This window comes from Impatiens glandulifera, chromosome 6, assembly GCF_907164915.1.
Source record: "Impatiens glandulifera chromosome 6, dImpGla2.1, whole genome shotgun sequence".
NCBI lineage: Eukaryota > Viridiplantae > Streptophyta > Magnoliopsida > Ericales > Balsaminaceae > Impatiens > Impatiens glandulifera.
In genome coordinates, this window is record NC_061867.1 from 25,725,608 (window position 1) to 25,869,786 (window position 144,179).

General features: G+C 34.1%; 5 protein-coding genes and 1 pseudogene across 7 annotated transcripts; 5 read left to right on the plus strand and 1 right to left on the minus strand.

The window, feature by feature from the left end:
* The first annotated feature begins 3,901 nt into the window (after nt 1-3,901).
* Nucleotides 3,902-9,642, plus strand: LOC124943413 (annotated as a pseudogene).
* On the plus strand, nt 9,282-12,716 carry LOC124942221. Of its 3 annotated transcripts, none has more exons than XM_047482680.1 (10): nt 9,282-9,399; nt 9,529-9,572; nt 9,690-9,939; nt 10,103-10,211; nt 10,329-10,388; nt 10,442-10,666; nt 11,196-11,309; nt 11,571-11,715; nt 11,861-12,076; nt 12,423-12,716. In XM_047482680.1, exons 3-9 carry the CDS (start codon nt 9,718-9,720, stop codon nt 11,874-11,876), a joined length of 891 nt encoding a protein of 296 aa, XP_047338636.1. In that variant the 5' UTR covers nt 9,282-9,399; nt 9,529-9,572; nt 9,690-9,717; the 3' UTR covers nt 11,877-12,076; nt 12,423-12,716. The 3 variants fall into 3 exon arrangements, with proteins under 3 accessions (XP_047338636.1, XP_047338637.1, XP_047338638.1); XM_047482681.1 differs by having other exon boundaries at nt 9,283-9,399; nt 10,463-10,666; nt 12,423-12,714; XM_047482682.1 differs by having other exon boundaries at nt 9,286-9,399; nt 11,607-11,715; nt 12,423-12,707.
* Nucleotides 12,717-14,204: 1,488 nt separating this feature from the next.
* On the plus strand, nt 14,205-16,550 carry LOC124941798 (scarecrow-like protein 11). The gene has a single exon (XM_047482150.1). It carries the CDS (start codon nt 14,437-14,439, stop codon nt 16,324-16,326), a length of 1,890 nt encoding a protein of 629 aa, XP_047338106.1. The 5' UTR covers nt 14,205-14,436; the 3' UTR covers nt 16,327-16,550.
* A 41,467-nt stretch (nt 16,551-58,017) lies between these two features.
* LOC124941296 (telomere repeat-binding protein 2-like) lies at nt 58,018-62,531 on the plus strand. Its single transcript, XM_047481596.1, has 8 exons — nt 58,018-58,479; nt 59,265-59,445; nt 59,521-60,457; nt 60,535-60,594; nt 60,676-60,755; nt 60,946-61,523; nt 61,632-61,695; nt 61,995-62,531. Exons 2-8 carry the CDS (start codon nt 59,362-59,364, stop codon nt 62,178-62,180), a joined length of 1,989 nt encoding a protein of 662 aa, XP_047337552.1. The 5' UTR covers nt 58,018-58,479; nt 59,265-59,361; the 3' UTR covers nt 62,181-62,531.
* Nucleotides 62,532-79,592: 17,061 nt separating this feature from the next.
* On the plus strand, nt 79,593-82,857 carry LOC124941684 (PGR5-like protein 1B, chloroplastic). Its single transcript, XM_047482031.1, has 7 exons — nt 79,593-79,896; nt 80,002-80,064; nt 80,164-80,250; nt 80,749-80,986; nt 81,844-81,917; nt 81,995-82,093; nt 82,263-82,857. Exons 1-7 carry the CDS (start codon nt 79,630-79,632, stop codon nt 82,347-82,349), a joined length of 915 nt encoding a protein of 304 aa, XP_047337987.1. The 5' UTR covers nt 79,593-79,629; the 3' UTR covers nt 82,350-82,857.
* A 10,749-nt stretch (nt 82,858-93,606) lies between these two features.
* LOC124943414 (probable xyloglucan galactosyltransferase GT11) lies at nt 93,607-96,333 on the minus strand. Its single transcript, XM_047483920.1, has 2 exons — nt 95,569-96,333; nt 93,607-94,587 (listed from the first exon to the last, which is right to left on the minus strand). The coding sequence occupies exons 1-2, from the start codon at nt 96,331-96,333 to the stop codon at nt 93,658-93,660; spliced, it is 1,695 nt and encodes a 564-aa protein (XP_047339876.1). The 3' UTR covers nt 93,607-93,657.
* Nucleotides 96,334-144,179: the final 47,846 nt, after the last annotated feature.

Genomic DNA, 144,179 nt, shown 5'->3' on the forward strand with positions numbered 1-144,179 from the left:
CCTATAATATAGGAATATTAGTTATATATTTAATTAAAAAAATATATAATTTAAATAAATTAATATATTTTTGCTAATGTTTTTAATATTATAATATATTTTTAATTATAAACATATTTTAAATTTTATTATTTAAAAAAATGTAGTTTTATAATAATTTAAAAAATGTAATTTTATAATACTTAAAATAGTATAAATAAAAATAACATTTTAATTATTCAGATAAAAGGGCGAAAACATTGCAGTGATTTGCCCAAATACAACATGTGCCCACTTTCAGCTGAGGTGGAAGAATGATTTGACAAAATAAATGGGTAGAGGTCTTGTGCATGGGCTGCACATGCTCTTACGACCACTTTATAAAGATGAAATATGTCAAGCCTACATGGAAGGACAACTTTTATGCTCATAAAAAAATCTAAAAAAATCTCCATAGCCCGCTCTCTTTCCATCGACGACCCGCCCCTTGTTTGTTTTGACCACTTACATTCTCTCTATGTTTCCTTTAGATTTTAGTTTAGGATCTAATATTATTTCCATTTGCACAATTTAGGTTGCAAAATACAAGTCCTAAAGGATAATTTTTGCAAAATGGTAGTCCCAAAGGATAATTTTTGTAAAATGAAATCGATTTGATGAGAGGGGATGGTTCAAGGCCAGAGATAAACACACAAAAAAAACGTGAGAAAATATAGAGTAAAACTGGGAAAATTTGGACCCTTTTTGTATATGAATGTGAAAATGATTGCAAAATAATTTATGATCATGTCAAACTTTATAAGGTATTTAATTTTATGCATGAATACTTTATTTAGATAAGTATTTTTTTGTTTGGGTTATTTATGCATGTTTTATTCATTTTTACTTCTCTAACATAAAAAAGTCTCATATTTGCTTAGGACTTTCTTCACAATCTTATGAATTATTTTTCCATTCAGGTGCTATAGAGTAAGAGAAATCAAAGATTTTCAAACAGGCAAGATTTTAACTATGCTTTGCACTTTGTTATGTTATGTGTAAAATTATAACTCTAATATTCATCCTTAAAGCTTTATAATAATTTAACAAGTTATTTTGTTTGATGCATGAATATTTTTTTTCAAATAATTGTATTTTTTGTTTGGGTTCTTTTTGCATGTTTTTATTCATATTTGTTTTCCTAACAAAAAAAAAGTACAATATTTGCTTGAACATTCTTTACATTCTTATAAATTAATTTTCCACTTAGGTGTTGGAGAGTCCAAAAATTAACGATTTTCAAATAGACAAGAATTTAACTATGCATGCTTTGCACTTTGTTTTATGTGTAAAATTATAACTTTATTACTCATTCTTAAGCTTTATGATTGAAGATCGGACTTTTGTTTCAAACTAGCAAATTTTAGCTTTGATGATGCAGAGCTAAAGAGCTATATACCTGTTATGCATGCCAATGTGTATCAAGCATACAAATGAATAAGATTTCTCTAGGCCTTTTTGTACCTTTTAAGTTCAATTTGTTCTATAACAACTATTAAATTCTATATTCATCTTCTCTATGACAAATATTGTGAGATGAATCCAAAGAACTATCTCAAAATGGAAACTATTATTCAAAATATGTTCTTTCGACTCAGAATAAAGTTGATCCTTAAGTTTGTCATGTATTTACATTCTTCCCAATGAATTATAAATGCGAATTAAAAATTATATTTTTTTGACAGAAACATGGAAATAAACTATATGATATTTGTAGTAAGTTAAATTATTCAAGATTAACAAAAAAATAAAAATAAAAAATTTGTAGAGAAAATACAAACTTGTGAGAAGATATTATAATTCAGGCAGCTTTAGTTGACTTCTTCTTGCTACATTAGATCTTGTCTTGTTTCTGTATTCCATGTATTCAAATTGTTGATCAACTAAAACTTGGTACCCAACATAACTGTAAAGAAATTGTTGATCAGCTTTAGGAAGATAAAGTGCATCAAGGAATTTGAGGTAGAAGTTATATCGAACCTCTCGAACTTGAGTTTGAATAAACAAACTTATTTTTGAAAACGTGAGTTCAAGTTTGACAAATCGACACTATATTTTCTCTATCCAATTTATAGTTTTGTTATGAGGGTGATAGAACGATAGAATCTGGAAGTAGTAGATGTTGATATTTCCTTCGTGTTGTTGGGTGTAACATTTGTCAAAGTCTTCCAAGCACTTATCCCGGGTTATCAATTCTCTATGTTTTGGTGATTATTTTAACAAAATATTATTTTCTTATTTGGGATTGTTTGACCTTGTTTTGTTTATGGATCTTAACAAAAATATATGTATAAGTCAAAATTATTGTTATTCAGTTAAATATTTTTGTAGAAGTATCGCTAGATAGTTTTTGGTTGGATGATCATATGCAAATGGTTGTAATGAATGTCAATAGACATAATATAATGTATAAATGATTGAAGCATTATCAATGGATAAATTTAATTTTGTCGTAAATGTTAACAAACTGTTTACGCGAGTTACTAACCAGCAACGTAGGATGATCATGTATGATAGATGTACTATCAACCAAAATTTGACTTGACGTAAATGTTAACAAACTGTTCACGCGAGTTAGTAACAAGTGACGCTTATGGCGATATGTATAAATGATCGAAATGCTATCCACACATGTTTAGATTTGACGTGAATACTAATAAATTATTCACGTGAGTTACTAACTAATAACGTTTAAAGCGGTCATAAAAATGATGTAGTACTATAAACAAATATATTTGATTTTAACGTAAATGTTAATAAACTATTCACATAAGTTATTGACAAATAATTACTGACAAATAAAGTTTAGGGCGACCATGTAATGATCGAATTAGTAGGCTAACGAATGTCAAATAAAGGATTCACTTAACTAAATGGTAATGTAAGTTAGTCTATGCTTAATTCCCATGCCAAATAAACATACATGTCATGTGAAAAAAATAATAATTAATTTTTTATTTTGTTTGTTAAAAATTAAATAAATTTGACATTTTATTTTGAAATACACTTTTTTTTAATGAGAGTATTAATGATGAGATAACTAAAGTATTTGTTATGGTCTTTAACTGTTTCAATCTAAATATTAATCTAATCTAAAGAGTTGTTATAAAAAAATCATCTTTACAAGATTACAAAATATTTAAAATAATTTTAATTTTTATATAATTAAATATTTGACAAAAGGCTAAAATACATATATTTTAAATATGAATCATAAACTAATTTTATTTTGTAAAAGAGTATTTTCTTATTCATTAGTGTTATATTGGTTTTTTTAATATATTATTTTGTCACAATTTTTCATCATAATCATAAAAAAAATATTAAATAAAAGTAATTAATATTTGAACATTTAAAATGAAAAATCTGATTAAAAAAAAGAGTTGTTTACCCAAATATTTTCCCCAAACGTAAAAAAAAATGGCATGCCAAGAAGTTGTACTTTTTATGTCATTTTTCATAATAATTTTGGTATATTCTTAGTTATTTATACAACAATTTAAAGACTTGTTTGGTTTTAGATAGACCTTTTTGAATGTAATTGATAGTTTATATTTAGTTTATTTAATAATAACTTTCCAATCAAATTCATTTTTCATATACTATTGTGAGCATGACGGGCTAATTACCAGCAGGCCCTTGGGATTAAAAAAAACAAAAAATCTTTGAACAGAGTCCAGGAAAAGGACAGTCAACAAAGACAAAGGACAGTCTTGAAAGGGAAAGCTGCTGTCCTGCTGTTAGATGAGCAGGAAGATTCGTTCCCGGATATCTGCAATAATCGAGCAGCAGTTCTTTCTTTCTTTCTTGCGTGGATGAAGGAAATCTGTATTTGAAGCACGCCTAGCCTAGGAAGGAGAAACAAGAACATCAACAAAGACGAATGGCTAAGAAACAAGAAAAGGCCGGCAAAATCATCTGTACTTGGGATTCATTCGATCTATATATACTCTCTGTTGTACCTTGCTTTGCTGTTCAGGTATGTTCTTCTTCAATGTGATACTCGTGTGATAATTAAGGCATCGGTTTTGTATACTGATGCCGTTTGATGATTGAAATCTGTTTGTTTTCTATTATTATTTTGAGTTGATTTGTTTTCCTTTTGGTCATTCTTGCTGTGTTTTGGTTGGTAGGTAGATCTTTGATTAGGAGTAGCTAGGCTAGGGTTGAGGATAGGATTAGAGTAAGTAAGTAAGTAAGCCTCTGTCCAATATCATCATAGTTTCATTTTGACGAAACTGTGAAAGTTTCTGTCGTTTGAATTGTTCTTCGATTGGAACCTTGCTTGCTGTTGAGTATCGAACGACGACCCCTGCGCGCAGGAGAACTCCTAGTGATCGGGAGATCAAACTAAGCTTAGGCAGACATTCAGGGGATTCGCGGCTTAGCAGGAGGTTTGATTTTCGTCCACTGGAGGATTAGATTTGGATGAGCATTGGATGGGGCTTGAATAGATGAATCCAATGGCTCAGACTTAGAGTCCTTCAAAAGTTTCTTCCACGATACAATCGTCGTTTCACCTGGTTTAAGTTTCAATGGTTTATGTTTTGTTTTGTCTTCGAGCGAGGATCTGTTACAGGCGGCGCGGGGCTCACCAGGAATCGTCTTTGGTCGGAAATCGCCAACACCGGAGGGAGAACGAGAGGCCGCCGGAGACGGGGGAAATATTTCATTTCTGAATTCCTTAACTTCTTAGCAAGTTACAAAGAAGCCCCTGGGCTTCTTTCATTTTTAAATAGGTATTTTTGTATTTTAATTTCGAATTAAACATTCAATTCGAAATTAAAATAGGCCTCAAACCTTCCTTTTATTTTAATTATGGACCCCTTAAGTTTGTTTCCCTTTTGTTTTGATTTAAAACTTTAAAAAATTAAAAATTAAAAATAAAATAAACTCTAAGGTCCTGTTTGTTTCCAGATTTAACAAACAACTTTAAAATAAAATGAGGTTTAAAGTATCTAAACCACTTTCAAATTTTCTCAAAATTTTTCAAAAATTCAAGAATTTTATTTTCTTTAAAAATATATTTTTTTTAGAATTTTTAGGACCCGTTTGAAAAAATGTTTATGCTTGCAGTGTCATATTCGGAGTTCTATAACAACGAAAATTTTAAACTTGATTTCTTTAAGCTCCTAAAAATATTTTTGACTAACCGGTGAAGTTTAGGAAATTTTAAGAATTATTTTTAAAAATGACTTGTTTTAATGTAGAGTTTTCTTTAACTCTGAAAATTTTAAAAGTGGGAAACACTTGGACCTTGGGGTGATTCATTCTTTTCTCTCCTTTGTTCAAGAGCTATGTTAAACTTGCTTTTTCACTTGTTCCTTCTGTTTTTATTTTGTCCTTACAGCAATGGAATGAGACATATTTTCATTATTACAAGCTGAACCCAAAGCAAACATATTATCTATCCATGGAATATCTCCAAGGACGAGCTTTTTGACTAATGCAATTGGAAACTTGAATGTCCAAGGTGGATATGCCGATGCACTAAATAAGCTGGGCCATGAACTTGAGGAAGTTTTTGAGCAGGTTCCATTTCCTACAAACTTTTTTTTTAATGTAGGAAGCTAGCATACCCCCAGCCATGACCATTTCCTATACACTTTTGACGCAAGAAAACTGAAATGTTTTTTTTTTCTGCAGTACAATGTATTTCTTTTTTACCTTTTTGAAACCTATAGAGTAGAACTTTTTTATAAGATTCAAATCTTCTGCATTTCAGGCCTTGTCCAGCCTCAGTAGATTAAATTTTTCCGAAATTAATTAATCTATGATAGTATATGTGAATAGATTCTATTCAGAAGCTACTGATCAAGTTAAAAAAATTAATCATGAGAATGTAACTAATGCATTTTTGGGAAGATTCAGATATGCTCCCTGGCTATTTATAACTGAAATGTTTATGCAGGAGAAAGATGCAGCACTAGGAAATGGTGGTTTGGGAAGGCTTGCTTCATGCTTTCTAGATTCAATGGCAACCTTGAATTTACCTGCTTGGGGCTATGGCTTAAGGTATAGATATGGACTCTTCAAGCAGCGTATAGGCAAGGATGGCCAAGAAGAAAGTGCTGAGGATTGGCTAGAGGTGTGATTCTACTAGTATTTTGTTATTGAGATAATCGTATTTTTCCGTGGAAACTTTGTTCTGATTTGCCTCTCAAACCCATCCTCGTTAAATTTTATCCCTCGAGGTTTTGATGCCTGTTCAAGGGTCAAATCTGAAGAGGTTGAGTTTTAGGGGTAAAATCAAAATGGGAAAATGTTGAGGGGAGAAATACCAATTACTCTTTGTTATTTGAAAAAATTATATTGGTGGGATATTGTGCAGAAGTTTAGCCCTTGGGAAATCGTCAGGCATGATATTGTGTTCCCCATCAGATTCTTTGGTCAGGTTGAAGTCCAACCAAACGGAGCGTAAGTGCCGCATGGTGTTTCTGTGAACTTAGTGACATATTTGTTCATTTTATGGATTCTCCTTTGATGGTTTCTATCTTACTGTTTTGTAGGCGAAAATGGGTTGGAGGAGAAGTCTTACAAGCTCAGGCATATGATGTTCCTATATCTGGATACAAAACTAAAAATACAAATAGTCTTTGCCTTTGGAAAGCCAAAGCAGTTTCAGAGGACATTAATCTCTTTGAATTTAATGATGGACAATACGAAACTGCTGCAATTCTCCATTCTAGGGCACAACAGGTATATTGTGTTTCCTAATCAGTCAAATGATTAAAAAAGTAATAATAATATGTCGAAAGCCCTAGCTAACTGGATGTTTCTGGTTCTATATGTCTATTGAACTCTTCATTGTCAAAAACAAAGGATAGAAGGTCAAATTGCCCTGCGAAATTTCTAAAGGATCTTCTAAATATCAAATTATACATTTTTTTTAGTATCAGTCATCTAGCATCAGGTGGATAAGCATATGATTTTTGGTAATTAATGACTTCAGTAGAAGTTTTACCTAACATTGTTGCTTATTTGATGAAAATGATCTCAATTCTATTTTCTACCTTATTCAATGAAGTGTGTATCTGCAGATTTGTGCTGTACTATACCCTGGGGATGCTACAGAAAATGGGAAATTATTACGATTAAAACAACAATTCTTCCTATGCAGTGCATCACTTCAGGTTTATAATCTTGTTTCTTTAGCTGCACTTACCATTTTATTGGTTTTCTACTTCGTCTTCCTAGACATTGAAGTTTCTGTTAATCATAGCCTTAATATGGTGATTCAAATACATGCCATAAATACTCACCACTATACTACATGACTTGTTTTAAATGTTAAATTTAATCTAAAATATCTTATAGATTTATTAAATAAATATAATATTTTAAGAATTCAATTTTAAATTTACAACTTCAAATATGAAAATATTTAATTCTCAAAAAATCTAGTGTCATTTATATACATTAAAATATCTTTAAATTAAAATTATTTTGTAATGTTTGTATTTTATTATCTTTAGTTTATTTTTTTGAAAAGGATCTTATCTTTAGTTAAATTTAATTTCAAATTTAATATCTATGTTAAGCACATAAGTGTTCATTATTTTTAAACATGCTTTTAGAGAACTTTATTGTATATCAATCACTTCATATGTGGGATGATAATGAAAAAATAATGTTTGTATGATTAACTTGTTGCAATTGCGAAATGTCACAAAAATGACTTCTTACAATGCAAACAAACTTTCCACGAATAAAATGGGGAAAGAAAGGAACAACATGAGCCTAATAACCTCCAATTATGAGACATATTTTCATTATCACAAATTGGAATTCATAAAATCCTAAGCTAAGCTAAGCGTTCTAAGCATCACTGTATTTATTTTTATATGCAAACACCTAAAAGAACACCTAAAAGAAAAAGAAAAAAAAAACTCAAATGTAACTGACAAGCCGGCCGGGAGCTCGCCTACAAGCCTACAGTGGATTAGAAGACGAAGATGAAGAGATCTAGGCGAATAAGAGAAGACCCGACCGACTTAAAGCTTTACTTCTTCAACGCCTTGATCATTTCCCGAAGTTTTTTTTTGGCGTTTTTTATTTTACCTTTTTTTTCCTTTAGACTTCTTCGAAAAGATTTTCGATAAATGGTGCCAGACTCCATCCATTCGCATAGAACAACCACCGATTCCTGTAAATATACCCATCTTCGGCATCCACTAAGCCTACTTCATCCAGTTATTGAACCTTGTCTTCAAGATCTTGGTCGGCAAATGAGAAAAATCTAACCATCTTGAAGATCTTTGATATCGATATCGACCAAAGATCTTTGATATCGATATCGACCAAATATCTTTGATATCGATATCGACCAAAGATCTTTGATATCGATATCGACCAAAGGTCTTTGATATCGATATCGACCAAAGATCTTTGTCTTCAAGGTTGTTTCCCATTTGATATTTGCTGTTTCTGAGAGGAGATGAGAGATGGTTAGACTTTTCTTATTCGATATCGACCAAGATCTTGAAGACAAGGTTCAGAAACTGGATGAAGTAAGCTTAGTGGATGCCGAAAATGAGTATATTTAACAGGCTACGACAATCGGTGGTTGTTCTATGCGAACGGATGGAGTCTGGCACCATTCATCGAAATTTTTTTCGAAGAAGTCTAAAGGAACAGAAAGGTAAAATAAAAAACGCCAAAAAAAAAACTTCGGGAAATGATTAAGGCTTTGAAGAAGTAAAACTTTAAGTCGGTCGGGCTTCTCTTCTTCGCCTAGATCTCTTCATCTTTGTCTTCTACTCCACTGTATTTTGCATATAAAAATAAATACAGTGATGCTCAAAACACCTAGTTTAGGGTTTTACGAATTCCAATTTGTGATAGAAAGATCAAACGTACTCATGCATAGAAGTTGCAATCCAGAGACAGAAAGATCAGGTGTCCACAGAGGTTGGTATATCCATTCTTAAATAATTATGTGATTAATTTACTCTGCAGTATCTAACTCATTGAGCACTGCAGATTAACAAACTTGATTCCAGAATTTTGCCTTCTGTTAATGGGATGCAGCAGTTTGAGGTCAAGCTTGAACATGTATCTTCCCATGACTACCGATCAGTACTAGTTCCTCTTGTGAAGTCATATCTAAGGGTCTGTATAATAAAATAACATTCTTTTTATGTCGATACAAATTTCCATATGCAATTTTTATTAAGTTTTTTCTTCAGGCTTACTTAGAAGATATGGCTGAAAAAGATGCTACTGAGAAGTCTGATGCTGCTAGAGAAGCATTTTTGGCAGAACTCGTGGAGGACTCAAAAAATGGTTCGGAAGGAAGGGGTGAAAATTCAAAGCACGTACATGAAAAAATAAAAGGATAAAAAGAGAAACAAGGAACATAGAAAAACCAAGGACATGAAGGTTGGAACTTTTGTTTTTAGAGCAAGGACTTGTTGGCTTTTTCCTTTAATCTGTTTGAGTGTGTGTTGTTGCTCTTTTCTGATGTACATGAAAATATGTTCACTGTCCAATGCTGTTTTCACTTTGCAGGCTGCAATTGTTAATGGGCCTATATTACACCCTGATGATGAGATGTACGTCTTTCGCAACATGTTCAATTCACATGAAATTTCCCCTGTAGTCCTTTCTACCATAGTTGTGTAAATTTTGGCAGTTAGTTTCTAATGTGCTGAAATTGTATATTGATACAGTGTTGAAGATAATGATTTTTAACTGGAGATGAATAATAATCTTCTTAAAAAGGAAGAGGAGGACTTTAAGCGAAAAATCGAGCTTGAAGCTGAGGAACGGAAACTTGAGGAAACTCTGGAATATCAAAGAAGAATAGAAGACGAGGCTAAGCAGAAACACCTTGCTATACAGCATAAGAAATTAAACACAGTTGTATCAGGACAACTCACTGGTGATGATCAATCCATGATTGATCCATTAAGTAAGCAGGTGAGTACATCAGACAATTTTTATGACCCTCTTGAATGATTTAAAAACGTTAATTTGTGTTGCTATAGCAAGTCATGTGGATAAACTTAGGAAATATTAGATACTTGACACTTTGTCCATCACAATTCTTTTGGATGTTAATAGAAACTCATGTGTGATCCAGGAAAATGGATTTCCAGATGATTTTCTTCATACCACTATCAATTATGTTGATAAGACCATGCCAAGGATAGGTAATTCCCAAAGCAGCCTTCATATGAAGGACAATCAAGGTTAGCAACTAAGCTCTCTGGTTCTGAGATTTAATCAGGTTTTCCTACATTGCTTGGGAACTTTTGGCATTCTTCTCTTATTGCATTTTCTTTATGAAAGTCATGTGAACATTGCAGATAGGGCGGTGGAAGTGATTGATAACAATGGCAGTTTGCTTCATACAAATGCTAATCAAGGTTAGAAATTATGAACTGAGGCCCATGTACTTGAATGATCTTTATTGTGTAAGACTATTTCTCTTCTACTGCAGGCTTGCCTAATGGTGATGTTTTAGAAGCTGGTCTTTCACATTCTGACCATCCCATGAAAAGTGATCAGAGGATAGGAAGGAGAGGTAGGCAGCACAAGAGTTCTGCAAAGTTGGCAGACACAAAGTTCCAAGAATTGTCTTCTGACAAGGAAAATATTGAAGTTGGACTTGTTCGAACCATGGATAGTCAGCGTAGTGATAGAGGTAAGCTTTAGAGTCAATATGTTCCACTCATTTACATTCCCTTTGTGATTGTTAGGTGGTGTAGGTTTGAGATTGAGTTCAAAATTCAACACAAGATGCTTTCAATATTTAGATTCTTTTGGTGCAATAATTGTTTTTTTAGCTTTTGAATTCTGTAGGTTTGTGGGCGAGAATTTAAATTGAATTCCTACAAGTTTATTTTTGGATTCTAGTTTTCTGTTTTGTAGCTTTTGAATTCTATTTTTTGGATTCTAGTTTAAATTAAAAAAAAAAATAATTGTGGGTGAAGAGGGTTAGATGGTCTAATACTATCAGTGTGCTTTTGCAAGGAAAACTTTTATTTGAAGTGGACATTTGTTTGGCCGAGGATAATTTGAGATCGTGTGCATGTGGTAAATAGCTAAAAGGGATTCATGTTGCCAAGTTCCAGTACATGATTCTCATTTATATTATGTTTTGATCATAAGCTCAAATGGAACTGGTCTATGTACTCAGGAACTAATACTTCAGGACTACATTCTTAAAACAGATCTTCCTTCCATGGGAGACAATGCAACAAAGACTTTGCGGCAGCTAAAAGCTGAGGAGGATGATGAAGAACGATTCCAAGCTGACCTTAAAAGGGCTGTACGCCAAAGCCTTGGTAATTACCATGTTCTGTTTTTTATTTCTAGTATTTACTTATTAGGCATCTGTAAACAATTAATTCTGCACGCTTTTGTGCTTAAATCTTCTAAGTCGATGAAAAGAACTGCTTGATTGCCAAAAGAACCGGGAAACAAATATTGTTGTACTGCTTCTAAATTATTAGAAATTCATTTTCAAGATGTTTCCCATATATTTGGAAGTGAATTTCTTTTTGCTAAATTACTTAGATCATTCATGTTTTCTCAATATCTCCTAGATGCATTTCATGCCAACCAGAGGTTTCCCTTGGCAGACAGTTCAAGAATGTTCCAGGACACACTGTTATCTAAGGTGGAGGTCACATATGATTCATCTAAAGAATGCCACAACTGGAGATGGCGAGATTTATGTTTTTGGTACAGGTCTGAAGAATGAAGTTGGGGAATATAACTGTTTCCTAATGTCATCATACAGGCCCCCATTTAACAAACTTCCATTTTTTTGTTTATCTGGATATGCTTTAAATCTTATTCTTAGCTAAGATCTTCATAACTTGTGCTATTTCAGTCGATGTGGCATCTAAGACCGTTTTGAGTTGAATTTTTGAAGCAGTCTACATCTGGGCATATACATGTGGGAGATCCTTGTGTTACCTGTGCACTTTATGATATCTTCCTTGCTTTGAATAGGGCATCCTCAAAAATGAAAAGAGAAGCGATTGTCCCTACTTCTTTCAGGACTGCTCTGAGCAACCTTTATCCAGATAGTAATTTCTTTCGGGAGGTAAATTTCCTAATGACTCTTCTCTATTGTCATAATTATTGCAAAAATTTAGAGCCTATTTAGAAACTATTATTGTTTAACAATCACGATGTAACATTTTTTGGATCATGATGAAATATTTTGTTGGTATACAAATACAAATTTATTTTCTAGATCACGATCAATCCTTTTTTAGATCATTTTGGTTTTTAGCGAATGTAACAAATGTAGATCTTTTCGAATCATGATCAACATACATACAAACATGTGCTTTCATCGTTACAAGCTCAAATGACCGATACTTCTGAAGTCCTGGGAATGATTTTTAATTGCCTTCATTAATCATTTATGCCTGCTAATTCTCAAGGCAATTCCAATATGGAGTCAATGGAAAGAGATTGCAAAGGATCTTGGGATTGCATAAACTCTGGTTGTATGGCACATTCTCTTTTTGGGATGGATATCTTCGAAAGGATGAATTGCTACAATTGTGGTTTGGAGTCTCGACACACGAAGTATACATCTTTCTTCCATAGCCTTTGGACTTTTTGATCACATCCAAATTGACCCTCGAATCGATCTGGAGTAACAAAGACATGCCCTCGAGGTTTAATTCATAACTAATGTTGTAGTGATTAATTTTTGGATTGCAACCTATGGTTGTAAAGTTATGACGTAGCCCATTCGAATGGCGTCGATCACGTGCCTCTATTCAACGATCAATATGTTCAATCTAGCCCGACAACCTGAAGCAAGCTCACCCACTTTGTTCCAGGAGTGAACTGAAGAATGAGGTGACTTTGAAAATTCATATATTTTATTTGGCTCAACCATTTTTTGTTTGGCGTCGATCTCGTGCCTCCATTCATAAAATCTTAATAGAAAAGATGAAAGAATTATGCAATTTATTGAGGGGTCACTCGAACCAACGATGAAGGTAGAAATAGAACAAGTTGAACGAACGAATAATAGAGTATCGAAAGAATCCCTACCAAATATTATAAAACGTTAGTGATAAAAAATTGAATAAAACGTTACACTAACTCAAATTTTAGTGATAAAAGAAATACATAAAATATTTTTTTTTTAATTAATTTTTATTCTAGATTAAGATAAAAGTGGAAAAATATTGAATGTGGGTAAAAATTTGATCATTTCTAAAACAATCAATTTATTTTATTTTAATTATTTTAATAAAATAATGATGTTTTTTAAAGTAGAATTAATTATTTTTATAAGAAAAAAAATTAAATAAATAAATAAATATGATGATAACATTTTATAATATAAAAGAAATAAATATAGTTTTAAAATACGCGGTCAAACCGGCGGTTCAACCGGTCCGACCGCTAACTGGTTAGATGAACGATCCGGTTTTTAATTACAATACCGTTACCTTACGAACCGGTCAAAATCCGGTCAGACCGGACGGTTCGACTGAAAATCCAAACCGGAATTTTCCGGTTCGAAAGGTTATCTTCTACCTGTGATGCGGTTCTCTTTCTTCACTCTATGATTGTGGGTGCTCCAGTCCGTTCCAAACAAACAGGGCACCATCCTCCCCAAGACTACGATCGTACCAGTTCTAGTCTGATTGATTCCAAACCTGGAGGCAAGTGAGAACTCCGATCAAATATTAAAAATGGATTCGGCCGGCGGTCTGTGACAGTTCCAAGCAAAGATAACTAGTGAGAGAGAAAAATGAAAGATGTATAAAAACATACAAAATTATAAATATTAATAATAAATAAATTTAAAATAAAATATATTAAATTATGTTGTCAGTTGTCATTTCTCTGGTTATCAATCTATAATTAATGCATAACATTTTTTTTTCCTTTTTCATCCCTATCATATTTCTTTATTCACATAATTAGACTATTAATGTCTTAATATAATAAAAAATAGAAAACGTTTCGACCACCGGTCGGACCGGTAGAACCGCTCAAACCGGCATTCGTTTAAGAATCCGAAACATAAACCGGAACGATTTTCAAAAGCTTGGAAATAAATATGATGATAACATTTTATAATATAAAAGAAATAAATGTGAAATAAATGTTATCATCTAGATTCTAGAACCCTTAAAAAACAATGTTATCTAGAATTCAATTCAATTCAATTATTATTTATAGTATCAAATAAATTAATCTAGTCGGTTGTGGTAGATAGATTTGACAGAGAGCTAAAGTTGAATTCTCTTTTGCCTCGTTGACCGTTCCGATCATCTTCCTTAAAGAGAGCTGAAGTCGAATTCTCGCGTTTCTAAGGTGTGATTCTTCCTTGTTCAATCTCTCTTTGTGGTTAAATGGCATAAGATTGATTTTGATTCCACGCTTCTAAGTTGATTTCGATTTCGATTCCGATTCTTCTCTTGCTGGATGAATAGATACGAATCATTATACTTTGATGTTAATCCCGCAATTCAGGGTATGTTCAGTTCAAATTATTGCAGTTTATCCCCCAGAGGAAATTTCTCCTCTGACATGCTCAAATACATAAACAACGTACTAATGGAGGAGGACGATTTAGAGGATAAAGCTTGCCCGCCGATCCATGATTCCACACTAACTGCAGCAGAGCAATCCTTGTGCGATGTACTTTATGACAGGCAACCTCTCTTGCACCATAGTAGTTTTAACTCTCAAAACAGTAGCAACCTTTTTGAACCCAGTATGGTTAGTGATCTCAATTCATGTCAATCCAATCATGTATGGCTTCCTCTGGTCGATGATAAACTGCCTGAATTTCAATATGGAATGATTTCCAATAGTGAATCGTCGTTTAATTTAATGGAAGGAGATTTTAGGGTTTCTTGCAATAAAGATAGATTGGTTACTCATGGTGAATCTGTAGATGTAGAAATCAACTCTTATAGAGGGAAGCGAGTATTATTGCCAGAAAACTTGATTAGGGTTAGAAAAACACTCGACCGAGAAGAGGAAGATGAAATGGAAGAAATGAGGTGTAATAAGATGTTGGCTTCAAGCTCTGCTACTCAGGAAGAGTTAATATTGCATGATATGTTTGACAAGATGCTAGTCCTATGGGGTGGGGAAAATGATTGTTCACCTGTGAATGAAACTTTAAAGTCAATCTATAGTAGAAAAGGATCAAGCAAAAGGGAAGCTGTTGATACAAGAAGTCTCTTAATTCAATGTGTTCAGGCTATTGGATGCAATGATCAAAATTGTGCGATTAAACTTCTTAAGCAGATAAGACATCGGTGTTCTTTAGTAGGTGATGGAACCCAGCGGCTGGCTCATTATTTTGCAAACGCCCTGGAAGCCCGTTTGGCCAATTCGGGTTTCCCAGGATACAAGAATGTAGTTGAGAAAGATAAGACATTTTCTGATACAGCAGTAATAAAAGCTCTTGAACTGTTTCTATCGAAATTCCCTACTGTGGTAACATCTTATCTTTTTGCAAGCGATATGATTATCAGCTTAAACGATAATAAATCAACTAGCATTCACATTCTTCATTTTGGGATTGTCCACGGCCTTCAATGGCTTCCCTTTATTCAAACACTCTCAGGAAGAGTTGGCGGACCTCCAAAGCTTCGAATAACTGGAATAGACATTCCTCAATCCGGTTTTCGACCAGCTGCAAGGGTAGAAGAGACAGGACGACGTCTGGCTAGCTATTGCGAAAGATTCGGTGTTCCATTTGAGTACAATGCTATCGCAGCGAAATGGGAAACATTAAGCGTTTCTGATTTCAAAATTAAGGAAGATGAAACAGTTGTTGTCAATTGTTTGTACCAGTTTATGTACTTACAAGACGACACAGTTTCTAAAGACAGTCCAAGGGATGCGGTTCTCAAGTTGATTAGAACAATCAATCCTGATCTTTTCATCCATGGAGTATTAAACGGAGCATTCAGCTCCCCATTCTTTGTGTCGCGCTTTCGTGATGCGCTTTTCCATTTTTCTGCGTTTTTTGATATGTATGATGCTATTGTAGAAAGGGATAACCAGGAGAGGTTGATTTTGGAGAGGGAGCTTTTGGGGAAAGAAATACTGAATGTTGTGGCTTGCGAAGGATTGGAGAGGATTGTGAGGCCGGAGACTGTTAAGCAGTGGCAATCGAGGACTTTGAGGGCTGGTTTCAAACAGGTTCCTGTTGGGAAAGGGACTGTTAAGAAATTGAAATCTATGGTGATTTCGAATTACCATAAAGATTTTATGATTGAAGTTTCTAATCAATGGGTTTTACAGGGTTGGAAAGGACGAGTGCTTTTTGCACTTTCTTGTTGGAAACCTGCTTAATTAGATTGTTATGTAGAATTCACCAAACATTTAGATTTTGGGTTTGGTGGATTTTGTTTACCTTTTGACTATTTGTTTGTATTGATTGCTACATCCCTTGAACTATGGGATTTATGCTCAGTTTTTTACTGGTCTCCTTTTTGCTCTTTCATATGTATAGTGTGGCCAGGATGACTCCCGACATTTGATCTTTATTTTCATCCAAATATTGTTATGCTAGTTAATGGATTGATTGTCTGCAAAATCAAATAGTACAGGTTTACATAAAAGAACTTTTAAGTTTATCTCAAAATTAGGCTCCTTCATAACGCTAAATTCTTGAGTCTATCCGAGGTTTGAGGTTAGATCAAGTGATTCGGCTCCCCAACCATATGGCCATGTTGGAGGATCTAAGGGTGAGTAGTTTATTACTCATTCTTATTTTGTACAGGTCTTTCATTTTATTTTTTGTCATACTGTGTGGTGTCATTAGTGTTACATGGATCTTTCTTAAAATAAATAATTATATTAGTAAATAAATAGTTTTAGTATATGGCAATGCATGTTCTCTTATCTATATGGAAATTGATAATTGATTTTCTCTTTAAGCAAATTGTTTGGATTAGCTTTTCTAATAACTTGACTTATATCTGGAGTAGGATATGACATAAACTCATAGTTAAGGTCTTTCACCGGTCATTATAGTACTATCTAGTTGAAGCATTTTGATAGGCAACTAAAGTTGACCAAGATATAAAATTTTGATTATTATGAAAACATGATTTATTTAATAGAGCTTTTGACATCCCACCCAAATGAAAATGGAATGGAGATTTGGACTCTTGAAGATTTGGTGTTATATATTTTAGACTGAGTTTGGTTGAGTTATTTAAATAAATTAAATTAGACTATGACCATTAAGGATGACAATTAGAAATCTTCATGCAGAACTGAATTGTCTCGTTTGGGACGATTTTTCCCAAAACCGAACGAGAATGGAATGGGGATGATATTTGTGTTCTCCGACCCGTCTCGATCTCACCCCGATTATACCCCAAACACTATAAAACACAATTAAATATATTAAATCACTAATATATTTGTTTATTCACTCTACTTTTATAAGAATTGTACGTTTATTTCTTTATAATAATATAAAATTTCAATATATTACAATATATATTATATTAAAAAATCTGTTTATATAATATTATTTTATCATTTTTTTTTTATTTTTTTAAAAAATATTTTATTAACGGTACCCTGCGGGGATTCCCCGAAACCGAATGGGGCGAGAATGATATTAAAAAAATTTCCGAAATAAAAACGGGATAGAGATGGTAAATGTATTTCCCGCCCGAACTGCCCCATTGTCATCCCTAATGACCATATTCAGTTTTAATTATTTAAATAATTTAAATTAATTGAACATTATCTCAATTTATCTCTTATCTTATTCATTATATAAAATATTTTTTATTTCAAATTACTATTTATAATTTATTGTTACATATCGAACAAAATTTCAACCAACAAGACCTAAAATATATCTGATTGTTCTAGGTGCAATAGTCGGAAGTCCATTATAAAACAACTAGGGTATTTAAAAAAATACACTAAAAATATTAAATAAAAATAAAGTGAAAAAAAATCATTTTTATTGCTCTAAGGTATATATGATGTTCATAATTCTCTTACAACCATCATATCATCTCCAGCATTTGTATTGGAGTATTTTTCGTGGACTTCTTTCCATAGTACAAAGGACCAATAAAAGTATTCAATACCTACGACATTAACAAAATTTGTTCGTTATTTAGTCTATCAATGTTGACCAATCAAAAATCAACTGTATATGATCAATACTACCTACCACAAAAAGAGAGTGTCAGTATTGGTAAGTCTATATCAATATTTTCGTGCTCTTATACATAAGATTTGTAAAATTAAAATACTTCATATTAATTTGTTTAATTATTCTAATATTTGAAAGGGTTTGTGAATTGTGATATTTTTAATACATCATTTTTAGCATAGTTCTCATTTTATAATCATAGTTATATATAACTTATTTATATTATTAATACTTATTTTAAAATGTTATTTAATTCAAACAATTATTTTTTTTATAATTTTAAATTAATTAATTGAATTTATATTATAAAACTTTTTTAACAATTACAATAAATTATTTATATTATTATTACTCATTACCAATAACAATTTTTACCCCATATAAGTTGTTTTGCTGAACAAAAATATCTTTTCAAAATTTTTTATTCTAAGATTGAAAAGTCATTTAAAAAAAACAATTTATTTTGAAATTATAATTAAATTAGTTTATTTATTAATTATATATATAAATTTGATATATATTTAATTTTGTATTAATATGGTTTAAGTTTTTACAAAAATATTAAAAGATTTTATATGTATTAATTAAATTTATATTATATAAAATTTAGAAATTATAAAATATAAACTAACATGGGTTTAAATTATACCCAAAACTTAAATGGTGAACACCCCGGCGCTATGAGTATATTAAAAAGTAATTAAATTACATCTTCTATTCCTTCCTTCATCTTCAGTTTCAGCTCTCACACGCGCTTAGACAACCTAAAGTGATCCACTATAATAAAATATATCTCCGACAACATTTAAAAAGACATATGACAACCCTTAAAAGCGTCGTCAAAAATATCACCGATACTTATTTTTGCGTTGCCAAGAGCGCGGTGGGCACAAGTTATAATCACGCTTACTTAAGCATCGATAACATCAATTTTAAGCGTCGGCCGAAAATCTATTTAATTTTTAAAAACAATTTATATTTATTATTGTATTTAACAATTTATCTGAATTTTTATTAAAATTAAAAATATATATTGAAAAAGACATTTAAAAATCATTTCATACTTATTAGTACTGAGGTTTTTTTTAATAAGAAAATTAACATAAATTCTATCAACATCAAAAGTCTCAAAACAAAAAAATAATTTTGAACAATGAAAATTGGAAATGGATGGTTTTTATGTACTTAATATTCTTCTTCGGCCTCGGCTGCAATTATGTGAAAGAAGATTGCAATTATGTGAAAGAAGATTATTTTTTAAGATAAGAAAGAAAAAGGGTATTTTGATGTAAATTAAATATATATAAAATTTGAAAAAGAAATCCCTAGTTTTTTTCGGACAATTGGCAACTCAAGGATGAAGACGAGCATATAACACCTGAATCATTCACTTTTCACAATTAAACCGCTAAAAAGAAAATAATTTGATCTTCAAATATTGGAATCTAGATATTAAAATTGTTCATTGTAAAATATCAAGAATAAACTTTGAAAATTCTTGAAGATCAATATACCGATTTAGAAACACCATTTCATTCAAAATTTTTAACAAAATGTGAATCTACATTGAATTATGTTTCACCTGCCCTAAATGAGTGATATGCATGACCTATAATTCTATATAACCCAATTTGAAAATACATTTTAAATTTTGCATCTTGATTAAGATAGAAACATAAATAAGTTTTTCAGATTAACAATGACTAATCGATTTGGGTTATTTGAATAATCTTCAAATAATCTATTTTCTTTACACATTCTCTCATCAATCAATTTATCAACCAAAATACTAATAAATGTTAGTATGTTCACCCAAAAAAGAGTGTTTCCAATGTAGAATTGACAAAATAATAGCCTTGGAAATACAAATAATAGTTTAAGGATATTTTTAAATTCTATGAAATCATTCATATGTAAAATAAAGACTTGGAATAACTAAGGCTATACATTATCTAAAGTAGAATACCTTAGTGAATCTACTTAGTCACTAATATATAATGGTATTAATTATATAAAGATGGACAATAATAACTATTGTCGAATTTATTTGGTAATCATGATTAATAAGGATTTGTGGTACAAATATCTATCAATAAAAAATATTTCTATAAATAATTATCTCCGGCAAATATCATATATGTTATATAGAAACAACAATTAAACAAAAATAGATAAGACAAATCTGGAATGATTAAATCCAAAAATAGAACTTTAGAATTCCAACAACAATACTACAACTAGTCATCAATACTGATAAAAGAAAAAAAAACTAAATATAAAGGATTACTTACCAAATACAAATGATTACTTTTCTTTTTAGAGTATTATAGTTCAAACAAAAAAGTATAAAAATATCATACCTTGATCTTAGTATAAAAAACAAATAAAATAATAAACATATAAGATATTATTATAGATATGATTGAAATCAATAAACATATAAGATATTCCTTGTCATATGGATTCTACTGAAAATTTTCTATGAAAAATATTGTATGACAAAATCATATTTCACTAAGCTTTTCACTTTTTTTTTATTATTTAGTTTTTTCTCAATTGTTGAATTCTGTAAAATGTATAGTGAGATGACAAATTCATAGTCATTAATTAACAATGTAGGCGCAAAAATCATGAAGGTATGAGCTGGTCTCTAAAAAAGATTCTTAAACTAAGAAGCGATATTGCAGATCTTTATGACATCCGACTAGGGGACGGGAAAGGCACTCTATTCTGGCACGACCCTTGGTTTGAAAAGCAGCCTATCATCGACAATGAGCAGTTTCAAAATACTCGTATCAGAAGGGACTGCGCAAAAGCGAAAATCAGAGACATCAAATACGGGAATTGAAACTTGCTCTTGAGAAGAATTCCAGAAGGAAAGAGGATACTTGATCATATAAGTAACATACAACTACACGACAGACCGGGTATTCATGAATGGAAAGCTGAGGACAATGGGAAGCTGGTATTGAAGAAAATATGGGAGGTAATCCGGGAAAAAGCGCAGAAAGTAGAATGGGCTCCTCTTGTATGGTCAACGAAGATTATCCCTCGACACCAGTTCATCCTATGGCTCGCCTTCTGGGAAAGACTCAGCACACGTGATCGTATCAGTAAGTATATGAGCATCCCGGACGCGAGCTGTCTTCTATGCATAGGAAATGAAGAAACCATAGATCACCTATTCGGGAGCTGTTGTATTGCTTCGGAGCTTTGGGACAGATTCTATAAAAGCCTGGAGCTGATCAGTTTCCCGAGCGAATGGAATGAAATCAAAGAAGCGGCACTACTCAAAGCCAAGGGAAATAGATTTGCAACAAGCGTGTTCAAGTGCGGCTTTGGAACAGTGGTGTATAACATTTGGCAAGAACGGAATGCAATGGTATATGACAGAATCCGCAGGAGCATTGACGAGTTATGGAAAGATATTGTATCGGATTGCAGCGCCCTCGCGGGAACGTGGAGAGGAATTCCAAGCACGGAGCAGAACTGGAATATCTGTAGGAACTGGAATTTACCGTTTTTTAAACTCACTAGAATTGAAAGCATTGTAAATAGATAATTCATTTACGTTTTTAGCTTTTATTCAGAATGTTACGACTTCAAAATCATTTTAGGCCTGTCTGGAATGATCTCTTAAACTCGTGGTTTTTTTTCCCGTTTTTGGGAATTTTTAATGAAATGACGCTAAGTCGTTTCCCCCCCCCCAAAAAAAATTAACAATGTAGGTATAAAAAGTTGTAAAATACAAAATAAGCATAACTGTAACCACCACTTATTGATATTTATTTACACTAGTGAGTTGTAGACATTTCTACAAATACTATATTGTCAACAAAAAATATTTGTTAGGTGTGACACTAAGAAAAAGTAAATAACAATAAGTCAACACAATAATTATTCAAAAACACTTATCAGTCATTTTTTTTCTTTTATTTAAGAGACCAATGTTTATTTCAAGAATCTTACCAATACGTCATTCTCTATAATGACTTCTTAGTGAATAAAAATATTAAGAGAACATTAGATTCAAACATTAATATAAATCAGAAGTAAGAACAAATCGGTGAATTACATACCTTAACTTCCCTCAAATTAAGACATTCTTCCTAAGAGTAATATTTTCTCTTCATTTCTTGATAGTAATATGCATAAACATACACCATAATACTAATAATAAAAATAATTTGTCGTGTTTAAAGATATTTATGTTTCAACACTTAATTCTAATCTAGAATAGAGATGGGTGAAATCTAATCATGCTTAAACATATAAATACAAAAAACCGTCACATAGCGGAAGCTAAAGGGTATATTTTTCATTAAAAGACAAGTACTATACACATAGGGCAATTGATGCAAGAGATGCTACAAAAAATTTGGTCCTTTACTATAAATATTGTCCAACAGTTTTGATCCATACAAAATACTCGGTCTTTTTAACAAAATATAGTCATACATAATGAGTTTCACATAATATAAAAGTGTTCATCAATGGTCCCCTCCTTCCACACTCATTCCTGCAGATTGCCTCCATTCCAAGAATCTCTTCAGCTAGCATATAAAACTAAGGCTAGGTACCTACACCACACAAGCATAGTGAGTCTAATGACTCAATAAATATTTTAAGATTTTCAAAACAATGCTTTAAAATAATTTCATTCCTATACAAAGAGTAACATATGCATAAAAAGATTATAGAAATATTCATGTGGGTTTTTAAAAGTATATAATCATAATAAAGGTACAGTAACATCTTGCGCACATAATTTGACCATAAACTCTTCAGAGATGATCCTGAAGGGGAGGAATCTATATATTTTGAGCACATATTTGGAAGGGAACTTTTCGAAGTCAATCTCTAGAGTCCACAACCTGTTTAGACACATATCTGAGTGGGTAGATCTTCTGAGAGCTCATCTCTAGAATTCAGTCCCATAATATAAAACTAGTATTTTGAAACCGGACTACCATAGCTCATCTTGACTAGCCTCATCACATAACAATCTATCAATTCATACATCTGTATAGTTTCACCATGATTATATAACTTTTTACATAAAAGTTTCATGAAAACATATAATTCTTTTAGAAAACCATACTATGATTCCATAAAAACACCTCATACTTTGGAAACATTTTAATCAATCATGTTTATTATTAAAATCATGTACATGCAATAAAATCATGCTTTAAAAACAACTTGCATAATTTATAAAAATACATGAATTATATATTGCATATGTGGGTTTCTAAAGATGGTTTAAGAAAGGGTTTGCTTGCCTTATATTCCTAAGTTGCTAAGGATGGATGATCTCCAATGGCTTCAAAGGTTGGTTGTACTTAAAGGGCTTCTAAGGATTCTAGTTCTGTTTCTTAGTAGAGAGAAAGTAGAATTACTAATGGAATGAATCAATAGTGAGTATTATTGTATAAGTCATGGTAAGTGGAAAGAACATGTGTCATTATAATTTACTAATTATTGACAGCTGAAGGACATGTGTTATTAGAACTTACTAATTATTGACAGTTGGAAGACATGTGTCCTTAAGACTTACTAATTTAACAACTAAAAGACATTTGTCTTTACTAATTTTGACACATGACTAAGGCATGGGCACATACATGAACTGTCAAGTAATACTAAAGCATGGCAAAACTATGGGCAGAAGTCTAATAATTAAAGGAACATGTTCAAAGGATCCTTGGTCGGAACTCTCGGTCCGATCTCTCGGTCCTAATGGAAATTCTCGGTCCTAATAAAAATTATTGGTCCTAATGGAAATTCTCGGTCCTGGGTCTCGGATTTCATGGGTTCCAATTTCTTCGGTCTTGGGTACAATTATCCTCGGTCCTTGGCTTCGGCCAAGACCGAAGATTCTCGGTCAGAAAGTGATTTTAAGGTGCGACAATTCTACCATACTAATAAAAATTTCAACCTCGAAATTAGACTTACTGAATAGTTTTGGATAGTCTCTTTGCATGTCCTGCTTCACTTTCCAAGTTGCCTCATCACTTGAATGGTTACTCCAAAGAACCTTAATCATTTTTATCTCTTTGTTTCTCAGCTTCCTAAGTTATGTGTCAATGATTTGTGTTAGGAATTCTTTATAGGCCAAATCATGTGTTTACTGCACTTCTTTACGTTGAATGACATGGGTTGGATTGGGAATATATTTCTTCAAGTTGGACACATGAAAGACATTGTGAACTTTATCCAGATTTGTAGGAAAAGCTAGTCTATAAGCCACATATCCAATTTCTTCAAGGATTTCAAAGGGACCAATATATATGGGATTCAACTTGTCGTTCTTCCCAAACCTAACGATTCCTTTACAGGGAGATAACTTGAAGAAAACGTGGTCACCTCTATCAAACTTCAGATCACGATGCTTCTTGTCTACACAACTTTTCTGTCTACTTTGGGCTGTTAATAACATTTCCCTGATCTTGCTTACAAGAGCCACTATATTAGTCACCATTTCTGGCCCAATGACAACACTCTCTCACACTTCATCCCAATGCAGTGGATTCCTACATTTCTTCCCATACAAAGCCTCAAAGGGTGGCATTCCAATTGAAAATTGGAAGATATTATTGTAAACAAAATTGATCAACGGTAATCATGGTTCCCAATTGCCTCCATAATCGATTAAACAAGCCTGCAACAAATCTTTTAGAATCTGGATCACACGTTTATATTGACCATAGACCCTTGTGTAAACTTTCCTAGAAATGTGAGGTGAAACAGGGATCTCTATCTAATACTATTCTTGTTGGGATGTCATTCAATCGAACAAGTTCTTGTAGGTACAACTCTGCATATTGTGTCATTGAGAAAGTTGTTCGAACTGGTAGAAAGTGAGTCGATTTTGTGAGGCGATCCACTATAACCCATATAACATTCATCTTTCAAAGGGTCAGGGGTAACCCAACTACAAAATCCATTGAGATATCCTCCCATTTCCAAATAGATATGGGTAGTGGGCATAACACACTAGAGGGCCTTTGATGCTCAGTTTTTACCTGCTGGCAAGTTAATCATTCACTAACATACCTCATGATGTCATTCATTCATGGCCATCAGTATAACATTGGAGGTCCTTAAACATCTTGGTACTTCCTAGATGAACAGAGTGGGGTATTGTATGTGCCTCAACCATTAATTCATGTCTCAATGAATCCACATAAGGTACCCATAGTCTGTCCTTGTGATACACCATGTTGTTCTTAATTGTATACAATGAGGTGCCTTTATTCTCATCCATTTTCCTCCAAAGAGATAGTTTGATATCTTGAGCTTGACCCAACTAGATTCTATCAATCAAATCTGGAACTATTGCCAAGGTTACAAGAATACACTCATGCTTTGGTTCTAACACTACTAGGTTAAGCCTTTCAAATTCCAGAACTAAGCTTGACTATGCAGTGATCTGGTTTTGCGTGCTTATTTTACGATTCAAAGCATCTGCTACCACATTGGCTTTCCCTGGTTGATAAACAATTTTGCAATCATAGTATTTAACCAACTCTAGTTAGTGCCTCTGTCTCATGTTAAGTTCATTCTGATTGAACAAGTACTTCAAACTTTGATGATCTGTGAAGATTTGACATTTTTCTCCATAGAGATAATGCCTCCAAATCTTCAAGGCAAACACAACTACTGCTAATTCCAAGTCATGTGTGGGGTAATTTTTCTCGTGGATCTTCAGCTGCCTTGAAGCATAAGCTATAACTTTTCGTTCTGCATGAGTCTAGCACCCAAGCTATTCTTTGAAGCATCTGTGAACACTATAAAATTTTCTATCTCAGTTGGAATTATAAGCACAAGAGAAGTTACCAAACTATTTTTTAACTCTTCAAAGCTGTCTTCACATTATTTAGACCACACGAATTTCACATCTTTTTAGGTTAAGGTGGTAAGAGGCAATGTAATCTTGGAGAATCCCTTGATGAACCTTCTGTAATAGCCTACCAGTCCTAGAAAGCTCCTTACATCAGTTAGTTGGTGCTGCCCAGTTCTTCACTGCTTCCACTTTAGAAGGATCAACTTCAATACCCTTGGCTGAAATAATATGGTCTAAGAAAGACTCAGCCAGAAATCACACTTGCTTAATTTTGAAAAAACATGATTCTTTTTTAATGCTTGAAAAAATAATGCTAAGTGTTGTTGATGTTCCTTCTCTGTTAGAGAGTAGATTAGTATGTTGTCTATGAAGACCACTACAAACTGATCTAAGTAAGGGTGAAAGACCATATTCATCAGCTCCATAAATACAGCTGGTGCATTGGTTAACCCAAAAGGCATCACCAAAATCTCGTAGTGCCCATAGCGAGTTCTGAATGATGTTTTCTTCACATCTTCATCCTTAACTCATATTTGATGATAACCTGACATTAGATCTATCTTAGAGAAGACCGAAACCCCTTTTAGTTGGTCGAACATGTCATCAATTCTTAGAAAATAATATTTATTTTTGATAGTAACCTTGTTCATCTCTCGATAGTCTATACATAAACATTGTGATCCATCTTTCTTCTTCACAAGAAGCACTGGTTCTCCCCATGGGGACACACTTGGGCGGATGACCCTTTGTTTAAATAGTCTTGTATTTGATATTTCAATTCCTTCAATTCCGTGGGTACTAACCGATAAGGTGATTTTGAAATTGGAAGAGTTCACACTTTCAATGTGATGCCAAACTTCACCTCTCTTACTAGTGGTAGACCATTGATGTCCTTAGGGAATACACTAGGATAATCTCTTACCAATTTCATGTCCTCCACTTTTGGTCATTGATCTCCTAAAATTGCATAAGAAGTAGCCAACACCCCTAGAACTCCTGCCTGAAGAAAGTGTTGAGCTTTACGTGAATGATCAAATTGAGGCGTCGCTCTGAACTGAAAGGTCTTCCTATCTTGATCGGTTAATGATACTGTCTTTTTATTACAATCAATTTGCGCCTCATGACATGATAGCTAGTCCATTCCTAAAATGGAATCAAATCCAGTCATTTCTACTACCACAAGATTTACTAGCATATTGTACATTTGAATTTGTGTGCTTTGCAAGATCTAATATACTTATTAGTATTCAAACTATTGCCTGATGGTAGAGAAATTCTATATACATTCCTAGTTTCATCAAGTTTCAAACCTGATTTTTGCATATGTAGAAACAAAAGAATGTATTGCTCTAGTATCTATTAAGGTATTGGCTAAAATATTAAGAATTAATAGATTACCCGTAATGATGGCTGAATTCGGGTCTGCTTCCTCTTGCATCATTGCAAACACCCTTCCTAGCACAATGTTCTTCTGTGGACAATCTCTTAGATAGTGCCCCTGCTTCTTGCATATAAAACAAAAATTTGATCCCTACAGGCATTCCCCCTAATGGATCCTCCCACAACTAGTACAGGTTGGGTTTGACAAATATGAAGATTTGTCCAACGATGCTGGCTTAACAGGTTGTATTCTCCTTGGTTGTTGCTGCTATTGTGGCCACTGTGAATATCGATCTGGGTTGTTGCTGCTATTGTGGCCGCTGTGAATATCGATCTGGGTATGTGTTCCTTGACTGATTTGGTGTAGCAGATTGATTAAAGGATTGCTGAAAGGGCCTTTTAGAGTTTGGTCCTTGGAAATCTCTTCCTGATTAACTATTTTTCTTAAATTGTGATTCCTTAATAATATTAGCACTATCTTTTTCTACTATAAGTGCCTTCTCAATTGTTTCACGCATTGTAGTCGCTCCACTAAGACGAACATCACTACGGATGGTAGCAATAAGTCCTTCCATGAAATGATTCAGCTCCATAGAAGCACTCCTAAGGATCATATGAGAAAAATATATTCCCCGTTCAAATTTATTCACATACTCTTCCACACTAGATTCTCCTTGTCGAATCTCCAAAAATTCATGAGCTAGTTTATTTCTAGTGTTTAGAGTGAAGTATTTACCATAACAAGTATCTTTGAATTCTTCCCATGCCACCTTAGAAAGATCTAAGGCAGTCTCTTCTCTTTGCCACCAGATGCGTGCATCGTGTTTAAACATGAAGTTTGCACACCGAACTTCTATCCCCATTGCTGATTTGCATGAATTCAAAAATAGTTTCCAAGGATTAATCCATTCTTCAACAACCATTGGGTTAGTGCTTTCTTTAAATTCCGTTGGTTTGAAGTCTATAAATTATTTGTATACCGGTTGTTGGCCTCCATCCTGATTGTTGTTATTATTGTGATTGTTGTTGTGGTTGTTCCGATTAGCCTAGAACATTTCACGCATTTGTTCACTTTGGATGCGGTTCTAATCCCGCAATGCCTATACTAACCCTATTAAAATATCATCTCGTGCTGGCTCATCGGAGGAAGTAGTAGCATTTTCCATGATTTCACTTCTCATGGTTCTAATAGGAATAAAACATCATCTTATTATCATCTTAGCATTTTATAAGAATCCATAAGCTGTGTTGCTGCACCTATCTCATTACTGCATTGGCAGTACTTATGTAATTATAATAGAAATAATTTCATGCTTAAAGTTATTAAACAACTTACAAACTTTGAAGGAGAACTCTTGGAGGTACAACTGTAAGCACATGAATGTGAAAATACTAAGGATTGAGACCATTTCTCTAATACCAACTAAAACATCCCTAATAATAAATTCTAGTCTAGAATAAAGATGGGTGGAACATAATCATGCTTAAACATATAAATGCAGAAACCGTCACATAAGAGGGAGTTAAAGGGTGTATTTTTAATTAAAAGACAAGTACTATACACATAGAGCAATTGATGCAAAAGATGCTACAAAAATTTTGGTCCTTTACTACAAATATTGTCTAACAGTTTTGATCCATACAAAATACTCGGTCTTTTTAACAAAATACAGTCATACATAATGAGTTTCACAAAATACAAAAGTGTTCTTCAATGGTCCCTCCTTCCACACTCATTCCTGCAGATTGCCTCCATTCTAAGAGTATATTCAGCTAGCATATAAAACAAAGGCTGGGTACCTACACCACACAAGCATAGTGAGTTTAATGACTCAACAAGCATTTTAAGAGTTTCAAAACAATCCTTTAAAATATTTTCCTTCCTATACGAAGAGTAACATATGCATATAAAGATTATAAAAATATTGATGTGGGTTTTTAAAAGTATATCATCATAGTGAAGGTACAGTAACATATTGAGCACATAATTTGACCCTAAACCCTTCAGAGCTGATCCTGAAGGGAAGGAATCCATATCTTTTGAGCACATATTTGGAAGGGCACATTTTAGAGTCAATCACTAGAGTCCACAACCTATTTAGACACATATCTGAGTGGGTAGATCTTCTGATAGCTCATCTCTATAAGTCAGTCCCATAATATACAACCAGTATTTTGGAATCGGACTACTAGAGCTCATCTTGGCTAGCCTCCTCACATAACAATCCGTCAATTCATACATCTGTATAGTTTCACCATGATTCAATAACTTTTAACATAAAAGTTTCATGAAAACATGTCATTCTTTTGGAAAACCATACTATGATTCCATAAAAACACATCATACTATGAGCTGGAAAGGTAAAGCATGACAAAACTATGAGAAGAAGTCTAATAATTAAATGAACATGTTCAAAGGATCCTTGGTCGGAACTCTCGGTCCTAATTGTAAATTCTCGGTCTTAATGGAAATTCTCGTTCCTAATGGAAATTCTCGGTCCTAAGTCTCGGATTTCCTAGGTTCCAATTTCTTCGGTCTTGGTTACAATTATCCTCGGTCCTTGGCTTCGGCCAGGTCCGAAGATTCTCGGTTAGAAAGTGGTTTTAGGGTGTGAAACTTATAATTTCACACCAAATAAACTAATAGCTCATTAGACATTACCAAATATTACCAAATGTTCCATCACTAGTTATTTTAATTAAAATTTGATCTATACACCCAAAATAGGCATACTAAAAAAATAGAAAGTGAATTAAGAATTACTGAAAAAAATAGATAAAACAATATCACCTATTTATTATTTAGCTACTCAACATTTCTTAATACCTTATTTATTCTAAAAAATATGACCTGCAATTACATTTGATAGGTAAAACTAAAAGAAAAATAAGTAATATATAACATAGAATTACATTATTAGAGCATAAACATAGTTAATTGATTAGTACAATGGTACTTGAGACTATAAACTATTTTATTCACATCTATAATTCATTAGATGAATGTTTCTAATAAAAAAGTAAAAGTGTTTGTTCTTGCATGTCCTGACTCATTTTATAAATTAGTCTTCTAAATACATATAATTCAAAAGAATATGTGAGTATTTCAAACACAACATCTCTTCCTTTTATCAAAGGTTCTACTAGTTGAAATGTTTCTACAGATAATTGAAATTCAATTTATTGATCTATATCTTCAAATTTTGAAAACTTTTATTGAAGTACTTATCATCATTTCCTAGTACGTAGCCTCAACAAAATCATTAAAAGAATTAAGATTTATATTTACTTAAGATAATTACAGATGTCAATAAACGATCAATTTTACAATTAGTATGAGACCAGAACATCACGCACTTAAAGATAGAACAATTGATAGATTTAGAAAAAGAAGAGAGCATCATAACTGAGTTTAATAGTTCAAGTCAAAAGAAGAGATGCAAAAAGGACAAGAGTTTTAGGCTAATGGTATGGAGAAGTTCCAAATTTATAGATATTTTACATCAATAACATACTAATATACCTAAACTTCCATTTTAGGAAAGGAAAGTTCACCAAAATTAGTAAAAATCCGCATTGTATTTAACCAAAGTTATTAAAAATTTTCATTATATTTAAACAAGAATATTACTTAACTCATGTTCAATGTTAACAAATACATACCGCTACTTTAGGGTTTGTAAATAATGCATGCATGTAAAGGAGAGGCGAAATTCGTGATTGGAACGATAGGTATAATCGGCACGAACGGCACAACCGACACGATCGACACAACAAAGTTTGACATGATCGGAACGTTAGTCGCGCGAAATTTGGTCGGTTGATTTGGTATTCGGTTACGGGAAATGTGGTCGGAGTCATGATCTTTAGCACGTCTAGCATGTTCAGCACATCAAGAAAAATCGTCTAGGGTTATAAGTTGGGAAATCAAGAAACATCGGTTAGGGTTTTAACAAGGTCGGGAAAAGGGTTGCGAAGTCTTTATCTGTGATTGTTTAATGTTGGTCGCGGTTCGGTTTCTGATCTGCTACATAGGGTATTCAAGTATTCTATATTACTCTATTCTATATCTACTCTATTTTCTCCATAATTCTGTTCTTCTACAATAATGGGAAGATAGAAAACAACAAGGAAAAGAAATTCAAGAATTTGATCTTGAAGATACAAAGGATGCTGAATCTGAAATCAGTTGGAAAGCAAAGGAAAATGTACAAGAAACTATATAGGAAAACAATTAAGGTAAATGACCAGTTAATGTTCAAAGTTCTGGTGAAGTTGAAGTAGGGAAATAGGGGGAAATGAGGAAATATGGAGGGTTGGGTATAACGAAAGAGCAAATCTCTTTGGGCTTAAAAATTAAATTCCAAAGTTACTGATACATGCAAATAAAGGAGAGATTGTGCTCAATAAAGATAAAAGCCAGCAAACAAATATCCAACTGAATGTACATTACCTTCATGATTAAAATTTACTATAGAAGAAAGAATATGAAAAGATAGTATTGGTCTGTGAAAACAATGAGGGAGTTGATGAAGTCCCAAAAATCAAAGACCTATACTATCAGGAGCAATTCCAGCTGACAGATAAATGAAGTCTGAAAAAAGAATGCAGAAAAGAAAATAGAGGATCATGCATACAAAGGTCAAATCTACTCGGGAGAGTTTAAAACAAAAGTCGAGATTCTAAACTCTCATTTTGAATTTAAATTTCCCATTGAAGTGGAGGAAAAATACGTCAAATAATGAGAAAATGTAGTTGTTGGGAACTACATAGGAAAGAATTGTGCATCTTTTCCAGTCAACAAGGAAGCACTAATAAAACAATGGGAGCAGAAGGGACTAGATAAAGTTTCTGCAAACATTCATGATCTCTATTTTTTGCAATTCAAAAAGGGAACAAACTTGGATGATATTCTGAATATTGGACATACTTATTTTGGATCCAACTATATGAAGTTTGAGAGATGGTCTGAAGAATTGAGCCTTCTAAGCAAGCCAAAAGTAACTTCCCAAATATGGTTCAAGCTTAGGAGCATCCCAACACACATGTATAATGTAGAAGCTCTAAGTCACTTTGCTAGTCTATTGGAGAAACCATTATATATGGACTCAATTATAGAGGAAGGAGAATACCTTATTTTTGCTAGAATAAACATTGTAGTGCATCCTCAAAGTACACTGCCAAAGAACATGACAGTTGTTGATAGAAAGAAAAAACCCACAGTCATGGAAATCTCATATGGATGGAGGCCAAATAAGTGTGCTTTCTACAATAATTTCCAACATGTTAGTACTAAATGTGCAAAAGCAATTGAGGAAGAGTAGGAAATCCTGAAAGCCCAGGAAGTGAAAAATGGAAAATGAAACGAAAGAATCAAGAATGGAAGAACATAATGTGGAAGTCAAGGAAAGTGACAAAGAAGACAAAAATGAGGAAAATGTATAAGAAGAAATGAAGGAAGATTCAGAAAAGGAAGAAATTAATGAAATTGAAGAAATAGAAGATGCTCAAGAAGTTCAATCTGAAGACAAACAAGAGGAACAAACAAGAGAAGAAAGCAAATAAATAATAGAGGAGAAGAGTGAGGAGGAAATTAGAGTTGTTGATCCTCAAACCCGCAAAACTGAAATAGAGAAAAACATTAATAAAAGTCCTAAAACTCTAAAAAAGAATTCATTTTATTAGATCAGTACAGGTTCATAGAGAGGTGGGCTAAACAATGAGAGAAGACATACATCATCATCTCCTAAACATAATCAATGCAAGATAAGTATGCATTCAGAGTTAGGCATGTAAATGAGTTTGTATCAATTAGAGACATGGGGACTAACTTACCCTCCATGTGCATCGAAATGTACAATGCTTTGATATGACTTGGACCCCAAGAAGGTAAGTCCCGATCATTGAAGGAAATTGTACAATCTGGAGTGGCGCACATAACTCTGGCCACTAATTCAATAGGGGTTAGATAAATAGAAACGACCTTGTTGTTTAATTCCACGACCAACGCCTAATGATGCTCTACGAAAGACATTAATAGCTCTCAAATGGATATGTTGGTACCTTTCTTCTTGAGTTGTGTCATCACCACATTGGGAGAAGAAACATGGGTAAGAATAGGAGCATAAACATGAGTAACATCTATTTTCTCTACCTTCTTTTGAGAAAGCACAACTTTAGCATTCTCTTGTTGCTTATTTAACTCTAAGGATTTTAAGAAAGTAGCCTTAAATTCTTGGCCCTTGTGGCATTAACACTAGTATTGGTCTTGGGGATACTCTTACTATCCTCAAGAACCTTCCAACTCAAGTTGGCCTTGTTCATCTTGATATTTGGGTTAGCTTCTGGAGCTTCTGGAAAACATCACCTACGCGTGGGCAGATGATGCGACAATTGGGGTAATTTTTTTCTCTTATTATAATCCCAAGGGATAGCCGCTGTATTTGAAAATTTCTTTTCTTTCTTGGACTGAGAAGAAAGAGTATAGACTTCTAAAGGGTCATACTCTTTATGATAAAAAAACCCTCTCAACTATTGTGTCTTCCATAAATTTATTAATGGTAACACTCTATTCGAGAGACATGTAATGTGGTAATGATGGTCTTTTCTGAAAGAAAATCTTGTATTAGTGCATTATCTTGATTTCTTATTTAAAAAGCATTTCACACTCATAATATAAATGAAAACATGTTCTAAATAGAAATAAACGTCCAAAGCTAACAAGTGATTTTTTTTCATTTATGAAAGTCACATCTTAAAGGATGGTTTTGTTACATCCATAGAATATTATATTGTTACTTATGCACACAACATGTTGTGCAATACATAAACACACATAAAACAAATTTCTAGTCTAGATTCTCCTTTGGATCTGTCTTGATGTGAGAGCCTTCCAAACTCATGGGCCTTTCATTTTCTAGAGAGCTCGGGTCATAATATGAAGGGAGTACCTCAAACGATTATGTCTCATTGTTCACCTCGTGATCTCTGGATCTTCGTGGCCATCAACACTACAGTAACTTCTTTCACATGGCTATGTTGATACTCCCGTTTCAAATAATCAAATGGGACGTATGCTCATCAGCCGCAAATCACTTCCACATGAGAGACTGAGAAGGCCATGCATACTCAACCGGTGGGAGTTAGATAAGGTGTCTAGAAGGGGAGCGCAAAATGGCGCGAAACTCCTCTTTGGTAGAATTGATACGATATGAGCCAATGGCATACAAGCGTGTAAGGCCATCCTATTTATACTGTATATGTGCCATGAGCCTGGCGTCTATCTTTAGATGCGCTAAAGATAGGATCTCGGGAAGCCTATAGGAAACACAAGTAAATGTGTCCCTAAGGAACCTCTATAGATACACGAATGATTGTCTGAAGAAGATGAATCCATGACCTATATAGAACAATATTTAAAACAACATCAAAATGTATATTTTTATTTTTTAGAAAATACATTTTATGTTAATGAACGTTTATTCCTTCTAATGTCATGCAAAATAGAATAGAATATAATGATGTTACCACATATATTCAAGCAATTTCTTGACCCATTATGTGGCAACCCATGTTATCAACTATACAAATTCTATCATAGAATAGAAACAAAAACGAGATTTATAAATCCATTATAAGATTAAGATAAGATAGTTCGTAAAATCATAAAATGATTATTACTCGTGTTCATAATAAGTTCGTACACGTAGTAATGCAATACCTAATAAGATAACAAAATATAAAAAAAACAAAGAGTTTCCCTAATCGCTAGAGCCCATCTTGTCATCTTTTACTTCGTTTTCATGATAAGGAGAAAGGTGGGGGAGACCGCCCACCCAAGAAGGGGCATCCACACAACAACTCATGGAGGCAAGTCGACGAATCAGGTAAGCCAAGAGTCTGTTATATTTGTGGTGTTCATAATCACATAAAATTTATGTGCCCGTTTAAGGGGGAAAAGGTTGCAACGGTTAAAGGAATTAAGTCCTCCGATGAGGAAAAGAGAGTCAAATAAGATCCTTAAGACTACTCAATGTTGTGAAGGCTAGTGTTGCGGAACTGATGAAGGAAACAAAAAGGGCTCAATGTTCGTAGATGCATTGATCGGGGAAAGGCACATCAAAACACTAGTGGATACTATAGCTACTCACAACTTCATGCGTTAAGGAGTGGCTAAGGTGTTGGGTCTTCGTATCCACCCAACGAGAGGGATGGTAAAGTTCGTGAATACAACATCCAAGCCGGTGACCAGGAGGCTAAGAAAGTACACACTAGGATCGGAGACTGGAAAGGAACAATCTCGTTTATGTTAGTCCTGATGGATGACTATGATGTAGTGTTGGGACTATAGGGGTTCGATTAGGTACGTGCTTGTATAATGCATTATTCTGATTCCTTAATCATTTTTGATCACGGAAAGACTAGTGTGATACCAACAAGAAGAGAATTAGAAAGAATGAGCATGTTATTGGCAATGTGATTCAATTGAGATCGCAAATGTGGTAAAGAGACATTTGCCACTTTTGCCAAGATGGATGATAGAACGGGTCAAGGGAAAAGAAGAAGTACCCGAGGAAGTACAAATAGCATGTGTCGAAGCCTTCGAGGGGCTCATGGCCAAAGAAACCACACAACCATCAAATCCACAAAGTTTGACCACATGTTACGTTGGTCAAAGTTAGTTCACATTCACTCTCGCCAAATCCTTAGGAGAAGAAGCAGATCTTGCTCAGGCATCTTTGGATGAAGACACCAAGAAGATGAAGAAATGGGCATATCTGTAGAGGCGTGCAGTCGGGTTCAAGGAGGGAGACCGAGGAATATGGAAATTACTCATACATCAATGTAAGTCTTTACAATCTTTGCACAAGGGGCTTGTATGTAGATACGAAGGACCATTTATAATCGAGGAGCATGTGGGGAATGTCTCATATAGATTGGTGTTGTCGCCTAGATTAAAGATTTATCCAGTATTCCACGTAAGTAAACTTAAGCCATTTCACGAGGATACGGAGGACATAGAAAGGGGACAATCTAGTCGAGAAGCAACGGTCGTCACGACCTCCTTCGATAAGGATATTACGGAAATTCTATCTCATAGGGTGATTAGAATAAGGGGCGTTCCCCCTTACGACAAATATTTTGTATGATGGAAAAATCTAACCGATGTTGAGAATAAATGGGAAAAAGAAGACCATTTGTGGAAATTCAAGCAAAAGATCGAAGAATATCGGTCCAAGGTCGAGCCGAGAGCGGCAATGACTTAGGTGGGGGAGAATGTCATTGCCCATTTGTGTGAGGGCCCAATCAAGAGAAGTAGAGTCCCATCAAAGTCATGGCACATTCCAAGAAGGGAGAAGAATGGAGGAACAACCAAACAAGACTTAACCAAAACCACACTCAAGCAAGATATCTTGTCCACACTCCATCTATTACCAAAACTACACTCAACATATTCATCATTTAATGTATTTAATGCCTTACTTGTAGATTACACAATCTTCTTTAAATACATGTAGCCACACCATGTAAAGATCATTCAATTTTAATACAATCTGATTCTCGAACTTTGTTTCTCTCTTTAAGTGTTCTTATATTTGAGTTCTTCTTGTTTCTAAAAGGCTTACTAAGTTAGAATCTCTTCAATCTAGCTTAGTGTCATACGGATCTAGTTTTAGCCCGTGACAACAGACTTATGAGCCCCGTCTAAACCACCCAAATTCAATGAAAACAAGCACAAGCCATGAAATTTGTCTACAGCCCATGTCCTTGTCTGGCCCAATCCTCATTTAAGCCCAGAATTAAGTACCTCTCAGGCCCAAGTCCACAAAGTGGCCCTAAGGTTATTTTTATTTTTTTTTTATTTTCAATTTCCAGGTTTTAGTTTATTTTAACAGATTAAAAAGATGAGTTAAAATTAAATAAATTTTTTTAGGGCCTTTGTCTTTATTTTAAATTTAATTTCCCTTTTTGTGTCCATAAATGAACTATAATTATAAAATAAATTATGGGTTAATTTATTATAGTTATAAAATTAATTTATAAATATAATAAAACTTTAATTCTAATTTAGAGCATTTAAAAAAAAATTCTCTCGTTTTTCTTATATTCAAGGCATTAATTTATTTAATTATGAATATTTATCTTTAAGTATTATTTTAAATAATAAACATCTCCCTTAGATTTAGTCTCAAGGTATACGCTATGATAGGATCAGTGTAATCAATAGAGACGAGGGTCTAACTATTGATGACAACTTCTGGAAAACGGTTTGATAAAAATCTTGTTAGAGATTAATGTCACTTTTTATTCTTCACAAACCCTTGCAAACTCTTGAAGCGATTCAAGTGCGGAACTGTTTGCTCAGGTTTAAAGCTATGAACCAATGAGAGAAGGAAAAAACAAAATGAAAATGACATAGCAAGTTGTTTATGGATGTTTGGAGCAAACTTTCCTACGTCACCCCTTCTTCCAACCACCGGAAGGATTCACTATACTTTTTTGAATCAAATACAGTTTACTGGCTAGATAACTGTTGAACAGAACATGCTCTGTTCAACTTACAATATGATTAATAATATTTCTCAACTAGACAGATTTTGATTCTCTCTTGAACTTGAAAATGTACAAATCAGTAAGCAAGTGAGCAAGCAATCAACAATTCCTGAGTTAGTGAGTCGGGCAATTCGTCCGTTGTCCTTTGGCATAAATATATAGAAGAAAGACATCAACAGTCGAATCTTCTGGATAGACATGTGGCAATCACCCATTAGAAAGCCTCCATAGTACAAGAGTACAGCAGACTATGTGCACCAGGATCGTGGCCGTACCGAAGTGGTAGTGCGCCAAACATTCTTCAGTTATTGTCATGCATAGAACAAGTAGTGGGAAGAATGTTTACTTACGTGGCATTCATTCATTTGTTTTTAAATAGCTGGCGTACTGGACTGCACGGATGAGTGGAGCAGGAGTAGCGTACAGCTAGTTGATCGTGGGTAGACGTATGCTAACTTCAAACAACTACTGAAGTGAGGCATTATACGTGTTCCATTAGACTACCAAGTCTAATGAGAGTTAGACGTCAACGTCTAATAGCAAGATCCATTAGACCACCAAGTCTAATAGAGTTAGACTGCACGTCTAAGTACGTATGTTAGACTGTCCGTTTAACTACGTATCTGTTAGACTGCTCGTCTAACTACGTATCTGTTAGAGTTCCTATCTAACTACGTATCTGTTACACTGCCCATCTAACTACGTATCTGTTACACTATCCGTCTAACTACGTATCTGTTAGACTACCCATCTAACTACGTATCTGTTAGACAACCCGTCTAACTACGTATCTGTTAGACTGCCCGTCTAACTATGTATCTGTTAGACTGCACGTTTAACTACGTATCTGTTAGACTGCACGTCTAACTACGTATCTGTTAGACTGCACGTCTAACTACGTATCTGTTAGACTGCACGTCTAACTACGTATCTGTTAGACTGCACGTCTAACTACGTATCTGTTAGACTGCACGTCTAACTACGTATCTGTTAGACTGCACGTCTAACTACGTATCTGTTAGACTGCACGTCTAACTACGTATCTGTTAGACTGCACGTCTAACTACGTATCTGTTAGACTTCACGTCTAACTATCAACACGTCTAATTAGCCTATTTCAGTTCATGTATAGCAAGCATATTTTTAATGCACCTGCACAAAAACAATTAGACGACTTAACTTCATTCTTAATTTAAGTTTTGCTAATACATTATCAAAATAACATTAGTCAAAATAATTTGACCCAACACGCTAGATATTTTATACTCGATAAGATTTGAAAAATAAATAGATTAAAATAAATGTAAAATATTTTCAAAAAACGAACAAAATATTAGAAGTATGATGGATTGTTTCTAATGGGCACGTGAGACATAGCACTAAGGTCTTTTCTCATATGTAACCAAGCATTAAACCTTTAAAGAATCTATTTTTCTATGAATTTATTGTACTACACGTCAAAAAAATATTTTTCTTAATTTTACGAGAAGAATTTTGTGGCAACTCTTAAGTCACCAACTGGTTTTAAACCAAATCCACAATTTGATTTAATTTAATTTATGCTAGATATAAACTCACTAGCTTTGATAATTTATTCTAAAAAATCGAAGAAGAAGAAATTGTTAGATTAAAGTTGTTAATTAATTTAGGATAATTAATCAACATTATAAAAGTACTAGGTTTTGAATATTTATTTTAAATAATTAAAAAGGGAGAAATTGTTAAGTTAAAGTATTTGATCAATTTTCAGTGTATAAAGAAAACTGAATTGTGTCATTAATTTTAAGAAAATCGAAACAGAAAGTTGTCTGGTAGTTGATCAAATTCAGTATTTGATCAAATTCGGTATTTGATCAACTTCGATTTTATGTGAAGATGCGCGCCCGGTATTTTATCGAGATCGATTTTATATCGAGATCTGTATTATATCGAGATAAGTTTTATGTGAAGAAGTGCATCTAGTTTTTTTTATCGAGATCGGTATTATATCACTTCGATATTATGTGAAGATACGCGTCCAATATTTTATCGAGATTGATTTTATATCGAGATCGGTATTATATCATTTTGGTATTATGTGAAGAAGCGCATCCAATTTTTTATCGAGATTAGTTTTATATCGAGATTGATATTATATCAATTCAGTATTTTTATGAAGAGGCACTTCCGGTTTTATATTGAGTTTTGTATTGTGAAGATGCGCGCTCGATTTTATATCCGATAGTTAATAAAACTTGGTATTTGATTAACTTCTGTATTGTATACAGAGCGCTTCCGTTTTATATGCTTTCAATATTTTAGAAGCGCGTCAGGTTTTATATGATAACTTCGGTATTATTCAAGTCTTTCGGTATTTTGCTAGTTCGGTATTATATTAGTACGCTTCTGATATTTTACTAGTTCGGTATTATATCAGCCTTCCGGTATTTTACAGAAGCCCGGTTTTATGAAGCGTTTATGGTACTTGATCAAATTCGGTATTTGATCAAGCATCCGGCATTGGAAGTTTGACACCTCAACAGAGTTAATTCTATAATAGACATCCACATGCCAAAGCAATTCAAATTTCATGTGATGTACGTTTCCAATACACCACGATCCCATTAATGTTATTTGGCGCACTATGTCCTTCCAGTACATCCACGATAAAAAGCGCATATTCTCTGATGTACTATTCTAATACTCAACCAACCGAAATAGGACATGTATCCTCTAAAGCAAATGTGTTCGTTGCCTTTTGCCTATTTAAGAAAAGATGTAGGACAATTTAAAACCCCAGTTCGACAATTGCATTCACGAGTCTTGGGCTTTTTTTTAATCAAATGCTCAAGCTCTCAAGTTCTAAAAGCTTTTGAAGTCTGCTAGACTGTAAAGTTGTATTACATATTGTTCATTCTGTGTGAGTTTTCAATAGTGTAAGTTGACAGAATATGTTTCTGTCAATAGAGTGTTGTGTTCTAGGAGTTCGTAAACAAGTAATGTCTAAGTCCTAGTTGTCCGATTGGGTTTGTGTACGCATTGTAATAAAACCAAATCTTCTAGTGAAATCCTTCTCGAAGTTGAGAAGAAGGGTGAGATAGGAGAGTTTTACTCCGAACATCCATAAATATTCTTGTGTCTTGTGTTCCTTTCATTCAGTATTTTCAAGCCCATTTATCTACTTCTTCATGTCTAAACAAACAGTTCTGCACTTGAACTCCGTTCAAGAGTTTGTGACGACTTGCGAAGAATAAAAACAAATATTAACTTCTAACAAAGTTAATATCAAAATAAGGTTTTTCGCAGTTAACAATACTTGGTCAACCCCCTACTATTGTTGACTTATTTCCTAACAAGTGGTATTAGAGCGTGTTTTCTATACTCAAGCATTCGAATATCATCATGTCTTTTTCCAACAAGCCCACCATGTTCCGCACTGAAGAGTATATTGATTGGAAGATCTATATGCAAGTGTATATGTTCTCACTAGACGACGACATGTGGTATGTTATCACTAACGACCCAATAAAGATTGAAAAGGAAAAATACGAGTGGACCAATGAAGATAAAAGGAAGAAAAACCTTGATAACTTGGCCAAGAACGCCATATACAAAACTCTTGACAAGAACATGTTTGCAAAGATAAAAGCATGTTCCTCCTCCAAGGAAGTATGGGAGAATATTTTCCAACTCTGTGAGGGAAAATAACAAACTAGAGAGAATAAGCTCATGGTTGCCACTCAAATGTTCGATAACATCAAGATGCGCCCAGGAGAGTCCATGAAAGAGTTTGACGAACGCTTCACCAGCATTGTCATTGAACTTTCCACTCTGGGAAAGGTCTATGGCAACAAAGAAATCATCGTCAAGGCGTTGAAGGATCTTTCTAGTGCTTGGGACATTAAGACAATGGCGATGAGGTAGTCTAGAAACCTCCACAAGATGGAGCTGCACGATATGTTTGCCGATCTGAAAGCCCATGAGTTCGAGATGAACTCAAGAAATGAAGATGAGCCCTCATCCTCGACTTTGACTAAGGAGTGGTTGTCCTATATGTGGAGCCAGCAGTCCCTCTACCCATCAAGTTAGCTGAGCAGTTCAGCGAAGATGCGATGGCACTACTTGTCAAGAAGTTTGGAAAATTCATGAGGAAGAATCAATTCAACCCTTCCTTCAACAACAACTCTAATGATCATAAGGCTAACGTCCGTTGTTTTAACTGTGATACTTTATGTCACTACAAGTCAGAATATCGGAAGCCAAGGAGAGACGACAAGAAGCTAGTTAATTAGAAGAACAAAAAGGATCAAAAAGCAATGCTAGAAAAGGAAAGAGGAAGCAAGTGGGCCCGAAGTGATTCGGACTCCAGTGATAGTGATGATGAAGAAATCAAGTGTTTCATGGCTAATGATGAAGATATATTTGACTTTTCCTCTAAAGAGTTCACTCGAGACGACTTAATTATTGCACTCAATAACATGGTCATTGAGTACAAGAAATTGTTTGTTCTCATTTCAACTTAACTAGACAACTTAATTTGTAAAACAAATGAACTATCATATGAGAATGAGAAACTCAAGGAGACAGTTCAAATGTGGACTAAAGAAAACGAGAGAGCCAACTATGTGATCGCTGCGTGGACGAAGTCTGGGGATGCGGTCAATCAGATGACGAATCAACTGAGGCCTGTCAACTGCAAATTTGGTCTAGGCTATGACGACAACAAACCAGACAAGTCAGGCAAGAAGTTGAAACCCAAGAAAGGCAAACTTCCTCCTATAAGTTTTGTCAAGGGTACCTCAACTAACACTCAAGCGGATCATGATGCATATGAGTCTGTAACTAAAAATGAACTAAAATATGTAGAGCTAAGGTGGCTTAATCTTGAGAGAAGGAAAGCTAGTCGGTCAGTTAGACATAAACCTGATAGAAGGCCAAGAAGGTCTCATCAAAACTCATTCTCAAAATATGATGACTCATCGAAATGAAGACAAAGAGATGTCAAGCCTAATTTAAGTAGAATTATTATGACTAACAACGGAAGATCCATCAAAGTAACACAAGTATGGATCCTCAAAGGATTAGTCAACCATGGACCCAATTAAATATGGGTACCAAAGGGTGTAAATAGTTTTATTTGTAGGTTAAACATGTCAGCTGTTTGGAGGATTCAGAGTGGTACTTGGAAAGTGGATGATCAAGGTATATGACCGGAAATAACAAGCTTCTAACCAATGTTATAAAGGAATTTGGATAAAAAATCACATTTAGTGAAATCTCCAAGGGTAAGACCGTGGGAAAGGGTAAGATTGTCCATGGTAACCTCACCATAAACAACGTGCTACTTGTTGAAAATCTGTGCTACAACCTTCTTAGTATAAGTGAAATGTGTGATATAGAATATCATGTTGAATTTCACAAGCAATCATGCATAGTTAAGGATCAATAGGGAAGTACTTTATTGACAGGGCATAGGAAAGGTAACGTGTATAAGGTCAACTGGAAAAATAAATCAACTAATCCTATTTGCATGATAGATAAGAACGATCAAAATTGGCTTTGGCATAAGATACTTAACCACCTAAACTTTAAGACTGTTAACTCTATATGTTCTAAAGAGCTAGTTGAAGACATTCCTAAATTGAAGTTTTCTAAAGATAAAGTTTGATCTGCTTGCCATATGGGCAAACAGATCAAATAAAATTTTAAAATTAAATATAACATTCAGTCTGAAAGGTGTCTAGAACTATTGCATATGGACCTTTTCGGTCCAATTAAGGTAACTAGTTTAGGAGGCATGAGATATACCTTAGTAATTATTGATGACTACTCTAGATTTACTTGGGTTATTTTCTTACATTCTAAAGATTAAGCTACTCCTAATTTGATTAAAATGATTAAAAGAGTACAAAATGAAAAATCGGTAAGCATAATTAAAATTAGAAGTGATAGGGCCACTGAATTCACTAATAGGACTTTGTCTTCTTACCTTGAGGAGTCTAGTATTAAACACGAGTTGTCTAGTTCCAGAACTCTATAGCAAACAGTTTGGATGAAAGGAGAAAGATAATTCTTGAGGAGGCGGCTAGATCAATGATAGTCGACTCCGGAGTGACCCAAAATCTTTGGGCAGAGGCTATCAACACAGCATGTCATACTCAAAATCGGTCAATGATTAATAAATATTTAACAAAATGCCTTATGAGATTTACCATTGTAAAACTCCTAATATTCAGTATTTTAGGATTTTTGGCTATAAGTGTTATATTCATAACAATAGAAAGAATTATTTGACCGCTTTTGACGACAAATCTGATGTTGGCATTATGTTATGATATTCTTTAGTCATTAAAACTTACAGAGTTTATAACAAGTAAACTCTAACTGTTGAAGAATCATCCTATGTTGTGCTTGATAAGTCTATCGAAAGTAAAAATTCTATATCCATTGATTTGTCTAACAGAATGGAGGACGTCACTCTCCAATTTGATAGCGAAGATGAAGTCTAGGTCATCCAAAACATTGCTTCTGACTAGACGAATGAGAATGTTGAAGTTCAACAAGACCAGACCGCATCTCAATAGAGTGCTGACAGTCGGGATAATGCGAAGCAAACCGGTCGGTCATATCTTGATCAACCAATCGATCGGTCAAATCTTGATCAAATAACCGGTCGGCTAGAAAATGTTTCGGGACCAAACATCGAATAGAACAGAAATCATCCTCCTGAGCTCATAATAGGTAACCCCTCTTCGCCTCTTAGGACCAGACATCAATTGTTAGATGAGTATGTGAACTCTGCTTTCATCTCACAAATTGAACTTAAGAAGGTTGACGAAGCATTGCTTGATCCAGATTGGATCCTTACAATGCAAGAGGAGCTAAACCAGTTTGAAAGAAACAAAGTATGACAATTTGGTTCTAAGACCAGCTAATCAATCTGTCTTTGGAACCAGATGGGTCTTTCGTAACAAACTAAATGAAGATGGTTTGATTATGAGGAACAATGTTAGATTAGTGGCCCAAGGCTACAAACATGAAGAAGGCATTGACTTCGAGGAGTCATTTTCTCATGTCACCAGACTTGAGGCCATTCGAATTTTTATGGCATTTGCTGCTATTAAAAACTTCAAGGTGTTTCAAATGGATGTAAAGAGTGCATTTATTATCGGGATAATCAATGAGGAGGTCTATGTTGAGAAGCCTCCCGGTTTTAAAAACCCACCTTGATGAATCGTGTTTTTAGACTACATAAGGCACTATATGGTCTTAAGTAGGCTCCTAGAGCATGATATGATACTCTTACCAAATTTCTATTTGATCATGACTTTACCATAGGTTATGTTGATAAGACATTATTCAAATTTGTTAATGATTCTCATATTCTGCTTGTTCAAATATATGTTGATGATATCATCTTTGGGTCAACTAACCCTAGATTATGTGAGATGTTTTCTAAGATGATGATAGATAAATTTGAGATGAGCATGATGGGGGAGATAAGCTTCTTCTTGGAGATTCAAGTTTATCAACTATGCAAAGTACACAAATGAGTTGCTGAAGAATTTCAGCATGGAGAGTTTCTCTGCTGCCTCAACACCCATGAGCTCATCGATCAAGCTTGATAAAGATGAATATGGTCAAATCATTGACATCACTGCCTATCCTGGGATCATCGACTCTCTGCTCTATCTAACTGCAAGTAGGTCAGATATCCTCTTCGTTGTTGGTGTTTATGAGAGATTTCAGGCTAATCATAAACAATCTCATTATGTAGATTCTAAAAGAATTTTGAAATATCTTAAGGCACTCAAAATGTGGGACTGTGGTATCTGAAGGATTCCAGTTTCAATTTGATTAGCTACTCTGATGCAGACATGCAGGTTGTAAGGTGGACAAGAAGAGCACTAGTGGACCTTGCCAATTCCTTGGTCATCGTCTTGTCTCCTGGTATAGCATGAAGCAGACCTCCATAACAACCTCAATGGCTGAAACAGAATATCTAGCTGTTGGGAGCTATTGTGATCAGTTACTTTGGATTCAACAATAATTGAAAGATTTTGGTATCTATGCTAAGGAATCCCCAATCTTTTATGACAACACCAGCGCCATAGCCATAACCTACAATCTGATGTTGCACTCGAGGACCAAGAACATAGATATCAGACACCACTTCATCCAAGATCATGTGGCGCAGAAGCATATCCATCTGGAATATGTCTCAACCTATCAACAAGTGGCCGACATTTTTACTAAGCCACTCCAAGAGACTAAGTTTTCCAACCTTAGAAATATTTTGGGTTTTGTAGATCTTAACTAAATTTTCTAAAACTATAGCATGCATTGAGGGAGAAGCCTTCGCTTCTCAAAATGTTTTTATTGCATTATTATCATAAAATACCATGCATGAATTTAGGGAGAAGCTTTCTCTTCTCAAAAACGTTTTTATTGCATGATTTTATAAAATATTTGTTTGCATAAATTTAGAGGGAAATGATTTGGTAAATCAATCAGACAGATAAAACCGAACGGTTTTCTCATTTTAAACTGACCAGATCATTCGACCAAAACTACCGTAGATAATGCTAAAACTATTTAAGCAACTTGGAATTTAAGTCGGTCAGTTATTTACAATTTGAACAAATACCGCTCGGTCAGTCTTCGCATTAAGTGGATGCAATTTTTCCTCAAATAAATAATCAATCTCTTAAATACAGGATATGCGGACAGCACATCCTTTCGGTTATTTACATGAGAGTTCTGGTAGTATCATTTTTGGATCAAATTGGGACAGTTGTCTTATTTTGTAACTATCTGTCTATGCAACTTCCCTTTTAGAAATTGAAAAGACATATTTCGAATAACTTGAAGACACGTGTCTCTCAAAGTTAAAAATATGACTAACATATGTAACGACTATTTTTCTTTGTCCAATGGACTTTAGGATGGTCTTTAAATGTTGTTTTCTCTATTAAATGATGAATTTATTGGGAATAACTTACATTTTCGAAGTGTTCCAAAATTCTTTTTTAAGTGATTCGTTCTTATCTTCTCTCGATCTAGAACTCTCCTTCACAAACAAAAGTCATCTTCTTCTTTCGAAATCAAGAAATGGACCCCTTCGCTCGTAACACTCTGATCATCAATTTTGAATATGTCTCTTCTGTTATGGAAGAAATTGTCTCGATGTTTGAATCTCTCAAGACTTCTAACTTGAAGAAGTTCCTCGAGAGATCCCCTATCATTTTCGAAGAAAGTGTGTTTGAGTTATTTGAATCCGCAAGGATAAAAGATTATAGGATTATCCTAGAAACAATAAGAGGAAAATAAGTGTCCTTTTCTAAAGAAACCTTTGCTCAATTCTTCAAACTTCCAACGAAGGGGTTTTCAGATTTTCCCACCTCTCCAAACGACATTCTTTACGAAATGAAGCATCTATTCTCAGATACCGATGTTCCTATCGAAACTCATGCGATCAAGTCTTCTCTAAAACTTGAGTTTTTGCTTCTCAACGATATCATTTCCAAATCTCTTCTGGCTAAAGAATCCACAAATATTTATTTCAAAAAGATTTTTGAGATGATTGTGACTATTACCAGGGGTATACTCATTAACTAGTCAAAAGTTATTTTCGATAACTTTGTGAAGATGATTTCCTCTCCAAGAATGTTAACTGGATATGTTGCTCAGCTTGGCGATTTCCTCTTCCACCTCCGAGTTCCTGTTGGACCCGGAGTTTGCATCAAGCCTTCTTATATTTTGATCGACAATAGAGTCTATGATTATGTCGATAAAGTAGAAAAGGAAAAAATCAAGAAAATAAATCTTTTAAAGTCTCAAGGGAATTAGGAATTTTTAATATTTCTGATGATGTCAAGTGGGGGTCAATGAATTCTTCTTTAATTTTATTGCCCTTTGTACTTGTGAACCGTTTTGAATTAATTTTTTGTTGAAGTTATGTGTTGATAAGCGGTTTATTTTTATTGAATAAATTATAAGTGTTATTTTATTTTATGACTTATTAAAATAATTATTAGAGGATTTTCATGATTAAAATAGAAAATAATAATGGATTTTTAAAATGGTGCCATTTTTAATTTTAATTATAGAGCTTGGGAAACACGCTCCTTTAATGTGACGGTTCGCATTCCTTGCATTAAGAGCGGTTTCAAGCATGTTCGTTTTGTCCTTTAAAAACATAGTGCATGTCGAAATTATTGCTTCACGTTCTCATTCAGATTTTTCCAAACCCTAAAAATATAGCTCTGCCTTCTCTCTAGAAAACCTTATTCATCTTCTTTTGCTCGTTCTAAATAACTGCTATGGCTAAAGAAACTGTGTTTTCTAATAATGTTATGCAAGCGGATTTCGAATCCATCTATGAATCTGAATATTGAAGATGGTGGTAGTTTTCCGAGCTATTGAGGATTCCGGTCTCAGGAAATTTCTTGGAGGCCCGTTTATATGTTACGATGAAGATGTACGGGCTTTCTTCAATTTGGTAAAAATTGTCGAAGACTCTATCTCTGCGACGGTGAACGGAACAGAGTTTATTTTTTCAAAAGACGTCTTTGCTAAGATTCTAAAGCTTCCGACGGTAGGTATAAATTTCTCTAAGGCGATTCCCTCTGATATATTATTGGATATGCAAACCTTTCTCTCTGATAGTGACGTACCAGTTAGTTGTAGCGGAAATAAGAAGGACCTGAAGTGCGAATATTGCATTCTTTGCGATATCGTTGCTAAAGAACTCCAAGGGAGAGGGCGAGCTTTCGATTCGATAACCCAATCGAAGTTCAAAATTATGGCAGCGATAGTAAGAAATGAAGAAGTAAATTGGGAATCGGTTCTTTTCAACGTCCTCTATGAAATGGTGTCTCCTCACACCAAAAGAAGTCCGAGCTTCTTGGTTCAGATTGGCTGGATCTTGGAGCATTTGAAGGTTCTCACGGGTCTAGATACCCCTTAATCCTAAAAAGGTTGTGTCATCTGTCTCTACTGAAATGTACATCACTAGAACTAAGAAAGGCAAGGAGTCTAACTCCGAGGCCTCTGGACAACAGTCCAACGGTGGTAAAATAGCCGGTTTTAAATCAGCAAGCGGTAGAACTATAGGCGGCTCTAAACGCATAAATACTTCTAGCCACGCGACGTCCGCAAAGAGACTCAGATCCTCTAGAGTTAAGTCTGCTGCTAGCTCCAACAGTATCACAAATCCAAACTTGGAGAAGCTGGCGAAATAAACTCATCCCACAAGAGAAATCAGTTTGAGGTAAATATTCATACTCCTCCACGTTTTGATGCTTCTTCCGTGACGATAAATATTCTAGTTCAAGCGCAAGGTACTACGTTTCTTATCACTCTAGTTGAGCCTGCGGTTTTAGAGGTTCAATCGGCAGTTGCTGATATTCCAATAGATGTGGTCGATCCTATAATAATCGATCGGTCAGATGATCTTCAAACCGACCAGCCAAAAGATGATGTTCAAACCGACCGACCAGAAGATGTTCTTATAACCAATCGGTCAAACGCTATTCAAACCGATTGTTTAGATATTCTTCAAACCGATCGGTCAAATGTTCCTCAAACCGACTAGCCAGATGATGTTGCAGCCGGTCAACCCGATATTGTTCCAACCATTCAGTAGGAATTTCTAACCCCAGTTGCAGTCTCCTTAACGGGTAATGATGCTAATAAGGTGGCTGATGTAGCCATTAACAATGAATCTGTTCATATACCTTCTACTCAATAAGAGGTGTTGCACTCTTCGGTTGCTCTCAATGTAGAAGTGGAAGATGTCACAAATGAGATTCTAATAAAAACAATTCTAAGAGGAAGGGGTTGTGGAAGTAATTATGGCGGTCAAACTAGTGGCAACATTGTGACCAAAGTCATGGAGGACATCGAAGAAAGAGAAAATAGATACACAAAGGAGGGACACTAAACTTATCTACTTACTATTTTTTCTACTATGAAATCTTTTTGAAATACTCTTGTTGAATTTTTGCTCTTGATCAATTGCATGTCTTAAATTGGTTTTCAAATAGGGAAAATTGATTGATGCACATTTAAGATATGATCAATTGTTGATTTTGATAATTTTAGGGTAAAACAATCAAAAAGGGAGAAATTGCCAGATATAAATTCATTGGCTTTGATAATTTATTCTAAACAATCAAAGATGGAGAAATTGTTAGATTAAAGTTGTTAATTAACTTAGGATAATTAATCAACATTATAAAAATACTATATTTTGAATATCTATTTTAAATAATTAGAAAGGGAGAAATTGTTAAGTTAAAGTCTTTGATCAATTTTCAGTGTATAAAGAAAACTGAATTGTGTCATTAATTTTGTAGGATCAAAGTGAAGAAAACTAAAACAGAAAGTTGTTCGGTAGTTGATCAAATTCAGTATTTGATCAACTTTGGTTTTATGTGAAGATGCGTGTCCGATATTTTATCGAGATCGATTTTATATCGAGATCAGTATTATATCACTTCGGTATTATGTGAAGATGTGCGCCCGATATTTTATCGAGATCAGTTTTATATCGAGATCGGTATTATATCAATTCGGTATTATATGAAGATGCGCGTCCGGTATTTTATCGAGATCGGTTTTATATCGAGGTCGGTATTATGTGAAGATGCGCATCTGGTTTTTTATCGAGATCGGTTTTATATCGTATCAGTATTCTATCACTTCAGTATTATGTGAATATGCACGCCCAATATTTTACCTATATTTTATTGAGATCGGTTTTATGTGAAGAAGCGCATACAGTTTTTTATCGAGATCGGTTTTATATCGAGATTGGTATTATATCACTTCGGTATTATGTGAAGATGCGCGCCCAATATTTTATCGAGATTGGTTTTATATCGAGATCGATATTATATCATTTCGGTATTATGTGAAGAAGCGTATTTGATTTTTTATCGAGATCGGTTTTATATCGAGATCGGTATTATATCAATTTAGTATTTTTATGAAGAGGCGCATCCGATTTTATATTGAGTTCGGTATTGTGAAGATGCACGCTCAGTTTTATATCCGGTAGTTAATCAAACTTAACTTCGGTATTTTACATGGACTGCTTCCGGTTTTATATGCTTTCGGTGTTTTGGAAGCATTTACGGTTTTATGTGATAACTTTGGTATTATTCAAGCCTTTCGGTATTATATCAGGACGCTTCCGGTATTTTACCAGTTCGGTATTATATCAGCCTTCCGGTATTTTACAGAAGCCCAATTTTATGAAGCGCTTTCCGTACTTGATCAAATTCGGTATTTGATCAAGCATCCTGTATTGGCAGTTTGATACCTCAATAGAGCTAATTCTATAGAAGACTTCCACATGCCAAAGAAATTCAAATTTCATGTGATGTATGTTTCTAGTACACCACGATCCCATTATTGTTATTCGGAGCACTACGTCCTTCCAGTACATCCACGATCAAAAGCGCATATTCTTTGATGTACTATTCTAATACTCAACCAACCGAAATATGACAAGTGTCCTCTAAAGCAAATGTGTCCATTGTATTTTTCCTATTTAAGAAAAGCTGGAGGACAATTTAAAACCCCGAATCGATAATTACATTCACAAGTCTTAATCTTTTCTGTAATCAAACGCTCAAGCTCTCAAGTTCTAAAAGCTTTTCAAGTCTTCAAGATTGTAAAGATGTATTAAATACTGTTCATTCTGTGTGAGTTTTCAGTATTAAAAGTTGACAGAATCTTTTCTATCAACGGAGTGGTGTGTGCTAGGAGTTCGGAAACAGGTAGTGTCTAAGTCCTGGTTGTCCGATTGGGTTTGTGTACGCGTTGTAATCAAACCAAATCTTCTAGTGAAATCCTTCTCGAGGTCGAGAAGAATGGGTGATGTAGGAGAGTTTTACTCCGAACATTCATAAAAAAATTTGTGTCTTGTGTTCCTTTCATTCAGTATTTTCAATCTCGTTTATCTGCTGCTTCAAGTCTAAACAAACAGTTCCGCACTTGAACTTCGTTCAAAAGTTTGTGACGACTTGCGAAGAATAGAAACAATTATTAACTTCTAACAGAGTTAATATCAAACGAAGGTTTTTCGCGGTTAACAATACTTGACCAACCCCCTGCTATTGTTGACTCCTCTCCTAACAATTTATTTCAAAATTTTCGAATAGATAATTATATTTAAAATTTATTTCTTAAAAGTAAAAAATAATCGTTACTTTGGGACGGACATTTTAAACGCGTACAATTATTAATTGAATTGTTTTAGAATTGTGTTCATAAATATCCAAATTCATATTCAATAAAAAAAAACCACCTAAATTGACTTTAAAATATTTAATTAATAAAATTGTGTTCTTGAGCCTTTTGTTTTAAGGGCCAATATTTTAAAATGTGTATAATGTTGTATATTAATTGAATAAAATACTTACATCCCCTAAAAACACCTTTTGGTTTGATTATAAAAATAATGATTTTTTTTCACAAAACTTTAGTGGATTTCTTTGATTTTTATGGTTAATTGATGTTATATATGTGAATATGTTGTTATATTGTTTGTTAAAAAAAACTTAAATTAATATTTGTCTCCAGCTAGATTTTGAATTTAATTGATTTTTTTTTGGGGAAAACGATTTAGCGTCATTTCATTAAAAATTCCCCAAAACGAAAAAAAAACCACGAGTTTAAGAGATCATTCTAGACAGGCCTAGAATGATTTTGAAGTCGTAACATTCTGAATAAAAGCTAAAAACGTAAATGAATTATCTGTTTACAATGCTTTCAATTCTAGTGAGTTTAAAAAACGGTAAATTCCAATTCTTGCAGATATTCCAGTTCTGCTCCGTGCTTGGAATTCCTCTACACGTTCCCGCGAGGGCGCTGCAATCCGATACAATATCTTTCCATAACTCGTCAATGCTCATGCGGGTTCTGTCATATACCCTTGCATTCCGTTCTTGCCAAATGTTATACACCACTGCTCCAAAGCCGCACTTGAACACGCTTGTTGCAAATTTATTTCCCTTGGCTTTGAGTAGTGCCGCTTCTTTGATTTCATTCCATTCGCTCGGGAAACTGATCAGGTCCAGGCTTTTATAGAATCTGTCCCAAAGCTCCGAAGCAATACAACAGCTCCCGAATAGGTGATCTATGGTTTTTTCATTTTCTATGCATAGAAGACAGCTCGCGTCCGGGATGCTCATATACTTACTGATACGATCACGTGTGCTGAGTCTTTCCCAGAAGGAGAGCCATAAGATGAACTGGTGTCGAGGGATAATCTGCGTTGACCATACAAGAGGAGCCCATTCTACTTTCTGCGCTTTTTCCCGGATTACCTCCCATATTTTCTTCAATACCAGCTTCCCATTGTCCTCAGCTTTCCATTCATGAATATCTGGTCTGTCGTGTAGTTGTATGTTACTTATATGATCAAGTATCCTCTTTCCTTCTAGAATTCTTCTCAAGAGCAAGTTCCAATTCCCGTATTTGATGTCTCTTATTTTCGCTTTTGCGCAGTCCCTTCTGATATGAGTATTTTGAAACTGCTCCTTGTCGATGATAGGCTGGTTTTCAAACCAAGGGTCGTGCCAGAATAGAGTGCCTTTCCCGTCCCCTAGTCGGATGTCATAAAGATCTGCAATATCGCTTCTTAGTTTAAGAATCTTTTTTAGAGACCAGCTTATACCTTCGTGAATTTTGCAGGTCCAGATGCTGGTTTCGTGTTTCATAAATCTCGTATGCACCCATTTGATCCATAGTGACTCTTGATTGCGCTCCAAAGCCCACAGATGCTTGAAGGTTAGAGCCTTGTTCCACTCGATACAGTTCTTCAAGTCGATGCCTCCCTCGTCTTTCGGTTTGCAGAGAGCGGTCCATTTGACTTTCTTTCCTCCTCTTCCACTATTACCCCAGATAAAGTTTCTCATCAGTGTGTCGAGTTCCTTCATTACCTTCTTCGGAATGACCATTTGCTGCGCCCAATAGCCAACTATGCCCATAACCACGGTTTTGATAAGTTTGATCCTCCCTGCATAAGAAAGTTTTTTTCGCTGCCCAGCCAGATATCGTGTTTTTTACCTTTTCAATCAGCGACTTGCAGTGTGAGATCTCGATCTGCTTCGCAGTTAATGGAATTCCTAAGTACCTGATAGGAAATCTGCCTTCCTTGATGCCCATGATGTTGAAGATGTCCTGCTTTGTTTCATCCTTCACGCTTCCATAAAATGCCACACTTTTGCTTTCATTAATAGTTAAACTTGTTACCTCAGAAAAGAACGTTAGTGCAGCCCTAATAGTTTTAATGGAATCAACGTCCGCGTGCGCTAGAATGAACAAATCGTCAGCAAATCATAAATGTGTTACCTCCTCTACCTCACAGAATGGGTGAAAGATGTATGGACGATTCTTTCGGAACATCGCGAAGATGCTCTCAAAGATCGCCATGATAGCTACGAAAAGGTAAGAAGAGAGGGGGTCCCCTTGCCTTACCCCGTTTTCACCCTTGAAATAGCCTCTGTGGACTCCATTGACGCTAACAACAAAGCAGGATGATGAAACGCATTGCATAATCCAATCGATAAAAATCATAGGAAAAGCAGAAACAACCAGAAAGTCTCGAATGGCTTCCCATCTAACAGAGTCAAAAGCTTTCTTGATATCTATTTTGAAAGCCACTCTCGGGGATATTTTCTTTTTCTCGTAGCCTTTTAATAGGCTCTGAATGAGAAGAATATTATGAGAGATTGTCCTACCGGGGATGAATGCAGATTTATTAAGATTTATTATTTTTCCTATAACATTTTTAAAACGTTTAGAAATAATTTTTGAAATTATTTTATAAATCACATTGCAGCAGGAAATTGGTCTGAAATCTTGTATTTTCTCAGGTACCGCAGTTTTGGGGATCAAGGTTAGGAATTTAATTGATTTATGTGTAGCGTGTTCTTGGTGTAGTAATTGTTCTTGGTTAAAACCACTCGATAGAGTAAAATAGCCTTTTTGGAGGAGCGATCGAGAAAATTAGTCTGGCTAGCACCGTCAAATCTAGCCAACAATCGAGTTTTTCTTCCTTGCTTGTCATCCGACCAAGAAAAAATATGGTTACTAACTAGATTTTTTGCCATACGGTTGTGTTTTCTAGCCATGCCCTCCATTTGACCGTATTTTTCTATCCCTAACTAGATTTTCGATCAAAAAATCTAGTCACAACCGAAAAAATTCACCCAAGATTGAGATGTCAAGTTAGCATTCTGTCATTCGACCTAACCCGGTCTAAACTAGTCCGACCGGTCTAGACTGGTCTAGTTTATATTAAAGTTTGTTTGTCTATAAATTTTGTATTTATGTGTTTATTTTTGTATTTTTATTTATTTCCCAATTTTTAAAAATATAAAAAAAATATTGATACTTTCTATATCGATACAAACAAAAAGGTAATGCACAAAAAATAATGTTTTCAACAAAAACATGAAAAACAATTTTGTTGAACTCGTATGGCCAAAAATTGAATTTTTTTTTTAACTTTATAGAGTCATCTTTTAAACTTTTTGTCCAAAAATATGTCATCAAAATAGTTTTACCCAATTACCAATTTTTCATAGTTTTGTGAACACTTTAATTTTTTTTATATTTTTCAAAGGAGCCCTATAAATATTTTTGAGATTTCTGTGATACATTATATGATGTTATATATCACTTCATTTTTTTTTTAAATTTATACATATTTGTACATATGTGAGTTTTCCTCCTGAATTACTCTTATATATATATATATGGACGAACCCAAGGGAGGCTGGCTTAACCCCCTAATTTCTTTTACAAGTGATTTGGTAACTTGCGGCTTGTAGACGTGGCACCTCCGTTTGGGTTACATCTGTCTTCACCGCATGACAAAACCCATATTTGACTTGTTTTCTTAAAAAGACACTTTATTAATTTATTAATAATATATACTTTAATATTAAATATTGATAATATACTCTAGAGTTAAAGCCTTAATTAATTTAAATTATAAAAAATTGTTTTTAAACAACTAATAATGTTCAATTTAAATTTTCTTTTAATTCATATCATTTAAATAATTAATAGTTAAAATATTAAAATAATTTATTTTTTATTATATTCATTTACCATATTTTATTTGATGAATTTCCCCTCTAATATAGTGAACCAAAGATGTTGATAATTGATATGGTATATATGTTATCATAAATAAAATATTTTTTTACGGTAAAAATGGGATATGACATCAAACATTTTTATAAATTTTTAATTTAACTCACTATTTATTTATCTAATTATTAAAAATTGGGTCAAATTTACGTTTGTTCGCTTGTTTTATTCATAAATTTCCCGTCATTTTCTTAAACACAACTTAAATATTTTTCAAGCCCACCCCAACTCAAATTTCTGAGTTCGTCCTTCTATATATATATTATTTGTAGCAAATGTTAAGAGAACCATCACCTTTAACACTAAGATTACTATGAATGATAAAGAAAAATTAAATAAAAGATAAAGGGTAAAAATATATATTCTAAAAGGCCAAAATTGTTATAGATAGGAGTGAGAAAAATTATCGACATTATAAGTATATCGAAAATACCGTACCGCAATATATTGAAAATATCGATTTTTAAGGTATACCAAAAAAATATAAGGTATGGTACCAATACCTAAATTATTGGTACGGTAAAGATATGAAATTTTTAAAATTTTGGTATATCGAGATATACCGAAATAACGAAATAGTATCTATAAATTAAAATATGTATAATATATATATATATATATATATATATATATATATAATGAAATAATTAAATAAATTTGATATTAATTTAATTATAAAAATATAATTTTTGAATAATATCAAAATATATTTATGCTGAAATATTATTCAATATATTCAATCTCTACCTTACCGATGAAATTGATTTTTTTAAGTTAATATGTTTTTTACGTATCAAATGTATAATACCGATACCGTACCGAAATCAAGGTAAGATAAATGTATGAATATTTTGTATACTGAAATTAAGGTATACCGAAATCAAAGTAAGTTAAAGGTATAATTTTTTTGTATACCGAAATTTCCGATAAGTTATAAGGTATGAATAAAACATTAAAGTGTACCGTATCGAGTCACCTAGTTATAGAACATCTATTTAGATGGGTATGGTGGAACATAACGTTTTAAATCTTTTTCATACGTAACCAATCATCAAATTCATAAATAAATATATGATTTCTAGTGCCTATACACCTAAATTATCTTTTCCTAATTTTACGATAAAGTTTAATTTTTTCCGATCAATTACTTTAAAGAAATAATATTTCTTTTTAAGTGATGCATACTTAGAAAAGTAACAGTTTTATTTTATACCATATTATTTTCTCAAATAATTATTTAATTTATTTTGAACAAAATGTTAATTATTTTAGGATTATGAATACAAGACTCACTTTTTATCCTTATTTGTAATTACGAGTTAATTTATAAAATAATTTATATTTATAAAAAAACAACGATGATTATAGTATTATAAATAATTAAAATATTATTTTATTCTTAAAGAAGATAAATGCTTTTGTTTGTGATTTTCTTATTTATTTTTTGTCATTAATCAAAATAAATTGTATTTAATCAAATAAATAAAATTATTTTTATAACATTAAAAAAATATCAAAATATTAGTTTATATTAACTTTTTAATTAAAATGTTATATCTAATTAATTAAATTGGGGAAGAAAAGGAGGAAGAAACACATTGATATTGGCTTGAAAAAAAAAGTAAGTATGCATTTTAAAAATATACTATCTAATTGTTTTTTTTTATTATTATTTTAATTGAATTGATTTGTAATAAAATTAAGTGGGATAAGATTGGATTTAAATTTTGTGGTGGGAATTAAGTTAATAGGCGCGTGAAAACGACTCTTTCCCATTTGGTTGGAAATAGAAAAATGGACGAGAAAGAGTGTCCTATTTAGCTATGGTAGACATGCTTGTAGAGAGTCTCTTCTCTTGGTGACCCAACGCTTTTCTCGATCATCAGAGGCCAGTTACGAGTGAACAAATCATCTTGTATCGTCCAGTTGTCAAGATCTCAGGATGGGTCATCCCGTGGCAAAGAACCGGTCTTTTGGGTAGTTTCTCAAACCTGCTGTAGCCGGGAATTTTTTGGACATGTACCGATAGATCCGGTAAGGGGGTCAATGCTATAAGAAATGGGGGTTTAAGAAAAAGGTTGGTTGGTTGGTTGGTTTTGAGAGGGCTTTTGGTTTTTTCCCATCTGATCTTTGGGGAAGAAGAGAGAAGAGAGGAGAGAGAATATCTGAGTAGATAAAAAAAGGATGGGGGTGGTAGAGAGAAGTTTATTTAGAACCAAGAAAGTGTCGTGATTGATGCAAATTCTTATTCCTTATTATGAATCGATTGATCTCTCTCTTCTTCTTCTTCGAAATTTCCGATCTTTGCATGCTTCACCAAGAGAAAGGAATAATGGGTGAAAGACATTCTGCTGAAATTGGAAGAGAAGAAGAAGGAGGAGAATAGGTGAGAAATTTGAGGTTCTCTGTTTTCTGCCTTTTGATTTCGTTTTTCATCTTACATTTTCTGGTCTTCTTCATTGGAATGGTGGGCTGGATCTGATGATATTCGAATTGATCGAAATTTAACCCACTTCCATCTGAAGCTAATCTATATATCTGAACTCCTCTGAGTCTTTCCAAGATTTGATCCGGTTCTGTTAATCTAGATGGAGCATAAAAGACTGTCAACTTTTTCTTCAGGGGTTTTGGTTTCTGGGTTTCTGAATAGTGTGTGTTCGCTTATATCCTCCTTACTGTCATTTTCTCCATCTTACATCTGCTACGATTCATTCAATTCATTTCGTCTGAAACCCAGTTCTTATTTTACTATTTTAAAATCATTTTCATGTGCCCTATGTGCGGATCATGTCGATCTCATTTACAAAATAGGACAATTTTGTTTACAATTGGAAAGTACCGATTTGGCTCCTTTTTTTAACCTGAAATCTAGTTTACTTCCAAAATCTTATTCTTTACCGGGTCTGTTTTGACTTGATTATGGGTGTTTTGCTAGGATTAGTGAGATCTTATATGGTTTTGATTCTATAAAAGAAGTCATTTGTGATGACAAAAAACTTGGCCAAGTTTCTAGATTAGTTGCATCTTATATCATTAATTGCCATTTTTTTTTCTTCTTCCAAATTTGTTTCTGTTCTTGACCATCTGACTAATACTGGCTGTTCATCAATGCTTTCAAACAATCTTAATGGCGCAATCTTATGTTGTTTTTTGCTTTCTCAACCTGTTCAGGCTTCGTTTTCTGATAAAACAAAAAAAAAAATAACGAGAGTAAGAACATTGATAGTTTTCCGTCATTTGTTGAGCTGTTGGGAATGAGCTCCAAGATATGGTGTTGCTGAAGAGATTAGACTATGGTTTTAGCGGCTATCAATTTCCTCCGACTCCTCGTGCAAAGAGATCGGTTAGGAGGGTAAGTTTTTCCATCAAATTACAAGAAGGAATTGTTTTACAAATGTTTTTCATCATTCAATTTAATTCCTTTTAGAGGAGAAGCTCATTTTGGAAGAAGAAAAGTGATCATGAAGACCAGATGTGTGCATTTGACTTATTGGCGACAGTAGCTGGGAAGCTATTGTCAGATGGGGAGAATTCTCCTAAACAACATTCCTCGACTGTTACAGAACCAACCATTAAGAGAATTCCAGAACAACAAGAAGAAGAAGGTCCAGTAAGAGCAGTAACAAGTGATCAAGGAAGCTGTAATAGCAGGTTTTATGTTCCTGAAGATGCCCCGAAAATTCCCAACTGCAGAAATAGTCCGAACGAATCTTCTGCTGGTCAAAACGACGATTGCTGCGGATTCGCATCTGTTGTAACTTCTGTTTGTTCTGAAAAAGTTACCAATCAGGAGAAGTTGGTCACTAAGAACAAACTCGAGACTGATTTACTATCCATTTCGTACAATTATATGAAGGATGATGAAAATCAAATGATAAATGCTGTTGTTGATGTGAAAGCTCCTGGTTTAGTTAGTTTAGAGAACAATGACGATGTAAAGTTAGTTGTTAGAGATGATGACGAAAACTCATCTGGTTGTACTCAACCTGCCAGAAGAGGAGGAATAATAAAGGCTTGCAGGCCTTCCTTACTCCATAATGGAGACAGAAGAATAAGGAAGTTATTGGGTTCCAGATGTCGTAAGCTACACAATCCAATGAGAAGTGATGGAAATCCCGATACTAATGAAGAAACAAAGGCCATCTACCACAATAGGAATAATTTGTATAAAAGGCAAAGATCCCAGAGGGATTATCCGTTTAAAAAGCGAAAAATCTACTCTGGCTCACTATCAAATTCTGATAAAGAGGAGGATGTTTTCGCTAATAAAGATGGTTTATCAAACTCACCCATCAAAGGCCTTTTCGGTTCTGGTTCTGGTTCTGGTTCAGGTTCAGGTTCTCCAATACAAGTTGGTGGAGGAGGTATATAAGGTCCCCCTTTATCAAACATTTTATAGCTATGATTGTTATAACATGATTCAATTTTTTCATTCTTGCAGCATCAACATGGAAGACAAACAACCAAAACATGTCATTCAAGTCCAGGGATTCTTCCCATGGTATGAAAGTTCTTGCATTTCCTTTTGAACTGTGTTTGAGTATGACTGTGTTTGAGTATAAATGATTCTTGTTTTACTCAGTGAGGTTAAAGATCAAGTCTTTCAAGGTTCCCGAATTCTTTATCGAGATTCCCGAGACTGCAACAGTCGGTTCCTTGAAGGTACTTGATTAAGCTTATTTGCTAGGACTATTTGCTCAAGCTACATAGCAATCTATTCGCCAATGCTTATTAGTGAAGAATAAGTTGAATCAATTTAGCAAGACATGGCACCAATTATATGTCATGTAAGCTCCATGTGAACCAAGTCAAATAACTAAAGATTGATTTTTTATTATTTCTTTTCATGCAGAGGACGGTTCTGGAAGCGCTGACGGCTATACTTGGGAGCGGACTGAAAGTTGGCGTACTCGTTCAGGGAAAGAAGGTTAGGGATGATAACAAAACACTATTACAAACGGGTATATCTCATGAGGACAACAAACCAGATGCTTTGGGTTTCTCTTTGGAGCCCGCTTCTCCACAAGCAGCTGTAAATTCTTTTATTTCGCCCAGAAATCAACAACAACCACCTTTTCTGTTACCGCCACCTTGCCATACGCCGCCGAAACCACTAACGAGGTATCAAAACGGTGAAGTGGTTCCACTTCTGACGCGTTTGGGAACCTACGTTGAAAGTGATCATGACTCCACACCTTCACCAGTGCCGGACATGTTATCTACACTTGATAAGATCAGTAGTAATAATAATATTAATAAGGATTCGAAAGCTGTGGTCCCTGTTGTGGCTGCGGATGTAAAGGCTCTTTCTATAGTTCCTATAAGGAAATTGAAGCGTCCTGAGGTGGCGCAACGCCGAATTCGTCGACCTTTTTCAGTTGCTGAAGTTGAAGCACTTGTTCAAGCAGTTGAGAAACTTGGTACAGGCAGGTATGGTATTTATGTTAAAAAACCTATATTGTTATTATTATTATTACTATTATTGGTTTTTCTCGAAAAATAAAACAACCCGAAGTGGAACCCGATATTGTTGTGCAGATGGCGTGATGTGAAGCTGCGAGCTTTTGATAATGCCAAGCATCGAACATATGTGGATCTCAAGGCAAGTACTTTTTAGTATCGAATAAAAAATATATTTTCTAACCCACTAATGTATCTCAAGTTGTGAGAGTGGTTCCTAAGAGACTAAAGGTCAGAAATTCGATTCCTACTTAGAACTTCTTAAGTTGAAGTATGTGTCATTACTATGAGGAGGCTAATGCTAACTAGAGGGATTGGACTAATTTACTCTAAAAATAAAATCATTTCAAATGAAAACATAACTAAATAATAATTGATGAATGTACTTAATGATATTTTGATGCAATGAAATTAAGAAAGAAAATTTGTGTTCTGGTTCAGGACAAGTGGAAAACGCTGGTGCATACTGCAAGAATATCCCCGCAACAAAGGAGAGGAGAACCGGTGCCACAAGAGCTGTTGGACAGGGTCTTGGTTGCACACTCTTACTGGTCACAGTACCAACCGAAGCAACATTTGAAACACCAACATGACGAGGGACTGTCGTGTGGCCTCCTACTTCTTTAAAACTCGAAAAAAGAAAAGAAAAAAAGAAACACCCACCAGCTCTTACACTTCTCTTTATATAATTTTTTTAATCTTCTTTTCAGACTAATAAATAAATGAAGAAGTTAAAAAAAGGAAATACCTTGAAAATTGTTGTACAACAAAAGAAGGAAAGAGTGAGCTACAAAATGGTGTTTAGTAGATATTAGAGGTGATAGATTATTGTACTAGTAGTAAGTCACTTGCTCCCATGCCAATGCCTAATTCTTTTTCCCCTGTTTGGGAAGAGAGGCTCTCTTTTGGCTTTTGTAAATGGTGGAGAGAATAATACTTTAATAAATGCATTTGCTAACCACAATTCTTTTCATTCTACAAACTATTCTTCTTTCCTTTTCTTTTTATGAAGAAAAATGCTTCTCACAAAGCATATTATTGTAACAATTAATTGCATGATGTTTGAGAACTAACTCTTCATAATTCCTGGGTTTACTAGATCTGATTGAAGCTATCCCCCAAAAAAAAAATACTATTATTATTTACGGTAGGAATGTGACTCTTTAATTGGTTGTTTATATAATTATTAAAAAATAGTAAAATTTATCTTTAGTTATTTATTTTTATTTAATTTTTTTAATTATTTTTATAAGTCCATCTCAAATATTTTTAAAGTTCACCTTAACTTTAAATAGCAAAGTAAAGGAACACAATAGCACTTATTGTAAAAAATTGAAAAGATTAAATTTTGATATATTTTCAGATGAATTTACTATTACAAGGTGGTAATTAAAAATTTAAATGGCAAATACTACCACCACAGGCAAATAAAACAAAATTTTATCCTAGATATATCCTTGTTTAGAAAATTCAGAGATAAAAAAAAAGGAAAACAATACAAGTTTATAAAAATAATTTCTTTTATAAATAAAATTATCTAACAAATAAATAAGATAAAGTCTTTAATATATTATATATTAATAATTAGTCAAATTAAATATAATGTTTTACTTAATAATATATTCGATAACATTGTATAATATTTTTAATAATATTTTTTATTAAAATATTTCATATTTAATTTTTTTAAATATTTATTTTATATAAAATTATTATTTTATTTTAATTATTTTATTATAATTTTATTATTAATATATAATATTTAAAATTAATTATATATCTTTTAGATTTTTTTATCTTTTAATTTCTTAATATTAAGTATTTTAATATATATATATATATTAAAATATAATAAAATATTAAATATTTATATTTTATTAAATCAAAACACACTTTAATATTTTATATATTTTAAACAATTATAATATAAAAATAATAATATTTTGTATTTTTAATTAAATAAATAAAATAAAAAAATATTAAAAAATAATTAATTATATTTAATGATAAAAAAAAACTTAATAATTAAATAAAATAAAATAAGTAAAATAAATAAGATAAGAAAGGTAAATATATAAAAATGATAGGGATAAATAAATAATTTTGGAGTTAATTAAGGAATGGGACAGGGGTGAAAAAGTAATTTGCCTTACGTAAATAGGCTAACACTAACCATTTGACCAATAGACAAACACAGTCCAATGATAGGTCCATGTAGACATACAGCTTGGCATCGTCTTGTTCGCCTTGAGATACAATAGAGAGATTCTCCCAACGTCAAATCAGGACCTCACATTCAACATTCTAGTCTCGAATGAATCAATGAAAGATTCATCAATGCTTTATGTTCTTCGGCACCGACTCAAACATCGAAGACAAGCCTCTAGGAAGTCGTGGACTATGTTGGTAAAAATCTTGTAGCGAACTTAAACAGATCCTCAAATATTCGACATGATTAGGTTTAGCCGATTAGTTAGCTTAACCATAAGTTATGTTAGTTAGGAGATGAGTTTAAAACCTTTTCAGATTGATAGAAGCATGACAGAGATTTAGCCGATTAGTTAGCTTAATCATAAGTTATGTTAGTTAGGAGATGAGTTTAAAACCTTTTTAGATTGATAGAAGCATGACAGAAGATCAATGAAGATGATTGAGGTTTTTTTGGTGAACGTTTCATCGAAAAATCAACACCGGACCCTTAATCCGTGAATACTCTATTTTTTAGTTTCTTTTTAAAGTAAACTAAAGTTGTGACTTTTAAAGTCAACTGGATTATTATGTTCTTGAACACGTACTAATCTTGAACCTGTACGGGCTAAGTAAGGAAAAGTATATGATATAGAACTCCACTTTGATTCCTCATCTCAAACAGATAGGAAAACATCATATATGAATAGTTCTCATATCTACATTTTGTAAGATTCAAGAGGAAGGTAAGCCATGGGGTTTCATAGTATAACTTTCGTTAAAAATATTTTTTTCAAAAAGTGAACGGGTCGTGTTTACCATTTAAGTCATTCGACGCGTGCCCTCCATGGGCGGAACACTCGAGAGGATAGGTAAGACATGAGACCGACCAACTTTGGATCGCACAAAATGTTCTTAAAGACGAGCATTCGAATGTATGGATCTATTTTAGAATTTGATCATTCATGCTCTAAAATGAAAGATGTTAGGAGAACTCTAAAACTGGTAGACGCATAAGTAGAGAGAAAATCTCACGTACATAAAACATTTATGGGACATCGGAGAGATTCAAAATAGGTGTAGAAGAAATTTAAATGCGTACAAAGTCTAATTTCTTTCACGAGATTTTTTCAATCATTTAAATTTCCAAGAAAATAATAAATTGTCTTCAAAGCAACAAGCAAATCCAAACAAAAAAAACTAAGCGGTTCTATCATGTACACTCTCTAATTAAAATTTTCAAATAATTTATTAAAACAAATATTTTTTTAATAATTATCTTTACATATTTATTATTTATATAATAGATACACCATCATTTTAACTCTTTTTCTTAATTTAATTTTTTTAAGTTTATATTATTTCTTTACTTGAATTGTTTAATAAATAATTTTATATATACAGCAATAATTCTATTTGTAATAATTATTTTATAAATACTTGAATTTAATTGTTTGATAAATGCCTGAAAAGACAATCGAAATCAACTTAAACACGGCCGGCGATCTTCAGATCGTACTGATTGGCCAAAATTTAAACCCTCAAGAATGTCTAGAGATTGTTGAGCTACTGAAAGACAAAAAAATGTCTTTGTTTGGTCATACAAAGACATTTCATACATTTATCTGAGGATCACACAACATCATATTCCTCTATATCTTGTTGCTAGTCCTGTGAAACAAAAGCTCAGATGGATGAAAAAGGAAGTCGTTAATACAATCCGAGAAGAAATCCGAAAGAAACTCGAAGCTGGAATTCTCGAGGTAGTAGAATATTCTACCTGGATTGCCAACGTAGTCCCCGTCCTAAAGAAAGACGGAAGATTATGTGTGTGTATAGATTATCGGGATCTAAATAAGGTCAGCCCTAAATATCACTTCCCACTATCACACATCAGCATACTAGTCGATCATGTCTCCAGTGATGAATTGTTATCATTCATGGACAGATTTTTAGGATATAACCAAATCCTGATCGCCCTGTAAGACAGGAAAAAGATCATGTTTATAACAGAAGTTGGAACCTTCTACTATATGGTCATGTCTTTCGGTCTTAAGAACGCAGGAGCTACTTATCAAAGGGAAGCCGCCATGATTCTTTACCACATGATCCACAATGAAGTGGAAGTATATGTCGACGAAATGATTATAAAATCAAAGGATCGAAAAGGACATGTCCTAAATCTTGAAAAATTTCTGTAGTGAATCAGTAAATATCAGTTATGACTCAACCCGAAGAAATGCACATTTGGAGTCACATTTGAAAAATTCTAGGATTCTTAATCACACAGAGGGGCATCGAAGTTAATCCCTATAAAATTGAAGCAATCACGACTATTTAAACCCCTCGAAACGAAAGGGAGGTCCGCGGGTTTTTGGGTAAAATCCAATTCATTAGCCAATTCATTAGTAAGCTTACTAGGACATGTGATCCACTCTTTAAGCTACTGAAGAAAGATAAAAAAAATTGTATGGAATGAAGATTGTCAACTAGACTTTGATAGAATCAAGGATTGTTTAAAATCCCCTCCCATATTCCTCTCATCCTATATCTTATTGTAACAGACATAGTCATGGGAAGCCTGTTGGCTCAAGAAAATGAGGATAAACTCAAAACGGTTGTGTGCTATATCAGTAAACGGATGACTGAGTGTGAACTTAATTACACTCTAGCTGATAAAATTTGTTGGGCTTTAGCATGGGTTACCAAAAGGTTGAGACATTACATTCAAGCCCACCCAATCAAGTTGGTATCAAGATTGAACTTGATCCACTTATTGTTTCAAAAAAACTCTTTTGTCATTAAGGCTAGCTAAAAGGATGATGATGTTATCCGAATACGACATAGTCTACACGGTACAAAAATTTGTCATAAGAAGCGTTGTTGTAGCCTTCCTTGCTGACCAACCCATTATTGTTGAGTCAGAAGACAAACTCGAGTTCCCCTATGAGGGAATTATGAGTATAACATCAGACACATGGAAACTGATGTTTGACTAAGCTTCTAGAAAGCGAGGTTACGGAAATTGGATTTTGTTATTAGACTTGAAAGGAACGTACAACCCAATATCCCTAAAACTAATATATCCCGTCACCAATAACGAGGCTGAATACGAGTCATGTCTCTTAGGTCTCAAGATGGCATATGAAAAGGAGCAACCAAGCTAGATGTCGTTGGTGACTCTAACATGGTTATATCCCAAGCCAATGGCATGTGGAAAGTGAAAGGGGGTAACCTAAAACTCTACCACGCCCACTTGACCAAACTCATGAGCATATTCGATCAAATATCATTTGTTCACGCTCCAAGAAGCCAAAATTGCTTTGCGGATGCCCTGGCTACTTTAGCAACAATGACTTAAATTTCTGATGGAATCAAATTCAAACCTTTAAAAATCTAAAAAAAACGACCACCTACTTTTGAATCGAGATTAGTCACTTCCTATGAAAATGTTGAACCCTGGTATGATATTCTCCAGAAGTATATTGTGTATGAAGAGTACCCTTCTCATTTTCGAGCTAAGGAAGGACGGGCGTTGCGCCAGTATTCCATCAACTATGCTTGAATTGCCAATAGGCTTTATCGTCGATCTTTCAATGGTCAAAACATGCTCTTCATGGATACTTTTGAATCCAAAATGATCATGGAAGAAGTTCATGCAAGGACATGTGGCCCGCACATGAATGGAATGACTTTGGCCAAGAAAATACTCCGTTTATGATATTATTGGGAAAACCTGGAACAAGAATGTGTGAGTTATGTAAGAAGTTGTCATCAACGCCAAATCTATGCTAATATAAAGCATACATCGACCTCACTCCTATACAACATGACATCCTCCTGGCCCTTTTCTACATGGGGCATCAACAAAATCAGGAAAATTTATCCCCACGCGTCAAATAGACACGAGTTCATACTCGTAGTTATAGACTACTTCACCAAATGGGATGAAGCAATCTCTTACAAAGTCTTGAAATCATCTCAAGTGTAAAAGATCATCCGAATTAGCATCATCGCTAGATATGGAGTTCATCACGTCCTAATTTCAGACAATGATCGACACTTTCAAGGAAAAGTGTTGCAATTGCTCGACAAATTATTGAGCACCACAAATCATCGCCCTATAGACCCCAAACCAATGGTGTAGTTAAAGCGGCAAACAAAAACGTGATAGGATCATCAAGAAAATGACCGGCATGTATAAGGACTAGCACGAGAAGCTGTCATACGCCTTATGGGGATATCGTGCAACCACTCGAACAACGATAAACGAAACTCCCTACTCTTTAATTTACGGCATGAATGTCGTACAACCCATTGAAATTGAGATTCCAACTCTAAGAGTACTCTTAGACATCCATGTCATAGTAAAAAACTAACTTAAATCTCGATATGACCAACTGGATTTAATGGAGGACAAGAGGTTAAAAGCTTTGTGCAAAACCCAAGTTTATCAAAAACGAATGTCAAACACATTCAATAGAAAGGTGAAACCTAGAAACCTCAAAGTATGTGATCTAGTTCTCAAATGAACCCAAGAACTCCTAGACCCCAAGGGCATGTTTAGACCCCAATGGGAAGGACCTTTCCTACTTAAGAAAATCTTTTTTAGAAGAGTTATTCGCCTATTTAATCTAGAAGGTGAAGAGTTTATTACGCTAAGAAATCTCGATGCGCTTAAAAGATATTTTGTATAATATCAATCATGCGTAGAATGGTTTAAAGCTTGACCTCAAAAGAAGTTTTTCTCAACAGAATCCAATCCAAAGTTTTATATATCTTGCAACATGGACAAAGGACTCAATGTTTGAACTACGGAGACCTGATTCTTCTCTTGCAGAAAAATAAACCAATAAGATACGTAGGCAACTCGCATGTTTGTAGGCCCGGTCTTAAAATATAAATAAAACCCCTAGTCTTTTCCTCAAGAGAAAGAAAATCTTTTGAGAAAGGAATAAAACCTTGATAGCACCATGATCATTTATACATGATCATTCTCAACCTCACTTGTGAGTGATCTTCACGGAAAATTTGTTAACTTCCATGATAAACATTGACGTACCATGATCATATGTTTATGATTACCCCTAAGAAGTTACTTGTTAGTAACCCACATGAAATCTTACTAAAACTTTCATGCTCTTCGCATATCCCTTATCATTAAATCTTTGGTCATTTGTATATGACTAAAGCATGAATCATCTGTTGATATTCATGCCAGACAGGAATTGATGTTTCAAGACATATGATTACCTTTACCCCATGGATTTTACGGATGCTTTGTCAAGTTCTGTAAAAAACAGGTTTCACAAAATCATCCTTGTTAGGAAAAATACACCAATGAAAGGATTTCTCTAAAGAAACGCTAGGAAGTACCTCGACAACTACTACATATAACATCAGCAGGTCACTCCAGTAGCGACATGCTACATGTTCCATCTTCCTAACTCCCTCGTTATAAATTGGACTAAATAACTTAGTGTTAAATGTCAGACTCGAATTAGCGTTTTCAAATTTTGATTTGTTGTATTCAAACTCGATTCAAGAGGGACACTATGTAAACACTAAAAAATCTATATTCCAATTTATAATATTAAAATAATTATTTTTAATAAATAAGATCAAAATAATGAACCCCATGGCCAAAAACCTATTTAAAATAATTAATTATGATTAATTAATGTGTTAATTAATCAAAATAATTAGGAATTAAGGCCAAAATAAAAAATAAATGTTGTGCCCATATTACCCCCAAAATAATTTTGTAAGAATTAATGACAAAAATAAATATTTTTGATTAATTATTGTATCTAATTTATCTAAAAAGAATTATTTATTTAAATTCTAAAAATATAAATAAATAATTGGTAAAATATTTGCCATATTTATTGGTAATAAAATAAATTGGTAATATTTTGTGTATTTGAAAAGATCAAATTTAAATCCAAAAGGGTGAAAGAAAAATCAATTTCAAATAAACCTTTAAAGTTTTAAATAAAATATGTATATATACATCATTAATCCAGTGCAACCGAAATTCAAAGAATTCTCTACAACAAGATTCATGGCCATTAGAACACACCGCATAACCGGTTGTAACCAAAGCAATGCGCGCTTGGGACCATTCAGGATCAACTAACGGGACGTCAACCCCGTTAGCTAAAATCGCCCAGACACCAACGAAATCAGGACAGAACACACAGATAGATACAAAACAACGTCGTTTCTACTGTCGTCTTCTTCTTCCCGGCGACCACCGCGGTGATAGGAACAAAGATACGTGTTGATCTTTGTTTTTTGGAACCCTGTCATTGTTGGCCGGTTTTGACTCGTTCAAAAGCCAAAATCACGTTGAGATCGTGATCATTTCACCTATGAGAATAGGCCTTGTCACGGCCTATTCCGACTACTACAAGTCAAGAACATTCAAAAGTCATTAATGGCTTTTGGCTAATTTAGGTCGCTAGGCTTCGTGAACTGAAATATGAGTAGTATAAATACTCTCCTCAAGTGATTCTGAAGCCAACCAACCAACATAGAAGCCTCAAATTAAGAAAAATCAAAATCTTCCATTAAATTTTCAAAGCTTCGGATTTTTCGAATTTTTCGTTTAAGGCCTTTTAAGTTCGGATATGTGCATCTAGAAAGTTTTCCAAATGATCAAGGAGTGTTCTCTAATCCTTGGTATGGTTCAAATCAACATCTAATTCATATTTAGAGCTAAAACATTATTTTTTAAAATTGTGTTCTTAGTGTTCTTGAGGACCAAGGCCCGTGAGCCGATGACCGAGAGTTAGGACCGAGAATCCTCAGTCCTGACCAAGACCAAGGACTAATAAGAATAAACCAATACCGAGACCTATGACCGATGTTCTTGAGTTAGGAGCGAGACTTAGGACCAATATTCTTGAGTTAGGACCAATAAATCCGATAGAGGATTCTCACATAGGACTAATAGAATTTGGACCTAAGACTGAGATGTCTGACCTGGGACCAAGAATCCCAGGATCCACGACCGAGGAATCGAGCCTCCCAAGACCAAAGACTGAGGAACTTAGGCTAGAGCTAGCCCTAGACCGAGAAACCTAACCCCAAGCTAGCCTAAGACCGATAGATTTTTTAGGGTTTAGGGTTTAGACTGAGGGACTCTGTCTCAAATAAATAATCTTTTCTTAAATTAATTATGTTTAATTAATTTAAATCGGATTTCCAATCAAATCATTATTTGATTATAACAAATCACCAGATTATTAAAATTTGAATAAAATTAATTAATTTTACATAAATAATTTTAAAAGTTGGCAGGTACTGTCAAAATCTTTTAAAACAATGTTTTATTTTAAAAGATATCTTGCACGCTAACCAAGATTAAAACCATCGAACCTCGAGTCATCTCGGGTCCCCCGTATTTCCACATGTCATCTTAACACGTGATAAACTACGTGAACAAGGGTAATTTTTCGGGGGGTTGCAATTATAAAATATGAAAATGACAATGATGATAGTATATGTGGATGCAAATTTGAGGGATTAAAGGATTGGTGGTTCGAATTGGATCAAAATGTCCAAAATGTGGGGAATTATAAAAAGATTAAAATGACAATGATGGTGATATATGTGGATATAAATTTGAATGATTAATAAAATTGTTGTTTGAATTAAATCAAATACCCAAAATAGGGTATAACGTGATTGATATTTACGAATTAGTTAGAGAAAACAACCCAAAATGAGAGTAGAAAATTGTCAATAATGACGAGTTGTTTGGAGCGAAATTCTCAAAGTGAAGGTAGGTGTTGGTCGATAATGATAAGTTGGATGGAGCGAAATTCTCAATGTAATGGTAGAAGGTGATCGATAATATGACGAGTCGCAGATGGAGAAAAATATTCAGAGTGAGGATAAGAAGATAGTCGATATGACAAGTTGGTTAGTGCTTAATGTTAAAAGTAAAAGTCGATGTTGTCGTCTTAAAAATGGTTATCATCGTAGCACGTGACACTTGAAATAATGTTATTAATGTTTTTTCTACTTGAAATTAATTTCCCTTATATTCATGCTTAGTATAGAAAGTATGAATTTTCTATTATTTTATTTTTCTTGGTACAAAATTTATAACATATATGTAGACAATCATTTTTGTTTCCCAAATTTCTATTTTAAAATAAATTTCTATTTACCAAATTATTGTTTTAAACAAAATAAAATTATTTTTGAAATAATATTGTATCTAATTAGATCCAAAAATAAACTTTATACGAACTATTATTAATAAAATAAAGTAAATAAATAATAGTTTGAATTTTAAATTATTTAATATATTATTAAAAAAAAATTATTTTATTTTATATGCTTTAATAAATTAGTAAATAGGTTAATATATATATATATATATTAATGTTAATTTATTTGTAAAAATAAATAGGGTAATAAAATAAATTTAATAAAATAAATTTATATTAATATTGAATTTTTTTTTTCAGGGATTGGGGAAAATAAAGAGAGAATAAAGAGATTATTTAAAGTCACAATAAATGATATGGCAAATTAATAGTGGTGCTCCTTAGACCAGCCGCATCAGAGGGCATTTGGGGTGTCATTTGGGTGTCAAAAGAGGAGGGTGGGAGGCAGCAGGGGCAAAAGTGGGTGTCAAATTTTGGGTGTCAAAATTTGACATGGGTGTCAAATTTTGTTTGGCCCAATGAGAGGCTGCCATGTGGCAGGATAATATCTACCTTTTGATTTTAGTTTTCTTATTTTAAAAATACATTTTAATAATTGATCAATAAAAAAAATTATATCAATATTTTTTATTTTTCACGATCTATAAATAGAGACTTGGTTTGTGTAATTTGGACACCAAAAAATTTCAGAAATTTTCTACCATATTATCATCCTTGTTTGTATCACCTTTCTTTTAAAATCTTCAAACTCTTTCATGAATCCTTCACAAAACTACAACTTCTTTCCAAATTACTTCCCAAATCAAGCTCAAAACTCAAATATACAACCTTCGAACCAAAACATTGAACGTCCGGAAGATCCCATGAATACCGGAATCCATCCTAATATTCCACAACAATATATGATGCCACCCAACTTTGGCATGCAATACCCGTATAACCATCATTATATGCCTTATGGCTATCCACCTATCTCTGGAAATAACTATCTTGCTGATGGAATCTATCCTAAATGGACCGTCTTTGTCCAATCAATTCAAATGCCCCAAGGAGACAAAGCGCAGTTGTTTGCAAAACAACAAGAAGCATGCAGGAAAGATGTAGAACGTGCATTTGGGGTACTCCAAGCACGGTTTGCTATTATTCGCCAACCAGCTAGGATGTGGAATATTGATGTCCTAGGTAAAATAATGAGGGCATGCATAATTTTACATAATATGATTGTGGAGGATGAACGAGGTTCGTATTCACGAAATTGGGAAAATATCGACTTCGAACGTTCGAATAATTCCGGGTCTAGTTCCTCAGGTAATGTCCAAAGCAGTGGCGGACCTACAAGGGGGGCCTTGGGGGGCCCGGGCCTCTCCCAACCAGGATAAAACTTTTAAGATATTTTATATATATGTTTACCAAATAAGGCTTTGTCCTTATGGTTTTGGAACTGAAAGCCTGCCTCTCACATTTATTTTATAATAACCTCACACTTCTTTTTATAAAATTTTTATTTTATACAAACACTATTTTCTAATATTTATAATAAACTAACACTTTCTTTTATAAAAATTAATAAAAAAAAACTAATTCAAATTTTAGTTAATATATAAATAAAATTTATTTATATAAGTTAAAATATAAAGAATTATATATAAAATAATGAAAATCATATAATATTATTATTTATTTTAAAACTACATTTATATTATAATTTATTTATATATATATATATATTTTATTAATTTTAATAAAATTAATAATACAAATTACTTATAAATAACCATTTATATAAATATAAGGATAAAATATTATTTTATATTTCTTAACTTTAAATTAGTTTTAAATTATTTCAACAAATAAATGTATTTGTTAGATTTTATTTAGGTGTCTAGGGTTGATACATATTTATTTTTAATTATTTACTTTATGTATGATATAGAATAATGGGGATGTTTTATAAACGAAATTATATTTCTACATCACATGACCAACATGAGTCTTTTCAATCAATTAATGAGCCTACTAATGAGTCTAATGTTACTGATCAAATATACATGGTTAGAATATAACATATCAAAAGATGCATCGTTTTGTTTTGGTGTTATCTTTTCAAGCCTTTAAATAGAGAAAACGTAGATGATACATTTATAGGAGATGGGTACAAAAATTGGAAAATGGCATTAGAAAGATTCAATCATCATATGAGAACTTCAAATAGTTGTCATAATGAAACTAGAGTTCAATTTGAATCATTTTAAGATCAAAGTCATAACGTGAGAAACGTTTTATGTACACATGGTCGTGATATAGAAATAAATTATCGCACCCGTTTAACGACAATGTTTGATGTAACACGCTTTCTATTGAGGCAAGGATTACCTTTTCGAGAACATATGAGTCAAGTACTTCATCCAATAAAGTTAATTTTCTTGAATTGATTGATTGGTATAGTCAACGTAATGAAGATATTTTGTCTTCTTTTGTACCGACTCATGGACAAGAATAATTTAGTAATTGTGCTTGTTAGTATTTTTATGTAATTATCGAGTAAAATTTTAATTAAAAAATTCATTTATTTGATAGCCAAAAAAATGCTACGTTACTATGTATTTGGCCCCCCCGAGAAAATATTTCTGGGTCCGCCACTGGTCCAAAGAGAAGTGCTACCTCAATTTCAAGTGCATGTTGAAGGCCGATCTGAATCAAATATTCATACTAGGGCCGATCTACGTGACAAAGCACAACATATTCAATTGAAGAAAGATCTTGTCATGCACATTTGGAATAAATTTGGAACAACTCTCGATTAGAGTTTTAAAAACACTATTTAAAAAATTACCAATGTTTAGAGTGTTTGTTTTCTTCTTCGTTTTAAATAATATTTGTATGTTTGATTTATCAAGTGATGAATAATATTGTTTGTGGTTAAAAAAAATGAAATTATGTATATGTTTAAATGATGTGGAAGTGAGAGAAAGTGAAAAAGTAATTTTGATACCTTGAATAACACGCTGCTGTATGACATGTTAAAAAGTGGGTGTTAAAAGAGGTGTTAAGCTGACGTGGCAAGGTGTTAAATGAAAAAATTTGACACCTTGATATGGGTGGTCTTATGACCATGAATTCTAAACTTTTTTCTTGAAAAGAAGGCCACAATTTATCGTTAAAAGAAGAGCATTCAAACCACTATAAATAACAAATTAGAGGAGAAGAAAAGGCAGGAAAAAAAAGGAGAAAGAGAAAAAAAAAACTTAAATCATATTTACAATTTTTTATTCGTGTGTGATGTTGTTTGGGAATTTTTTACATGTTAGTCACACACTGGTTTTTAAACCATTCTTCAATTTGAATTTCATTTCAAAATTATTGAAAATATTAAAATATTTTATTTATTTTTTAAAAGTCGAAAAAAATCGTTTTTTGGGTGGACATTTTTAAACGCGTATAATATACGCTTTTTTATTTTATTTTTTTATTTGCTCATTTTAAGATCCAAGTTATTGTTGAAATTGCACTATATTTAAATGTTTTTTTTAATAATTTCTGGAAGAATTCAAATATAATTTCTTATGTATAGTTTTATTGGTGTATGAAAGAAATATTGGAGCAAGATTTAAGTGAGATATTTAAGGTAATAATACCATCAAATGAATGCTATTTTACATGTGTAAAAAATTATTTATAGATATAGACTATATTCAAATGATCAAAGCCTCGTATTTTTCAAATGATAATATCTTGAACCATATTTGATTTGAGAGTTGATATTTTAGTTGAGGTATATAGATAGCAATCCTAATATGTTTATAGATAATAAATTTATGAAAAAAATATTATAGTGTCAATGTGTAATTATCTTAATGAAATACACTTAGATTCTACAATCAAAATGAGTTATTACTAGAGGGATTCCATTTCCATATAGTTAGTTGATTGAGTTTCTTGATTTTTAAGTAAACAAATAACCATCATATTTACTCTCTTTATTTTGTTTTGGGTGAATTTGCAAAAACACTTTAAGGAACTTATAATGATCTTAACTTTTTAGGGTCTTAAATTATTTTTTCTTAAATCATGTTGATTTCATCCTTTTCTTATACTAAGTTACAAATTCTTTGAAGGACATTATAATTTTAAATTTCAACATGTTTTTGTCTTATAATGTATTATTTTTATTAGATTTGTTGTTAATTTTATAATAAAGTCAATATTTATAATTCATTTTATTTTGTGCTATTAAGTATTATACATCTTTAAAATCATTTTCTTAGTAATGTCTAATTGTATTTTCTAAACTTTATTCTTTTGTTTTATTTTTGAGGTGTCTGTAATTAATAGTAAAAAAATGTCTTTATAAAATAAGGCAAATTATCTAGGCGACCCGCTAATTAATCTGATAACTCACTTTTAGCCCTTAAATTAATTTTTAAAATAAATTACCCTTTCAACTTTTAAAAAGGTTACCAATAACTCTTCCGTCAATTTTTTAGTTAAACATAACGGTTTAAACTTAAAATATTATTACTTTTTATATTTATATAAATATTTATAAAACAAAGTTTAAAAATATTTTTTATATATTATCTTTAATTATTAATTTATATATATATATATATATATATATATATAAATTTATATAATATATATTTTACAAAATAATTTAAAGGTTAAAAGTAATGGTAACCTTTCAACTACTCAATTACTTTTATCTCTCAAATTATTTTTTAAAATATATATTTTATAAATATTATATTTAAATTAATGATTAAAGATAATATATATAAATTATATATATATATATATATTATATAAATTATTTTAAATTTTATTTTATATAGATATAAATATCTATATATAAAAATAAATAATATATATATATATATATATTATCTATATATAGAAGATTAATAATTATATAAATATAAAAATTAATAATAATATATATATATATATATAATATTATATATAAGCGATTTAATAATTATATATATAAATATTAAAAATAATAATTAAATATAATATATATAAAATAATATTTTAAGCTTAAATCGTTATGTTTAACTAAAAAGTTGATGGAAGAGTCATAGGTGACCTTTTTAAAAGTTGAAGGGATAATTGTTTCAAAAAATAATTTGAGCGTTAAAAGTGAACGATTGTAATAAATAGAGGGTCGCCTAGGTAATTTGTCCTACCTATTTTATTTTTCTATGTTGATATATGAATAGATATCTTTAACTGGAGTCGGATCTGCTGTCCCACTTTAATGTCCCAAAACGGTGTACCATTTTAAAAACGACATAGTTTTAATTTATTTTAAAAAAGAATTTCACATCGTAAACGGAAAGTAGGTGTCCGCTCTAAACAACCTCATGCTTAAACCCTAACTTCATATCTCTCTTCTCAAATTATTATCTTTCATATTCATTAATTACATTCTCTTAAAGAGATTCAAAGCTTCATTAGGAGCAAACCCAAAAATTAATGCATTCCAACGTACAATATTTTTCACACGCATTTCATCGAACACCTTATTGTGCGGAATTAAAATCCCCTGTTTTAGCATATACATCAAGCAAAGTTGTCTGCAATAAGAAATCAAGTTCGAATCCGAACCTTAGAAGATGAGAATGAATATGGGTAGCTTCTACACGAGCTAAGGATCAAGTTCGAATCTGAACCTTAGAAGATGAGAATGAATATGGGTAGCTTCTACACGAGCTAAGGAACGAGCGTAGATTTTAAGCGTGAAGGAACAAGTCAAAGCTTCTGAGTTTTGGGGGACACGGGATAAATAGAGGTAAAGAGAGATTGCATTTGTGGTTTTTTCGCTATGAGCGAAACCGCGGATGATGGCATTCTAATCGTTGGTTGTTGGTAATGGGATTTTGCAGAAGATGACGACGGCGTAATGTAGGCTGCAGGAGGCGGAAGTAGCAAAGGGGTTGAGGAGATTGGATCGGTAGGGGTAGGTGTAGAGACGGAAGAATCATGATATTGGTATGAGGGTTTAAGTTTGAGGTTTGTCTTTGGAAATAATGAGAAGAGAGAAGAAGTATGGTGATATGTCATTTAGACGGACACCACTTTCGTTTACGATCTGAAACTCTTTTTTTAAAATAAATTAAAACGACGTAGTTTTATATATGAAACATCGTTTGGGACATTAAAGTGGAACAACATATCCGAGCTCCTTTAGCTACCCTATTAAATTTTAAAAATTTCTTTTTATTAATGATTGTCTTTCAAAGGTTATATATAGTTTTTTGGAGTTACAATATTAGAATTAGTTAATGGTAATGTATTTCTTAAAAATATCTTCTAAATATTATTGAGATAGTAAGATTTTTTTTCTTGTCTTAAAAAAAAAAAAAAAAAAAAATTCACAAGCACATAAGTGAGGTTTATTTCTTCTCTTGGACAAAAAAATAAATAAAAAAATTATTTGTCAATTTCATTTCATACATATTTTAGTGGTCTTTCTAGAAGTGATTTAATTATTCTTCTTATTTAAAATAGTGCATTATTATTGCCTATCTAATCTTAATGATGATATTTCTCTCATATAAAAAGATATAGTCAAAGTAGACATGCCATTATTTTATAATTATTAAAAAAAGTTTGATGTTTATGTAAATCAAAATCTTAATTTTTATTTTATTTTATTTTGTCTTCAAGTGCTATTTGGATAAGATAAAGTTAATAAATCACAATCATTTGACAACAACATTAAATCAAGCTAAAAAATATTTACTTTAAATGTCTTAACTATTATTATTATTATTATTATTATTATTATTATTTTCTTACGTTTAGTTTTCTTTCAATACATGGTGAGTGTAATGTTATTAATTTTTACTTCCTTATTTTTTTTTTATACAAATTGTCATAATATAGACGTTTTTTTAGAGGCTAGTGAGTCTTCAAATTTCTATATATTGTCACAAAACAAAAATGTTTCATTTGGTTCTTGTAATTTCTTGAAAAAAATTTGGACTAAAATATTTTTATTTTATTTTATTTCTTTTATAACCAATTCTTAGATCAATAATTAGACTAAATAATTAAATATTTTTACTATGAAAAATTCTTTTTTCCAACACATATAAGTTGATAAATCTATTTTATAATAATATTTATCTTTTATCATAATTCTAATTCATACAACATTTCTTAATTCATTAATTTATATTATAAATTAGATAGAATTTTATAAATACATTGACATCACATATTTTACTTATATTTTGTTTTCGTAGAAACTAATTTATCATACTAGTTAATTATAATAGCAAATCAACATATTTTTCAAATAGATTCTACACACAATTTCATATTCATTTGAATTATTTTGAAGAACATTAACTTTTTTATTAGTGGTTTTTGATGACTTGGCGATTTATTATTTTATTTTTTTAATTTAATTGGATGATTTATTTGATTATATACTTTTATTACATTTTATTAAATTTGTGTTAAGAAATGATATTTAATAGAAGTTTAACTTCTTAAGAAACATTACTAGAAGAAGTTTAACTTCTTAAGAAACATAACTAGAAGAAGGACACATGACATGAACACTGACCAATACTTAATCAAGATATTTAGGCGGCAAAAAGAACCTTTGAGGGCATTTATGTGCCACGCGCCTAAAATTTTGAGAAGCTCTCACAGCCACTATTCTTAGCTCTCTCTCTCTCTCTCTTAGAGGATTAATGGCCTCTGTATCTGGAAACTCTATCTCCCTTAACACGTTCGGGAAGACTTCCGTTGAACATTCTAGAACTAATCGAACAGGACCTTCGCTGTTTGTTCGGATCTCCTTCTTCTCCTCCTCCTCCTCTTATGGCAACGCGTCCATCGCTCGACATGGCCGTCCGTCCCCGCCTCATGCTTCTCTTGCTGCTGAGGGACCGTCCTGCGTTTTCGTCGGTCCAATCGAGACCGCCAGTCAAGAAACCCTCGAAGCCCTCTATTGTCAGGTTTATTCGCCTTCTCTTTCGTTTACTTATTTGCTGGATTAATTGTTTCCACTTTTCGGCTGTGCTCTAAATAGATACATATAAAATATCTTGTTCTTGTCCTAGGCCCAGGATGCATATTACAGTGGAAATCCTTTAATAGTTGATGATATGTTTGATCGAGTTGAGGTAAACTTGTGCACCACATTAATGAAAGTCACTATCTTGTTACAATTTCATCTTTTCTGCATTATTCTCATACAACAGATAATATGCATATGAAAGCAGTTGAAACTGAGGTGGTATGGCTCCAAACATGTGATCAAGTACCCTCGTTGCAGTCTTCGACGCCAGTCAGCATATGCTGATGCTGAGGTATTCCAACATTGAATATTCTTGTAGTGATATTCATTTTGTAACTCTTTTTTTTTTTGAAAAGGGTCATTTACACATAAAAAAGAAGAAGAAGGTGTTGTTTAGGCAAAGCAAAACTTCTTACAAAATTCAAAACAAAAAATAAAGCGATTAATGATCCATTTCAAACGAGATAGTACTGTTTCATTTGAGTCTTGCTCATTTTCTTCATGCCTTTTGTCTTAGAGCTTTTTTGATGAAGGGTTATTTGGATTTATCCCATCATTGTATCATTCAAATCATCAACAAAAATACCGTTTAATTTCGATAACAATTTAAAATATTAAATACAAATAATTTTTAGTCATTTTAACTCAAATAATCCCCTTTTCAATCAAACAACATTTTTTGAATTAGGATTTGTTGTGCTATTAAATGATTGCATCAATTAGGATTTGTTGTGCTATTACCTTTGCATATTTTCTCTACTTGAAGTTGAATAACTTGAATGTATTGCAGGAAGACCCTTCACAGGTTTTTACATTAGCAAGTGTGTGGCTGTTGTTTCTTGCTGTTGGCAGTTCAGCATGCCTTGTGCCTGTTATGTACACAATTTTTCAAGCTTATCAAAGTATGTTTGATCCGGGATTCTCATACAGCAGCCATGCATCAATGCTAGGGTCTCGTGCTGTGTTGATTCACATTTTATTCATGGCACTTGGATCGTTAATTGGTTATCCCATTGCGTCGGCTTCTGGTAATATTTCCTAGCTCAACATCGAATGTGTTAAACATTATGGGTTTAACCACATGAATGAACTAGAAGTCCTGTCAACAAGTAAATATACAAACTTGCATTTTTTATTTTATTTCATGTAAAGTATAGTAAATAAATGCTATTCAATTTGCTATGAACATTAAAATGTCTATCCTAATCGAAATGCATTATCTTAATGCAATTATAGTTTCTTCTTGACTTCTTAGTAAAGGGTTAGGCCAAAAGGAAGGCTTATATTTAATACTCTTCTAAATTGTAGTAGATTATAGGTAAAACAGTGATAATTATTGTCATTTCCTATTATACAATCACAATATAAAGCATACCCTTCTCTTCCCATCCCTTTGGTTGCCTCTTCTCTTTCTTTCCCTTACCTCGCCTAATATGAATAAGTTCCGTAATTGTCAGGCAAGTTTGGTACAAATGAAAACCGATCTGATCCAAGGAACATGAATTGGCCCTATGGAAACGCTTAATTGTTTTTGTTTCTATATCTTGATCTATTCAGATACAAAAGGGGATGAGTCAAAAGCAATAAGTGTTTCCGTGTGGAGCCATTATATGGGATTGACGTGTGTGGAGCCATTATATGGGATTGACGTGTGTGATTGCTTATATTCTCTTCTTACCACATTTATTTCTTGATTTAGTTCTATCATTGTTTTCAAAGAATCTTCCCCTATTTCTTTAGGTGATGGGTGGAGACAAATTTAGATGCCATATTTAAGAAAAAAATATTACTAAATTTTATTTGACGAATCATGTAGATCTAATGACAAGTAGTTCATGAACATTCATGCGAATATGCTCCATTTATAGTTTTTCATTATTTGCAGTTGGAATACTTAGAAGGCTTTGGAGAAATGACTTGATAGCTCTGAAAGGAGCTTGCCCAAGTTGCGGGGAAGAGGTGGGTTGGGTTCTAGTGGAACACGGTTTGAACTGTTGAAAAACTATGTTGACACTAAAGTGTTGGAATTGATGCAGGTGTTTGCATTTGTTAAATTCAGCCAAACCAACAATTCTCCTCATAGAGCCGCTTGTCATGTGTGTGAATCTTCGCTGGAATACCTAGCCAAAGTTGAGGTAATTAAAGTCCTGTGTTGCTTGTAGTTTTCAAATGCTCGCGAAAGATAATGTTAAAGACCCTTTCATATGAAAATTCCTTGTTATAGTTACATTGATGAATCTTTCACTCTGTTCTTCAATATCACATGCTTTTCTCGAAATCTTAGTACATTTATGTCAACTGCAGCCATCTGTTTCTACACTAGGTAGACGCTGGGTTTATGGGCGTATTTACTTCATTCAACAGAGAGGGAAGAGTCAACAACGAAATTGAAGTAAATAAGTAAGTTGGTTCAAAGTTCAAAACAAATTGTGCATATGTTTTTTCTTACATTTCAGCTGATTGCTTGCTTCAAGCCCTTATGTTAGTAACCAAAGAACAAAAAAGAATCAAAATTTTGACAGATATCCCCCCATTTCCAAAAAGTCTAGATATAAGTTAGTGTGTTCTTCTCCACCTGCAAGTCTTGTAAAATGTAGTGCTTTGAAAGTGAGAAAAAAATTCTTTTTTCTACTCCATCTAGTGGTCTAAGGTTTGATCAGTTGGAAGTATTACTGTGCTTGATCTTCACAACAAGATCTGACTATTTGTGCTATGGACTTGACAATGGAAATATATGTGGTTCTGCTGCTAAACATTTATCAATGAATGTAGAAACTGGAAATGTACTGTACACTTGCATCACACTTTTGTTTGAGGAACTTGTTAATCATAGTTATGCTCTTCAGAAAATTTCTAATATATAATTGGATAGTTGAAATAATGCTTTTGTTTATACTTATGCTTGTTTTTTTCATGTTTTTTTCTATGTCCTGTAACATCGTTATTTCAATTAGGGGAACAAACTGGTAAAATCTAAATTAAATCAATTCGTAATTCAAACAATTTTACTAATTAATACGGATAAAAATTGGAATAAATATGATTTTCAAATTAATATATATATATATATATATATATATATATATATATATATATATATATATATATATTATTTATTTTTTTTTTATTTATAATTTTTTTATAATTAATTAATTAATTTTATTTGTATTTAATTAAAAAATGAAAAAGTGAATTAAGCCTATTATATATTTTAATTTTAATTATTTTGAATTAGTTAAATTATTCAAATTGAATTTTAATTAAATTAAATTTAATCCAAATTTAATCCAAACTCAAATATTTAATAAAAATTTGTATATTTGATTTGGTTAGGATTAAACATGATTGCCCTTTAAGATAATTTTATTTAATATTTTTTTTATTTAATTACTTAATTTTGATTTATTTTTGTTAAACTTTAAGTGTTATAATTAAAAAATTAAAAAATTTTTGACAAAATGATGCAAAAATAAGTAAAATATTTAAAGAAAAATAAATTAAAAAAATATTTTTATTTTAATAGTTTAATAATTCTAATCCAATTTAAATTCAATTTAATTCAAATTAGTATTTCGAATTGAATTTCAGATTATTCATTTTTTTAAATTGTTTGATTATAGTATTTCATAAGTATATATTATCCATGTCGTTTTATTTTGTTGTTGATAAATTTGAGTTAATTTGATTAAGTTACAACATTCGGTTTGTTTTTGGGTAATAGTAACTCATTTTTATTCAAATTTATTGTACCTGATTAAAATAAAATAATTAATTTTGAATGAGATTTTACATAATTAATTCAATATTAATTATCGAATTAAGATTTTACTAATAACATCAAAATAAATATATATATATATATATATATATATATATATATATAAATACTAATAATAATAGCATAAATAAATGATAAAATAAATAAATAAATAAATATATATATATATATATATATATGATATCCGATTTAACTCAAAAATTTTTTTTAGAAGAAATCAAACTCTCGACCTTTTGATATATTAAGCTATATTATGGTTGCAAATGAGTCAAGCCGAGCTCACACCAGCTCGACTCGATTAAGTACGACTCGATTAAGTACTTGTTATCTTGACTCGAATTCGAGTTCGAACGAGTTTATAAATTTGAGCTCGAACTCGACTCTACTATTTATTTACCTATAAACTCAGCTCGACTCGAAATACTTGAACTAAAATTAATTTTTTAAATATTTGTGAAGAAAAATGATTTATTTTAAATTTTAAATTTAAATATTAAAATAAATAATTTACATGATATTGTTAATGATATTAAATAAACTAGGATTTTTTTTTTTTTGACAAACGTATAAAAGTATAATTAAAATAAATTTAATAATAAAAATATAATAATATGTATTTAATATTTAAATTTTTTAATAAATCACAAATAAAAATAAAACGCTCCCATTCCACATTTTAAATTTTATTTTTAACCGTTTTAAATATATGTACGGGTAAACTCACAATCCGACCAAATATCCATTTACTCTCACATATATATCCAAATTAACCACAACTTTCGACCCGGCAATCCGGACAATTTAAAAATTATATTTTATCACATATTTTTTTTTCTAAATGAACCTCTCATCTCGAGACCTTACACTTTCATTTTGATCATTGAAATATTTGATTCATATTATACATTAGTTAGTTAAAAAGTTGAACTTGATATAGAGACTAATGTCTGACTACTGTTAACAACTTATGACAAACAATTCTATTTTAACTCTGTTAGAAGTTAAAATCTATTTTTATTCTTCGCAAATCCTTTGAACTCTTGAAACAGATTCAAGGGCAGAAGTGTTCGTCGGATTTGAAGCTTGAACCAATGAAAGATTAAAGACAAAAAGTAAAGAACACAGTAGGTTGTTTATGGATGTTCGGAGCAAACCCTCCTACGTCACCCCTTCTTTCACAACCGTAAGGATTTCACTAAACTCTTTGAATCAAATACAGTTTACTGAAATAGCTAACACTCTGTGAAACAGAACAACCCCTGTTCAACTTACAATATTATGAACAATATCTCTCAGTTAGATAGTGTTTTGATTCTTTCTCTCTTGAACTTGGAAGATGATAGAAATCAGTAAGTGCAAGAGTAATTCGGTAAGACAATAATGTGAGCAAAGTAACCAGTGATTCGTCCGTTGTCCTTGAGCATCTATTTGTAGTAGAAGGACACCAACAATCGAATCTTGTTCATGGACACGTGGCAAGCATCCATTGGAAGGCTGCCCATAGGACAAGAGTACAACAGACTCTGAGCAAATGGATCGTGGTCATACCAGACTGATAGTGCGCCGAATATCCTCTTTGATATTGTCTTGTACTGAACAAACCGTTGGAAGGACATTTGCGTACGTGGTGTTCGTTCATTTGATGCAATTAGCTGGCTTATCAGACTGCACATGAGTGAGTGGAGCAGAGTAACAGACAACTAGTTGATCGTGGGTAGACGTATGCTAACTTCAAACGGCTACTGAAGCGAGGAATTAAACATGCTCCATTAGACTGTCTAGTCTAAGGGAGTTAGACGTCAATGTCTAAGTACGTGTTCCATTAGACCGACAAGTCTAATGGAGTTAGACTACAACGTCTAACTACACATCCCTTCAGACTTGTCTGAAGGAGTTAGACGTCAACGTCTAACTACGTTGCCCATTAGACTACCACGTCTAATGGAGTTAGACTTCAACGTCTAACTACGTATCTGTTAGATAAATTATGACTACTATTTATGTGTTATGTCTATGTTCTCTCCCCCAACATAATAAAGTAGATTAGAACATGCCTTCAAACTTAAGACCAAGATAAATGATAATGCCAAATTTTTATGTGTGGAATTGGGTCTAGGGTTTTGAGGCATAATTTTTTGTGTCTCAATGTTAGCTACAAAAAAGGGAAGGAAGATATGTGCGGTTATTTATTGGATTGAAAAATGCATAAAATCACATAATGGTGAAGATGTCAATCAAATCGTATTATTATAGAAATATGAGCTAAATTGTCTGGAGATCATATCATGGTGGAGTTGTCAAAGATATAATATGATCTTTACCCTAATTATAAATTTTAAAAGCCTATATATACATTGTAAACGAGAAGAGAGAATGTGACTAAAAACCTAGAACAAACATAGAGAGTTAGAGTTTGTAATCCCTATTATAACTCTATTGAATCGATTCTCGAAAACAGGACGTAGAATAATGTTGGTCCGAACATGGGTAAGATTCTTGTGTCGTTATTTTCTTCTTTCTTACTTTTACGCTATTGTTCTGCATCCACTATGGTTAATAATATTCTACTTACATTCTTAGGGTGATAGTTTTTCACCACAAATTGGTATTAGAACCAAGTTGGGCTAAGGTAGTCGTAGTTTGATTTTTTTGGGTGAGTTTTCTTGATTCGGTCAATTATTTTGAAGATTTTAGATGGGGTCGACTTTTAGGGTTGATATCCAGAAGTTCGATGGGGCAAAAGACTTTGAGTTATAGAAGATGAAGATGAGGGAACACTTAGGCAACATGGGAGTTGTTAAAGCACTCGAGGGGAATCACAATTACCGGTCTCGATAGACGCGGAGAAAAAGATGGAGGTGTTGGAAAAGGCATATAACACCTTGATTCCTTAGTCTCAATGATAAAGTGCTGCGAAATGTTGCTAGTATCACAACGACAACAGAGGTGTGACTTTAATTGGAGTCTTTGTATATGACTAAGACATTATCGTCTCGGATCTACATCAAGTAGAGATTATTCAAGTTTATAATGGCTGAGGGGAAGGACTTGTAGACATATCTCGACAATTATGTCAAGATTTTCCTTGATTTAGAAAACATCGGGGAGAAATACAAGGATGAGGATAAAGAAATGATGTTTTTTAATTTCTTTACTGAAGTCGTATGAGACGTTCATAGAAATACTCGAGCATAGGAGAGCGAAGCTTACCCTCGATAATGTGATGAGTGCCTTGAGATCGAAAGATTAAAAGTAGAAGAATGAAGAGAGTAATGTAAGTGGAGATGAACTCTTTGTTCGAGGGAGAACCGAGAGGAGAGACAATAAAAGCAAGAAGAAGAGGCGTACAAAGTCTCTCAAGAAGAAATCTACTAAGTGCTACAATTGTGATAAGGAGAGGAACTTTAAGTGAGATTGTTCGGATTTAAGAGATTCGAGTAAAGATGGAATGTAACGAAAGGAAGAAGAGCGAAGAAGCGGTGGTTGTTCAAGAGGTCGAGAATGGGTACCAAAGTGTGGATATTCTCGTTGTCTCTTCTAATTAGTCTGACGAGCATAGGATTATGGATTTCGGATGTTTGTTCCATATGATATCTAACGATAGTTGGTTAGAGACCTATGAGAAGACTTTGGTGGGCGAGGTTTTTTTAGGTAATAACAAGTCTTATAGGGTGATGGGGATCGGAAAAGTGCGTTTAAAGATGCATGATGGAATCGGAAGGGTATTGATGGATGTACGACACGTCCTAGGCCTTTAGAGGAATTTAATCTCTCTCGTCTCACAAGACCAATTGGGTTTTGCATGAAAGAGTAAGAAGAACGTATTGAGGGTTACAAAGGGGTCGCTAGTTGTAATGAGAGACATACAAGAGAATAGTTCAATGCAACACCTTGGTTGGTGATATGGCGGTAGTGGTGGAGTCTCAAAATGTATCACCCACGAGTCTATGGCATAAGATATTGAGGCACATGAGTGAGAGGGGTTTGAAAGAGTTGAATAAAAGAGGCTATTTTGGCAAGGAGAAACTTGATGATTTAGAGTTTTGCGAGAACTGCACATACGGTAAAGCTACAAGGGTGAAGTTTGGGCAGTCGGTTGAGGTGAGTCGGGAGATGCTTAGTTATCTTCACTCAAACTTGTGAGCACTAGCGAAGACTACAACTCCATGTGGAGGTCGGTACTTTATCACCTTCATTGATGGTTGCTGGCGCAAGGTTTGGGTATACATATTGAAGCATAAGAATGAGACATTTGTTAAATTCAAGGAGTGGAAGAAGATGGTAGAGACTTAGACCGGGAAGAAGATTAAAAAGCTCTGAATAGATAACAGTTTGGAGTACCTAGGAGAGGAGTTCAATTAGTTTATGAAGGAAGAAGGGATGGTTCGTCACAAAACCGTCAGACAGAAACCACAACAGAATGCCTTAGCGGGGCGAATAAATAGAACGCTACTTGAGCGTGTCCGGTGTATGTTGTTTGAAGCTAGTCTATCGAAGCAGTTTTAAGGTAAGACGGTTAACACTGCGGCTTATTTTATCAATCGTTATCCATCGACGACATTGGAATGAAAGACACCGTAAAAAGTTTGGAATGAAGCTCCTCCAAAACTCAACAACTTAAAGGTATTTGTGTGTATGGCTTACATGCACCAACAAATGGAAGTTTGATCGGAGAGCAAAGAAGTTTGTCAAAGGGGATATTATTTTAAAAATCAGAAAAGAAAAAAGTGAAATATTTGTTTAAGAAAAACCACATATCAAGAAAAGCTCTAACAACAACGCAAACACTACTAATTTTAATAAACAATTTTGTCTCTTCTCTTGAAGTAATGATCCCATTCATTATTATTTTCCGTATGTCCAAAAAATCTATACTTCCAGCTCAACTCTTCTGGTTCTAGATCAAGTCTCTCATGACCATTTTCCTTCCTTAGCCTATCCATTCTCTCAAGAACACCTTTCTGTTGGTGCGGAAAATATTATAACTAAGAAAATAGGATTTTATTGATAGAAATCTTTAAGTAGCTACAGCTCACTTAATTTTGAGATATTAAAAAACTAATGAGAAACTCTCAATTTAAAGGATAAAATAGAATAATCTAGAACTCAAAGTAAATGCAATTCATGACATTAAGTAATGCATCTCTTGAGCTTCATCTTCCTCTCACGATCGATCTTCAACTCTTGAGATTCATCATCACATTTAATGTTTTCCAAGATTATTAATTATTTATTATTTTTAACACCCCCTCTTAATTAGTAATCTTGAGTTTCTTCTTGAATTTGTCGAACTTGTCAATCGTGACGGCTTTGGTCATGATATCTGCTGGCTGATCCTCTGTCTTAATAAACTTCATGGAAATTACTTCTTGAGTAACCAAATCTCGAATAAAATGATGTCGTAGTTCAATATGTTTGGACCGAGCATGAAAAACAGGATTCTTTGTCATTGCAATAGCTGACATATTGTCACAATGAATAATTGTCGGCTCACATTGCTCAAACTTCATATCCTTTAAAATTCTTTGAAGCCAAACAGCTTCACAAGCTGCATCGGTACATGCTATATACTCTGCTTCGGCTGATGACAATGCCACAGATTTCTGCTTTCTTGAACTTCATGATATTACATTTGATCCAAGACAAAAGATATAACCGGAGGTACTTTTTCGATCATCAATCGAGCCTGCCCAATCACTATCTGTATAACCAACCAGCTTACATTCACTTTCCTTTTTGAATTCAATGCCTTGAGTTTTTGTGCCTTTAAGATATCTAAGGATTCTTTTTGCGGCTGCAAAATGAATTTGACTTGGCTCATTCAAAAATCTAGAAAGCAAGCTTACCGAATGTGTGATATCCGGTCTCGTGTTGAGATAGATTAATGAACCAATCAACTTTCTATAACTAGTTGAGTCAGCTTTCTCACCGTCGTCGTTAACTTGAAATTTTTCATTCAACGCCATAGGAGTGGAGAGGGGCTTGCATTGACTCATATTGAATTTCTTGAGCAGATCTTCAATATATTTTTCTTGAGATAGAAAGATTCTTCCTGGACTTTGCTTAACTTGTATACCAAGAAAATATTTCATGAGTCCCAAGTCTGTCATCTCAAAATCTTTCATCATTTGATTCTTGAATTCTGCCACCATAGCTTTGTTTGTTCCAAAATAGATGAGATCATCTACATATAAACATACAATCAAGAAATCTTTGTCAATAGTCTTCACATAGAGAGATGATTCACTTGTACTTCGATTAAAGCCTTTCTTGATGAAATAGCTATTGATTTTGCTGTTCCACGCTCGGGGTGCCTGCTTTAACCCATACAATGCCTTTTTTAGTCGATAAACTTTCTTCTCTTCTTCTTTGATCTCAAAACCTTCGGGCTGCTCAACATACACCTCTTCTTGAATTTCTCCATTTAGAAAAGCTGATTTTACATCAAGTTGAAATATATTTACCTCCAACTGAGCTGCAATGGCTACACAAGTACGGATTGTCTCCATTCTTGCAACAGGAGCATAAGTTTCTGAGAAGTCAACTCCCGGTTGTTGAGAATAACCCTTGGCGACAAGTCGAGCTTTATGTTTTTGAATCAAACCATCCTCACTGTACTTTACTTTGTAGACCCATTTTAAACCAATAGTTTTCTTTCCATCTGGCAAGTCCACGAGTTCCCATGTTGAATTTTTCTCAATTGTAGATAACTCGTCCTTCATTGATTTTTGCCAATATTCCTTTTGAGAAGCTTCTTGGAATGACTGTGGCTCACAAGAAATTAATCCAAACTCAATTTCATCATAAATGTCTTGAACCATTCGGGTCTTTCTTGGAGGACTATCTGAATCAGGTTCTGAGTCTTGTGCAGAAGGTTGAGATGAGCTAGCTTGGGATGTACTAGCTTGGGATGCAATTGGATCAGTAAATGGTTGTGATCCCAAGTCTTCAACTTCTTTCCCCTTCCAATTCCAAGTAGCTTTTTCATCGAAAACAACATCTCGAGATACAATAATTTTGTTGTTCAATGGATTCATCAATCGATATCCCTTGGATTCATCACTGTAGCCAATGAACACAAGTTTTTGGCCTTTCTCTTCAAACTTCTCCCGACTTTGAGATGGGATTAGAGCATAAGCAATACTCCCAAATATTTTTAAATGATCAATGACGGGCTTTTTATCATACCAAGCTTCAAATGGAGTCTTATTTCTGACCGCTTTGGTTGGTGATCGATTGAGAATATATATAGCTGTGTGAACAGCTTCAGCCCAATATGGATTTGGAATTCCCTTTCCTTTCAGCATGCTTCTCGCCATCTCTACAATCGTACGGTTTTTTCGTTCAGCTACGCCGTTTTGTTGTGGAGATCTACTGACGGTTAATTGTCTTTTGATACCATTTTCTTTGCAATATTCTGTAAAGGAATTTGAGAGATATTCTCCTCCACGATCAGTTCTCAAGCACTTCATTATATGACCACTTTCCTTTTCAGCTAGAGACTTGAATCGTAAGAAAATAGAAAATGCTTCGGACTTTTGATTAAGAAAATAAATCCACACCATTCTTGTATAGTCATCAACAAAGAGAATGAAATACCTCTTATCTCCAGGAGTAGGAGTTTGCATCGGGCCACATATATCAGAATGGACAAGTTCAAGTGGTGCTTTTGCTCGCCATGTAGATTTGGGAAATGGGAGCTTGTGCATCTTTCCATAAATACAACCTTCACATATATCATTCATCACTTGAATAGAAGGAAGTCCAACCACCATATTTTTCTCTTTTAGCAGCTGAATTCCCCGTTGATTTAGATGACCATATCGAAGATGCCAAAGCTTAGACAAATCTTCATTTTCAACTTTTAATGCACAATCATTTTTCAATGGAAACGTGAGAGAAAAAGTCTTATCTTTCATTTCGACAGTCGCCACAACCACATTCTTCTTTTTGTCAAATATTTTGCATCTTCCATCATCAAAATATACCGAGAAGTCCTTCTTAATAAGTTGTCCAATACTAAGAAGATTATATGAAATATTAGGGACATAAAGAACATCCGTGATAAGCTTTTTATTACCTCCCGAAGTTGGAACAGCAATGGTTCCTTTTCCTTTCGCATCTTGATAAGAACCATCTCCAAGAACAACGGTTGAAGTAATGTCTGAGTTGAGCTCCACAAACATATCTTTATTGCTGGTCATATGGTTGCTAGCACCGCTATCAAGATACCATCGACTGTTTGACTTCTCTTCACCATTCAGAGAAACAAACATAACGTCATAATCTTCTTTCACAAATTTTGCATCATCTTCTTTCTTCTCCTGATTTTGAAATCGACAATCCCCTTGAGAATGATTAGGGATTTTGCATCTTTTGCATTTGAAATAACAATCTTTTGACTCATGATTTGTTTTCTTGCAAATGATACAGAAATAAGAATCACCAGATTGTTGTAGTGCTTTGCCTTTCCAACCGAATGCCTTTTCATTTTTCTTACCAAATTTGTTGTGATGACTTCTTGAAAACGCTTCTGGTACTTGCTTGGATTTGAAGGCTTGATCAGTTGATGGAGTACAAGAACGATTAATTCTTTGCTCATGTGCTAGAAGAGATCCAGTCAACTCATATATTGTCATTTTGGACAAATCTTTTGATTCTTCAATCGCAGCAGCAACATGATCAAACTTTTGAGGAAGGCTTCGAAGAACCTTTTCAACAACCTTTTTGTCTTTGATTTCATCTCCGCTGCTTTTTATTTGATTGACAATAGTAGAAACACGAGAAGAAAAATCTTGTACCTTTTCTCGATCTTCCATCTTTAGATTGTCAAAATCTTTCCATAGGGCTTGGAGTTTTAATGCGATCGTCTTCTCCGTACCTTGAAATTCCTGTTTCAATATCACCCAAGCATCTTGAGCCTTTTTTACTCCAAAAATACGAGGGAATATGGTTTTCCCAACTCCTTGTTGAATATAGCGCAAAGCTAATGCATCTCGTTTTTTGAGATCCTTTTCAAATTTCGCATATCCTTCGTCGTCTTCATCGGGCACATCGAGTTCTTCTTCATCTATCATATCCCAAAGACCTAGGGATATGAAAAATGTTTCCATTTGGCTGCTCCAGAATTCATAGAATTCACCTTCAAAGATAGGAACTTGACTTGGAGAGTATGAGAATAGAGTAGATGCCATTTCAAGATTGAAACGTAACCTTGCTCTGATACCAAATTTGTTGGTGCGGAAAATATTATAACTAAGAAAATATGATTTTATTGATAGAAATCTTTAAGTAGCTACAGCTCACTTAATTTTGAGATATTAAAAAACTAATGAGAAACTCTCAATTTAAAGGATAAAATAGAATAATCTAGAACTCAAAGTAAATGCAATTCATGACATTAAGTAATGCATCTCTTGAGCTTCATCTTCCTCTCACGATCAATCTTCAACTCTTGAGATTTATCATCACATTTAATGTTTTCCAAGATTATTAATTATTTATTATTTTTCGTCACAAAACCGTCAGACAGAAACCACAACAGAATGCCTTAGCGGGGCGAATAAATAGAACGCTACTTGAGCGTGTCCGGTGTATGTTGTTTGAAGCTAGTCTATCGAAGCAGTTTTAAGGTAAGACGGTTAACACTGCGGCTTATTTTATCAATCGTTATCCATCGACGACATTGGAATGAAAGACACCGTAAAAAGTTTGGAATGAAGCTCCTCCAAAACTCAACAACTTAAAGGTATTTGTGTGTATGGCTTACATGCACCAACAAATGGAAGTTTGATCGGAGAGCAAAGAAGTTTGTCAAAGGGGATATTATTTTAAAAATCAGAAAAGAAAAAAGTGAAATATTTGTTTAAGAAAAACCACATATCAAGAAAAGCTCTAACAACAACGCAAACACTACTAATTTTAATAAACAATTTTGTCTCTTCTCTTGAAGTAATGATCCCATTCATTATTATTTTCCGTATGTCCAAAAAATCTATACTTCCAGCTCAACTCTTCTGGTTCTAGATCAAGTCTCTCATGACCATTTTCCTTCCTTAGCCTCTCCACTCTCTCAAGAACACCTTTCATTGTCAAATCAAACGCATCTTCCACTCTCCCCGTTCTCAATCTTGATCTCGGATCTTTATAAACCACCTTTGGTATCAACTTTATAACCTCTTCTCTCATTGCAATCACTTCCGATCTCTTCATACTTCCCAGAACCAACTCAATTCTCACCTTTTTCGCTTTAACATCCCCCTCCGATATTAATACAGAATACTTCTTATAATTTTTCGGTAAGTGCCATAAATACTGCGTGTAAGCCGATGCTGGATGAAAGAAAACCGGTATACAACCCGCTACTATCGAATCAAATATCGATCTTCGAGTAAAGGAATCGCCCGGAGGTTGAAGACAAAATACGGAGCTAAAAAATATTTTCATCAGGTAATCGGGCTTTAAGCACTTATTGCTTGCATCTATGCATTCCATGAGCTTGCATTTTCTCCCCGAGGATTGGCATTGGTTCATTATCTCGCCACGGATAGAATCCTCTATCTTTGGACGTTTGCCTCCCGCAAAGGAGTATAAGTATGGTCTCTTAACCCTTCTCATTCGGTTTTGCCAATTTAAAACTTCTTTGTCGTTTGAGGGATGGAAGTACGTCGGGTATGGGATTGCAAAATCGTTCTTGTTCCATGGGCTCGACTCGATTGTAAGCATCGTCAAGTTTTGGGATTCCGGTAAGAGCATTAGCTTGTTTCCCCATGCAGAATCCTCATCAATTCCGCGGCGAAAATCCCATGTTATCCGACCAGCAACCATGAAGTGGTCTCGTCCCGACATAACCTTGTGAGTATTTAGTTTTAGTCAAATAAAATAAATATGAGAATATGTAAATTAGTTCATTAAAATTAAATATTCCTATGATCACAAATTCATAATGAAAATTGTAACAAAATATTTCCTTTTAAATTATCATAGATCCAAACTTATTACAATGAGTTTCTACACTTACCATTAAGTTATGATGCTCCATATAAAACATTGTATTAAGTTAACCTAAATTAATATCATGTTTTATATTTCAATGGCCTCAAAAATAAGTTTATCATATTGTGAGAGGGGACATATTAATTTGGTTGCAGAGGATCTCAAGTGATCTGTAAGAGGTTAAAGACTTCTAAAGATAAATCTGTAATAGTTATAGAGTTTTGTACTAAAAAAATATGTAGCTATGAATATAGATTAGATGTCTATTTTTCTAAACTTCTCTTATTCTCGGTATCATAAATTAATCTCTAACTATAAGTCAAATATATTTGAAATCAAATTAATAATGAAGGGCATACTCTTCTTAATAAAACATAATGTTTTATGTATCTTTTTGTTTAATGTATATTACAGTTAACATCAAATTAATATGCTTCGTGGTTCCTCTGACATGACTGACAAAGAGAATGACAATATGATAAATAAGAGGTTTCATTTATTTATGATATTGCCCCTTCCTTGTAAGAGTGAACATGAGAACATATTAATTTGGTAGGATTGGATCTTGCTTCCTTACCGTCATCTCTAAAGATTGAAAGAGTTTGAAAGATTAATTATTTGAATAGATGATAACTAATCAATTAAATTGAGTTATTTTTACTATTTTTTATATTAAACTATTATGTCTCTCTATATTATTTAAAAAATGTGTTAAAAAAAATAAATTAAAAGTTGCACAAACTCATCATATTCAAAGGCATGACAGAAATTATGTTCCCAATTTAAACTTAGAGCTTCAATAATGATTAGATGGATGAGTTGAAAATTCTAACAAACCTTCCATTCCCTTCTATTCCGAAGCCACTCGTATAGATCAATGGGTCCCGCATCTCTCAAAGCGGCGGTGGATCCCCACAGATAACGAGCCACATCAAGACCCGAATAATAAGGCACGAAAACAGCGGATGCCATTGATGAGTTTTTTGTTAAGCATTTATACTGTTTCATTCTGTTGTGGAAGATGACTTCGAGAGAGAATTGGTGGGTGGCGTAGAATGATTCCCCACCTGGTATGGTGCGACGAAGATGAGGACCAAGACCCATGTTCTCCATGTATTGACACATGTTGGTCCAGTTGTTGAGTGAATGACAATTGTCTAAAAGATCTTGATTGAATCTCGTTGGAACTTCTTGAACATAAACATATCTGCCTTTGCATGAAGATTCCGTTGTGGGTTCAATTGGGTGTCCAAATTTAGCAGAATCCGATGAAGCATCCTCTGGTTTTGTTGGATTGTTTATCTTGTTTGTCTCAATTGAAGATTCCGTTGTGGGTCCTATTGGGTGTCCAAATTTAGCAGAATCCGATGAATCTCGTTGATCTTGTTTGTTGATCTGGTTTTCCATTGGCACTCTCTCTTCTTCTTCCTCCAATCTTGGATTCCAAACATCTTCATCAGGAGGAGACATGATAATGACTGAATTGGGAATATCTGCAACGATTGTGCCATCGAGCTTAGGAGTTTCGAATAATTTTAGATTTTCATAAGGATTCATAGGAAACGAGCTGGTGAGGATGGGGTTCGAAGGCCAATCATACATATAGTAAATCAATAAGTACCACACAACAAACAGGGAGATTAGAACGAAACAAAGGTGATTGCGGCATCTAAATGCGATCAGATTGTTTTCCATCTATTGTTGTTAGCGTTTTATCATCCAATTCCCGAAAAATGTATCAACAAAGACATCTTAGCTGAGCGAAAAAAATGATAATGGAAGAAGAGCAATTTACGTATGAAACATGAAGAAAAAGGGAAAGGAGAGTTTTTGTGAGAAGACATGAAGTTAAAAATAAAGAAGGAAAAACATTGGAATCTATGGAAAAAGTCAAATTTTGATTATGATCAGATAGATGTTTAATAAGATGGGTTGGGGAGGGGCTGGCTATATTAAGGAATTAAAGAAAATTTGTTATTCTATTTCTGAATGTTTATAAATAAATAGGGGAGGGGCTATATTAAGGACCTTACGATTTATTTTGTTAACCAACTTCCAAATTTGTAAAGACTTTTTCGAATGGGATTAATAAAAAATGACCTGTTTTGATCCTTTGGTTTAAAGTGTTGCTATTGCGCAACTAGTGACTTCACCTCAATTACATATATTTCTTTAAAAAATCAGAACTTTAAAAATTCAAAACCTTTAAAAGGATGTCTAGAAGTTTATCTTTATAAAATTTTGTAGGATTTTGGAAAACGCAATTTTCTCGAGTTGATTATATTTTCAACAAATTTGCATTCGTTGAAAATGACACCCGCACGTATATAATATTTTAGTTTCCTTAGCTTAGAAATAGCTTAATTTCTTAGCTTAGGTGTAAAGTTAAGTTTTAATTAAAAAATGGGGGAGTAGTTTAAAATGGGCCACGTAGGTGGCAGAATTTTAAAAGGGATATATTGATCAGCAGTCCATCTCTCTATCTTATTTCATTCAGAAACCCAGTAAACTTCCTACCTTATCTTCTTTAGTCGGAGAATTTGATCAAATGACCCTTAAAAGAAGGTCATTCCCATTTTTAACCTCAAGAAAATCAATTTTTATTTTTAACCTCTTTTATATAATTTTTTCCTTTTTACCCTTACTAACCTTTTCCTTTTTTCTTATTTTTCTTTATTTTTGTTTCCCTTCTTTTCCCTCTCATCTTCTCATTTCTCCCCCACGGTGGTCCCGTCCCGGTCCCCCGTACCAATCCCCACTTACTCTTTCTTCCCCTTTTCCTTTCCACCGTCACCCCACCACTCCTTCCCCCAACTCCCAGCCACCCCACCACTCCTTCCCCCAACTGCCAGCCACCCCGCAACCCCCTTCCCCCACTCCCAGCCACCCCACCACTCCTTCCCCCAACTGTCAGCCACCCCGCAACCCCCTTCCCCCAACTGCCAGCCACCCCGCAACCCCCTTCCCCCAACTGCCAGCCACCCCGCAACCCCCTTCCCCCAACTGCCAGCCACCACGACTCCCCTTCCCCCAACTGTCAGCCACCGACCGAGTACGCTAAACTCAGCTGAGAGCAACCGACCAATATCAAAATGGGTACGTTTCTTTCACTCCCATTTTATTTCGTTTGAAATGCTGTGTTCCCCAAAATGAGTACGTTTGAAATGCTGTCAAAATGGTATGTTAATGTATGCTTCACACGATCCACGCCCCAAGCCCACGCCCCACGCACCACGCACCACCCAAGCCCATGCCCCACGCCCCACGCACCACCCACGCCCAAGCCCACGCCCCACGCACCACCCACGCCCAAGCCCACGCCCCACGCACCACCCACACTCAAGCCCATTCCCCATGCTCAAGCCCCACGCCCAAGCCCTAAACCCAAACACTAAACCCTTTCCCACCAAGGTCGGTGTAGTCTCCCAATTGTTTCGACTTCTTTCTCCGAAATGTTTTATTAACAAATTTTGATGGAGTCATTTCTTTCACCTCCTTCTCCTTCTTCTTCTTCTCCTCCTCAGTCTCCACAATCACCTCCTTCACAATCTCCTCCTCCACCTTCTCCTTATTCTTCTTCTCCTCCACCTCGTCTTTCTTCTCCTTTGGAACGTGGGGGCAAATCCTCATCATGCACAATAAAAAAATTAGATTAATATACATTGTAGAACGTGGGGCGTGGGGCGTGGTGCACAACTATACCATACCTTGTCATTCTCTTTAGTCTCCTCCACATCCTCTTTCTTCTCCTTTGGAACGTGGGGAAAATCCTCGTCCTGCACAATCAAAACATGAGATTAATATATATTGTGGGACGTGGGGGGAGGGGGGTGGTGCACAACTATACCATACCTTGTCATTCTCTTTAGTCTCCTCCACATCCTCTTTCTTCTCCTTTGGAACGTGGGGAAAATCCTCGTCCTGCACAATCAAAACATGAGATTAATATATATTGTGGGACGTGGGGGGGTGGGGGGGGGGGTGGTGCACAACTATACCATACCTTGTCATTCTTCTTAGTCTCCTCCACCTCCTCTTTCTTCTCCTTTGGAACGTGGGGCAAATCCTCGTCCTGCTCAATCAAAAATTTAGATTAATATACATTGTGGAACGTGGGGCGTGGGGTGTGGTGCACAACTATACCATACCTTGTCATTCTCCTTAGTCTCCTCCACCTCCTCTTTCTTCTCCTTTGGAACGTGGGGGAAAATCTTCGTCCTGCACAATCAAAAAATCAGATTAATATAACATTGTGGAACATAGGGCATGGGGCGTGGTGCACAACTATACCATACCTTGTTATTCTCCTTAGTCTCCTCCACGTCCTCTTTCTTTTCCTTTGGAACGTGGGGTAAATCTTCGTCCTACACAATCAAAAAATCAGATTAATATAACATTGTGGAACGTAGGGCGTGGGGCGTGGTGCACAACTATACCATACCTTGTCATTCTCCTTAGTCTCCTCCTCCTCCTTTTTCTTATCCTCCTCCACCTCTTTGTTCTCCTCCTCCACCACCTCCTTATTCTTCTCAGCCGCCACCTCCACCTCCACCTCTACCTCCTTCTCCACCTCCACCTCCTTCTCCTTATTCTTATCCTCATCCACCTTCTTCATTTTGGGAGAGGATTGGGGCGTAGGGAGCGAATCCTCGTCCTGCACATCATCATTTTTCTCCTCATCAAAATTCAATTTGCGAGAGGTTTATGACATGAGGCGTGAATCATCGTCCTGCACAATCAAAAAATAAGATTAATATACATTGTGTGTGGGGTGTGGGGCGTGGTGCGCAACTATACCTCGTCCTCATCATCATCCTCCTCGTCCTCCTCATATTCATCCTCCTCCTCCTCCTCGTCCTCCTCCTCCTTCTCTTCCTCTTCTTGCACAATCAAAAATAAAATGAGATTAATATACATTTTGAGGTGTAAGTGTGGTGCGTGGAGGGTGTGTGGGGTAGTGCGTGGTCTTGGGCGTGGGGCGTGGAGTAAGTGCGTGGGGTTGTGCATGGGGTGTGCGTGGAGTTGTGCATGGGGTTGTGCGTGGGGCGTGGTCTTGGGCGTGGGGTAGTGCGTGGGGCCTGGTCTTGGGCGTGGTCTAGGGCGTGGGACATGGGGTAGTGCGTGGTCTTGTGCGTGGGGCATGGTGTAGTGCGTGGGGTGTGCGTGGGGCTCAAGTGTGTGTGTGGGGAAGTGCGTGGGGGTGTGCAATTATACCTTTTTCGACTTTCTCTTTTTGGACAATTTCCTCTTCTTGGCCAACTCCCTCTTCTTGACCAACTCATCAGTCTCCCTCTTCTTGGCCAACTCATCAGTCTTCCTCTTCTTGGCCAAGTTCGTCAGCCTCTCTCGCCTCTCCTTCCTCTCCTTCATCTTTCTCTTAATCTCATCAACATCATCCTGCTTACTCGTCTTCATCTCCTCGTCATTCTTTCTCTTAGAGTTCATCACCTCATCATTCTTCCTCTTCGTCATATTCTCATTATCAACATCATCATTCTTCATCTTCGTCCTATTCTCATTACCAACATCATCATTCTTTCTTTTCGTCGTCCTCTTATCAGTATCAAGTGCAACATCATTATTCTTCCTCTTCGTCTTCGTCCTCGTCCTCTTCTCAATATCAAGTGCAGCAGTACCGGCCTCTTCTTTTTCTTCTCCTCCACTATTCTTTTGTTCCTTTATTTCCCCCAATAATGTGATTATAAGTTGTTAATTCTCCTTGATGAACTTGATTTCAATTTTAATCTTATTCACATCCTTTTTAATCTCATTCACATCATTTGTCAGCTCATCAAGTTTGGCATCAGTATGGGCTTGAGACACTCGATTGGGTGTACAAAATGTAGAATTGTCTTCATCAGTTGGAAGAGGAGTCGTCGCAGAAGGGATTTGCTGAGAGCTTTCTTGGCTAGTTTCATCATTAACTTCAGGGACCTGGGGACTAATATGTCTCCTCTTCTTGGCCGGCGGTTTGGGAGTCCATTCATGTTTTTCTTCTTTTTCACAAACTTCAATCTCTCTCTTCCTCCCATAAAATTCAAAGAATTAATCATAAATGTTGTCTGTCATATCTTCAAAGTCGTCCTCAGAGTAAATCCGCTTCTCCTCCGCAGACTCATGAATTTTTCTTTGAATATTGCACTTTTGGATGGCTGTGGATACCTCAGGTCCGGTATAACTCCTAAAAGATTTATAGAGCACTATCTTTGGGCTTGTAGGATCATCTTCCAGTGTCCTTTCAGCAAATTTGGGGATGAATGTATTGATAGGATCATAGGTCCACACTGGGAATGCTAGTGCGAACCCATGTAAAGTATAAGCGACATCCAAATTCTTTTCTTTTCCCAGGTTTTCTTCTTGGCGAGATATAACCCATAGAGGTGTTTCATATATTTGTCAATTCCCTGCAGGGTTGCTCTGAAGGACACCTTTCCCCATGGAAATTGGAGGAACATCTCCATGTCTTCCACCATGTGAAAGATTCTTAAACTTATCTTCCTCCTATTATCAGATGCGAACAAATACTGGTAAATGAGAAATATGAGCCCCATCTTCCAGGAATCCTCCTTATCAGAGCATCCGACGAAAATGTCTTCAAGCTCTTTCAATTTAACATCTTTTTTACCCTTAAAATATTTGAGGGAAATGGGAGAACATTCTTCAACCTCCTCCACCAAAGGAAATCTGCCAAAGTTGAGGCCTATCACTAATGCATAACCCTTTATGCCCCAGCAGACCTTCTTACCATTGACCAAGAACATTATCTCCTTCGAATTTGAGCTGATTTTTCTGATAAACATCTGATGTAGTATGGTTCCCAAAAAATATAATGCCGGGGCTTTGAATAAATACTGGAATTGGGTCTGCAAAGCCCTATCCAAAAGATTATGGTGAGTAAACCTCTCCTTTATCTTTTCCAGAATGGGGCCGGTGGATTTCCATGAAACACGACAATTAAAATCATTAATAATGGTTTCGTTTGGTGACATCTGCGAAAATAATCAGTAAAATCATATACACAATGTTTGGTGGATCAAAAACAGTAAAATCATATTAATAATTGCAGCCACGCACCAGTCCCACGCTCCACGCACTACCCCATGCCCCACGGACTACCCCACGCCCACGCCCCCGCCCCACGTACTACCCCACGCCCAAGCCCATGCCCCACGCACTACCCCACGCCCAAGCCCACCCCCACGCACTACCCCATGCCCCAGACCATGCCCAAGCCTACGCTCCACGCACTACTCCACGCCCCACGCACAACCCCATGCCCCACGCACTACCACCACGCCCCACGCTCAACCCCCACGATCCACGCCCAAGCCCACGCACTACCCCACGCCCCACGTCTAAGCCAACGCACTACCCCACGCCCCACACTTAATCCCCACAATCTTCGCCCCATTCATGGCCAAGCCCACACAATTCAATTGCACCACGTGAAAAATGTTCACTAACCAACCATTCAGATTATTCTAAAACAGTAAAACTAACCTTAGAACTAACTAAGCATTTCAAGCCTAACTAAACTCTAAACTAAAACCCTAAAACCCTAAAACCATTAAAATCATCAGTAATCTAGGTTTCCAAAATGAAGTAGTCGAACTAAACTAAACTTCATACTCATTAAAATCAACAATCCCTAAACTAACTAAGAATTTCCGAAATGAAGCAATCCCTAAACTAAACTTCAGTAATCTAGGCACATTGTAGTAATCAGCAATCCTAAAATAATCTAAACTAAACTGAATGATTAGAATGAGAAAGGAGAACTAACCTCTGTCTTTGAATAATTAGAACGAGAACGAGAAAGGAAGAACGTCTGACTGGGGCTTGGAGATCGTCTGACTGCTTGGCGATCGTTCGACTGCTCGGCAGGAAGAAAGAGACCGAAAGAAATGGTCGACGGGCAATGGTCGCGGGGGAAGCCAATGGTCGCGGGGTGAAGAGAGGAAAACGAGAAGAAATAAATGAGGGGAAAAGAAAAAGGAAAAGGAAGAGAAAAAAATGGAAAAAGGTTAGTAAGGATAAAAATGAAATTTTTTTATAAAAAAGGTTAAAAATAAAAATTGATTTTGTTGAGGTTAAAAATGGGAATGACCCTCTTTTGAGGGTCATTTGATCAAAATTTCCCTTCAGCCGATCATCTTCATCAGATCAACATTCTCATCTCCAACAAATCTTCATTAGTTCAGCAACCGATTCTTCTTCATCTACTCAGAAGACCCATCATTATCACCGTCAACAGATCATCTTCATCATCAACATTTCATTTTATTTAAAGGTAAGTAAAGGATATTTGATAATGTTATGGATGAATTAGGGTTATAAATGAAATGGAGTTTACTGATAGAAATAATGAAGTTGATTTGTTTGATATGGTTGAATGATTTAAGGTTGTTTATTGTTTAGGAAGGATAAAGAGAAAACAGAGAATGAAGGAATATAGATTATTTGGTTTTGGATAAACTTGAAGATGAGAAAAGGTATTTAGGGTTTATGTATAAATTTGAATGTTGATTGGAAGAGAATGAAAAGTATTGTTAGATTTAAGGAAGTAAATTATATGAATTATTAGTAGGTGGAAATATAAAAGCTAATTTGAGTTTAATTTGATAATTGAAGGAAGAAAGTGTCAAAGGCCCATTTGAAAATAGCAAAGGATATTTTGTAGAGCTTAAGAGTTGAAATAACTAGATATTGGGGGATTAGGTAAGAAATCATACCTTCCTACAGTTTATTTTACTAAAATGTGATTATGTTGATAAAATGGTTTTATTAAAATGGTTTGATTAAAATGTGTTTCTAAACTTATGGATCAAGTTGACATGGAAATGTTTTGATAAAATGTTTGATAAAAGGATTTGATAAAATGTTTGATAGAAGTGACTTGATAATGTTATTTATAAAAAATGATTTGTGAAACTAGTTGATAAAGTATTTTTGATAAGCCTATGCTAAATGCTTTGTGAAAGACTGATACATATGTATGGATTTGATTATGTGAATAATACGAAAATGATTTTATTACTCTAGATAGGATTCTGTACTTATTTATTTGATAACGGTTATTAATTCCTCGAGTGCTTATACCGGTAATGAGTCAACGCGTGACAATCACGTCCGGTTGATGGTTAATGAGTCAATGCAGGACCCCCAAATCCTGATTGATGGCTAATGAGTCAATGCAGGACCCCAAAATCCTCATTGATGGTTAATGAGTCAACGTAGGATATTAAAGTCCTGGTTGATGGTAATGAGTTATCACAATAATGTAGTCATTATCACTATTCTAGAGTTATATAGAAAAAAAGGTATATTGGTTATTAATAGTACGTATTATATTTTTAATAAAGGTTTGATCTTTCTATACTTATATTAAATGTCTCTTGATCCAACAGTAATGAGATTATGATTTTCTTACTGGACAAGTTTAGCTCACCCATTTTAATGGGTCCCCTTTTCAAAGCAGGATCCAAATCAAGTAACAGAAGCTACTAGACAATGAAGACTTGTATATCGATCTACTTTTGGTAAGAAAAGTTAGTCCTCTCCTTATAGTAGTGTATTAAGGGAGAGTTAGAACGATGTATTTTGTAAACCTTAAGATGGTAGCATTGTCACCTTGTATTTTTGGACTTTTGATGAGGTGGCAAGAACATATTGTAGCTGAAAGGATTTTTGGTTAATGAAAGAAGGGTAATATTTTGATTAAGAAAGTTAGTAAAGAATTATGTTAGCCTTGCATGTTATATTTAATTGTATTTCAAGGAGATGACATGCGTCGACTGGTCACGACTCGGTTCGGGGCGTGACATTAGGGTAGGGTAATATTTAGAGATTTATTTTTTGAATCAACCAAACCAGCAAAGTTCAAATCTAAATATACCATTACTTTTAAATTGTTCGCTCGTCTACATCCGAGCATGTAATCTTTATTTCTCAAACTAACCTTGTTTGACGTTCAATTTCCTAAACTAACCTACTTTGTTCCTTCATTCCCAAACTAACAAAATTTATGGTTCAAACTCAATATTTTTTTTACATTTTAAATTCATATTATATATATATATATAATTTTAAATTATTATTTTTTTATAAATTTGATATATTTTAATTATTATTTGTATAAACTAAATTATTTATATTTTGATATATATTTTAAATTATTATTTTTTATAAATTTGATTATTTATATTTTGATATATAATTTAAATTATTATTTGTTTTATAAATTTGATTATTTATATTTTAATATATATATATTTATATTTTAATTATTAATTATATAGTGTAATAAATATTCCTTTTATCATTCTAATAAATAATTGATAAATACTAATAAATTTAAAATATTTTAACCATAATAATATTATCGAGGTCAATGAAAATTTTAGAAAGAAGAAAAACCAACGAGGTTAAAGCCAGTGTATTCTAACCGAAATGAATAATCCACGAAGCATCATTATTTGTGCACTAGTAAAAACACGCTCATTAAGGAGGGCATAAACTCTCGGAAAACCGATGTGCCTTCGGTGAAAGACCTCACCGAGGGCAATAAACGCCCTCGCAGATTCTCGGTGATGAATTCCTCGGTGAAAAAAATGGATATTTGTGAGGGCATAGGCATCCCTCGGAGATAAGTGTCACCGAGAGCATTAAAAGGCTCTCAGATATAATTATAATGTTTTTTACCGAGAGCAGAGCCAATGCTCTCTGTCATAATATTAAATAATTAATCTTTATTCTTTAGCTCCGACCTCACCTTCTTCTCCCTTTCTCTCTCACCAGATCCTTAATTATTGAACAGTTACAACACCATCACCAATCTCACCGATTTTGCTACTACTTTCTATTTGATCTATCTACTGAAGATATAAGAACAATTAAAAGTAAAATATCAAGAACAAACGAGATCCAGTAACGAATTAACAATTACAGCAAATACATCCAAACAAAAAACTCAAGAATAATTACAGTAAATACATCCAAACAGAAAATCCCTAATGTATACTCAGAAACGTATTCAAATAGAAATACTTACTTAATCAATAAACGATTATAGATCTATACTTACTATTTTATTTTTCTAGGATTATGGATATATATACTTACTTAATTAACAAACGATCTGTTCATTAGATCCACATCCTGATGGAGGTTTCATTTGTAACGAAAGCTCTGAATATGATCTTCGCAGCTGCTGGGATCTGTAATGATGCCGGAGGAGGTACATGAATAAATATGATCTTTTAGTCGTGGCCTCATAACTGATATTCTCTTCCTCTTTCTTAGATTCTTCATATTTCTTTCATCCTCCGCGAAAACGATGATCTTACTAGCTATTTTGTTCGGACATCATGTCGAGTTCAACGAATTTCGCCGATTCTATGAGGTATTTTGGCAAGAAGCTGGTTAAATCGCCAGAGAAATTAAAAGTCTTTCAGATCTTTAATCAGAAGATAATGATATTTTGTCAAATACTTAGATCCTTAATCTTCTAAGGAAATATAAATGAAGATATGAGCGGCGGATAGAAGAAGAAGGGCCACTATTTGAATCTGCACTCAAATATTAAATAAAGAGGAAAAAGATATCTTAAACGGAGAGGAAAGAGAGAGAAAGAAAGAAGAGAGAGAAAATAAAGGAAGATAGAAAGAACTAAGCGACAAAGAAAGAGAGAAAAAAAGAAAGGAAGAAAGAAATGAGCGGGAAAAATATATTATTATCAGTGAGAAATTCTTGCGCCCTTGGTAACAATAAGACTATCCTCGAGAGCAACACTTTTCTCTTGGTAAAATAAATATCGCCGAGAGAATTTTTTCGCTCTTGGATATCTTTCTCGGTAATTATCCATTATTTACTAGTGGTGGGAGGTGTGGCCAAGAAAGTCATACGAGACGTAGTCAACAATGTCCTGAGCAAAATTGTCAATAATTTAGATAAATGATGATTATAATCGTTTTTATGAATGATTAATTATTATATTATTATGGTTGAGATATTTTAAATTTATTAGTATTTATCAATTATTTATTAGAATGCTAACGAGACTATTTATTACACTATATAAATAATAATTGAAAAGTAATATATATATATATATATATATATATATATATATAAATAATCAAATTTATAAATAATAAAAATTTAAATTATATATCAAAATATAAATAATAAAATTTATAAAAACAAAAATTTAAAATATATATCAAAATATAAATAATTTAGTTTATACAAATAATAATTTAAATATATTAAATTTATAAATATATATATATATATATATAATATATTTAAAATGTAAAAAAATAAAATTAGTTTGCACACTAAACTAAGTTAGTTTAGACACTAAACTAAGTTAGTTTGGGAATGAATGAACAAACTAACCTGAAATAATTTGAAAAGTTAAATGTCAAATCAGGTTAGTTTGAGAAATCATCCCTCATTATCTACCTCCAATAATCTAAATCTGGATTAATCTAATATATTTTTAACATTTTGAAATCAAATGCAATATCAGGGCTTGTGTAGACATGATCTTACGTCATACTTCAAATAGTTGAATCTTAAAACATATTTCCCATTTTCTCTGGTTCATTTTAACTTTAACAAATGAGTGTTATAAATTTGGTGAATAATCTTCATTCAAAACATTTCTTAAATTTTGTTCATATAAGTCATTTGTAACAAATCCAAATTGCATAAGGATCTATGTGGATTTTGATGTCAAAGACAAAAAGATGCATCACCTAGAGTCGGATTTTTCATATCAAAATTATTTGAGAAAATTTCTTTCAACTTATATAAAACCTATCATATCTATGTGGTTGTAAGTGTTAGATATTTTGTCTCAAAATTACTATCACCCTTATAAATTTACGTGGATACTAACCCTAAATTACTGAGTTCGAGCCCGTCAGACAGTAGTTTTTGCGCTTAGTTAAATTGTTAAATGTGTTTGCGGGACTACATACTTAATCCGTTGTCCATTTTTATGAATATCAAACAAACTATAATATAGGAAAAAAAAGAAATCATTAAAGTCAAAGGTTTATTCTACACATGTTTTAGAGAAATTATCATTAAAATAGTTTCATTGTCTTGTGTTGGATTTTTTAGGGTATAACGAATCTAGTAATAATTCATCATTTTCCTATATTACACAGCTAACATGACAAAATTATATAATTTATAATCACCAGATTCAAAAGAAATTGTGGAGTGAAGAACTTGATGAAATATCACTAACTATTCCTCGAAGGTGAGAAATTACCTTTTGGAATTCCCTTTTTTTATAAAAAATGAAATTGACAGAGTAAGAAAAAACGTGTAAGATTTAAGATGATGTTAAAAAGATTAGAGATAAGACGGTGTTTTATATTATTGAAAAAATAAATTATTAAATAAAATTATCCATTAATTTATTTGTTAACATTGTGTGCCTCTTATTTTCTATCAGTGGATCGCGAATCTAGCCGAACAATTCTTTTAAAATGATGTACTCTCTCACATATGTAATCTTTTTGCTCAAAAAATATTATTGAAAGTGATGTGATTATCCTAGTCAAAATATACATTGTTAATATATTACACGATTTTCAAACTAACTCTCCATTAAATAGTTTTATTAATGGATCAAAAATATTATTTTTAACTTTACAGTCAAGAATTATAACTCTATTCGAGAGTATAGTCGAATGACATTATGTCTAAGACGTGTATGTCTAGACTTTGCATTGATTTTTAGTTTGTCCGATTTCAAATTACTATCATAATAATTAATTATACATTTTCTATACCTTCTTAAGTAATTTTAAAATATATTTTAATAAGAAGCATATGCATCTATACATACTTATCAATTAAACATTGTTTCGTGAAAGTATATATTGTTTTTATACGTTAACTTAATGGACAAAATATTTTTGAATTATTGTGCGTTCGTTTAAACGATTATATATTTTCATAGACATATTTTATTATACAATACATTTCAAATGCTTATGAATATATAATATATCAATCACATATAATTCACTGACTTTAATTTACTTAAAATCGTATTATCATCAATTTGTTTCATACAATTATTTTAAAACTTGTTATAAGTCATGCAAAGACTTTACAAGCCAATTTTTTTTATTTATCTATTACATAAAATCCTTTTGAAGACATTAGTTCTTTAGATTTCTATGAAAATAAATTCAATGAATTTGTATTGCTTAATTTAAACACTACAATTTGAAAGATGGAATTGAGCACCAATTAAGAAAATACAAACAATATTTTTTGTTGTTATATTATTTCTCTTTCTTAAATTGAACAACTTTATATCTCTACAACTTTATATTTTGTAGAGAATATATTTCTCTAATATTAATTGGTTTATTTATTTTATTTATTTATTATAATATACACAATAATATTTTATGTTATTATAAACAAAGAAATATTTTAAATCACACAAATTCGTGAGAATAAAATCAAAGATTTTATAATTAAGCGATTATCAAAAAATTATATTCGAATTTTCTCTTATTATACATTATTATATCATGAATAAGATAACTATTATTATTAATATTTAATTAAATAAATCATTCCCATCTAATTTATATACAAAGAAAAATTAGATTATTTATTCATGTATAAATCATTATTCAGATAATTTCTATATAATTCATCACATGATTTATATAAAACAAATACCCACCATTTCACATGATTTCTACAAATGAAATCATAAAATTTCAATCATCTTTGGCAAAGACGCTTGCATATTTATTTACGGTTAAAAGTTTGTATTTGATGACGTTTGCACATATACCGCACTGTTTCTCAAATCAATCAATAATTTTTCAATAAGACCAAATCAAAAAAGGTCTTATTGGTGAAATTAGGATCCAAGGAGTCCTTAAACTTATATATATAGACACAAACAAGCCTATATCTCCCGAAAAAAACCTTGTATTATTTATTTTGAAACAGAGCCGCCAATTGATTTTTGAAAATCAATAAAAGTTGGTATATATATACAAATGTATTGACCATAGTTTTATTTTAGTTCGTAGTTTAGTGTGTTGGGTCAAATTTAATTTGATTAACATTATTTTGATGATGTATGAGTAAATCTTAACTATGATTAAAAGTTGAATAAAAGACGCTAAGTCGTCTAATTGTTTTTATGCAGGTGCATCAGTTTTGGCTAACTTAGACGTAGTCTAAGTGGGCTAATTAGACGTGTTACGTAGTTAGACGTGCCAGTCTAATAGACACGTAGTTAGACGTGCCAGTCTAACAAAGACGTAGTTAGAAGTGCAAGTCTAATAGATACGTAGTTAGACGCGCAAGTCTAACAAATACGTAGTTAGACGTGCCAGTCTAACAGATACGTAGTTAGACGTGCTAGTCTAATAGATACGTAGTTAGACGTATCAGTCTAACAGATACGTAGTTAGACGTGCCAGTCTAACAAATACGTAGTTAGACGCGCAAGTCTAACAAATACGTAGTTAGACATGTTAGTCTAATATATACATAGTTAGACGTGTCAGTCTAACAGATACGTAGTTAGACACGCAAGTCTAAAAGATACATAGTTAGACGTGTCAATCTAACAGATACGAAGTTAGACATGCCAATCTAACATATACGTAGTTAGACGAGCCAATCTAACAGATACGTAGTTAGATCTGCCAGTCTAACAGATACGTAGTTAGACGTGCCAGTCTAATAGACACGTAGTTAGACGTGGGCGTCTAACCATTAAGATTAGTCTAAAGTGACACGTAGTTAGACGTTGGCGTCTAATTCCTTCAGATTAGTCAGAAGTGATATGTAGTTAGACGGTGTAGTCTAACTCCATTAGACGTGGTAGTCTAATGGGATGCGAAGTTAAACGTTGCAGTCTAACTCCATTAGACGTGGTAGTATAATGGAACTCGCTGTTAGACGTTGGCGTCTAACTCCCTTAGACTTGACAGTCTAATGGAGCACATTTAATGCCTCGCTTTAGCAGTCGTTTGAAGTTAGCATACGTCTACCCCCGATCAACTAGTTGTACGATACTCCTGCTCCACTTTCTCTTGCAGACTAGTACGTCAGCTATTTACATTCAATGAATGAACTCCACATACGTGAAGATTCCTCCCACTACTTATTTAGTACAGGACAATTGTAGAATGATATCTGGCGCACTACCATTCAGTACGGCCACGTTCTATAAGCATAGAGTCTGCTGTACTTTGTCCTTTAGGTGGTCATCCTATGGGCGCGTGCCACATGTCCATGTAGAAGATTCGACCGTTGGTGTCCTTCTACTACAAATAGATGCTCAAGGATGAAAGACGAATCTCTCGGTCTTCTAGTTATTGAATTGAATTCTTCTTACTAATTTGCTCTTGCACTTACTGATTGTACATCATTTTCTAAGTTCAAGAGAGAGAATAAAAAATATTGTCTAGATGAGACATATTATTGATCATATTGTAAGTTAAACAGAGTGTGTTCTGTTCAACAGAGTGTTAGCTATTCAGTAAGTTGTATTTGATTCAAAGAAGTTTAGTGAAATCCTTCTGATTGTTGGAAGAATGGGTAACGTAGGAGAGTTAGCTCTGAACATCCATAAACAACTTGTTGTGTTATTTTTCTTCTGTCTTTCCTCATTCATTGGTTCAAAGATTCAAACCCAAACAAACAGTTCCGCACTTGAATCGTTTAAGAGTTTGTGAAAAATAGAAAGTGATATTAATCCCTATCAGGATTTCTATCAATTCGTTTATCCGAAGTTGTTATCAATAGTTAGACCCCTTGTCTCTATTCGTTACACCGATCCTATCATAGTGATACTTGGGAAAGGACTTTCAGGCTTCATCCTTCGTACCCATTTAAAAAATGGTCTCTTCTTATAAAGTTGGATTTTGAAAATCGGGTGTATAACATTTTGAGTTTAACCGATTATTCTTCCAGTCCTAGACATGCTTATAGGTTTTAGCGATAATTAAAATATTGAATCAACAATATTAAAATGCTAGTACATGTTGCTGATGATAACTAAGGAGAAGTATACCGAAAGAATATTAATCATTTTTAAGAGTGTTATGGTTTAGAAATAAACACCAAACAAGCTTTAGTCAGAATATTTTTTGTGGAATTACCCAAAAATATTTTATAATTTTCGAGATTTTAAAAAAATATTTTGGGTCCTAAAATTACAAAAATAATTTTAATTTTTTAAAAGTGGAACCATATAGGACTTGGATCGGAGTCCTAGGCCTTGGGTTCGTTTTTATATGTTGGTGTCTAAAAGCCCTCAGTCTGGGTCGAAGTGCCTCTCGATCGAGGCTTGGGATCTTCATTTGGAGTGCCAAAGTCCCTTACTCTTGGTGCTAAGAACTCTCGGTCCTTGGCTAAAATTAATGGTCTAGGTGTATAAACCCATCGATCCTAGGTTAGCTTGGGGCTAAGTCCATCGGTCGAGTTATATAAACCTCTCGGTCATGGTTAACTCTAGGCTAAGTCCCTCAATCCCGGGTTTAAGATTTCCCAGTCTTGGATTGAGATTCCTCGGTCTTAGGATTGGACCTTTTGGTCCTGGGTTATACCTCTCTGTCTTGGATGAAAATCCCCGGTCGGACCTCTCGGTCCTAACTCAAGAACATAAGTCGGACCTCTTAGTCATGTTGAAATTATCGGTCATAGGTCTCGGTCATATGTTCGAATTTATCGGTCCTAGGCTAATGAGGCTCGGTCCTCAATTAACCCAAGAACAATAAACCCGATTTTTGGAATTTAAAATTCTAATTTGTGTTTTTGTTTTGAAGATCGTTTGATTGGTTCTCTCCTATCAATATAGTTTCTAAATTATCATATGATCAATATTCAACCATAAAATACCATAAAAAATAAGCATATAAGCTTATGCAATTTGAAATATAAAAATTCAAATTCAAACTGTGAATATGAATTAGAGGGTGATTAGATCATGACCAAGGATTGAAGAACACTCTATAGACCTTAAAGAAGCCATTGGGATACTCAGATCCAAGCTTTAAGGCCTTATTCAAATTGTTCAAAAATATGAAAGCTTTAAGATTTAATGACGAATTTCTAAAAATCGAAGACAAGTCCGGCATTTACCAAGAACATTTCTTCCGTTAAGCGCAACACTGAAGTTTGAATGTGGATAATGGATTTCTTGGATTCAAAATTACTTAGGGAGGCTATTTATAGCATCCTTGAGTTGGTTGGATTATTCAAGTGGACTAAATTAGCCAAAAACCATTAATAACGTTTTGGTTGTTCTTGATCCCACTTGAAGATATATGCAGTGATTGTGCCTATATTTGTAAGGGAAAATATCACGACGTAGAGTGATCATTTCACCTTTTAAATTAGTCAAAAAGATTGACTGTGGAGAAAGTTCCAAAAAGAGAAGATCAAAGATGCGTGTTTGATCTTATCTGCTTCGGCGCCGCGTTGGAGACGATAGTGGCGCTTAAAATGATGTCGTTTTGAGCGTATTTGGGCATTCAATCTCATGTCGTTGGCATTTGGATATTTTGTTAGCTTCTTGTCTAACGGGACTAACTTTTGCGTTAGCTGATCCCCTGAGCTCAAGCGCACACTCCATTGGTTGCGGTGAGCTACGCAGGTGCGTTTGGGTGATTAAATGAGATCCAACGCTCATTTAATGGCCTAATTTTCGGTTGTAGCTTTTTCACCCGGTTTCGGCTAAACCCGATCACGATTTTTTTATTAAATCCTTAAGGGTGTGTTTGAATATGATTTTTCTTTTACCCTCTTGGCTTAATTTTAATCTTTTTTAAATACACAAAATATTATAATAAATATGGCAAATATTTTACAATATTTTATTATTATTTAATATTTTACATATTTTAGGGTTAAATATGGCTTAATTTTAATCTTTTTTTTACATACACAAAATATTAAAATAAATATGGAAAATATTAAAATAAATATGGCAACTAAATAGTTTTGGGAGATGAAATGGGTATCTCTCATCCTAAATTATTTATTTAAATCCTTGATTATTTAAAAATTATTTAAAGATAAATGAGTACAACATTTACCCCAAATAATTTATTTTTATTTTGATCATTTTTTCTAATTAATTATGCTTAAATTATCACAATAATTTGCCTAATTAATTGTTTTATTTGGATTTTTTCCATGGGGTTAATTATTTTGATTTTATTTATTAAAAAATAAAGCAAAATAATTATTTTAATTTTATAAATTAGTGTTTATATTTTTTGTAATTAAAGAGTGCCCTTCTCGAATCGAGTTTGAATACAACAAACTAGTTTTCAAAACGATGATTCAAGTATGACATCTAACACTAGGTTATCTACTATAATTTATAATGAGGGTGTTTAGAAAGATAAAACCTATAATGTGTTGATTATTGGAGTGACCTGAAGATGCAATATATAATAGTTCGTCAAGGTATTTCCAAGCGTTGTTCAAGGGATCTTTCTTTGGTGATTATCCAAACAAGGATAATTCTTGGGAATCTTGTTTTATAGAACTTAACAAAGTAACCGTAAAATCCATGGGTAAGTGTGTTTATGAGCTATATGCTTAACCCGCAGGAATTAGTCGCACTCCATAGGAGAAGTAGAACCTAGTGTTTTAAAAAAATGGCTAAGATTATTATCATGAGATATACTGGGAACATGAAAGTTTTAGTAAGATTTATGTAGGTTACTGTTACGGTCTGCTCATCAAAAACCTCGGTCCTAAAATATTTTATGCATCCGTCTCTCGGCCCAAGTGTCCATATGGGCCAGTTTATGTTTTTTATGGAATAATTCTGTTTTGTTTACTTTCTCTCTTATTTCTCTTGAAACCGAATTCTGTTATTTTAGAAGTTGTTATAACAAATTTGTAACCGACTCTTGGGTACTTCACCCTCTTTAAATGGTGATGCCCACCCCACTTTTTGGGACTATGAATTGAATATTTTGGAACTTGGTGTTTAAGTTATCTCTCGGCCCTCCTCCCCCTTCTTGGACCTCTAGGTGTAATCTAGTGGTATTTCTCTACTCCCCTTCGGCTCTTCTCTCCCTAACCTCGAATTCTTCTCTCATTCTATGTCCGCTGCGCTTGAGTGTTGAATTCCACCATCGATCCCGATCATCAAGAACCCGTTTCTTGAATTAAAGAACTTGAATGACTCGTTCATAATTTAAAAGTCTAACAGTTACTAACAAGTAACATCTTTAGGATGATCATAAACATATGATCATGAGACTATCAACGAATACGTCCCGGTGAGGAAGTTGTCAAACTTTCATATGGATCTTACTATCGTGTAATCATGTATATATGATTATGGTAATTCCAAACTTTCCATGAAGACTACTCACAGGAGAGGTTGAGAACGATCATGTATTAATGATCTTGGTGCTATTAAGAAATAGACTTTGTGAATTGGGAATAGAACATTTATCGAAGAACGAGACTTTATCGGAGAATGGGACTTTATCAGAGTACTTATCGAGAGATAGAATTTGAACAGTATCATATATGAATGATTGTTGTGATTGTCAACAAACAAGGTTTAGATACCCATCAAGAGATAGTATTTGGGATACATATTCGAACGATAGGGTTTTGATACCTATTCGGGCGATAGGGTTTGAACAAGATCATGTATGAATGATCGTTGTGCTTGACAAACAAGGCTTGATATTTTTTTTTTGTAATTTGAGAAGATGTACCTATTCGGACGTTAGGGTTTGATTGAGTACCTTATCAAGAGTTAGGTTTGGTTACCTATCGAGTGATAGTGTTTTGTTCGAGGACCTATCGAGGGATATGATTTTTTCAGGATCATGTATAAATGATCGCTGTATTTGTCAATAGACAAAGCTTGGATAACTATCGAGAGATAAGATTTTTGTTTTGAGGTATTTGGTCGTAGTAATATTGTGAGAGGAGATACCCATAGAGTGATAGAGTTTTAGAGAAATCATATATAAACGATGTCTCATCCTTTTGACAGATTGGGTTCTGGTAGATTCGTATATAAATGATGTCTCAACTTATCGACGTATGAGGTTTTGATGGAATCATATATAAACGATGACTCGACCTATCGACACATAGGATTTTGGCGAAATGATATATAAACCATGTCTCGACCAATCGATATATAGAGTTTTAGCGGAATCGTATATAAACAATGTCACAACCTTATCGACAAATAGGGTTTTGGCGGAATCGTATATAAACGATGTCTCGACCTATTGACATATACGGTTTCGGTGGAAACGTATATAAATGATATCTCGACCTATCAATATATAGGGTTTTAGAAGAATAGTATATAAATGATGTCTCTTCCTAACGACATATAGGGTTTTGGTAGAATCATATATAAACGATGTCTCGACCTATTGACATATAGGGTTTTGACGGAATCATATATAAACGATATCTCGACGTATCGACAGATAGGGTTTTGGTAGAATCGTATATAAACGATGTCTCAACCTATCAACGAAAAAGATTTTCACTAGATCATGTACGTATGTTCTCAGGTCCTTGTCGAGAAATAAAATTGTTAAGAAATCATCTTACAAATGATCTCTATGCTTGTCAATAAACAATGCTTGGAATGGAATCGTGTACGAATGATTTCTCATACCTATCAACAAATAGGGTTTCTAATGGAGTCATATACAAATGTTCTCTCGTCCTATCGAGAGATAGGTTTTCAACTGGATCATGTACATATGATCTCATGTTCCTGTCAAAAGAAAAAGATTGTTAATAGACCATCTTACAAATTATCTCTATGCTTGTCAACATACAAGTCATGGAACATAATCATGTACGAATGATTTATCGTACCTATAAAATATAGGGTTTCTAATGGAATCATATTCAAATGATCTTTTGTCCTATCAAAATATAGAGCTTAAATACCTAAGTACAATTAGGGTTTTTAGTAGAATCGTATAAAATGATTTATCGTACCTATCAACAGATATGGTTTTTTTTATACCTAATGACAATTATGGCTTAGATGGGATGTCACGTACCTATCAACAAATAGGGTTTTGATACTTGACTTACAATTAGGGTTTTTAGAAGAATCGTATAAAAAGATCTATCGCACCTATCAACAGATAGGGTTTTGGATACCTAATAACAATTAGGGTTTAAATGAGATTATGTACGAACAATCTCACTTACCTATCAAAAAAATAGGGATTTGATATCTAAATTACAATTAAGGTGCTTAGTGGAATCATATAAAAAACGATATATCACACCTATCAACATATAGGGTTTTGGATACCTAATGACAATTAGGGTTTAGATTGGATCGTATACGAATGATCTCACGTACCTATCAACAAATAGGGTTTTGATACCTAAGTTACAATTAGGGTTTTTAGCGGAATTGTATAAAAACGATCAATCACACCTATAAATAGATAGAGTTTTGGATACCTAATGAAAATTAAGATTTAGACGGGATCATGTACAATAGATCTCACGTACCTATTAACAAATAGGGTTTTGATACCTAACTTACAATTAGGGTTTTTAGCGGAATCGATAAAAATGATCTATCGCATCTATCAATAAATCCTAGGTGAATATCCTCGATCAGATTTCTCGGTACTAGCTCAAGAACATCGGTCGGACCTCTCGATTCTAAGTTTGTTTTCTCGGTCCTAGGCTAAAAGTCTCAGTCCTCAAGAACACCAAATGTTCACTTTTTAAATTAGTTTTTTTGGATCTGATTCTTTGATCTAAGAGCTTGGGTAGCTTCACAAAGTTCCCGGGAATATATTGATCATCATCTCAAGGTATGGATCGACTTGGATGATGATCAATTTGTTCAAAACAATTTGTGATAAAAAAATCGGGTTTTTGATTTTAAAGCTTTTTTTGAAATGAAAGGAGTAATCCATTAACTTTCTTATATCACATATACTTAATTGATACCAAAATAAGAACACAAGTTGTTTGTTTTGACCAATTCAAGAAATCAAAATTATCATTGTAAATAATCCAATTCAAGAACTCAATTCACTTAAAATAATCCAAGTCTCTTTAAAAATATGAAGAATGATATGTCCCAAAAATGTGTGATGATAAATATTAGTTTAATGTCATTTTACCTCAGATTAGAAGTGTGTCAATTAGATGATGAAATATTTTTTTTGGGCAACAAGAATTTGTGAACGAAGTTCGAGATAAATTCAATATTGTTAGATAAATTATACTGGTTAAAATAAGAACTTAACAAAAACAAACTTCCTGTGCAAGAACGGTCAAGAATCTGACCGGTCAAGAATCCAACCGGTCAAGTAATCAAACCGGTTAGAAGTCCGATCAAAGGATGTATCCAGAACCGGAAGTTATCCGGTTAACCTGAAGCTATGAACAACCGGTATACATCCTAAACCGAAATGCAGTATCCAACCGGAAAACCGATGAAGAGACTACTTAGAGAAAGAAGTCAAGATTATCAAACTAAGTACAGTTTACAAATTGGTGTAAACATACACTTTGGGTATATGTAGAAGATGACATCAAAGGATCAGACTGTGACATTGCATATCCATACAAGTTTGATGATACTATGAAGGTTGCAGAAGATTGCCTGAAGAAACAGTTACCACTTTGGTACAAGTCAAAGGTGCAGTCTTTCAGATACAGACAACCGGCCAACCGGCAGTTGCCATATTAATTAAAGGACAAATGAAGCCGGTCTGCTTCATGCCTTGGAAGCTTAAACCGCAATTAATGCCTTTGCTCAACCAATCAGATTCAAGGATTACCCTGAAGGTATCCGTTGAAGAAATGTGACTGTTGGCGCATTTCACCTATAAAAGAAGGAGCTGAAGAGGAGTAAATGTAGTTACCAATTCCAAGAGACACAACAATTAAGAGTTCCAACAACCCAAGTTACAAGTTGTGTTTATCTCTCTACAAGATTAATAGTTATGTGTGCATTTGAAGTGTGATTACAATTTCTGTGAGAATTGTACAAGTGTTCATCGAGCAGTAAATAAGTTTCGATCGTGTATTGTGTTTGTGTATTCCTTAATTAATATCCTTCTCGCGGTTTCGAGAAGAAGGGGTGACGTAGGAGTTTTATCTCCGAACATCCATAAAAACCTGTGTCTTGTTCTTTACTTTCTGCCGGTTCTACTTCCTAACCGACTTGTACTGTCCTAACCGACTTAAATCATTCTAACCGATTCACTAAACCTTAAACCGACCTCCTAAACTCCAAACCGATATTCTATAAAACCTATCTCTATTCATCCTGTGTGCGTTGCTTCAGTATGAAACAAATCACTTCCGCACTTGAACTCAGTTCAAGGGTTTGTGACAGCCTGTGTAGTATTGAAACCCGGTGTTAATTCTTAACCGGATTAACGCCAACCGTTGAGTGTTGTCAGAGATTATCCCTTAGCCGGACCCAGTCCACTATCGGTGATTTCTTTTAATCGGGCGTGTGTTTCAACCATCCTTCCTCTTCTAAGAGCGGTAACAACGCTCTTTGTTTTCGTCAGTTCGAACACCGACCTCTCTATTTCCACCAGTTTTTCCCATTTTTGATGAGCGGGACACTTTGGTAACATGTCGGCATAACCAACTTCCTTTCGCTAGAGAGCCCACTAATTGTAAACATCGCTCACAACATGAGCCTGCTTGAAAAGTTGCTCTATTATTTGGGAGACAAGTCCTTCTCCCAATTGTTGAATGTCGTCGTCCGCGGTTTCGTGTGCCTCCGGTTGTCTGGCTGGACCGGATTCATTATCAACATTTGTGGCCGGATTTTCATCGACGACCTTCCCCTTTCCTTTGTCTAACCGATTTTGCTCGATGTCGTTGGAGTAGGTTCGGCTAGAGCTAGATGCAGAATCCTCTGGATTAGGGATGTCGGCTTGAATATTAGCCGATCCGGATGTGTGGGGAACCGCCTTGCTTCCGGATTATTCTGTCTCTGGAGCTTTCTTCTTCCTAGACTACGATTTCCTAGGGCTAGTGGATGATTGTTTAGCGGTTGAGGCCATTTCTATGCTCGGTCGAACCGCTGTTCTCAGAAAGTGGGTAGATCTTATTATCTTGTTGGAAGGTATAAAAACACTCGGGCCGGTTTCGATATTGGAGTGGTGCATCAGCTTGCCGAGCGGAACGACATATCCCTGAGAACGTTTTGAGGTCGGATCCACCATTTCACAAAGGTTGGAGAAAACGACCTTGACCTAGTTGATTTTAATACCTCTAACTAAACCGGCCAACATCTCAATCTTCGAGCTTGTTAGGCTTTCGTAGTTGCTTGAGTATTGAAACTAATTGCTCTGATACCAATTGTTAGGATCTAGATCGGTCCCTTCACAAGCCTCACCAACCACCGGTACCTCGGGCGGTCAAGCATCCTCCTCCGGACTTGGCAGCGATCCGTGCAATCCGGGAAAGGGAGTGATGACTGAATACCTCAAGAGATATATGCCTAAAGACAACAAGAATAGGGAATAGACTTTTAATTATCCGCTCTTTATGTCAAGTTTATAATATTTTCTATTTATATATATATATATATAAAGTATTTTTGGAAACCAACCTACAATTACTTCTTACATGGTTTTGAATATTTTAAATAAAATAATCAAAAAGGGAGAAATTAATAAGATAAAATTTTTCTTTTAAAACAAAATTTTTCTCAAATTTTTCCGAAATTTTTCAATTTTTTTTTCTCAAATCCGGCCTAACAAACTTTTAAAACAACCGGCCTACAACTTACTCCTTACATGGTTTTGAATATTTTAAATAAAATAAACAAAAAGGGAGAAATTGTTAGATAAATTAGACCGGTTAAAATAAGAACTTAACAAAAACAAATTTCCTGTGCAGGAACGGTCAAGAACCTTGAACGATCAAGAACCTTGAACGGTCAAGAATCTGACCGGTCAAGAATCCAACCGGTCAAGTAATCAAACCGGTTAGAAGTCCGATCAAAGGATGTATCCAGAACCGGAAGTTATCCGGTTAACCTAAAGCTATGAACAACCGGTAGACATCCTAAACCGAAATGCAGTATCCAACCGGAAAACCGATGAAGAGACTACTTAGAGAAAGAAGTCAAAATTATCAAACTAAGTACAGTTTATAAATTGGTGTAAACAGACACTTTGGGTATATGCAGAAGATGACATCAAAGGATCAGACTGTGACATTGCCATATCCATACAAGTCTGATGATACTCTGAAGGTTGCAGAAGATTGCCTGAAGAAACAGTTACCACTTTGGTACAAGTCAAAGGTGCAGTCTTCCAGATATAGACAACCGACCAACCGAAAGTTGCCATATTAAGTAAAAGACAAATGAAGCCGCTCTTCTTCATTCCTTGGAAGCTTAAACCGCAATTAATGCCTCTGCTCAACCAATTAGATTCAAGGATTACCCTGAAGGTATCCGTTGAAGAAATGTGACCGTTGGCACATTTCACCTATAAAAGAAGGAGCTGAAGAGGAGTAAATGTAGTTACCAATTCCAAGAGACACAAAAATTAAGAGTTCCAACAACTCAAGTTACAAGTTGTGTTTATCTCTCTACAAGATTAAAAGTTTAAGTGTGCATTTGAAGTGTGATTACAATTTCTGTGAGAATTGTACAAGTGTTTATCGAGCAGTAAATAAGTCTCGATCGTGTATTGTGTTTGTGTATTTCTTAGTGAATATCCTTCTCGCGGTTTCGAGAAGAAGGGGTGATGTAGGAGTTTTATCTCCGAACATCCATAAAAACCTGTGTCTTGTTCTTTACTTTATGCCGGTTCTACTTCTTAACCGACTTGTACTGTCCTAACCGACTTACATCATTCTAACCGATTCACTAAACCTTAAACCGACCTTCTAAACTCCAAACCGATATTCTCCTAAACCTATCTCTATTCATCCTGTGTGCGTTGCTTCAGTCTGAAACAAATCACTTCCGCACTTGAACTCAGTTCAAGGGTTTGTGACAACCTGTGTAGTATTGAAACCCGATGTTAATTCTTAACCGGATTAACGCCAACCATTGAGTGTTATCAGAGATTATACCTTAGCCGGACCCCGGTCCACTATCGGTGATCTAGATCCTAACAAATATGTTGAGTAGCAAACCAGTGGCTACCTTATGGAGTTTGGAGCTAAATTGAGCAGGAAAGAAAAGGGAGAAAATGTGGATCCCACACTATTCAAAAGTCTCGTTGGATGTCGAAGGTATTTGACATGTACTACGCCGAATATTCTTTTTAGTGTGAAAATTATTAGTCAATTCATGGAAGGTTCCTACAACGGAGCACATGAAGGCATCAAAAAGGATTTTTTTTTGGAAAAACGACTTAGCGTCATTTTATTAAAAATTCCCCCAAACGGGAAAAAAAACCATGAGTTTAAGAGATCATTTTAGACAGGCCTAGAATGATTTTGAAGTTGTAACATTCTGAATAAAAGCTAAAAAGCTAAAAACGTAAATGAATTATATGTTTACAATGTTTTCAATTCTAGTAAGTTTAAAAAACGGTAAACTCCAGTTCCTGCAGATATTCCAGTTCTGCTCCGTGCTTGGAATTCCTCTCCACGTTCTCGCGAGGATGCTGCAATCCGATACAATATCTTTTCATAACTCATCAACGCTCCTGCGGGTTCTTCCATATACCATTGCATTCCGTTCTTGTCAAATGTTATACACCACTGCTCTAAAGCCACACTTGAACACGCTTGCTGCAAATCTATTTCCCTTGGCTTTGAGTAGTGTTGTTTCCATTTGCTCGGGAAACTAATCAGCTCCAGACTTTTATAGAATCTGTCAAAGAGGATTTTGAGATATTTGAAACGTACTATTGATTTTGGACTATTTTATTCATCGTCCAAGGAATTTCAACTTGTTGGATATACCGATAGTAAAAGATAATCCAATGACCATGCTTTTGGAAGTTTATGGGTAAATCATAATTTTGCTAAACATTAATCTCATTATTTATATTTATCTTTTAGAGTAACAATTGAAATCTAAAAGAAACTAGAAAACTAGCAGCATAAAAAACTAGAAAATATTCCAATTGGACGTGAAGTCAACATTTCTTGAGGAGGATGTTGTTGAGGAGCAACCAAAAGGCTATGTGATGAAAGGACAAAAAGTGAAAGTATTAAAGTTGAAGAGGGCTTTGTACGGTCTCAAATAAGCGCCTCGAGCATGGTATAGTCAGAATGATCGTGATAAAGGATTTGAAATATGTCCACATGAGTATGCACTTTATGTGAAAATAGATAAAAATGGAGATTCTTTTTTCGTTTGTCTCTAAGTGGATTATCTTATTTTCACTAAAAATAATCCGAGTCTCTTTGAAAATTTAAAAAATGTTATCTCCCATTAATTTGAGATGACAGATATTGGTATAATATTATTTTATCTCGGATTAGAAGTGCGTCAATTGAATGATGGAATTTTTTTGGGCAACAACCATATGTGAAGAAAGTTCGAGATAGATTCAATATGTTGAATAGAAAACTAGTGGCTACCCCTATGGATGTTGGAGGTAAAGTGAGCAAGAACTAAAAGGGAGAAAATGTGGATCTCACAATGTTAAAAAGTATCATTTCATGTCTAAGGTATTTGACATGTTCTCGGCTGAATATTTTTTTTACTGTGAGAATTATTAGTTGATTCATGGAGGTTCCCACGACGGAGCTCATGAAGGTGACCAAGAGGATTTTGAGATATTTGAAACGTACTATTTGATTTTGGACTATTTTATTCATCGACCAAAGAATTTCAACTTGTTGGATATCCCGATAGTGAAAGATAATTCATTGACCGTGCTTTTGGAATTTTATGGGTAAATAATAATTTCGATAAACATTATTCTCATTATTTATTTTTATCTTTTAGATAAACTATTGCAATCTTTAAATGATAATCCTATTTGGACTGATCCATCTCCCGTTATTCTGGTTTAAAGATCCAGAGGAAGTTAATACTTTCTTTTTTGTAGCTCTATTTTAATTAAACACAAAGTTTTCATAATTTTTACAAGGAATCGTTGATGCATTTAGACACGTCTTTCTCACCTCTAACAAGCTCTATTACCATACTGTCTGCTCTTGTAAAACCTGCATTTCTATGAGGAGAAAACATTTTGGGTTATACAGTAATAAATAAATAAATAAACAATGTTTGTTATTATTGTCTTTAAATAACATAATATATATACATATAATGTTACAAAGAAATAAAGTAAACATTTTGGGTTATACAGTAATAAATAAATAAATAAACAATGTTTGTTATTATTGTCTTTAAATAACATAATATATATACATATAATGTTACAAAGAAATAAAGTAAAATCAAATATAAGAAGAATGAAATCACCGAATAAAAAAGTTGATTTGAGGCATGTACTTAGCACATTTCCTTTAAAACAATTATACTGTCTCCTCTTGTGCTGGAGCTTATTGCAGATGACTATCTTCCAGTGTACAACGAATCTAGTAGTGATTCAACACTAGAATTTCTATGCAGAAAACTAGATAAAGCACCTTAATCGATCACCATGTTTCAACGGACATACGACGAGCCAAAAATTCGTAGAACACTTGGTTGAGTAAAAAACTCGAAAGCAACTGTCTTCTAGGATATAACGAATCTAGTAGTGATTCAGCACTAGAATTACTACGCAGTAAACTCGACAAAGATCTGAATCGATCATCGAGTTTCAACAAAAATACGACGAGTCAAAAACTCGAAGAACACTCTATTGAGTGAAAAACTCGAAGAATACTTAGTTGAGTGAAGAACTAAAAGAACACTCAAGAAAATAAAAACAAAAAACAATTCGAATTTTTGAGAGATAATGAAATGAGTGAAGAAGAGACCTATAGAATAGATGATCTGAATGAATTAGAGAATTGATGATTTTATATTGTCAAAAAGCTAAACCATTATTAAAATTATCAATTGATTCAATAGTTGGCATCATTTGCCTCTTAATTTATCTTGACGTTTTCTCTTCATTATGAAGTACTTTTTGTCAAAACTAATTAAGGAATTTAAAATTTAATATTAAAATTACATGATTTTTCAATTTATTAATAATAATATTAAATTATTATAATAATTAATTAATAATAATAACAAACTAATGTAAGTTACATTACAAAAATAACAACATTTTGTTAATTGCTTTTTAATGCATTTTAATTTAAATAATTCAAATAAACATTTGGATCAAATTTCATTTGAATTCATGTTTGAATTTAGTGTGAATTTTGTTTGATTTTATTAACACAAATTTTAATTTTCATTTATTAATAAAATTTATAAATTAGTTTAAAATTCCAACAAATAGATTGAATTATTGAGAAGATGGAAGCATGGTTGATTATTTCTCTTTTGGAGTGTGAAAAATAAGCATAGTCTTAGAACCCATCATAATAATTAGTACGTAGTTGAATGAATGAGAAGGGATTTACCGCATTATCAATTTGAGTTTCGTAGAAAATATGAATCCCTATTCAAAGTGCAACGCTCACAATCCCTATAGGAATTGCCACTACCCAGCCCCGAGAATTGTGAGGTCTAATACAAATTCAAATTTTGCGACCCCACAAAATTAAAATTAATATAATATTTATACATTTTTATCAAAAACTAATTATATATATAACAATATTAACTTGTATACAAATTATTTCTATAATAGCGTTGGATTTATGATAAAATATTTAAAACATTAGATATAGACAGGGCAGACTATAATATAAACAATATAAACAACATAATTATGATTAGTGATATAAAAACAGAGTATAATATAAACAATATAAACAACATAATTATGATTAGTGATATAAAAGCAGACTATAATATAAACAATATAAACAACATAATTATGATTAGTGATATAAAAGGGTTAAAATAAGGATGGATAGAAAATGAGCCTAATATTAAATATACAAAATATTATAAAAATGAATAAATTGCTTACCAATTACAATATATATAGAGAATAAAATTAGTATATTATTATATTATATATAATATGGAGAGAAAAATAAAAAATATTTTATTATATAATATGGAGAGAAAAAAATTAATATATTATTATATAAAATATGGAGAGAGAAAAAGTTAACATATTATAAGAAAATAAATAGAAAAATAATATAATATTATAACTAAAAATTTGGGATATTGAAAAGTGGTGTATATACAATTGCATTAGGTTGTATTACCCTTCCACCAAATCTGCAATTACTTAGTAGATAAATCATCTCAAGAAAAATAAATAATAATATAATAATAAAGTTTTCTGACTAACACATCGGATTTTGGTTGATTTGAGATGTGATGCAAAATTAAGAGGATTTCAACGACATATAAAAAAGGATTGAATTGATATGTTTATTGAGCATGAGCTACACATACTTTCTAAATTGTGACAATATAACACTCTATAATGAATCTACTTGTTATCTGTTTGTATTTGATTTGTTCTTTCCATAAACTTGTTATTATGTAGAAGTTAATAATTGTTTTCCTTGTTTGAATTTAAATATTTTTCAGCTTTTGATATCGGGAAGAGTTGATGAATTTGATAATGATCTCCAAAGTAACACTAACTATAATCGGTTAGATTTATCTAATTTAAATCTTAATAATTTATCTGTATGAGAATTTAAAACTATGATTAGAGAAAGTATACATGTACTCATCTTCTAATTTTTTAGAATTTGAATGATTTATTATTTTCTCTTCCTTTAGAAATGGAATAGATCTTCCAATTGATGAGTACGTTAAATTAGTTTCCTCTCTCTATTCATGGGAACGCAAAAAAGAAATTGATCGTACCTCAAATGTGACCATACCGTTACATTTTGGTTTGAACATTTCTAATTTAACCCTTCATAAAATTAGAAGTTTTATTTATGTATCCTCACTTTATATTCATGACAAATACACCTATAAGTCTATAAACTTGATTTCACATTAGATCACATTATTTTGACTAATTTAAAAGATGACATTTGTACAATTATTTATTATAATATGACTCATAAATTCCAACAATGTCCCACTAGATCACGTATTACAAAAATAAGTGTGTCAACCATAATGCGCCCGAAGTTTTCTGTCAACATAGACATATGTTGTATAAACAATCTTAACAATTAATTATATTAATATAGGACCAAGTGATCGTCATTGTAATTCATCACAACTACACCTAAATTGATCCCATAAATCAATAAAATTAACTAACAAATCATATCATGAATGTGAGGAATGAAAATTCTACGCACAGTAATTTTTTAATGTCAATTTTCAATTGGTCCTACTTAAGTGAGATAAAATTTTAACATTAATGTAAAAAATATCTTTAAATATTATCATAACTGAAAAAATATAATTGTATACACAAATACTTTAAAATCATAACATAACAATATAATATAAACTCTCACTTAAACTAAAAATTCTCAAATACTAAAATACCCATGTGAACAATGTGCTCATAAAAGATCTTAGGTACCAAGACTTTTGTAAGAAGATCTACTAACATGGAGTTTGTTCCTATACGCTCTATGCTTAATTGTTTATTATATACTATTTCCTTAACAACAAGGAATTTAATGTCAATAAATTTTGACTTTGTTGTACTCATGTTGTTATTGGAATAAATACGACTAATCTATTGTCATAGTAAAGTTTTAGTTGTCTTTCAAATCCTTCCATAATACACAACAAAATTTCATAGCCATAAACCATGATTAGATCCCTTATAACAAGCTATGAATTCAGTTGCCATGGTAGGAAGAAGCTACAAGTGATTGTTTAGCACTCTTCCAGGATATAACTTCTCCAGCTAATAGATAAACATAGTCTGAAGTTGATCTTCTACTATCTTGGAATCCCACAAAATCAGACTCAGAATATCCAATGATCTCAAATTTATATGACCTCTGATATATGAGCATGTAATCTTTTGTTTTCTATAAATATCTCACAACCCTTTTGGATGCTTTCTAATGATCTAATGTTGTGTTACTAAGATATTTGCCAAAAAATCCAACAATATACGCAATTTTAGGACGTGTGCATACTTAAGCATACATAAAACTCCCAATAACGGAAGCATAGGGAATTGATTTCATTTCTTCAATTTCATCAAATTCCTTCAGGGAATTGGTTGAGACTAAATTTGTCTCCTTTAATGATAGGGATATCTAAAGGTTTACTATCACTGTATTAATATAGTTTCTTTAAGATAACCCAAAGATATCTCGAGAATGATCTCAATGTATTTGTATTCCTAATACAAAAGAAGCTTCCCCAAGTTATTTCATTTCAAAATTCTTTGATAGAAATTTATTGGTTTCATACAACATGCTTAAATCATTTCTGGAAAGTAATATGTCATCCATATACAAAACAAAAAAAATATGTTTGTTCATAATAAATTTTTAATACACACATTCATCAACGACATTACCTTGTAACCAAATGAGATAATAATTTGGTGAAATTTGTGATATCATTGACGAGAAGCTTGTTTGAGCCCATAAATGGATTTTCTCAATTTATATATCATATTCTTTGAGTCTCCCAATACAAAGTTTTCTGGTTACACCATATAGATTGTTTCTTCAATATCTCTATTGAGAAATGATGTCTTGACATCTATTTGGTGAAGCTTCATATCAAACTATGCAACGAATGACATGATTTTCCTAAAAGAGTCTTTCGATTTAACTAGAGAAAATGTCTCTTAAAAGTCAATTCATTCCTTCTAAGAATAACCTTTTGTTAAAAGACGAGCATTATATTTGTCAACATTACCCTTTGAATCCTGTTTGGTTTTAAAAATCAATTTACAACCAATAGGTTTCTTTCCTTCTAGTAATGGGAGAAGTTCCCAAAAGTTATTGTCTAGCATAGATTTATACTCTTCGTTCATTGCATAAATCCAATTTTTATAATTAGTATCCTTTATGACATGTTGGAAGCTCATAGGGTCATTTTACATTTTACCACCACTATCCTCATTTTCTTGAACAAAAACTATAGAATTATTTGATATAGCAGTTCTCCTTTCTCTAGTGGATCGTCTTAAAATTACTTGTTCTTGAGGTTGTTGAGTTTGTTCTTCATGAGATTGTTCAACAAAATCTTGTTGCTCTTCTTTTTGAACTTGATCATCAATAGAATCAATTTCATCAAATTCCTTTAGGGAATTGGTTGAGACTAAATTTGTCTCCTTTAATGATAGGGATATCTAAAGGTTTACTATCACTGTATTAATATAGTTTCTTTAAGATAACCCAAAGATATCTCGAGAATGATCTCAATGTATTTGTATTCCTAATACAAAAGAAGCTTCCCCAAGTTATTTCATTTCAAAATTCTTTGATAGAAATTTATTGGTTTCATACAACATGCTTAAATCATTTCTGGAAAGTAATATGTCATCCATATACAAAACAAAAAAAATATGTTTGTTCATAATAAATTTTTAATACACACATTCATCAACGACATTACCTTGTAACCAAATGAGATAATAATTTGGTGAAATTTGTGATATCATTGACGAGAAGCTTGTTTGAGCCCATAAATGGATTTTCTCAATTTATATATCATATTCTTTGAGTCTCCCAATACAAAGTTTTCTGGTTACACCATATAGATTGTTTCTTCAATATCTCTATTGAGAAATGATGTCTTGACATCTATTTGGTGAAGCTTCATATCAAACTATGCAACGAATGACATGATTTTCCTAAAAGAGTCTTTCGATTTAACTAGAGAAAATGTCTCTTAATAGTCAATTCATTCCTTCTAAGAATAACCTTTTGTTAAAAGACGAGCATTATATTTGTCAACATTACCCTTTGAATCCTGTTTGGTTTTAAAAATCAATTTACAACCAATAGGTTTCTTTCCTTCTAGTAATGGGAGAAGCTCCCAAAAGTTATTGTCTAGCATAGATTTATACTCTTCGTTCATTGCATAAATCCAATTTTTATAATTAGTATCCTTTATGACATGTTGGAAGCTCATAGGGTCATTTTACATTTTACCACCACTATCCTCATTTTCTTGAACAAAAACTATAGAATTATTTGATATAGCAGTTCTCCTTTCTCTAGTGGATCGTCTTAAAATTACTTGTTCTTGAGGTTGTTGAGTTTGTTCTTCATGAGATTGTTCAACAAAATCTTGTTGCTCTTCTTTTTGAACTTGATCATCAATAGAATTAAAATTCATACCAATGTCAAAAGCATTTGAGATATGAATCAAGTCTTCCTCAATAGAAATTGTCTTCAAAGAAAAAGTAATTTCTCCCATCAAACTCATTATCCTAAAAAAATATTGCAGTTTTCGTCTCAAAGATTTTTTTAACTTGGGATCGTAAAATTTATATCACATTGATCGTTTAGAGTATCTAATAAAATAATTGCTGACTGTTTTTGGATAAAATTTTCTTTCATTCCAACTATAAGGCCTGTCCTCAGCAAGACATTCCCAAACATGAAAAATACTTTAAACTAGGTTTACAACTAGTCTAAAGCTAATAAGATGATTTAGATGTTGATTTAGTTAATTGATACTCTATTTAAAATGTAGGTTGTGCCCTCCCCATATGGATTTTGGTAAAGTTGAACGACTAATGATACTCCTTACCATGTCCTTAAGAGTACGGTTACTTCTTACAAACATACCATTCATTCTATGTGAACTAGGCATGGTGTATGGTGGGACTTCTCACACTCCTCTAGGTATTTGGGAAAAGGTCATGGATTTTGTTCACCTAAACCATCATATCTACCGTATTATTCACCATCAAAGTTAGATTTGACTTTCTTTATTTTTTTATTGAGTTGGTTTTCAACTTCTTTAAATGATTTGAACACATACAATATTTTTAATTTTTCATGAATAAGAAATATGTATGCATATCTTGAGTAGCCATCCATAAATGATACCAAGTATTGTTAACCATTCCAAAAAGATGTAGGAAATGGCCCAGAAATATTCGTATGTATTAACTCTAAGACGTCAAGTGCCCTTATTGCACATAATTTATTTCTTTTAGTATGTTTTTCTTTAATGCATTCAACAAATACATTAAAGTCTGAAAAATCAATATTTTCCAAAATTCCTTCAGAAATAAGTCTTTCAACTCTATTTCTAAAGATATGTTCTAATCTCTTGTGCCATAAAGAACTTGAATTTTCAATATTAATCTTACATTCAATACCATGTGATTCCACATTCAAGGTTTGATTATAAGAAACAATTGTTTCAAACAAATAAATATTATCATAAGTTATAAGTAAACCTATTCCAATAACTTTAGAATTAATAGATAAAGTTAAATTTTCATTTCCAAATGAACAATGACATTCCAATTTGTCTATACAAACAACAAAAATTAAACATATAAATGACGGTACAACAAAAGTATTTATTAAATCCAAATAGTAGCCAGTACTTAATAACAATCTAAAATGCCCTATTATTTCCATTCCTACCGATTTCTAATATCCCATATAAATACGTCTTTCAACATCAATTGGAATTCTGTAATTCAGTCAACTCTAAAATTAAACACTTATCTTAGTAGTAGCACCAGAGTCTAACCACCAAGTGTTTTTTTAGTACTGAAGCTAAATTAACCTCATAATAGACTAAATTAAAAAATATACCTTTCTTAGCATTCCAAATATGGTACTTATGACATTCTTTTGATGTCCATCCTTCTTACAAAAGAATCAATTTGATCCATTTTCAATCGTGGTTGAGTTTGAGTTCGTTTCTTTGGTGCTGAAAATTTATATTTAGCATCCTCATTTTTCCTCTTATACACAAAATAAAATGATCTCATTAAAAGACCTTTTCTTCCTTTAACATTTATAACCTATCTAAAATTGACTAAATTGATTAAAAAGAGATATAAGTACCAAGTGCACGAGTAAGTCTTCAGACATCTCTAGTTTGAGTGCTTTCAACATTGAAGCAAAATCAGCCATTTCTCTTTAGTGCTTACAAACTCTACAACGATCTGTCGGTTCTCGACACATTCACGAATAAAATGAGACTAAGTGTCCATATGTTTATGCATCCATGAAAAGTTGGGTTCTTTATTAATGATATTGCAAACTTGTTGTCGACATAAAAGGTTTCTGGCCTCGGATCGCATCTGAGCACCTCGGTCAACAAGTTTCTCATCCAAAGTCTTTAACACAACGCTGCAGTAGTTGTCATAAAATTCGCCTCATATAAAGATAAAGCAACAGTTCGATGCTTCTGAGATTTCAAGGTGATCAGATTCTTAATGAGATAAAACACTATCCTTCCAGTATTTTTCTATCATCAGTGTCACTGGCTATGACACTAATTAGTAATCCCAACGAGTTCTTCAACTTCTCGTCTTCATCTAAATTGAATCCCATAACTTGTCGTTCCCTTCACGTAACGAAGAATGTGTTTTACTACATGTTGATGTAAAGTGATTGGCCACTCCAAGTATAGACTCACTATTCCAAATGCATAAGAGATATTTGATTGAGTGTGCGTCAAGTACCTCAGACATTCGATTATATTCTTTTAGATATACTAAGCTTTCTTCCATATCCTTTCCGAGCTGCAACTTTGTTTCCATCGGATACTTGCTCGAGTTGCAATCCTCCATTGCAAACTTTTTCAAGACCTTCTTTGCATAAGATTCCTTCTTCACCTCGATGTTATTTTTCCTCTGGTCCACCTCGATACCAAGGTAGTAAGAGATTATCCCGAGATCTTTAATCTCAAATTCCTTCATCATCTATTTTTTGAACTTCTCAGCCATTGATGATTGACCTTATCACCATAAAGTCGTCGACATATACACCAACGATGAGTACTTCTTCTCTATGGGTTCTCATGTACATAGCCTGATCATGAGAACATTTCACGAAGCCGAGATATATTATTCTCTTGTTTAGGCAAGTATTCCATGCCCTTGGTGTTTGACGTAGTCCAAAGAGAGCTTTGTATAACTTGTACATATTGTGCTCTTCATCCGTATGATGAAGCTTCAAGTTGAGCAACGTAGACTTTCCTTTTTATATCACCATATAGATATGATTATTTTGAAATCCAAGTGGTAGATTTCCTATCCAGGATGAGCTACGATGGCAAGAATTAGCCTGACTATGTCAATTGCAAAGGCCTCCCCAAAGTCAACATTTAGCTTTTGTACGTAGTCATTTGTTACTAATCTCACTTTATGTTTAAGGATGTTACATTCACTGTCTTTTTTCAACTTTAAGACCCACTTTAACCTAATGGTCTTCTAACTAGGTGGAAAGTCGGTGAGCTCCCATGTCTTGTTCTTCCTGATAGACTCGAGATCTTTCTTTATGGCATCATACCATGACTCTTCAGCTATCGCTTTATGATATGTTGTTGGCTCATTAGTGGTGAGTAACAACAATTTATCATGATTCATCTGTTAGATAAAATTAGACCGGTTAAATAGAACTTAACAAAATAAACTTCCTGTGCAGGAACGGTTAAAGAATTAGGATCGGTCAAGTAATTCAACTGGTCAAGCAACCCAACCGACCAAGAACCTAACCGATCAGGAAGACAAGACCGGTCAGAAGAAAAGGCCAAAACCGTTGGTCATCCGGTTAACCTGAAGCTATGAAAAACCGGAAGTCATCCGGTTAACCTAAACAACTGATCGGTGCAAATAGGTACTTTGAGTATTTGTTGAAGATGATACCAAAGGACAAATCATAGTATTTCCATATTCATACAAGTCTGAGGACAATCTTCAGGCTGCAGAAGATCGTCCGACAAGATCTTCCCACTCTAGGATAAATTAGAGGCGCAACCCTCTAGGTGCAGGCAACTGTCCAACTAACAATTGTCATATTAAGTAAAAGACAAACCTTGCCGGTTTGACCTACGCACTAAAAGCCTAAACCGCCAGGTCTGAAACACTGAACCTCTGCTCAACCAATCAGATTTACAGAGATGAAATGTGACCGTTGGCACATTTCACCTATAAAAGAAGGAGCTGAAAAGGAGTAAATGCAGTTACAAGTTACAAGAGAAAAACATTTAAGAGTTACACCAACCTAAGTTATAAGCGATCTTTATCTCTCTAACTTAAAAGAGCTTAAGTGTGTATTTGAAGTGAGACTACAATTTCGGTTAAAATTGTACGAGTGTTATCGAGCAGAAAATAAGTCTCGATCGGATTGTGTTTGTGTATTCCTTAGTGAATATCCTTCTCGTTGTTTTGAGAGGAAGGAGTGACGTAGGAGTTTTATCTCCGAACATCCATAAAATCTGCCTTGTTATTTACTTTCTCCTGGCTTTACACTCTAACCGATCCTACCTAAACCGACTTACTGAATCCCAAACCGACCCTATCCAAATTCGGTCCTATTCATCATGTGTGTGTGCTGCTTCAACCTGAAACAAACCATTTCCGTACTTGAACTCGTTTCAAGGGTTTGTGACAGTTTGTGAAGTATTGAAACCTGGTGTTAATCTCTAACTGGATTAAACACCAACCGTTAAGTGAAACGCGTTAACCGGCCAACCCCGGTCCGCCAGCCGCGACCAAGATCCTAACAATTGGTATCAGAGCAGTTAGTTTCAATACTCAAGCAAGCATGACTTTCGACAAGCCTCCAATGCTAGAAGGCGATGATTTCATGAACTGGAAGGTACGCATGCACATGCACTTAATCACTATGGATGATGAGATGCCGTTCATCCTGTCTGAAGGACCGATAAAGATTGACAAAACCAGGGAAGAATGGATAAAAGATGATAAGAGAAGAAATAATTTAGAAAACCATGCCAGAAATCATATCATCAACGGTTTGGACAGGAATACCTTCTGTAAAGTCATAGATTGCAAAACCGCTAAGGAAATATGGAATATCGTGATTCAAATTCATGAGGAAAACGAAAGAACCAAGGAAAACAAGTTAGTGGTGGCTACCCAGAAGTTTAAAAACATTATGATGAAACTGGGAGAAACAATGAGGGAGTACAGTGACCGGTTCACAGATGTGATAGATGAGTTATCAACTCTTGGAAAGAAGTATGACAACAAGGAAACCATCATGAAAGCATTAAGATCTCTTCTGAGTGCATGGGATATAAAGACAATTATGATGAGGGAATCAAACTGTCTAAGAAAGATGAAGTTACACGATGTGTTCAAAGATCTTAAGGCATATGAGTTTGAAATGAGATCTAGGATTGAAGATGAAGTTTCCGCCTCAACCTCCACAAAAGCCTGAGTCACAACCATAGAAACGGTTGCTCCTGCACCGATCAAAACCGCTGAACAGTTCACCGAGGATTCCATGGCAATGCTTGCACAAATGTTTGGCAGATTCATGAAGAGAAGCCAACCGATAAACAACAACAACTATAACTACGGTGATAAATCTAATGTTAGATGTTATAATTGCAATTGTTTGGGACATTTCAGGTGAGAATGCAGAAAACTGAGGCAGGATGACCGGAAACCAGATAATCAGAACCAAAGAAATAACTATCCACAAACCGGTGAAGGAAGTGAAGTTCAGAAAGCACTGATAGCCGATGATGGAGGAAGCTTATGGGCTCACAGTGACATTGATGACGAACTCACATGTCTCATGGCAAACGAGGAACAGGTATTTGACTCTCCCTGTGAAGAATTTACTAAAGATGAGCTATTTAATGCACTAAATGACATGGTAGTAGAGTATAATAACCTATTGACATTAATACCAACCCAACTCAACTTTAGAACCGACCCCATAGAACCAGCCATGTCCGAACCTAACACCAACAATATTCAACCTGACAAAATCTTAGACACCAAGGCAGCACCTGAACTATCATCTGAGACCGAACAGCTTAGAGAGTCAGTTCAAGAGTTGAACGAGAAGGAAGATGCCCGAACCCAGTATAGAATAGCCGCATGGAAAAGATCCAGTGAAATGGTGAACCAGTTGTCTAGATATAATAGACATCCCAAGTGCATGTTTGGTCTTGGATATAAAAACAACCGATCCAATAACCAGAAACATTCAGACATGATGAGGCTCATAAAGGATAATCTCCCCTTTGTAAGATTTGTCAAGAGCTCTTCAACCGACGATGAGGAACAAAGTGCCTCATATCCGGAACACGAACTAATCTATGTAGGTCCAACTGATTCCGAAAAATGACTTCATCCTGAGAGAAGGAAAGCCAACCGGCCCAAAGGTAAACAAACCGACTCACAAACGCATAGGATAAATCAAAGGCCACCTCCGAATAAGGCACTCTTAGGAAAACAGAAAGACGCCAAACCGAGTGCAGGAAAACTAGTTAGAACCATAACTGGGAAAGTTGTCCGACTTATTAAAGTCTGGATACCTAAGGGACTAATCACTTGTGGACCCAAGTAAATGTGGGTACCAAATAGTTGTAAATATGTATACTTTGCAGGATATGAATAAACGGCTAGGAAATTCTGAATGGTATCTGGACAGCGGTTGTTCCAGACACATGACTGAAAACAACAACCTTCTAACAGACATTAAAACAGAAACCGGTGCAATGATTGTTTTCGGTGACAACTCAAGAGGTAGAACTGTGGGCAAGGGTAAGATTGTCCATGGTAATTTAACAATTAATAATGTACTTCTAGTTGAAAACCTACACTTTAACCTGCCAAGCATTAGTTAGATGTGTGATGCTGGATACACTGTAGAATTTCTTAAGCATGCATGCCTAGTTAAAAACTCTCAGGGTAATACACTACTAACTGGAAATAGGTTAGGAAACATATACAAGGTAGACTGGAAAAATGAAGTAGAACAACCTATTTGCATGGTAGCTAAAACCGATCAAACCTGGCTATGGCATAAAAGGCTAAATCATCTAAATCTCAAAACCTTAAACTATATCCGCGGTAAAAAGCTAGTTGAAGGAATTCCTGATATAGTATTTAATAAGGATAAGGTTTGTTCAGCATGTCAAATGGGTAAGCAAACTAAGTCAACCTTTAAGAGTAAAGGACACATTCAGTCCAACCGATGTCTATATCTTCTTCACATGGACTTGTTTGGACCGATTAGGGTCACTAGCCTAGGTGGTATGATGTATACCATGGTTGTTATTGATGATTATTCTAGATATACATGGGTACTATTTTTGGCATCTAAATGTGAAACCGCATCAAATTTAATCACATTGCTTAAACGTTTACAAAATGAAAAATCAACACGCATAAATAGCATTAGGAGTGATAGAGGAACCAAATTTACAAAGAGCACCTTAAATGCATTTCTTGATGAATCTGACATTAGACACGAGTTGTCTAGTGCTAGGACCCCTCAACAGAATAGACTGGCTGAGAGAAGAAACCGAACTCTCAAGGAAGCTGCAAGGTCCATGATAGCCGATTCGGGTATTGCTAAAAAATTCTGGGCTGAAGCTATCAGTATTGCATGTTACACACAAACCGGTCTCTGATTAACAAGTTTCACAACAAAACACCGTATGAAGTATATTTTGATAGGATTCTTAACATTCGGTACATTAAAATTTTCAGTTGTAAATGCTACATTCATATAAATGGCAAAAATTACCTATATGCTTTTGATGCAAAATCCGATATTGGGATCATGTTAGGTTACTCAACAATTAGTAAAGCATATAGAGTGTATAATACTAGAACTTCAACCGTGGAGGAATCTCTTCATGTTGCATTCGATGAATCGGTTGAAAGTAACACTGCATCATCCTTTGATCTACACAACAGATTGAAAAACAACAATATCCATTCTGATAGTGAAGATGAGGTTCCGGTTTTCAGACAGTTTGTCCATGACCAAATGGGTGATGATGAAACCCAGCCGGATCAAGTTGTCACACAGCAGGAAGCTGACACCTCGGTTCAAACTGAGGAAATCGGTCGGTCTGACATTATTGTTCAGCCTACCTATATGTCTAGTCTTGATCAAACAAACGTTAATTTGGTAGACTCTCCTGAACCGAATCTTAAAAGGAACACAAATCATCCTCCTGAGCTAATTATAGGTGACCCTTCAAAATCCGTTCAAACTAGGCAACAAATCATGGAGGAATACCTTAATTCCGCTTTCATATCCCAGATTGAGCCGAACAGGGTGGATGAAGAATTTTCAGATCTGGATTGGATCTTGGGAATGCAAGAAGAGTTAAACCAGTTTGAGAGTAATAAAGTCTGGTATCTAGTCCCTAGACCGAAAGATCAACCCGTCATAGGAACAAGATGTGTATTTAGAAATAAACTCAATGAAGACGGTTTGGTCACAAGGAACAAAGCCAGATTAATGGCACAAGGATACAAACAAGAAGACGGCATTGATTTTGAAGAATCATTTTCCCCTGTAGCTAGGATTGAAGCCATTAGGATTTTTCTAGCCTTCGCTGCATTCAAAAAACTTTAAGGTTTTTCAAATGGATGTTAAAAGTTCATTTTTAAATGGTGACCTACGTGAGGAAGTATATGTTGAGCAATCACCCGGTTTTAAAAATGCTGACCTACCTAATCATGTATACCTCTTAAAAAAAGCATTGTACGGTTTAAAACAAGCTCCTAGAGCTTGGTATGATACGTTAACCACATTTCTGTTAAAACATGATTTCACCATAGGTTCGGTAGATAAAACTCTATTTAAATTTGACAAAAAGGAGCATATCCTACTTGTTCAAATATATGTGGACGATATCATTTTCGGATTAACTGATCCTAAGCTGTGTGATAAATTCTCAACCTTGATGACTACCAATTTGAGATGAGTATGATGGGAGAATTAAGCTTCTTCCTAGGCCTTCAGGTTAAGCAACTCGAAGGAGGAACCTTCATCAGTCAACCCAAATACACAAAGGAACTTCTAAAGAAATTTGGGATGGACACATGTTCCTCTACCGCTACCTCAATGAGCTCATCAGTCAAATTGGACAAGGATAATGACGGTCAGGCAGTAGATCTGACGGCCTATCGTGGAATCATCGGCTCACTCCTATACCTGATAGTAAGTAGACCGGATATACTATTTGCAGTCTGTGTGTGTGGAAGATTCCAAGCTAATCATAAAAAATCTCACTATACAGCCGCGAAGCGAATCTTGAAATACCTAAAGGGAACCCCTGAAGTCGGTCTGTGGTATCCAAAGGACTCATCTTTCAACCTAACAAGCTACTCGGATGCAGACTATGCAGGTTGCAAAGTTGACAGAAAAGGTAGCAGCGGAACATGCTAATTCCTAGGTGATCGGCTTGTTTCATGGCACAGAAAGAAGAAGACATCGGTTGCCACGTCAACCACAGAAGCTGAATATCTGGCAGCCGGAAGTTGCTGTTCACAACTCCTATTGATCCAACAACAACTAAAGGATTTCGGTATCACCGCCGAAGAGTCTCCGATATTTTGTGATAACACAAGTGCCATAGCAATCACATACAATCCGGTCTTACACTCTAGAACCAAGCACATCGACATAAGGCATCACTTCATCCGGGAACATGTTATGTTGAAACATATCCGGCTGGAATACGTATCAACAGAACAACAAGTAGCCGATATCTTCACAAAGCCCCTACAGGAAGCTAAGTTTTCTTACTTCAGAAACATACTCGGTTTAACCGATATTAATCAACTCATTTCTTAAACCCTCAATGTCTGAAAGGAAAATTAGTTCGGACAGACAAAACCGGCAGTTCTTCCTAAATTGTCGGAAACGAACAATTATCTGTGTTTAGATGTACCTGTTCTGAAAAAGATACCTTTTCAAAGCAAAATGGTCATACCTCAAAAGACGTGAAGATATGATATCTTTCACCGTCCAGGTCTATGACTCACATCCTAGGCTGTAGACATACTTATTTCATGCAATACATATTATCCTATGGTTAATAGATCAAATCACCTACTACATACTAGATAATACTATCATCCCTCCACTAATATATAACTTAGGCAAACATCAGACAAAATATTCACAAGCATCAATTTATCCTCTCACTAAGACAAAAATGTCTCAGTTTCAAAACATTCTCCAAGTTGATTTCGACTCAGCTCAAAGTACAGAGCATTATGAAATATTCAAAATGATCAAGTCTCTTGAAGACACCGGTCTAAAATCCTTTCTAGATGACAAACATGTCATCTTCGCCGAAACCGTCCTGGAGTTTTTCTATAACGCCAAGGTTTTCCGGGGCACCCCGCATTTCGACACCCTCATTCAATCTAGGGTCGGAGGAACCGTGTTTGACTTCACGGAGAGTGACTTCGCCAGATGCTTTGATCTTCCGAAGCAAGGGATCACCGATCTAAACGTTCCGGCCGAACTAAAGACCAAAATTTCCTTGAACTTCTCTCGGTCTAATCGTTCGGTCAGTGATCACGGTGCTCGGTCATCATTGAGGGCTGAATACCAGCTTCTCAATGATATCATCGGTCGGGGCATCCTAGGTAAGGATGTGACCAACACCTAATGTGCTACAATTTTCAACATGATGACCGCTATCACAACAGGTACGCCGGTCAACTGGTCTAGGGTGTTGTTCGATGTCTTGATCTGGATGATCACCACTCGCCATACCGGCCTCATTCCCCAGATCAGCTGCCTACTCATGGAACTCGGGGTTCCGCTATATCCGGGCGAAGGGATGAATCAGGTTCAAGTCGTAACCAAGGAAGTTGCCGACTCGTTCTATGAGCGGTTCGAGAAGGCCTGGAAAAGGAAGAACCGACACCTCAACTCCTCTGGCAATTAAGTCACTCCTTCTTACAACCTGTCATTTTGCTGTACGTACCGGTTGTATTGTCATCCTACTCCATTACGATCTTTTCGGATTATCTATGTGTTTCTTTCGGTTTGTTGTAACTCCACTCTCATTAATGAAAAGTAACTTTCGATTTCCAACTACATGGGAAATTACACAAACTTAGTTACTTCCTAACTAGATTCTCCACCTCGAGCTCCGCAACCGGTCAAAAGTAACTCATTCCCAAGGAGTTTTGGAAACATAAATATTCCCAACACTAATAAGACAAAACGGAATATCAGCATTAAATGCTCCTATTTTCCCTCCAATCTCAAATCTATATAAGGAACCTCCTTTATCTATTCAGCATACCTCCAAACAACTTATAATTTCTTAAACTCTCTCTCTCTTAGCAAAGATTTGAAAGAATGTCTAACCGTACTCTAAGAAATTATCTATGCATCGATTTCGACTTCGTTCTCCAAATTGAGGATCTTGAAGTGAAGGAACTCCTCTTTGAATCCCTCATCGACACCGGCCTTCGTGACTTTCTCGAAGAATCCGGACCCATCTTCATTCCAGAGGTAATGGAATTCTTCAATAATGCAGCCATATCCGGCGATGCCATTACTTCCATCATGAAAAACCAAATCTTTGTTCTTCACGAAAGCGAATTCTCTAGGATGTTCAATCTGCCCACTGAAGGGTTCTCTGATTTCCCATCCCGGGTGGGGAGTGCAACGGTCGACTATGCAGAAATATTCTCCGGAACCGAAGTGCCGATGGAGAACTACGGTCTGAAAACCCGCCTCGCCCATCACATCCAACTCCTTCAAGAGATCGTCAACCGATCTATCATCTACCAATCTCCGAACTAACACTATTCTAAGAAAGTCTTCGACATGATGACCTACATTATCAGCAACACCCCCATCAACTGGTCATCAGTCATCTTCAATAACCTGAAGACCATGGTCGAGACAAAGAAAGGTTTCGACTATGCCCCCCACATTAGCCGTACAGACCATCCAAATCTTGGACCGGGTACCCCGACGTACCTATCAAATGTTCTCCACGAGGAAATAGTGGAGGACAAACTCTCTAAAATAATCGTTACATAATTTATAATTCTGTTATCTTGTGTACTTTAAATCGATCCTTGTATCGGTGTCTATTATGTTCTTCTCTTTTTTAATCAAATGATTATTTAAATCACTAAGTTCAAAATTCAGTTCAAAATCGCAAAGTTAAAACTATCGGTTTAAATGCTTAAACCGCTTAAAATCAATCACCGCTTCCCTAAATCAACCGGTTAAATAACCGCATCATGAATAGAATCGCTACATTAAATAACCGCTTCATAACCGGTTAATTAACCGCATCAAATTCCCGCTCAAACTTCCCGCCCATCGCTTGTCGCCCAAAGCCATTTTGGAGAGAAAATTCCCGCCCATTCTTGATGTGACGGTTCGCGGCGGTTGAAATTCCAACCCGCGACTATAAATAACACCCTTAGTTATTTTATTTCATTCTTACGCGAAACGACTTTCTCTCTCTAGCTTCCAAATCTCTAAATCTTTCAATCTCTCAAATCTCTCGATCTTTCGGTCCCTTCAAATCAAAATGGGTCGCGAATCTGTGCTCTTTACCATCATCTTCCAGGTCGACTTCGATGAAATTCGAGCAAATGGATCGGCGGAAGCTAAACGAGTGTTAACCCAAATTTCTGAGTCCGGTCTTGAACACTTCTTGAATGGACCATTCATTTTGTACGAAGAAGCGGTCATTGAGTTCTTTCAAACTGCCGCACACAGCGAAGGAACGATAACCGCAACAATCGGCGGAAAACCGTTCAAACTCACCATGGAGTTGGTTGCTGAGGTTCTCCATCTACCAACCGAGGGGAGCGACTTCTCGGTGGTTACAGACGAGGATACATTCCAAGCGGTCTGCCGGGATGTTTCGGACACCGCGGTACCAATAGCAGTGTCCGGTAAGAAAACCTCCCTCAAACCGGAATTTCGACTGCTCTGCGAGATTCTATCTAAGTCGGTTCAAGCACGGGGAGGCAACTATGATAGCCTCACCCGAATGAAGATCGATATGATTGCCGGTTTAGTCAACGACACTAAAATTAACTGGGCAAAAGTAATTTTCACTAACTTATGTGATATGGTGGATCCATCGTCTAAACGATCGTGGGGATACGCCGTTCCACTCGGCAAACTGATACGCCACTTTAACGCTGAAACCGGCCAGGGCGTTTTTATCTCCCCCAGCAAGATCATAAAATCGTCTCATTTTATAAGACCGGAGGACAAACCGGGCAAGACAAAGGTCTCAGCCAGCAAAAGGAAGTCACTGCCTAGAAAGAAGAAGGCTCTGGCAGGTGAACAGTCCGGAAGCAAGGCGGCTTCGCAACCAACCGGGTTGGCTAGTATTCCGACTGATACTCCTAATCCGGAAGACTCGGCCTCAAGCTCTGGCCAAACGCTCTCCCACTACACCGAGGTGGATCGGTCTGTCAAAGGGAAAGAGACGGTGGTCGAAGAACAATCGGTCAGAACTGATAATATTGAAATCGATTCGGGTAGGCACCCGGAAGGAAATGAAACCACAGATGACAACATTCGGCAAATGGGCGAGGACCTCGTCACACAAATCATGAACGAAATTTACGTTCAAGCTCACGCTGCAAGCGACGTCTACTTTCAATGGGCTCTGAACCGGCAGGAAATCTTCTACACCAACATGCTACCGGAACATCCAGCTGACCGAAGATACGAAAAACTAGTTGAGATGGAAACAAAAGTCATCAACCTTACAAAGGCTAAGAACGTCGTAACCGCTCTTCGAAGAAGTAAGATGGTCGAACCGCATGCCCGGTTACTAGAACTCACCGCTCATATGCAGCATCTTCGTGAGAAGCACATCCCTGGGACGGAGGATTCCCAGTTCGAGATCCTAGTGCTGGACATGCTAATGGTCAAAGAACGGGAACTGACCGATGAGCTGGCACGGTTGGAAGCGGAACCCGAGCATCAAGAGGCATCAACCTTATCCAGATCTAATCCTAAGGATATTGGCGGTCCGAATCTGGCTGAAGCCGAGCATATTTTAGCCCAACCGGAACCCGTGATCAACAACACCGAAATCGAAACGGGCGTTCCGATCACCGATCAACACGACTCTCCTCAAACCGACAATGCATCGGTACCGGCTGTAACAGAGGATAGGGTCAATGACATTATCGAAGAATTCATCAATGCCGCAATCCTGCCGTGGCAAAAGAAAATAAAGGAAACCGCGACAAAATCTGTCGAGATGATTGAGTCAACCGATAAGCAACTACAAGCCGCGGTTGAACGGATTGCGTCCTTTGAGGAAAAATACGGTCTTACCGATTTTTTGTTCGGCGACACAACTGATAGAACTAAGACATTGGAGGTCGTAACTAAGAAGTTGGAGACATATATCGCTCATACCAACCAAAAGGTCGGTTTGATAGATCTACACCTCATAACAACCGATCAAAGGCTGAAAAAGATTGATGGAGATCTGTCTCAATCCGGTGTCCAGGCCG

What these genes read in the sequence shown, in the direction of transcription:
- LOC124942221 (XM_047482680.1), top strand. Translation starts at nt 9,718, where the DNA reads ATGAATAATAATCTTCTTAAAAAGGAAGAGGAGGACTTTAAGCGAAAA. An exon ending in TCATACAAATGCTAATCAAG is followed by an intron (nt 10,389 to 10,441) that starts GTTAGAAATTAT and finishes TTATTGTGTAAG; the next exon opens with ACTATTTCTCTTCTACTGCA. An exon ending in TAGTCAGCGTAGTGATAGAG is followed by an intron (nt 10,667 to 11,195) that starts GTAAGCTTTAGA and finishes TTCTTAAAACAG; the next exon opens with ATCTTCCTTCCATGGGAGAC.
- LOC124941798 (XM_047482150.1), top strand. Translation starts at nt 14,437, where the DNA reads ATGAATAGATACGAATCATTATACTTTGATGTTAATCCCGCAATTCAG.
- LOC124941296 (XM_047481596.1), top strand. Translation starts at nt 59,362, where the DNA reads ATGGTGTTGCTGAAGAGATTAGACTATGGTTTTAGCGGCTATCAATTT. An exon ending in CAAAGAGATCGGTTAGGAGG is followed by an intron (nt 59,446 to 59,520) that starts GTAAGTTTTTCC and finishes AATTCCTTTTAG; the next exon opens with AGGAGAAGCTCATTTTGGAA. An exon ending in AATACAAGTTGGTGGAGGAG is followed by an intron (nt 60,458 to 60,534) that starts GTATATAAGGTC and finishes TCATTCTTGCAG; the next exon opens with CATCAACATGGAAGACAAAC.
- LOC124941684 (XM_047482031.1), top strand. Translation starts at nt 79,630, where the DNA reads ATGGCCTCTGTATCTGGAAACTCTATCTCCCTTAACACGTTCGGGAAG. An exon ending in GCCCAAGTTGCGGGGAAGAG is followed by an intron (nt 81,918 to 81,994) that starts GTGGGTTGGGTT and finishes GAATTGATGCAG; the next exon opens with GTGTTTGCATTTGTTAAATT. An exon ending in AATACCTAGCCAAAGTTGAG is followed by an intron (nt 82,094 to 82,262) that starts GTAATTAAAGTC and finishes TGTCAACTGCAG; the next exon opens with CCATCTGTTTCTACACTAGG.
- LOC124943414 (XM_047483920.1), bottom strand. Translation starts at nt 96,333, where the DNA reads ATGTATGATTGGCCTTCGAACCCCATCCTCACCAGCTCGTTTCCTATG. An exon ending in GGAATAGAAGGGAATGGAAG is followed by an intron (nt 94,588 to 95,568) that starts GTTTGTTAGAAT and finishes AATACTCACAAG; the next exon opens with GTTATGTCGGGACGAGACCA.